Source organism: Triturus cristatus, chromosome 8, assembly GCF_964204655.1.
Source record: "Triturus cristatus chromosome 8, aTriCri1.1, whole genome shotgun sequence".
NCBI lineage: Eukaryota > Metazoa > Chordata > Amphibia > Caudata > Salamandridae > Triturus > Triturus cristatus.
In genome coordinates, this window is record NC_140591.1 from 1240938989 (window position 1) to 1241060884 (window position 121896).

The 121896-nt window shown below is 47.2% G+C and overlaps 1 protein-coding gene across 1 annotated transcript; it reads left to right on the forward strand.

Annotated features, from left to right (window-relative positions):
* The first annotated feature begins 38057 nt into the window (after positions 1-38057).
* ATP6AP2 (ATPase H+ transporting accessory protein 2) lies at positions 38058-121469 on the forward strand. Its single transcript, XM_085622930.1, has 9 exons — positions 38058-38230; positions 60304-60434; positions 68193-68321; positions 77174-77269; positions 85006-85143; positions 93689-93742; positions 95371-95520; positions 97727-97846; positions 118964-121469. The coding sequence occupies exons 1-9, from the start codon at positions 38182-38184 to the stop codon at positions 119156-119158; spliced, it is 1062 nt and encodes a 353-aa protein (XP_085479056.1). The 5' UTR covers positions 38058-38181; the 3' UTR covers positions 119159-121469.
* Positions 121470-121896: the final 427 nt, after the last annotated feature.

The following is a 121896-nucleotide window of genomic DNA, read 5'->3' on the forward strand; positions in this document are numbered from 1 at the left end:
GGACTGTCTCAGACTGTCCGCCCTTTGTCCGGGCTTCGTCCTGGGCGTCCCGCGGCGCGTCCCGCGCTGCGGCACCCAATGATATTAGTATGTTAAGAGGGCCAATGGGCGTGGAGGCGGTCCGCGGCTCAGGTGCGGGCAGTCAGGGAGGTATGCACAGGCTCTTGGGAGCCGTAGTCCGTTCCGCGGCCTCTCACCCCCTTGATAGCAAAGATATCTCCACGAACAGCTTCTCCCAGAGTATCAGGGCTCCGAATGTCAAACGCCCCCAGCAGCGAAGCGGGACCAGGCGACCGTCATGCCCCTTGGCTGCTAAAGCGCCCCTATCGGGCTGCAGGATAGCTCCACTTAAGACCGCCCTCTCTGTTTGTCCGCTACTGCCCATTGGCCTCTGAGTCACCACGCCTATCCCTTGAGCGTCGTTAGTCTGGGCCGCTAGCATTTTTTCCATACCTTTTTCCATTTTTTCTAGCCTAGTAGAGAAAGTGTTCATTGATTGCATGACAAACTCCTTTAATTCTTTAATGATTTTGTATAAGTTAGCTGATTCGCATATGGAATCACTACATGTTTTTTTCCCCTTTGGGGTGCTCATATTCTGTTGTGCATTATGTTTTGCGTTTTTCAATTTCCCCTGGCACTTTTTTGGATGAATCTTAATTTGACTAGGGGTGGGGGTTGGATGGATTACAACCACTTCCTCATCAGGGGTATTGTTTGCTAGCTTTAGAGTTGGTACGGTACCTTCTTTGTTTGGTAAGGAGAGGGGATCACAAACTGCTGTTCCTACAAGGACAGCATCATTGTTCTCCTGAATACACCCATTGAGCTGTTGGGCGTGATTAGAGGTACCAGGGAGATCCCTCATTCCCACCCCTCTGTCCCTTGATCTGTTACTCTCTGTTTTCTTTGATTGAAGTGATAGGGGATCTACAGTGTCGATATTTAATGTCTCTTCCACTGAACTGATCTGTCTTTCTATATCCCCGACAGCCCCTGTTAGATAATTTAATAGGGTCGTGTTGACCTTCCTATGTTTGCTTGGTACTTTAGGCGAATGATTCGCTGTCTGTTTTCTTTTCCCCATTGCAAACGTTTAGGGCGCCTGTGATCTCACGGGAATAGACAGATTAAACACTCAAACAGGACTACAAAGCGCGTTTAGCAGATTTTGTGCCTTTGGTATGAGTATTAACACACTCCAAGTATGAACGAAACTGGAGCACCACAAATATACCCCTGGATGCTCTTTCAATTAACTTAATTTACTTAAAAAGTCATTAGTAATTAGAGGCAGTTTTGGGAGAACAGATAAACACGCAAGCACCCAGGGAGGGGAATGTCCAAGGGCATTAGCACCAAAGGTGCTGGTTGTGCTAAATGCCAAATAGTCCCACCTGGCCCGAGAAATGTCAGCAATCCGAAATGGGGTGCAGGAAAGTGAAGTACGCTCTCACAATGAGAAGCAACAGAAAGAGTCACAGTACCTTAATCGGCAGTCCAAGTGTAAACACAGGAGTCCGGGAACCCACAAGTTAGAGGCCTGGCCCTGCCCTGGCTCCGACTGGCGATGACGGGCAAGGACGGGCCCGCCCTTGGCCCGGGCTTCGCCTGGGCGCGGCCCGCGCGCGTCCCGCGCCGCAAGGTTTTGCTGGCGCTTTTATGCGCGTTGCTGATTGTTGCCGCCTCCCTCCTGGGAGCTATGCCTCCTGGTATAGAGAGTCCAGGGAAAGTGCTGGTGCCTGAAGGTGCTTTGTGCGCGTCCCGCGCCGTGAGGTTTTGCTGGCACTTTTATGCGCGTTGCTGATTGTTGCCGCCTCCCTCCTGGGAGCTATGCCTCCTGGTATAGAGAGTCCAGGGGAAGTGCTGGTGCCTGAAGGTGCTTTGTGCGCGTCCCGCGCCGCGAGGTTTTGCTGGTGCTATTATGTGCGTTGCTGATTGTAGCCGCCTCCCTCCTGGGAGCTATGCCTCCTGGTATAGAGAGTCCAGGGAAAGTGCTGGTGCCTGAAGGTGCTTTGTGCGCATCCCGCGCCGCGAGGTTTTGCTGGCGCTTTTATGCGCGTTGCTGATTGTTGCCGCCTCCCTCCTGGGAGCTTTGCCTCCTGGTATAGAGAGTCCAGGGAAAGTGCTGGTGCCTGAAGGTGCTTTGTGCGTGTCCCGCGCCGCGAGGTTTTGCTGGCGCTTTTATGCGCGTTGCTGATTGTAGCCGCCTCCCTCCTGGGAGCTATGCCTCCTGGTATAGAGAGTCCAGGGAAAGTGCTGGTGCCTGAAGGTGCTTTGTTATATACTCATATGTATGTCCCACTTACCTACCAATGGCCGCCTTCTCCAACACGAGGAAGACGTTGATTGGAGGAACAGTGCCTGAATATACGAGTCATCGGTAGTGCCTGGCTAGATACTTACAAACTCCTCTTCCTATTCTTTAGACACCTCAATGCTGATATTTTTGTTACTTCCTAACATAATATTCAATGCAAAACAATACCAATCATTTGCCTCTAGTCACTGCATCTCGTCTTGCTTTTTAGAATTAGACCAAATTGTTTCTTTTCTCTGTAAGATATTGCCATTTGATGTGCTGGTGGTTGAAGGAGTTCATGATCAAACAAATGATTAACTTTGTTGACTTCATCCATTTTTTGATGCTCAATCTAGAGCAGTGGTTCTTAACTTGTGGTTCCGGGACACCAAAGGGTCCGCGACACTTACTCAGGGGGTCAGTGAACGCTCAGAAAATCAAATAATATTAACAGGTGAATAAAGTGTATATAAATAAAGAAGCAAAATGTAAAGATGGAACATTTAAAATGTTCTGTAAATGTGAAGGAATTTGAAATTGGAGGCTTAAGATTAAGTAAGTATCCGCAGACTGAATTGTATGAGAAGTGCAAGTTCATCACACAGATCATAGTATGGACAATGAGTGGCCTAACATGTAATTTAGAAAAGCTTCAATCTTCCTACTGAAATTAAAACAGCGATTTTGTTTTTTACCTTTGTTTGTGAATTATATAAAATATTTCCTCATTTGTGTATTTGTTTGACGAATACTTGTTTCTGTAATTGTGTGTATTGTTTTACTGGTCAAATAATCGCAAAGGCTTAGGCCTGGGTCACTGGGTTTCAGTAATAATTAAGTGGGAGGTCGACAAAAGTAAAAAGTTTAAGAACCACCGATCTACAGGGCTTGAAAAATTGAAATGCTGACCCATATGGGGCATACGGGAGTGGGGAAAAGGTGCCAGGTGTACAAGAATTGTGATGCTATATTGTTGGTGATTGGAAATAAGGAATATACTTTCGCTTGTGGTTGGTGATCTCTTAAGAAGCACTGAATCACTAAGAGTGATTTCACTCAGAGGGGCCTGGTGCACTGGGATCTTGTAGAACAATGATGGATTTCACAGCTTAACATCTTGTTTCACATTCTCGCTGTTACAGTGTTGTGATCCATGGGGGCAGTGAGCAGGCCTATGCTCCCAGACCGTGTTAGGGCTATGTACTTACATTGCTTAACCTAAATGGTTTTTTTGTGTTTGTGGAGAAATTATGACAAAGTGTGGCATCTTCACTGTGTGTTCTTACTATTGACATCAATGTCTCTAAGCCTAAATATCTTGGGTTTCAAGCTGTCAAGTACAGATGTAATAATGAAGACTCAACAGAGATGAGCCCACACCATTGATGACCCCTGTGTGTCATACAAAGGCTGCAGACCTCCTAAAAGCAAGGAAGAATGAAATGCCAGTGATTGTCAGTAACAACTTGCTTAGTGAATCAAGCACGGTCAGCACATTTAAAAATTATTTAATCAAACATATGATGATTTAAAGCTCATGATAGCATATATAGGATCAGCATGAATCTTACAACCCACCTCACCATCATTATTTACTACTGATTAGTCTCTGTCCTAAGATGTCACGATTTACTCCCTGAGCTCTGTGTCCACAACTAGGTGACATGCCCGGGTGCCACTACAGTGTTAGATTAGGCTCTCTGACCTTGTGCTACATCCACGTTCTGGCTTTCAGCCTCTGGGACAATATTTTGCACTTGTGTTTCATTTTATAACCATGTTGGGCTTATGTGACAGCCAAAATATATTGCTTCCCAAACACAACCTTTCCCTGAAGCTTTTCGATTATGGCATATCCCCATATCTATTTTCAACTTAATGGAAAAACTTAAGGAGTCCATATTTGTTCCAGATTTTATGGCACACTGTAGGTTTTCCTACCAAAGACTGTATTTCTAGTATCCCCTGATCACTGCTTTGTCTCCAACCTTGCAGATGAAGGGTAGGTGGAGTAATCAGTTCAGCTGTGGCTGGCTGCTTGATCACACCTGAGAGATGTGATCATTACTGAATTATTTTGAAGCCACTCATTGCTCTGTTGCTCATTTCCCACTAAAATCTGAGCCTTATTTCCTGAAATGCAACTGTTTTGTAGTGTGTTCTTGTTTCAAGAGTAGAAGTATACAAAAATGGACGCGGCTCAAAGTAATTACTATTGTAATGATGCGATTTATTCAAGCATTCATCCATCACTTTCTTGTATACTTTCTTGTTTCAAGAGCTAGCACTATTCTGCAGTGTTTCCCTTTTTTGAGCTAGTGTTGTTTGGTGGTAACTGATTCTTTGAACTTCCACTTCTTCTGTAGCTACCTTTTTTCTTGTCTTTCTAAACTACTTCCTTGGTTTCCAGCGTTCTGCCTTTCTTTTACTGTTGCCTTATGTTGGACTTGGCCCTTTTTGCAGGGTCATCCCTGAACTTTTTTCCTTCCTCCTGTATTTTTTCTGACCTGTTGTTGGCTGTTTTATGACTCTGGGCATTTTACCACTGCTGATCAGTGCTAAAGTGCATATGTGCTCCCTATTATATATTGATGTATGGATTAGTGACTCCATGATTGGCTTGATTGGTTTACGTGTCAGACCCTAGTACAGTGCACTGCGTGTGCCCAGGGCTTGTAACCAATGCTGCTGGTGGGCTTGCAGCACTGATTGTGCCACCCACCGGAGCAGCTTGTAAAGTGTGTCTCAGGTCTGCTATTGCAGAGCCTGTATGCAGTCTGGTACTGCCATGCTGACTGGGCAAGTGCACCCACTTCCCAGTCCCCAAACCTTCCCTTTATATACCCTGCCCTATGGTAGGCCCAAGGGCAGGGTGCATTGTAGGTAAAAGATAGGACATGCCCTGGTGTGTGTGGCATGTCCTAATAGTGAATTACAGCCATTTTCGTTTTTCACTATTGCAAGGCTACCTGTTCTCCATAGACCAGAATGGGCAGTTTGATTATTACATTTTATAATCCTAACTGACTCAGGGAACATGGTAGAAATTCGAGTTTAGTATGCCTGAACTCAGAATGATAAAATACATCTTTTAGTGAAGTTGGTTTTAACATTCTGTGTTTGAAAATGCCACTTTTAAAAAGTAGGCATTTTCTTGTCTAACCATCCAAACCTGCCTCTGCTAGGCTGTGTATTCCTTGTCTGGAGTTTGAGTGACAGGGGCTGGGGGGTTCCAGGAGACAGGGTTAGTCAGCACAAGGCTGAATAGAGAGATCTGCATCTAGATGGGTGAAAGGGGTTGCACCTGGGACCTGAATAGGGCTGGGCCTTCCCTCCACAATGCTGGCTCCACCTCCTGTGGTGTGTCTGATGCCCCTGCCCTGCACTGTGAAAGGAAAGTAGGAGACATATCAACAAAGTGCTCCAGGACTGACCAGAACTGGTTTGGACTAGGCAAAGGCCTCTCTGCCTTCAGAGAACAAAGGGAAAAGGAGTATAAATATTGGGACCCAGACCCAAGAACTTTAGATCACTTCTGGGAATCAAGACAAACCTTTGCTGACGAGAAGAACCAGGAAGCTGAATGAGGGGACTACTCCTGTGCTGTGTGTTTGGGGGTTGGCCTGCAGTGGTTGCTTCATTAACAAAGAGAGGAGAAAAGGACTGAGTGTGCTTTCTATCAACTTGAAGAAGAATCTCCAAGGGCTTGAACTAGAGCTTGCCTCCTGCCTGAAGTCTCAGGGATACAAGACTTCACCAACCAGCTCCCCCCTGAATTCCCTTGCTGGGAATTGAAGTGCCTGCTGTTGTGCTGGGCCTTCTGAGAGACTGCGTGTCGCTGGGAGCTGGAAGCGTGACACAACAACAAGAAGCATGTCGCCGCCGCAGCCGCTCGCATCGCCGAGGAAGCGAGCCACCGATGCCTGTGTCATCATGCATCGCCGAAGCGCGGCGCATCGCCAGAGAAGTGGGACGCTGCCACAGAGGTCATCGTTGCATCACCGGAGAAGCACGTCGCTGGGCCTGTCGCGGCTTCAAAGATCATTGAGTCGCCGCACGGCCATCGGGCGTGCACACATCACACCAACGTTGTCGCATCGCAACCAAGATGCCATTTTGTCACATCGCACCGGAGAAGAGTATCGCATCGAGGTGCCAGCGTGTCGCATCGCACCGGAGAGCAGTAAGAAACCGACGCATCAACTCCCCACACAGTAAGGAAGCGAGCATCAACTCCCCTGCGCAGCAGTAAGGAACCAACGCATCCACTCCCCTGCGTGTAAGGAACCGACGCATCACCTTCCCTGCAACCCTTTTGTTTTCTTTGCGCTACGCATCTAAGGTACACTGAGAGTAAAGTGTTGCATTTACAACTTGAGAGAACTGAGCTATTTTCTAACATTTGAGAGACTATTTTTGAGTACAGTATTGTGGATTTTTGTCGTTTGGTCTTGTGTTAAGTCTATATAAAAATACTTATTTTTATAATACAACCTGTGTGGTGTCCAGTTGTAGTGTTGACACTGTATTACTGTATGTGTTCACAAATGCTTTATACACTGCCTCTGAGATAAGCCTGCCTGCTCGTGCCACGCTACCAAGGGGGTGAGAAGCGGTTATTTTAGGAGTGTAGCCCCTTACCCTGACTAGATGCAAGGGTCCCTATTTGTCACAGGTACCTACCTATGCCAACTAGAGACCCCCAAATCTAACACCTTGATTTGCAGTTTCCTAAGGTGTTATCTTTGATTGCTTCTTGCCAGGTGTTGCTTCCTATTCATTCCTGTTAAGTATTATTTGCCTGTAGCTCCTTGTCTATCGTAGATGTGTATTAAGTTCTCCAACCTTGCTAAATATTTCCTTCCATATTCCTCTGTGATCACCGAAGTTATCAGTTCCACACAGCATAGTATAAATGTGAATACTTTGCATTCAGTATCTGTTGCGGCAAGTGTGGGCAAGTGTGGGCTGGCCAAAAGGGCCCCGTCTGTGCAAATTCTTTGTAGTTTGCTTTCTACCAGGGTAAAAAATGTCACCAGCTTGCAGTTCAGCTGAGGGTCGTCTGGTTTAAAGCACGTTATCACTGCTTGTCTCCGCATGCGAATCCTGCGGAGGTTGAATAGTGGCTTGAGCATCCGAGCTCTTTCTTCCGTCAAATAAGTGCAGGTGCAGATCAAGTGTACCATATCCTCCATTCTGTCTCTGCACAAGCAGCAGCTCTTGAATTTTGCCCCCTCAGTCTTACTCTGTGGAGCTCCCTAGTGCATTGTCCTACATTGCCTTTACTATTAATGTATTCTGTGTGTCTTGAAGGCACAATTGTTAGTAAACTTTTTGCCTTCTGCCTCCATTTTTGTTGATCTCATGTTTGCTGACCGTAGAAATCTGCACACTTTACCACAGTCGACCAGGGCCAACACGAATGTGCTCACTCCTCAAAACATGGGGAAATTTGTTTATCCCCAATTGACATATTTATTTTACTTATAAGTCCCTAGTAAAGTGGTACTACAAGTGTCCAGGTCCAGTAAATTAAATGCTACTAGTGGACCTGCAGCACTTATTTTGCCACCTGCTCAGTTAGTCCTTTAACCCCTTCGGTGCTCATGACGGAACGGTTCCGTCATGAGCCACGGTTGAGCTGTGCTCATGACGGAACCGTTCCGTCATGACCACGCCCGCGCAAGATTCCGTCAGCACAGCGGCGGAATCTGCGCAGCATGGAAGGGGTTAAACATGTCTCAGGCCTGCCATTACAACCTGTGTGTGATGTTTTAAACTGCCATTTCGACCTGGCAAAATAAACCCATTGCCAGGCCTAAACCATTTCTTTGTAATACATAAATAAGCCACCCCTAGGGTAGGCTGTGGAAAGGGTGCAGTGTATTTAAAAAGTTGGACATTTTTAACCTTAACTCGTACATTCATTTTTCACTAATGCAGGATGGGAGGGTGGAGCTGGGCACAGCTCTACTTCCACTTGAATAGGCAGTGCCCTGCCCCAACGCAAACTGCTACATACCCCTTTTAGTTAGATTGGAGTCAGGGCAGGGAAGGCAGGAAACCTGTGGACTTCAAAAGGAAACCCCTAGAAGCTTTTCCCACTTCAAAGGAAGGCCCAGGTATAAATATTGGACCACATACACCAACTCTTCAGTAACCTTCTGGACTTGTGGATACTCTGTCAGGAAGAAGGAATGCTGTGCTTCTGAAAGGCTGTCACTCTGCTGGACTGCTGCTCTGAAGGACTGCTGCCATACTGTGCTTTGCTGACCTGCTGCCCTCTTGCCTGGGTGAGAAGGATTGGACCTGCATCTGTTGAAACTAGAGTAACTCCAGGGGCTAGTTGGCTGGCCTCATGACTAGAGCCTCAGGGACAGAAGGCTCCAACAACCTTGAACTCAGCACTTGGACTCTACCATCTCTGAGTCCTACCCTGCCAAGTAGTGCCACCTGAGTCCTGGACCCTTGGAAGAGGGCCTGAAGGTGCTCTGCCAACCCATCTGTGGACCCAGCAGAACCAACGCAACTCCTCTGTTGCGCGATGCAATCCTGAGCAGAACCAATGCATCTCCTCTGCTGCAAATGCCCACTCAGAGCAAGGACTCCTCATCGACCTCGCAGACCACATCGGAAATGCTAGTTGTGGGATGCTTCCCTGGTGCAGGCCCTCGCTTCGCAATTTTCTTGTCGACAGCAGCCTCAACGATAACACAGATTTTTGCATCACAGCCTCACAGCTCCTCGAAACTGACGGATCCTCCTGACTGCCCAACGCATCCTCGATGGTGGACTTCGCGTTGCAACCCCTCGTGGATGGGATCCTCGAAAACGACGCAGGGCCTTGCATTGCAGCTTCGCAACGCCTCGAAACCGACGCATCGCCTCGGCTGGGCGATGCATCTTCGGCGCGAGGTCCTGGTTTTAAGGTACTCTTGTTCAGAGGGACTAACTGGGTCCTTGTGGCTTGCCCGCGCTTCACACAGTTGGCCTGAACTTGTGACTTTGTCCTGGTCCTGCGTGACTTTGTGCTTTTTGTAGCTATTTTTAGTGAAATCTTGAAACCTGCATATCTTGGGTTCTTTGGATTGTATTTTTGTTGTTTTGTCCTTTGTTGTATTTATTAAAATGTATTCTATTTTTATATTGTGGTGTGGGATTCTTTGTGGCGTGTTTTTACTGAGTTCCTGTCTGAAGTGTGGTACAAATTCTTTACACATTGCCTCTGAATTAAGCCTGACTGCTATGTGCCAAGCTATCCGAGAGTTCAGCACAGGTTAATTTAGAGATTGCTTGTGGCTTCACCGGGACGAGGACTGTGGTTCCTGCTTGAGTAGGGTTTCATCCGCCCCCCTCCCCCAACCAGTAATCTAATTTCTTACAGTAATTATACAAGCTGAAATGTCTATTGTGAACCTGGTCTTATGAGGTTCGACTTTCTTTATTACCTTGTGCAGAGTATCCCCAGATGATCCCTCTCATCCTCAGACTCCCTGTGTGATCATAGCCAGAGCCCTGTTACTTTAATGGAAGTCCCTAACAGATCCTCGCCATATGAACGCCATGTCTTAACCACCAAAATCACAATCGGACAACATCACAGAAAAGGTGTGAAATGGAGAGTGAATAAGATCTGCCTAAGGAATAGAACATTTCCATGACTGCAATACAATAATAAAATACGACAATTATAGTGCTCTGACCAGACCTAGTCTCTGCCACCAGCATGCGGGGGAGGTTCTTGTACTTCATAATGAAATAAATTAGGACACCTAAAAAAGTTACCCGCATTACAAATATTGCTCTGCTGATGAGGCCGACTTTGGCCCTTATCCCTTCCCACATTCTGCTCAGAGACAGAAATAACAAAAGTACAAAAATAAATAAATAACCACGTGGATTCCATTTTCGCTTCCGCATTTTAGTTCCCCAAGCTCACTGAACCTCCACGCTTCCGATCCAGGCAGCGTATTACTTCAGGCCTGCAAATCTCCTTGTCCTGATGATGATCCAAGTATCTAGTTATGGATCGAAACGTCGCCGACTTTTTTAACAGCTTGCACGTTAAACTGATTTTTTAAAACTAGTGCAACAGCTGTTGACTCAAAAATCTTGCCCAGATTATTTGTATTGGCGAAAAGCTTTTCCCTGTTTGCCTGAAAAATGTGTGTTTATTTGTGAATGTCTTCTGTTTGTTCTTGTAGGATACAGGACTGTGTCCCACTCGATCACCTTGTGTTTGATCACTACTAATTACCTTGATTCATTAAATTAAGTGTCCGGCTGGACATCTTTAATACAATATAGTACTGATTCTGGTCTATATTTATTGTTAATTGAATTGTAATGTTTGAAGGACCAATTGTTTTTCCTAACGAGTGGAGTGAAAGGGGGCCCTGCGGGGCCCACTATGTTTGCTCTCGGTCACAGTGTTTATGGAGGAGGAACCTCCATGACACGGCAGGCAGCGAGGAAACTCGTAATATTACCGTCTCCTGACCGCCTCATCACCACCAGGGAATGGTGGTTCCCTTGTGGCTGCAGCGGGGCTATGATGGGCCCAACGCTCGACTTTTAATAGGGCAGTCAAGAGACCGCCATTGCCACACCCCCGCAAGTCTGGCAGGCCGTGGACCGCCAGGCTCGTAATCGAGGCCTTAGTGTCTATGACACTATTGAAGTCTCACAGTTCTTAAAAATGAGGAAGAGCTGATCAAGTTAGATAGTTTCCATGCATAAATATAATAAAGAGTGCAGGTATATCAAAGTGCAAACTAGACAGCGCAACATGTAGGTTTCTATTAATGTCTTTGGCACTACCAAAGTCTAAAATAGGCTAAAAATATAAATAAAAATAACTCAATGTTAAAAATCTGTAACAAAGTAAATATATATTATTATTATGTACTATTTTAATATGTTTATAATGTTAAATTATGTTTATTTAGATTTTTTACTATTTAAAATAATGTAATTTCATTTAACATTATTTCCTTTGGGGTTTTATTCTAAGTCCCTACTTCCAATTTTTTTCTATAGGACGGTGTTGCAGTACCAGTGTTTGGCCGTTAATAGTGCAGGACTAACTACCAAAATGTAAATTACTACAAAAGTGCAATTTGTGAATACTGAAAAGTAGTAAACGTATTCAACAGTTTAAACATACTCAAACGTGTACGTTACCTTTGTGAATCAGGCCCGAAACGCCTGAAAATCCAAAACCGGTGGTGGGTATCTCCAGCAACTTGAATAGAAAGAAAAAAGTTAAAACACGGAAAACATTCAAAACTCTACAGTTCTTTACTTAAATTAATTCAGTTAGTCTTTCCCTAGAGAAGAGAGAACTTTCCAAAGGCATATAATTTAGAAAAATCAAAATCTTACCTGTCTGATACAGCTGCACCCATCTTATTTTTAAAGACATCATTTATTGGTTTTAATTGGTTAAGAGTAACACGTACAAACTACAAAAAATCTGCTTTGATCATGTGACAAATAGGAGCAGTCAGTAAATCTCTTAACATCGAATGAAAAGGGATTATTACACCCAAATTAAACCCCTCCACTTTCACGGGGCAGGGCGTCAAGTATCATTATCTGCAGAGTTTGTATCAACAGTTGAAGGTTTCACCTGCCTGCTCCCCGGAACAATATATATTTGGCCAGAAGGTCCACCCACACTCCCAAGTCCTCCCCTGCCTTATCATCCCGTCTACATTTTTGTAATTGTACCTCCTCCGCCATCAGTCGCTTACTTGTCTACGCTGGGGGTGGCCTGGGCCATCCAAGTAATGGCAACCCTCCTTTTGGCCAGAAGCAGTAACACTTGTAGGAACTTAACCTCAGTAATCCTGCCCTTCCGTTGCCGGATATCACCCAACAGACCAACAACAGGGTCCATCGAGATTGGCACCCTCTCCACAGCAGCCTCTCGCATCATCACAGTCAACCAGAAGGCATGAACAGCATGGTAATCCCAGGCCAAGTATAACAAGCATTTGCAATGGAATAGGTCTCGTATTTACGCGAGTTTGAGCTATTGTCATTGTAAATGACAATGCCTTTTTTTTATGTTTTGGTTTTTAAAACATAAATAAAACGCATTGTCATTACAATGCCAAAAGCTTAAACTCGCGTAAATGTGAGACCTATTGCATTGCAAATGCTTGTTGATTTAGCAGCACCAAGCATGCTGGGAATAGGAGTTTTACTTTTGTATTATAGTCTAGGCCTACAACTCCCTACATGCTTAGGGTTGGTGGTTGAAACTCTGTGGCTCGGTGGAATGCCCCCTCGTGTGGGTCCATTTGACAGCTACAAAAGTTTTTGCTGTCTTGGATGTTCAGCATAGCCTGTGCATTGAAGTGATATCACTTCTAGGGGCAGTAAGTTAAGTACCTGTGAGAAGTTGGCCTGGCATATGCTGGTCACTAGTTATAGTGGCCACCTTGCACCAGTCCAATTCGACTCTTAAGGTGATAGGTTAAAGACAACCTTTAAAGAAAGCTATCCTAGTGGTAGCTGTGGAGAGCAGCCTTCAGGCTAAGTCTTGAAGGAGTGTTAAGCTTATTGTTTTACCATAAATAACCTCTTGAATAACCAAATGAAAGAGTAGTCCACACAGGTATATATATAAAATATATGTATTTATTCTAGGAATAACCCCACTAGTCTCTTTATGAGGCTAGAGGTGAAGATACAATTCAAACAAGCATTGATAGTTACAATAAATAGCACTGGAATCCCAGGGCCCCAGGGGGGGACCAAACCATATATCAAAAAAGTGGTATAAGAACCACGACAATTCTACAGACAATGCCTAGGGCATTTAGGGTCGCTGGCCCCTTGTGAAACCACCCAAGGTAGTGAGGAAGGGGACCCACGGGAGACGCGTGCAGTGACTGAAGTTACTGTCGGGATCTCTATTATAGCCTATGGAGAATGTCGCGGTTGAATTTTACAAGTTTAAAAACACTTCTAGCAGGAGTTCAAGTTCAACACTTTAGAGTTAAGCTTTTGAAGGGCCCACACCCATGAGAGTACCGAGGTACCACTGTTACCTGCCCCAGGGAAGCCGGGTGCAAAGGTCGTTTTCGATGTCGGGCTGATTTTCAATGGCAAAACGTGAAGAACTACTGCTAGCCACAAGCGTCGTCGTTGTCGTGAAGAATGAAAATGTAGATCTTGTAGAGAAGGACCTGAAAGCAGAGGGGACAGAGTCTGGGTCACGGCACAGTGACCAGGGGGCTCAAGAGAAGGAGCCCTTCAATGTCGGGTGCTTCCAGGTGGAAGAGGTGTAGCTTGGATCGTCAGCCATGGGGTCCAGGAGGCTTCAAGGAAGGCCAGCTTCTGGAGGGCGACTGTCCCACGAAGGATGAGGGTCGCTGTGGTGTTAGTGTCCGGATTGGATCCACTAACGCTTGGCAACTACAACCCACGCAAGAAACACAAAGCAGCTACTGGTGCAGACCCACGAGGTCTGTGCAAGGTCTCCAGCAAGGAGACTGAAGAGCAGGCCTGGAGCAACTAGGGGAACTCTTGGAATCGAATATTGTCCTCTGCTAGGGCCCACAAGTCGAGAGACAAGGGACCGTGAGAGGCAGCAATGTGGCGTGCGTAAAGGAGCGCCTACGGGTCGCCGGAGCGGGCTAGGGCGTTGATCTTTGGCACAGATGCTGCTGAGAGGTTGGCTCAATAATGGGCCAAAGCACAACTTCCCCACTCGTCGGGGTCGGGTGCTGTGCAAGAGGTGGCCGGTGTCCTGGGGTATTGGGGATCTCGGCACCCACAGGGTCCACGGTGCAGAGCTTTTCTGTGCACACTCACTGGCCTCTGGGATGCTTGGAAACCCACCTCAAGGTAGGAAAGAGTCATGGATGTCCGAAGGAGCAGCGAGGTTCCAACCAGGTCACTTGAAGTGTTTCAGGTGCCTGCCAAGCAGGGGGGTAACTCCTTTACCCCAAGGGAGATTTCTTCAGGTAGCTGTGCGGCAGCAAGTCGAAGGTCAAGACTGTGAAGTTCAAGAATAATCTGAGGCTCTGGGGACCCAGTATTCACCTTTATCCAAAGATTAGGGGAGTGTCCAGATCAGAGCCCACCAATGAGAGGTCAGGCGGGAAAGGGTGGCTACACCCTCTCCCCTTTGTGTGTTTCCCACCAGTGCAGGGGACAGGATGCCCCTAAACCGGTTCCAGGCGGTGTATGCAGAATGTAGGCACTGGAGAAGCCTACGTGCAACTCTGAAAGGTATCCTATGGTGCACCCACCCAGTTCCAATCCACATAGTCTGCAACAGGATCCCTATTGTCCAACTGCCGTGGCTGGAGTTCTGCCCAGCAACCGGCAGCCAGAGTCGTGTGGGTGGCGGGTAGCATCCATTTTGTACTTCGCGTGCACTTTTAAATTGGTGTCTAAATTCTGCCGCTTTTCCCATATCGCCCCTCTAGCAGGGGGAAATCATGCCCTCAGTCCCATGGCTGGATTGGGGTATGATTCCTACATGTTTGACACCAAACACGATATGGTTCTGTGTAGCCATTCTCAAGTTATCACGCTATCGCGATACACTTATAATGCGGTTAAGAGTATATGGTATGGCTACACTACAAACAACCCAGTAATGATTTTACGAAGGTTGCAGAGGGGCCCTACTCATATCTCAGCACCCTGCCTTGTAGGATTAGCAAGGCGTGCGCTAGGGGTGACCTATGAGGATATATGTGTTGTATTAAGTGGGATACAGGATACCTATACCACTGTAAGGGGTGCAAGCACCACCTTACCCAGACTACAGTAGTGGTCTGGTGGTGTCATTTGGTATGGCTGTCCCAGGGGTGGCACAATAAGTGCTGCAGCCCCTGGTAGGCCTCTGAGGGACCCATGCCCTGGGTACCTAGGGTACCATCTACAAGGGGCTGGTAGGATGTCCTCAGTATCCAATTGGAAGGTACCTAGGGTACTCACATCAGTTTGGAGAAGAAGCAGATAGGCTGGGGTCTTGGATAGCAGGATCCCAGCCAGACTAGTCAAAAACCATCCAAATACCAGGCAAAAAGTTGGGGGCAACCATATAGTCAGATTCCACCTTCCTACAGTACCCTTAAACTCGGCATTAGTAAAACACCTCCTATTTACAGCACCTAGAAACTGAAACATGTAGTATATAACGCTATACAAAACAAGTTATTATTATTGGCAGTTTTCTGTACCATGTGTAGAGCTGTCCCCACAGCACCGAAGGAGTTATGACCTGAAGTGGTCCATTCTGGTATTACAGCACCGAAGCAGTTAAGACAGTAAGTGGTCCGTTCTGGTCTTCCCTGCCCCCTTGTCCTTTGCGCGTGGCTTTGAAGTAGGTATGTCCTTCAGAAACTGTAATCCTGTGCCATGGGCATGATTCCCGGGCTGTTGCAATTATGATGAGAGAGCCCCACCTATTAGTGTTCAGTGATTAATGACAAGTCAATAATAAATAATTGCCGTACCCCCTGCAGGGAACAAGCATTACATTGTCTCTTAAGGTGCTTACATACCAGGTGTATATGTACCAACTCCACTGTACTTCTCCCATCGACTTTAGAAGGATTAAACGCTGAGTCAGCCTTGTCTGGATTGAAATCCGTGGCCTTCAAATTACTAGAGCTCAGCAGCTACTGAGTTACCTCGCTTGTAACTCGTTGCCTGCGGTGCTTGGAGCTAAAACCGGAGCCATGCGAAACACTCCTTGGTTTAGAAGCACTCACCTCGGGCTCTGGTTTCATGCTGAAATGAGGGTGTGAGGGCCTGAGGGCCCGAGGCAGCTGCTGCCCTCTTTTGGAAAGGCCCAGCCTGGCTCCTGATGCATACTGCTACAACGGTTTTAGTTTACAGGCCAAGACGAGATGAAGGATAGAGATAGGAGAGTGTAGCATCTGGGTTGGCAAACAGACAAGAAATGGGACAGGGTATGATGAAGCTGAAGATTTATTTCATAAGTACGAAGCGCAAAGGACCCAGGGCGATCAAAACTGGCTGCTCAAGTCAGGAAACAGTCCAACTGTGTTCTCTAAGTCACGTATAATAAAGACTCCATTAGAGAACACAGAATCAAACATCTCAAACATTGTAAAGATACTAATCTAACCTAACAGATCTCTGCCGACAAAGAGGAGTGGTGGGGCGGGAACACGGAGATAAGGAGGCACTGCAGCTCCCGCCCTGCGTGCCGCTGCTCGCTCCCGCAGACAAAACACCAGGGAAGTGAGCCTTTTCAGAAAAGGTGGTACAAGCACCCACCTTTAGTCATTAGCTGGCTTTGATTCTGAAAAGACACACGCAAAAGCCAATCCATTGCGTGGGAGGTGTCAGACCCACACAGAGTAGAGAAGAGTAGGGACAAGAAGCCTCGCAGAGCAGCGCATGCGCGCTGCGCTAGGTTCGACCTATAAAAGAGGCCACAGGGGGCTGAACAACTAGGAGAGGTGTTGGGTTTACTGGGGCCGATTTTGTGCAGGAACAGGAGTGTGCATTATGTACAAAGAAGAAAATGAAAGTGGGTAAGTTTAACCCTGGCATTGCTGGAGATGGACTGGACAAACGCGCATCTCCTATTCCAATGTGCATCCTGTAATGGGGTCCCCGGGTGACCGTCCCAGTTCGCCCAAGCGGGGCATGGAAGACGCACACAGTCGATCATCGTGGCTCTGTAACAATGAGAAACTAAGTGGCAAGCCCCACCCAGTTCCAGCAACCCCCAGAAAGTGACGTCGGGAATGTGGGCCATATATCCTGGGCTACGGCTGCTCTACCAGCATGGGTCAGGAATTGCCCGGGCACCACTCCATAACATACTTGTGCCGCCTCGAAGGATAAGAACTCCACGTTAGGGTACAAATCTCCAAGGGTTACACAGCCTCCCTCTCGCCAGGCAGAAATATCCACTAATTCTGGGAGAACTCGGAATCCTTGTAGGTCCCAGAAACTAAACTCTATGGCAAAAGTAGCCCTCCCCAGTTCTACTTTAACAATCCTTTCCCACAGTGAGGCTGTGTGTTTGATAAGGTATGGCACTGTAGACGTATCACGACCACCCGCCATCAGGAGCTGCGGATCTGATAGAACATGTAAGTCATCTTTCAGGAGTGATTTCTCCCACTTACTCCTCTTTGCGAGCCAGTTCTTTGAGTGCTGGTACTGTGAAGTCAAGTAGTAATATTCCACGTTGGGAACCGCCATTGGTAGTGATCAGTTGCGGATATCATGGTTCCTCTTAACAATGCCAATATTGTGTCGTGTTGTAAGGCTGAACTGAAGCCTATTTATGTTAACTTGCAGATGTAAAATCAATAAAAAGAATTTTAAACAAAAACATCTGGAAAAGGCCAAGATTTCTTTTATTTTTGACCTGTACGAACGGTAGGGACGAAACCGCTTGGAACCGCTGATGCAATGGAGATGGCTGAAGGGAGTAGGTAACCTTATGCACCAAACACAGTGATTCTTTTATTTTATTTTTTTTATTTTTTTTGAAACCGTTTATTACAGAATCCAAAAGATATACAAAGATGGGCCTACAACCTTCAGGCCGGCCGCTAGCAGACAGAAAGAGCATATAATACAAACAGTAGAACACACGCTGCGGCAGAAGAGAGATCACAAGAGTTGAAAGAAGCGTTGGCAGCCACACCATCCGGACCCCACACAACGGTTTCATTTTTATATAAATAACGAAGAAACAAGCCCACAAGGCAACCCACAATCGGAAACAATAGCATATGCTCCCCTGGGGGGGACCCTACCGATCCACAGGAATATCAAGGGGGGGGATAGGTCGGGACGGAGACAAAGTGAACTCAATGCCCAGAACCAGGAAGACAAGCAGGCTAAGGAGACGGGGCCGGTGACGGATCAGGCATCAGCGGCGGGGTACAGATTCCCCCACGGTAGGCGTTCCAGGGGCCCCACACTTTCACCCATTTCCCAGGCTTACCTCTCGCAACATACACCACCTTTTCCCGAAACATACACCAATCCATGTTGTCCTTCCACGCCGAGACAGTCGGTGACCTCTGGGAACCCCACAATTGCGCAATATCACGCTTGGCCACCATATATCCCAGAGTCACCCACCACGTCTGCGGCACTGAGTAGTCGGTTGGCTCCCACACATTCAGGAGACATCTCCTCGCCTCGGGCAGCAGCGGCACATGCGTAACTGCCTGCAAGACCTCGTGCACACCACGCCAGAATCGCGCCACCTCCGGGCATTCCCACAATATGTGGAGAAAGGTCCCCAAAGAACCACACCCACGCTTACACAACCCGTCCACAGCATAGCCCATACGCATCAGACTCGGCCCCGTAACATAGACCCTATGGAGTATCTTGAGCTGGACGAAGCGAAGGCGAGCCGGTTTGGCCACCTCTTTCGGGGAGGCCACCGCAGACACCCAGTCCTCGTCATCCAGCTCCAATCCATCAGCCCCCCACGCCTCACGAAGGCCAGTCAGCAGTCCCGAGCGATCATTGATGAGTTTTTTGTAAATTAATGAAATCGTGGCGTCCGGTACATGCCCATCTAGCACTCTATCCTCCAGAGGGGAGTACTCCGGAATGGAGGCAACGTCCGGGAATACGGAGCACAACGCATGACGGATCTGCATATATCGAAAGTACTCCCTGTCATGCAACTGGAATTCCGTCATGCAGCACATCGAACGTTTTGAATCCCCCCCTCGTCCAGAGATCGCCCACCCTGCTGATGCCTATCATGTCCCACTTCTCAAAGCCCTTCGAGGTCCACAGGGAGCCCAGCCGCTCAGATGCATATAGTGGCGTCGCCCGGGTCAAACGATCCTTCCACCCCATCGCCAAGTTAGCCGCGTGCCACACTCGCACCATGACCCGCGTGGGGCCCGTCAGACGTGCGTCGAGCGAGCTAGAATAAAGCGCCCGATTATAGTCGCCGCCCGGCAGTAACATTTTATCCATCTCAAAGGCCGGGTTGAGAGCGGGCCCGTAAAGGCCGTGATTTATCGCAGCCAGCTGGGAGGCCCAGTAATATCGCTTGATGTCTGGGAGGGCAACCCCCCCTTCGTACCACGGGAGCGTCAGCTTCGCCAGGGCGATACGGGGTCTACCCTCCCAGAACAGGCGGCGCTGCAAACTCTCCACCTCGCGAAAGTAGCGCGCTGGGACAACGTCCATTGTGTTCTGTAAGGCGTACAGGAAACGTGGCAGCGACATCATCTTAAACAATGCCGCCCGGCCGAGCGGCGAGAGCGGCAAGCGCCTCCAACGCGCGACATCATCCTTCAGGCGCTGGAGGGGGGGAAGCAAGTTCTGTTTATACCGGGCCTCCGCGTCCAGGGTAATGAAGATACCCAGGTACCTAAATCCCCGCGGAAGGATAGGAGCCTCCCCAGAGAGGACATACACACAAGATTTAGCCCAATTGATGACTAGGCCGGAGTTGAGGCCAAATGAGTGCAATACATCAACCAGCACTATCAGCGATTTGCGCGGGGAAGCCAGGTACAAAAGAATATCATCAGCGTAAAGAGATACGCGGTCCTCATACCCGGGTGTCCATCGGAGACCACGGATAGAAGGATGCCACCGCAGCCACTCCGCCAGGGGCTCCAAGGCAAGCGCGAAGAGGAGCGGCAATAACGGGCAGCCCTGCCGCGTGCCCCTGCCCAGCTCAAACGGAGCCGACACTCTACCGTTTACAGCCACCTGCGCCAGCGGTCCGGAATACAACAATTTCACCCAACCGATGAATCCCGGGCCAAACCCAAACTTCGCCAGCGTCGCCCAAATATATGGCCACTCAAGTGTGTCAAACGCCATAGTGGCGTCCAGGGACGCCAAAATGGCCGGCTCCCGTATGAACGGGACACGCGCGAGCACCCCATGCAAGCGCCGCAGGTTGAGCGCAGTGTTGCGATGAGGGATAAAACCGGACTGATCCTGGTGAATCAGATCGCACACCACGCCAACCAGCCGATTGGCCAACACCTTGGCGAGAATTTTGGGTTCTGCATTCAGCAGCGAAATGGGCCTGTAGGACGTGACCCGGTCCCGCGGCCTCCCCTCCTTGTGAATAACCACGATAGTAGCCAGACGCTGGTCTAGCGGGAGGGAACCCGCCGAACGGGCCGCGAGGAACATAGCACGGAGCTGCGGCGCCAGCGTATCCGGTCGCAGCTTGTACAATTCGATTGGAAGACCATTAGGACCCATGCCCTTGCCGGAAGCGACCGAACGTATGGCGAGGGCAATTTCCTCAGATGTTGGGGCGGCGTCCAACGACACTCTGTCCTCCTCCGAAAGGGAAGGCAGCGCGATATCCCTGAGCAGGGCATGGGAATCCTCCTCCGAGCGGGAGGACACCGGGGAATACACCCCACGGAAATATTCAGCGAAGCAATCAACAATTTCTCCCGGTTCAGTGACACACACACCATCCAGTTTCTCAATCGACGGGACAACTCGACTCGCTCTCTCATTTTTATCCAGCCACGCAATCAATTTCCCAGCCTTATCACCCACATCATACAGTCTCCCCTGTTGCTCTCTACTGAGGCCCCTGGCCGCCTCCGTGACGAGGGCCTTATAGGCCGCCTGCTTGAGTCGGAGAACATGTAACTTGTCATCCGTCACCCCCCATTCTAGGTCACCCTCCAACTCGGTTATCTCAGTTACAACACGGGTCACCTCCTCCCGCTCGCGCTTCCGGGAATGGGAAATAAGGGACAGGGCCTCCCCCCGGAGTACCGTCTTGAACGCCTCCCACAGAGAGACCGCCGATGACACAGACCCCACATCATCGTCAAAATATCGCGTAAGGGATTTAACCAACTCTGCGCGAATGGTGGGGTCACGCAGGTACCAGGGATTAATCGGGACCACCCTACCCTCCCCCCTCGGGAGAATGTCGAAGTGCAACAGGAGCGGGGAGTGGTCCGAAATACCCCGCGCCAAATGGCGCACCTCCCCGATCCTCCCCGCATGCGCCGCCGGCACCAGGACATAATCTAGCCTTGAGAGACTGTCATGGGCCCCGGAATGAAAGGTGTACTGTTTCTGTGTAGGGTGTTTCAAACGCCAACAATCCACCAGCCCCAAGGTATCCAAGAGGCCAGACAACCACGCTTGGGCACGGGGGAGATCCCTAGGGGGGTGACGGTCCTCAATTCCGGAAACCACAGCGTTAAAATCCCCCCCAACCACTAGAATCCCCTCCGGAAGGCCAAGGAGGAGGCGCCCCAGATCCGCAAAAGTAGTCGTCTGCAGCCCTGGCGGGACATAGACAGAAACAAAAACAATCACTCTGCCCTCCATTCTACCCACCAGAACCGTGTAACGTCCCCTGTCATCATGGAGCACCTCATCAACTTCCAACGGGAGCGAGGTTTTAGCCATAATGCCCACACCCCTTGAACCAGACGTGAAGCCCGAATGGGCCAGAAGGCGGTAGCCCCGTCGATTCATAGCACGAAAGGAGTTGCCAATGAGGTGTGTCTCTTGCAGAAAAACTATATCGGGTGAAATTCGTTTCAGGAACTGCAGGACCACACCCCGTTTTATCCTGTCCCCCAGTCCATTAACATTCCAGGACAATAGACTCAGTCCCCTACCCCCCATCATAGCCGAAAGCGATCAATCGTCCCCCCGAGAGCACTTTAGGAATAGCACAACAATACTTTTGCCTTGTGGTACAAATGAACAAAACCCCACCCCAACCCAACCGCCCCAACAAAACTCCCCCCTCCCTGCACCCCTGCATGAGCCCAGACAGCCCCCCCAACTTGCAGTGTGCCTGTCGCCCCTACATAATTGGAACTAGTTAGACCCCCTAGAGGAGGAAAGAGTACCCCCTCAAGACCCCGCACCGCCTCCAAAGGAGGGAAGACGAGTACAACAAACAAAAGACCCTGAGCTTGGCCGAAAGTGGCAGCATCATCCGGAGTGAGCCCCGGCATCAGTACCTCAGACCGGTCCGGTGGGCCGTCTCCTCCCGCAGCCCCCCCCCCCGCCCTCCCGATCATGACCCCCAGACAAAGTGTCCAGCCAGTCCCCGGCCGTTTCAGAACGGTCAAAAAAGTGAGTGCGACCATCCACCTCCACCCGCAGCCTGGCTGGGAAGAGCATGGCGTATTTTAAGTTCACGCCTCGAAGCCGCCGCTTGACGCCCAGGAAACTCAGTCTCTGCTTCTGGACCGCTTGGGTGAAGTCAGGATAAAAGTTCACCTCCATGTTCTCCAGCTTAATCGGCCCTTGCAGTCTGGAAGCTTGCAGAATCGCATCCCTGTCCCGAAAGTTAAAGATACGGGCAATAAGAGGCCGCGGAGGGGCTCCAACCTTCGGTCTGCCCCCGGGAACTCTATGGGCCCTCTCCACGGCAAAGAATTTACTCAGTCCTCGAGGCTGGAGATGGGTAGTGATCAGGTCCTCCACAAAGAGATCCGCCGCCGACTCCTCCTGTCCCTCGGGCACTCCGATGATGCGGATATTATTCCTCCGGGCCCGGCTCTCGGAGTCCTCCAGGCGCCGATCCATGAGCGCACTCGCCTGACGGAGCCGGTGCACCTCCGTTTGAAGGGCCGCCACCTCAGTCGTGAGGCCCGACGCGGTGTGGGCCAAAGAATCGACCCGGTCGTTAGTCTTGGAGAGATCAGCTCTCACAAGGTTGACATCAATGAGGACCGCGTCGATTTTGTGCGCTAAAGTGTCGAACTGCTGGCCCACCGAGGCCTTCATTTCAGCAATGGCGCTCATGACGTCTTGCAGAGACAGATCCGTGGGCAAATCCGGGGCATCCGGGGGGCACTCAGAGGACTTGTGCGATCCGCCGGGAGACCCCTTCGGGAGGGTGTAGCGGTCCATGATGTTGGCCTGATGTGCGGCGCCACGCCGGGTTGACTTGGCCTTTAACCGATCCCCATCCTGCTTCGTGGCCATCGTCGCGGGTCTCACACCCACACCAGCCACGCAGTGGAGAGCAAGCAATCAAGGCCACGAGCTCCGGGGGGCCACCCCAGGACGGCAGAGCGGGCCGCAGCAGGCAGGCAGGCAGGGTCTCCCAGCGAGGCCACCCCAACACAAAGAGCGCCGTGATCCCACTTGCGAAAACGGCAAGGGGGCTTGAAAGTGAAAGTGTGGGGTACGCGACTCGCCAGGCCCAGCCCGCCGTTGTTGTTCACTTTGCCACTGGGTCGCCCCCAAACGCGAATCCGGGGTCAGGAGAGAAGTAGGCCGCAAACTTCAATCGGTGCTCACTCCGGCACCCGAGGTCCGATTCGAAAACGGGAAACGGGTACCACCTCGGCTCAGGCTCACCGACACAGTCCCCTCAACCGATGCAGGATGAAGACAGGATAAACGTAGGAGGTTGCGGAGGTCCTCGGGAGCCTCGCACCTACGCGGCCATCTTGGTTGCGCGCTAGGCTCCTCCCTCAATGATCCTCTTCTTAACAGGGAGCCAGTGTATTGCGGTCAGGGACAGAAAAATATCATCTTTAGGACGGAGGTTCAGAGCCATTCTGACAGCAAAATTCTCGATTAACTGTAAACTCTGAATCTAATCAACTGGTAAATCAAGATATACAAAATGACAGTAATCAATCTGAACTGATACAAAAGCTAAAGATCTGGATCTTATGTGGAAATAAAAATAGCTGGAATATATGATGCAAAAAGTAAAGCTGGAAAAAACAGGATTTAACCACAAAAGAGATGTGACGAGCGAGAGTCAAGGATGAATCAGTTCTGACTCCAGAGTTCTTTCTTTGCACACGGTGATGGCGATGGAGTAGAACCTAGGACAAAAGGCCAATAAGAATGGCCCCAAAGAGGTGATTGCCCAAATGGACACAGAAACTTTGTTTTGTCTCTTTTAAGTTTCAGTTTATTCGGGAACAACCATTGTTAGACTTTCAAAAGGCAATCAAGGAGTTTCGAGGACGTGCGGCTATATTCACGTGCAAGTCTGACGATGATTTCTGTATTGTCTGTATAAAGGTACAGATTTAATCCTACGGACTGAATGTGTCAATCAAATCACGTACAAATGCAACAGTAGCAATAACAGAATAGGGGCACCCTACAGAGGCACCCTACAGAGACAGGGCCTCCCAGATGAGACAAACAATGGTACTGATATTTGAAATGCTCTATCTGATAGAATGCTCTAACTCAGGCACTCTAGAAAGAACAATTGTATGGCTCATTGTGTCCAAATCTGCTGTGAGGCCTAATAAAATCAGGGCCATTGGAATATTAGAAGCTGCTGAAAGAAAGAGGTCATTCAAAGCAGAAAGGACAGTCAGATCTGTACTCTGACCAGAGTGGAGAAGATTGTTTGCCTCAACAAAACTAGAAAGCTGCTGACAAAAAAACCTTTTTCTAACAGTTTAGCCAAATATAGAAGCTGAGAGATAGGCTGAAAGTTGGTCAGATTGTCCAGGTCAATGATTGTTTTTTTAATAATGAAATACCTCTAGCCATCTTTAGCGGTCTCGTGAAAATACCAGAGGATAACGAGGCATTAATAATAGATCTAGGCCAACTATAATCTAACAACACATATTTCATGTGTAACCTAGAACGCATAAGTTCTAAAGGGGAACCAGTTGATTTACTGGTAGACAGTAGCATGCAAATTAATCAGAACTTAGAGGAAGAAAACACACCAGAATGTAAGCAGTATGAGCCAGGAGATCACCCAAAGAGGAGCTAAATAACAATTACAATGTTGAAAAGATGCCTGAAAAGAGAAAATGTTATGTTAAAAAAATAAACAATGTGATTACATTTTTCCACTGAACTCAAGGGAACAGCTTTTAGTGGAGAGCCTCTTAGATCCCACATAACTCCAAAAATTGCTGCAGCAAGGTTGGGAGATATGAAAAATGTATTCTAAAAATACTTATGTTTGGCTTTTTAATGAAGGGTCATAAATACAGTTAATTTTCTCCCTCTCAGCTTTGTCAGCAGGATCATAGTTTAAGCCGCCAGTGACGTTCAGCAGCATGAAGAGAATGTCTCAGTGCTAGTACATTTTGGGAAAACCAGAGCTCGGAGGGACAGGTCTTGTTATGAGGTGTATTAGTTAGGAGGGCTAAGCGGTTAGTTGCTGAATTTAGTAACTCATAATATCCATTCAAAAGGGTCTGTAACTCAGCTGAAAAGACAGTCCCAGGCATGTTCTCCAAAATACAACTACAATGAATTTGCAGAAATAGATTTCCATTTCATATATTTTGGTTCCTGGCAGAATATGACTTCAGAATTGAAAGCTCTGCAAAGTTTGCAAGAAAAAAGGACACCGAAATGATCTGACCAAGGTGTTGGAAAGGGATAGTATGGTTTGCAATTGGACAAATTAGAAGCAATAAAGTTTAAAACCTTTCCTTATACAGGGATCGAGAGTGGTATATTCAGTATCAAGCATGCTTACTCACAGCCTGTGAATCACAAAACACTACAGTTTTGTCCCCTCCTAAACAATATATGAAAACACTCATGGTCAGGCTCTGTTTTCAATGAAGGCAACGGGAGAACACAGATTAGCTGAATGGGCTCTAATGCTTTCAATGTATTAAAATACAACTTAACTGTGGTTACTTTGCAACAGCAAAAATGCTATAAAGAAAACACGATAGGGCGCCCAAAGTACATTTAAAATATTATAATTCATAGGTTTAAAGGCATTTCTGAAAGCAGTTTATGCTGCACGTCAAAGCTAGGAAACCAGGGGTTAGTCAGCTGCTGAGCTGACATCTAAGTTGGTAATGTAAAGATCGAAACTGCTCAGTGGACTAATGCACCCATTAAATATATCTCTGAGCGAATGTAGGAAAGTAGGATCTACTTCTATGGCTACCCCCCTTGTTGTTTTATGTGATGTGGTTTTTGACTAGTCTGACTCGGTTCCTGCTAATCAGGAACCCGGTCTATCTGCTTTCTCCCTAAATTGTTGTGTTCAGTACTTAGGTACATCCCAGATTGGATACTGCGGTACCCTTATAAGTCCCTTGTATATCGTACCCAATACATTGTGGAATAGGATTCAGATCAGACACCACTGCACTTCTACCATCTGGGCACTCTGGACTTCGTTTGGGCCTGACTTTGTCTCCCTTCCAGTCTGCTGCATCGTCTGTGCATCATACAGGATCTGTCCAAGACCTGTGAAGCATCAAAGACACCTGAAGAAATGTCCCTTGGAGTGAAGGAGTCACTCCCCTGCGTCCGCAGGCTCGAACGGTCTGCAGATCCTGAGCTCAGCCAGACTCCATGGGCTCTGCAAAACCAGTGGTGGTTTTCCACAGCTGCCGAGGCCTGCCCTGCCCTCTTACAAAATTTGAGGCCAGTATCCCTCGTGGGGGTTGCAATAACCGAACCCCTGTGCACCGTGTCCAACTTGCAGTTGCAAAAGCTTGTTGGCTTCCTTCCAAGAAGATCTTCGGGCTCCAAGTAACTTCAAACTTGAGCACCTCCTGTGACCAGAATCTTCAGCCACACCGCATTGTGTGCATCGTGGCCTGCATCTTTTGGTGAGCTGCTTGAGGTCCTTTCGCGACTCCAGTTCCTCCGGCCTGTGGGTCCACTTGAGGGTCACACTTGTTTCTTTTGGGCTCTCCTGATTGCTTGGGGCCTGCCCTGACTCCCCTGCCTGTGGTGAGGCCCCTGGATCTTGCTGGTCCCGACGTTGCTCCTTCTTTGATTCCTGCATGGCTTGCCTTTGCCAAGGCTTGTTGGTGCTCCTGCTGGACACCGACCCCCTCAGCAGACAACATTCTTCGTGGGACAGCTTGAGCATAGCTCCTGGTCCTCCTCAGCATCGCCTGGTCCTCACAGCTGCAGAGTCAAGGTCATCGTCAGCTATCCTACAACACCTGACATCGGAGGGCATTTGTCTTCCAAGTCTCCCGGTCACCCCTGAGTGACATAGACTCTGTCCCCTCTGCTTGCAGGTACCTCTCCTCAGGAATCCACCTTCGGATTCCACCAGACACTTTCTCCTCTTCCAGCATTGGCACTTTCCTGAAGGCCTCCATTGGGTTCGACGGTGGTTTCTGACACCACTTCACACATATCCACCCAGCTTCCCTGGTGTAGGTAACATGGGTACTAGGGTATCCACGGGTGGGGTGGCTCTCCAACCTTCTGTCTTCCACTGGGTTTCTTCAGGGTCCACTGGGAAGGGTCCTTAATCTTTAAAAATCCAACTGTGACTTCCACGAAGACTTGTACAGATCAGGTGGTCATGTTTCCACACTGCACACGCTCTCCGTGGGGTCCCTATCTACTTACCTTGGGTGGTTCTGTGGGTCCCCAGCACTTCTACGTCCTCTTGACACTGTCTTGATCTGAGTTGTGGTTCTTATACCACTTTCTTAGTATATGGTTTGGTCCCCCCCTGGGGTCCACTGTGTATTACGTGCTATTTACTGTGTTTCTTTGCTAAAGTATTGTGTGCATTGTGTTTATCTCAGTGTTGGACATATTTGAACATACTAGAGAGTATTATATAATAAATACATGTTTTTATAAATACTTGGTGTGTTTCTTTTCACTTAATCTATACTATAAGATTGCATTCTGGTAAAACAAGCTGCTTTACACTCCTCTCCTTCTGGACTAAGCCTGGAGGCTGCTCTTCACAGCTACCACTTAGAGAGCTTTCTAAGGTTGTCTAAGACCTCTTAAATCACCATAAGGGTTGTCTGGACTGGTGCAGGGTGTCCACTTACAAAAGTGTACATCATATAACAGGCCAGCTTCTCACAGCGAACTACTTGAATTCAAGTGGGAGGCCAACTCTGTATTTCATCCTTCTGAAGTCTGTGAAATGAGTACTGATCAGTTTGTTAATAATAGTATTGTTGAATATGTAAGGACTAGAGGACAATGGTATTTATGTGTGCAAAGCAGCACAAGGAAAACAACATTCTAATGTGTGTGGTTCTATCAAAGGTACGTTGTTTGTATGAAGGCAAATAAATAGGTTACTTTCCTGGTGCACATAGCCTTGCAAGTTAACGTAGAGGGCTACTTTGTCAATGACTTCTGATGACATCATACATGTCAATAGATCAGATGCAAGAGGGTGACTCCCAGTTTTCAAAGCCAAAAACAGCTCTATTTTAGCTGCCTCCCACCTAGAACTGCTTTCATTGTTAATCAGTATAGAAAATAAAATTCCCATGATATCCTCCTTTTTACTGTGTTGAACCACGTTGGCATGTATGGATGGCATGCACAAGTAGAGCAGACTACATGCACAAGAAGAGCAGGCTCTTACAGAGTTTGGTTTTCCTGCAGCTGTCTGTGAGAGCATAGAGTGCTGGCAAATGTTTTTACATGTATTTACATCCTGTGTGCTGTAATTTAAATTACCTCTATAAATATTTTTTTTTAATTTCAGGATAATTGTATTCCGGTTTTACGAGAGTAGAGTGCAGATACAGTAAAGATATACAGAGGAATGAATAAACAGGTTCCCGTGTGGGCAACAAAAGTGGTATTCAGGTTAATATTATAGTATATGGTGGGAAGGAGTAGCTTGAAAAGTGTATGATGTGTAAATTTGTATTCAGTATATTGTAAAGATGATGGATTTTGGTGCAGTGTTTATGGAGTATTACAAGGTTCTCTCCAAACTAAATTATCTTTATAAATATTATGAGCAAACCTTCTGTCATACGTGTGTTTCATGTCTTCATTCGATGCAATGTTATAATGTATGTCGTGTTGGTTACATTTGCTCTGTAGAACTCCCTATACCCCGTTAGAGTAGTGTTCACACTATATAGGAAAACAAACAGTGCTTTAAATGGGCCAGTACTCACCGGCACTGAGTACCGGCACCTCTTCATTTTCTCGCATTCAATACCGGCACTTTTCCTTGAATAAAGAGAGTACAGATACTCACGAGGGCCTGGCTTTGATGCAGGTGGCGCTCCGGTCATCGATCACCTCGGCAGCACCTTCCACTCTTAATAACAGTGGAAGGCTGGGCTGGGCTCGTACAAGAGAACAGCTGCTCTTGTCACAAGTGCACAGTGATCTGCATGTGCTGCTCTGGCAGCCATCAGAGCAGAGGTGTGGCTGCAGGGAGGTTAGTTTATCCTTCGTTCTTCCACAGAGGGCGTAGACAGGAGGCTGTAAAACCTAATGGGCAAGGGTGTGAGAGGCATTTTTCACGGTAACACAGTGCTACAATGACGCTTCTGTTGCAGGAGGCGCTATTTGTAAACTGCTGCCATTAGACGTTTTTACACAGATTCGCCAGTACATCTATCTATCACAAGACAAGATGTTGAGCACTATGTAAAAGTCAAATACTTGATATCGTGCATCTACAAAACACATAGAAAATGTTTTTCAAGTTACTATTGCTTGTGGTGGTATTTTCAAGAAGCCTGGACAGAACAAAAAGTTTGCGCTTGCTTTCACTGTCTATAACTATTGTGTTACAACTAAATTACCTATTTGCATGTGTAAATAATATGGGATCTCGGTACCAAACTCACTGATCCCTGTGAAAAATGTGATATGCTCTTTAAACAGAGATGTTTGTAGCCAGCGCTAAACCATTTGGGCTTACATGTCACAAGAAAGTATACGGCTGTATTTTTATCAAATACAATATATATAATGTATGACTAGGTAAGTGCATGTAACTCACACTCATGGTTGCAATTTATCGAGGGTGATTACATTCGGAGGCTGTCTGTTTGCTGGGACTGCGAGGTCCAGGGTGCGTAGCTGCCAGATCTATTCAGCGCACCTGGTCACTCTTCCCGGCCCCTCCTTCAGCTCCTCCGCTTACAAAATGCCTCGCGGCCCCCGCTTTGCGGGAGCCGCTCGCAGGCGCGGACTTTGGCGATTTGTCTTCTTTCACTCTCCCTGCACCGAGGAGCCTTTGGCTCATTTTATCGAGGGTGATTACATTCGGAGGCTGTCTGTTTGCTGGGACTGCGAGGTCCAGGGTGCGTAGCTGCCAGATCTATTCAGCGCACCTGGTCACTCTTCTCGGCCCCTCCTTCAGCTCCTCCTCCTCTTACTATATAATCTCTTGATCACTTACGCGCTAGCGGGACGCGTGCGGGGCGCAGCCCGGGGCGAAGCCCGGGCAAAGGGCGGGCCGCTTGAGGCCGTTAGAGGACGGGAGAGGTTGGGCCTGGGCCACCCCCCTTGGTCCATCCCGGGAATTCATTTGGATTTTGAGGGTTACTGTTGGTGTTTGCCACTAGAGATGACGACAAGGGAAACAAGGAGTAAAAGTGCATCGGCTGCTGCAGCTGTAACAAAGGGAACATTGGATAACTACTTCGTGAAAGCTGGGTCCCTATTAATAGAGGACATTACGCTCCTTGAGAGGCGAATATCCCAGGAATTGGACTGGGTGAGGAGATCGTCTATGGGTCCCTTGGCTCAGGCAAAGTATCCTGAAGTAAACCCAGAACTAATTGTGTTGGACATGGGGGTAGCCGGCACAAGTGATCCCTCCGGGACTTTGGATATATCAAATTGTACCTCCCAGTTAAGCATGAAGGACCCTAGCGATTCTGTAGACTTTAGTATGCTAACTCTCCCGCCTGCTCAACCTCACCCCATACTTACTACTAACCTCATCCCAGACCCCGATAATGTTAATCCCGCAGGCCCAAAAGTGAACAAGCGAAAGGGGATTAGAGAAGGAGCAATCCCGAAAAAGAGAGGAGGGCCCAAGAATAAGGGTGCTCGAAAGCTGAATACCTCAAAACTTTCCCCGTATCCGCTATTAAACAGTTCTTGTTTAAACATCAGGGAAAAAACGCAAATTGATAGAGCTGAGGCCATGCACTTCAATTTACCGGGGGAGACAAGCACTCACGCTAATTTGAATTTACTAGAGCCCACTGAGGAGGACGTTACCCTCGCGGATATAGGTGCCCTTATAAGAAACCTCTTAAGCCCCCTGGAAGAAAGGTTAATAAAAATGGAAGCTAGGTTAGTGGCCATAGAAAAGTCGACAGTCCAACTAGCTGACAGTTTTAAAGTAACTAATAATGGTGGGACCAAGGTTCCCGATAGAGAGACAAAAAAGGGACCATCTCAGGCTACAAATCAGGTTAAAAGCACCACACATATAGCGCACCAGGCAAAACCTACTCCGTCTATAAGTAACAACACACACCCGAAGGCAAATGCTCCAAAAAATCCTGTAGAACAGTATAATCATCCATCTTCCCCTCCAACTAGTGCAAAGCAAGTTAGGGAAAGTGATCCTGCTCCTATCAACATATCGAACACTGGAGAACTAACGACTGAGGGTGTGAGCAAGAGGAAAAAGCCTAGACCAGTACACCTTCCCCCAGAGGCAGCCCCATATACTGTTGTTCTAGCAGGGGTACCAGAAATGAACGCTACCTCTATAGAATCCACCGCCTCTCTTAAGAATAAGGTGATAAATTGGCTATGCACATACAGACCGCTCCCGGAAGGCATATCGAGCGCAGTCCTTATGGTACGAAGGGTCCCTTGGTTGGGTAGTTCAATTAAATCCATAAATGGTGACTGTGTTATAGTCAGTTTTAAAGACCATAGGACCGTCCTGCATATATGCGGATGGTTCCCAGAGGATGAGGGGACTACCATTCAATCCTTACCCCTCTCCTTTTTTTTACCCCCCTCTGGTATATGATAGAGAGGATGAGACCTGGGGGGCTCGGATACAAAGACCGGCCGGGTGGGGAGATACCAAAAGAAGGGGAGTTTTTCATCATCCCAGAGGCCAATACCAAGGGTACCCTGAAATTAATGCACAAGGCACCCATCCAGAGAGATTGGGTGGGGGGTTGGCAAGAGGATGGAGAGAATTCCCCAACTCTAGAAGACAGGAGCAAGCCCACTACACCACAAACATGGACGACGAGGGATGGGAAATTTGCCATAGGAGGGGCGGCAACTGGGGGGTTAGTGAGCAAGACTACCATCCCCGGAGATCCCTTCAGCAATTTTACCTTCCAACGCTGAACAGGTACAGTCAGCTAGACATGGTAGATTGACTGCCCACATACACAAGCAGGAAGTGTAATTCTGTATTATGGGAGGCTGTGGACGGAATTAGTTTAGAGATAGAGTTGCCCGATGCCCTAGAACACCATGGGGATCTGAGTAATTCCATTGGCGAGCCACGATACAATGTGGGGGAAGTAACAAGCCACCCCCCAATATATCCAGAGATCATGGCCAGCGATAAAGGGAATGTTTCCACCCACACTATTATTCCGAACAATAGGCCCCTGCCACTAAAAATATTGTTATGAAATGTGGCAGGTCTGGGAAGTAAGTCCGAATGTCAGGAATGGATTGAATATACTGATTCCAAAGATTTATGCATGTTCCAGGAAACTTGGGAGAGAGAGGAACATACGAGGCAGGGTTTTGCAGTATTCTCCATTCCCGCGAAATGGGGGGGAAGGGGGCGTCCATCGGGAGGCCTTGAAACCTGGGTCGCAGTTCACCTGGGATGCCAGGCCACGCGTTTCCCAGTGACATCAGAAGATATACTTGTGGTTCTACTGGAATGGTCCCATTGCTGCAGACTAGCAGTGGTAAATGTATACTCAAGGCCGGTTACCATCTCTCAGGAGTCCTCCACCATTGACGAATTGTCGGATCTTCTCGCTGAACTCCCTAAGGGGATCCCTTTTGTAGTGGGTGGGGATCTGAACTCACATTTTGAGCCCTTAGCTGGTCTCTTAGATGGGGCTTTCTTAGAGGAAGATGCAAGATGGCGAGTACCACTGACAGTATCTATATCGCCCAAAGCTTGGACCCCACTAGCACTCCAGATTACTGCGCTAACTTTGAGACATGGGGTGAGGGCCTGTAACGGGCGTGTTAAATCTGATATCCCGAGTAAACCCACATTCAATCGGAAAGGTAGGGAATCAAGATTAGACTATATTTTAGTGCAACTATCCTCGTGGTCGTGTGTTATTGATTTTAGGGTTATAGATAGAGAAGACAGCGACCACAATGCCCTGGAATTGGACTTTCTCCTTCCTGGACGGGATCATGGGGAAGTAGAATCGCTTAAGACAAACCCTGATCTAGTCCTTGAAAGTAATAGGAGGAGAATCAAGTGGGAAAAAATAGTTGCAAGCACAGTCAAGCTCCCTCGGTTTTATAATAATTTCATTCCCATATTGGAAAAAATGGCTACTTTAAGTGATGAACCCAGTTCAGGGGAAAAAAATAAACCAATTTGGCTGAACCATGAAGAAGTCGTTAAGACTCTGACTGCAGACCTATTCAATAATGGACCAAGGAGGGGGGGTGGAAGGAACCAGTGCACATGGTATAATGCGGTGTGCCGTAGAGCAAGGAGGGATCTTTTGTCGAGCATTAAGGATCGCAAAAGTAGGCCTGAGATCCAAGCCAGGAGACGTGAATACAAGAAGCTGGTTGCTAATGCCAAGATTGAGTGGGACCAGAATAAATGGGAAGAACTTGCTAGCTCCCTAGCCTCCATGGACTCACGGAAGTTTTTGCGAATTGTCAACACAGGCTCCGAGGAACTTGTTTCGGCAATAGAACCAAATATTTCTTCCAAGATCTGGCAGGAGCACTTCCAGTCTCTGTATACAGTGGAAGCAGGGCATGGAGGCTGTATTATTCCATCTGTACATAATTGTCTGGAAGGGGACCCATTCACCGAAAAAGAGGTCCGGGTTGCCATATTAGGCTTGTCAACTGGCAAGGCACCTGGCCTGGATGGTCTCCCGGGTGACCTTTTTAAACAGGAGCCAGACATATGGGCCCCTTATTTCCTGGTACTATTCAATGCGATTCTGAAGAGTATGGAGGTGCCCTGTACTCGGCTGGGCGCAGAGGTGGTTCCGATTTTTAAGAAAGGCTCGCCCCTGCTCCCATCCAACTACAGGCCCATCAGCCTGATAGATGTGTCACAAAAACTTTTTGGAAGGCTCATCTTAGATCGTTTACAGAACTGGATAGAGGAAACCGCCACCATGAGCCCATACCAGGCCGGGTTCAGAAAGGGGGTATCCACCATGGACCAAATTTTTCGCCTTAATCTTATTTATTGGAGGACGGCACTTGTCGAGGGGGGCAGCTTGTACACGGTGTTCGTGGACTTGCGTGCCGCCTTCGACTTGGTGCCGAGATCCAAACTCTGGAGTGTCCTTGATGACCTAGGAGTCCCGCCAGATATCCTGGCCATTTTGATTAAATTACACCAGGACAACTTTGCGCGGGTCAGGTGTGGCAGGATGGGGGGCTTAACAGAAAGATTCCCCGTTGACAGGGGGGTGAGGCAGGGATGTGTGCTCGCACCGACCCTGTTTTGCCTCTTTGTCAACGGGGTAATCGCCCACCTGTCCAGGATAGAAGACATCGACGCTCCTAAACTGAATGGCAGCAGGGTGCCTGCCATAATGTTTGCAGATGACACCCTGCTGCTGTCTAAATCCCCCATGGGAATCCAACGGATAGTGGACGGGTTCTTACAATTTTGTACTGAGAGGGGCCTCGAAATTAATGCCTCCAAGACAAAATTTATGATTTTGAACCCTACCCCCTCAACACGTCCTAACCCTTTGCTAGGTACAGTGCGATTGGAGAGGGTTTCCACATTCGAATATTTGGGGGTAACCCTGAATGAGAAAATGACATGGGGGACACATACGATTAAGGCAAACATGAAATTATCACAGAAAGTGGGGGGTATTACTAGAATGGTGGGTAAATCTATATATCGCCCTCTGGGCCCCATGATACAGATCTATAAATCCCAAGCGCGGGGCTCAGTTATATATGGGGCGGAACTTTGGGGCCATACTCCTGTTAAAAACTTAACAATCACAGAGAATAAATTTCTCGGGCAGCTGGTGGCCCTCCCTTCGAGTACCCCATTGTTTCCCCTGAGATTGGACCTAGGTCTTAGGCCAATCGCTGAGGAACTTGGTTTAAAACCCCTAACCTTTTGGCAATGACTATGGAGCAGCCAGGAACTTAGTGACTATAGAAGCGAGCTGCAGGAGTTCCTGGCTTTACCGAACATCAGTAACATTCCCTGGTTAAGATACATAAAGAGATTATGTGAAAGTTTAGGCCTACCGGAATTATGGACCGACCCTGTTAACTTAAGCGGGAGAACCCCTCGAAAGGCACTCTCACAACTTTATTATCAGTCAAAGCTGACTACCGCTCTAGACAGTACACGGGTGGGCTCATTGACTAATACATTTATACAATTGAAAAACTCTTACCTAATGGAAAGTGTTTTGGATGGCATGGCTCCTGTGATGGCAAGAAAGCTCTACCTACAGTGGAGATATGGTTCTCTACCTCTGAGGGCCTTTACCAGCTCTTGGTCCCAGCCTCCAACAATAGAGCAATGCCCAGCCTGTGCATATCCGCAGGAAAGTGACTTACATGTGGTCCTCTTTTGTAAAGCCTACCAAAGAGCGAGGAAGTACTGGCTTCTACCCATTCTTAAAAATATGGGATTTAGGAAATATCTGCCTGCGTTCAGAATCCTAAAAACTGATCTGTCACCTAATGGCCATGTGGTATGTTCGATCTCGTCTTTTAAAAGAGGGGGGGGTTGTATAATGTCATAAGATTTTGGATTATCTTCTTTCATGTTTTTTAACGTTTGTATTATGAAATTTTCGAAAGTCATTGTTTATATGTAATTGTTTAAAATATCGAAAACTTCAAAATTTTAAAAAATTGCTATGTATTTATATCTTTGATGATCTAAATGATCGAAAATAAAGATTATTTGATTGATTGATTGAATTTATTGCAGACTGTGATCGGACGGCAAAAGCAGGAAAACTAAAATGGTTCCTCTATTTTGCACCACAAGGTGGTCATTGGTACAGTTTATTTTAGTACAAGCACAGCAAATATATTTTATTTGCAATGAGTCACATCTCCTGACTGCGACTTCATGTCAGTTGCCATATTTCAATTCAGACAGACCCTCTTGTCATCTGTAACGAGATGTGAATGTCTGTTGCTTTTTAAAAATATATTTATTTCATTGACATTTAAAAATGCAAGAATACATTTGACATTTACTGTAGTAAGTATATGAGGCAGATAATATGTTATTATCTAAATTAACATACATAGGATTGCAATAAATACTGCAAAATAATGTCAACAAAAGATTTTAAAGCAATTCAAATTATCCAACAGAGATGTTTTTTCAACATGTGTGCTGTTACATATATGAGTGTATATTTTAATTACAGAGAGTATGTTCAGAGAACCCAGTTAGATACCTTTATTTATCTAAAATCACATGTGCAACCTGTTTATTCTGTCTACCACTCCTTCTCAATCACATAATGGAATGTTGAAAGGTTGAGCCACCAGCAGCAACTTCACCAGTGTCTCTGTGTCAACATTTCTTATCCAGTGGCAGCTAGAGAGAGAATATGCTGCTTACTGAAATTACACAAAGTATGTCCCTTGGAAAGCAACTCTGGTTTCCATTTTAGACAGAATCACCCACTAGTGCCGAGAATGAAGAGTGTCTGATGAATTACTTGCTTTTTTGCAGCTAAGCATTTACTAATCTTATGAAATAGGAAGCCGGTGCCTTTCTCTTAAGTAAGTAAGATTGGAGCACCATAAGTACCAATAAAGTGGATAACTCTGGTGGGTAATGCACTTTTTAGAAAGATCTGTGTGCATTCTAATGCCTAGAGGGTCATTGTGCCTGCTGGAAAGCACAGCATGCAACATGTAGATCAGAGATTTGTTTTTGTTTTTATGTAGATAGCTCAGTTGGATGCTGTTTTTGTTGCATAGATCCTTGTCTTCCCTGTGGGTCACAAGTTAACATCCTTGGCATATATCTTAGAGAATGATACCCCTGCAGCAAGGACCTGCATGCAACAACGAGGCATATATATAGAACCATACTGTTTTTTCTCAATCTTTTAAGTTTTTAAGGTTGCTAAAAAGAGTTACTTTGGGTAGTAATAAACACTTATTAGTAAGTGATATATAAATGGTTGTTAGTGTGAAACACTACTGGACAGATACATCCGATATTCTAGCAATGCATGCATAAATCTTGCATAAAAACCTTTGAAAGGTCAAAAACATAGCCCCGCCCCTTGTTCCGCCTTTGGCACCGCCCTTATGCCCGCCCCAAGCTCCACCACCAGTCTATACCTCCTTTTGATGAGTACCTGCACTTATTGTTGTCCATTTAAAGCACTGACAACAAAATACATATTTTTTACAAGGATTCCTGCTACTCTGTCATCTTGGTAATCTTGGCGTCCGTTTTGAAATTGGAATAATTGTTTTGCATAGAAAGACCTTTACCTACGGAGAGGTATCAACACCACTACTATTAAAGACAAAACGTAGATCGTTTCCGTGGTAATGTTATTAAAAGACAAACGTGAGAGCTTCCGAGTGCTATTAAAATCACATTTTCAAATCTTAGGTAACTGTATTGTTTTACGTACGCGCCTTAATTTAAGTAAAAGGATTGAATTCTTACATAAAATGCGCCACTGCCCATGTTTTTTTTCTGTAATTATTAATTTATGGAATAGATGTCATGATTTCTGACTCTTTCAAAATGGCCACTGCATTTATTTAGAAACCGTGGCTAGTGATATTTCCTTCCTCCATTTCAATAGTGAGGTTAGGAATGGAAACCTTTACTTTTGTATTGGTTGTTTCATCTTCCGGGACTTGGTTGCGTGGACGGTGATTGGCTGCGGTGGCATGGGAGGAGGGGGGGTCACTCTGGCTAGTGCTTTGCTGAATGCAGTCGTTTCTGTTTCTTGAAGGAAGAGCAGTGGTGGATTAGGAAGGCGAAACCGAATATCGCTGCGGCAATGGAGAGGCTCGTTCACTGTTTAATAGTGGTGGCTGCGTTTGTGGCTGGTAAGTGAAAGAAGCCTGTGAGCATGTAGGTCATTTAGGGGCCACCTCCGTCTTGCACGGGTTGTGCCCTGGTCGTGGATGGAAGATGAGTATTTTCATTCAGTTACCCCACACGCGAAATGATGGGGTAGAATGAGTTTCCACTATATCTACACTCCTAGATCATTGTCTTGCGACAGACGGTCCGAGTCGGGTTTGTTCTGGTCAATGATGCGTTCGAGGGGTTGACTGTAAAAATGTAATTTAAAGCACAGCCTTCCGAAGCATAAATATTCAATAGGTTTAAAGTGGAGATTGTGACACCTACATCGGGATGTGCGATGTGTTTTACCAGTGTAAAACTGAGAAACGGCTAAAGTGTGGGGTGTCCTTCGTTTGGAAACGACCATGGGCTGTCGTGCGCTTGACGCATCAGCTGATCTCTCAGCGTGATCAGAGAGGAGGGAGCGGAACATCTCCCTACTCCACCTTTCAGCACACATCCTCTTTTTATACTCATTGTTTCTACTAAAGCTTCCCCTTTCCAACATTACGCTGCATTTACTCACAGCTTTAGTCGTATTGGGTTTTCTTTAACCACATCTTCCCCCATCGAACACATGACATAGCGGAAGAATGCACACGCTTGCCAGATATGTCCTGTCTTGTGTATTTAGACCAGAGCACCACGTACAGCAACGAATTTACAGGCCGATAGAGATGATACTTCTGCCTCCTTACTACTGTTCAGCGAAACATCAAACATTCAGCTGATGTAATGAACGTGTAAATCCTAAACGAGACAAAACGCTGTAAATAAACTAAGAAACGATGGGTAAATTCCAGAGTTCAACCATGGACGTTTTTTACGAATTCTGTTTATATTGTGGTAATAAGTTGTTATTGGTTAACAGGTACAGACAGGTTAATGCACTTGGCGTTGAGTGTCTCGTATTTCTAAGTCCTAAACGTGTTGATGTATTTTCAGATTACTTGTTTTCTTGAAGCTTTTTTACATACAACAACTCTGCTAGTCTCATGAACGGTAAGGCAGTCTCAGAATGGTGTAATTATAGCCTTGTTCTTTTATTCGTCAGGGCTAGGAAATTATGCCTTATTCTGAAATACAAATATACTGATCTGGAACTTTTGATATGTTGTTCTCTGATCTGACTTTGCGATTCCTTGCATTAATGTGTAATTGTAGTTGATTTTAAATTCATATCCTGCAGGGGGAAAAGCACTCGTAAGCGATCTCATTTTATGCTTGCATTCTGTAAAATATAAGAGTCCAAACTGTGCCTAACCCGGATTTTGCATTTTTCGAGGATTCTCTATGATCCTACGAAAGAGGGCCATATCCTGTTCATCCCCAAGGTTGTCGCTTTTGGTTATGGTTATAATATCTGGGGTTTGACATGAACTACTCCCCTTCTTAAGAATTAGATCTAGGAAGACCGTGGTGCGGAACCAGATCTAGGCAGATCACTGGGTAAAGGAGAAGGGGACACCCACATCCTCGGCTGTGCGGAGGTTAGATTATCTCTTAATCCCGGGTTGTGGAATTTAATAAACTATCTACTTGTCCAAGGGGCAGGTTGCTTCATAGTCTACTAAAATCCAAGCGTCAAATTATTGCAGCAATCTCATTGTATAAGAGGTCTGATATAGCCTCTCTGATTATGCCAGGGCTCATACCATAGTAGTGTTTGAAAACTTCAATCCCCTTATGTTGCCACGTTTCTGCAGATCTACATAATGGGGCTGAGGGGTAAGAAATACTTCCAGCGTTAGAATACTCTTCTCTAATCTTTTCCCATACTGAGAAATGTTGGAAATTTACTCCTGACAACAGCAGATGTAAACCTTCTGCTAGAATTGGGGGGGAAAAGTGGTTGAACGGAAAGTGACCTTGCAAACACTCAGATTTTCACATGGGCAAATGTACACCTGCTTATTTGCTCATACTAAAATCCAGTTAACAAATATTTTATAGGAGAGCTATTTCTTGTCCTACTTCTGGGAATTCACGAAAGCCATATAGCTGCACTTAATGCAATCTGTGCACTTGGATACTATCTAATAATTGGGCCCCTAATTTGGTCTGGCGTTTAACATGACCTTTTGTGTTTATTAAAATTCTGTCTCTTTCTCTGTATCGACTGGCTTCTCTGTGAGTGACAACATTCTGCTCTTTCGTAAGTAGCATATTTGCACACAAAGGAGTTTTGTTCAGTGCCAGTAACTACTGTGGCAGTGTGTGCTTTTTGAGACCAAAAACAATTTTTGCTTTTACCAATGTTTGTTATAATGGTGAAGGCCGGCAGCTCCCACAACAATAAGGTTTTACAAAAACCATGCCAAAGCAAGTCACTCATTGACATAACTAAAAATCTGACCACCAATTTCAGACCTACTGGCTTTGCCAATGCTTATTTTATCAACACATGTTACTAAATGATGCTGCAAAGAAATCGTACCTGAAAATTGTACAGTAGTTTATTTAGCAAAATGTTTTTTCCCTGCCTTCTTTTTTTATGAACATTTTATTTTGAAAGCAAAAAATCAGCAATCTTGCTTTCAAGCATCTGCAAATATTTGCATCAAATCAGAGAGCATTCTAGGAGCATTATACATAGCCTCATATTGCTAAACTTTGAAAACGTGTGTGTGCCTTTTTATACTCGAACCACTGTTAGTAGTGCAGTCAGAGCTTACAACATTTACTTAGAGCGCTCACCCTAATAATAAAAGACACATAATTGATGGACGGAATGCAGAACAAATCAAAACATTCATCCCCTGTCAAGAGATCTGGGTTAAATCCATCATTCTTTTGCTCACCATGCCACCCCAGTTCAGACCTGGCCATATGCAAATCAGTCCTGACCCTGTGCCTCATGGGAACAGTCCAGCCTGAACTGCCAAGCCAGGTCCTCCCTGGACTGGAAAAAAGCATCCTAGGACTGGTTTCGGGGATTCACCCTCTTCAGCCAGGATAGCTTGATTCCAGTGGCACAGTGAGCCCAGGACCCACGTCTGTCATACCCGGCGCACTTGGGGCGAGAAAGCAAAAGACACACAATTGATGGACGGAATGCAGAACAAATCAAAACATTCACCCCCAGTCAATAGATCTGGGTTAAATCCATCATTCTTTTGCTCACCATGCCACCCCAGTTTAGACCCGGCCATATGAAAATCAGTCTTGACCCTGTGCCTCATGTCCTCCCTGGACTGGAAACAAGCATCCTAGACTGATTTGCATATGGCTGGGTCCAAACTGGAATGGCATGGTGAGCAAAAAAACGATGGATTTAGGCCCAGATCTCTGTTCTGGGGTGAATGTATGACATTGTTCTGCATTCTGTCCAATTGTTTTTTTTGCATTTTACACCCTAATAATAAAGGCTTTTAATTAATGAACCATAAATATAAGTTTGAACAGCATTAACTTAAGGATGAAAATATTACCTTAACTGCAGACACAGTGCCCTTCCCTGATCCATAATGTTGTACTGCAAAGTGGCAGCCAAAGGGTTTGTGCTGCAAGGGGTTGGGCCTACTTGTCCCAGGGACAAAATACACATGAAAACTTGTTGCCCTTGATCCCAAATAATAAGTCCTGGGCGTCGGGCTATAGGAATTACACATCCTTACTCAACTATCCTAAAAAAAAGTGATGCCAGAAACGTTTCTGATTGGTTGTCCTATTTCAAGAGTTCTCCTGCAGTAACAACATATAGTAGAGCAGGTTATGACTATATTTTAATGAACATGTATTGAATTTGTATGTAGCCTTTTGCATAGATTAATCTTTCTTGCTGGTAAATGTCTTCTAAAGTTTCTGACCTAGAAAATGATTTGAAATATTATTTTTAAGTGATCTATAATATTAACATGAATAAGAGAAGCTGATATTTTGCATGTTTTGTGATTTACTGTTGAGTATTGTGATTCATATTTGTGCAGTAGAGTCTACAATGTGGATATCTGAAGTAGGATTAGATGGTCTGTATTATTGCCAAATTCACAGGATGTACACAGAAGAAACATTTACATACAGGGGTTTCCAGTAGAACTACTTTTCATAGTCAGTGGTGGTACTGAAAATGTATCCTGGATCTGGCCATTCCGGATCTTTATTTTGATTCTTAGTGTATACGATTTGTGTAATCATAAGGTATATGCATTATGCACACTTTTAATTTATTCTAGAAGATTTGTTGCGGATTTGTTTTGGACAGGGAGTTTGTTGACATTGGAGCTGGCATTCCAAAACAGGGACAGGACACCAAAAATAGACACTTCTGTCAAATGTAAAGATCCCTTTGGACTCTTTTTAAAGCATACAGCGATATCTTACTCTCATCCACTCACCAGCACCAAATGGAAATCAAAAACATAATATAAAACTGTCATATATTTTTTATTTGTTCGGCTCCTTATGGATTCAACAGATATCAAAAATGTAAAAAAAGAGTATCTCATCAATACACATGTTAAAAATATTTCATTCACAAAACAAAGGGAGAATCTTATCATACTCTAAAAACAACAACAACCCGATGAATTACAAAGGGCACTCCAAGTACATAAGATTTGATGATAATGTCCCTGGTTCAATGTTAAATAGCGTTCCTTTTCTCCTATTAATGCCAGGTGTTGTTTAGGTGCTTTCTTAACCAAAGCTGCGACGTGTTCCTGTGGTATCGTTTGGTTCACCACCACCTTCAGGCTAACAAATGCTATTCAATATCTCCCAAAATATTCATCCGATAATTAGATGTGTCTATCCTTCTCTGGTAAACCGCAATAATGACGCTCAATATAGGGGCACACAACGTTTTTCCTTAGTAGCTTCTTTCTCTCGATTGTTTTATTATAAGACAGGCACGAGAAAAGCGACAACCATGAACCACAACCTCACTGATTGAGCTGTTGTATAAGTCCATATTTTCTTGACCACCGGAGCTATGGCCCTCAAAACTGTTGATTATTCCAAAATGGATATGGACTTTATATATGGGATAGCACCTCGTCAATTGGTGCTTTTGAGGTATCCAATAGCCTGCCGGGACTAAACAGTCTCCTCGCATGCTCCGCTCTCCTACTCGTCCTTACCTTCTGGTAGAATTAACGACTAATGGTTTGTATCAAATGATTTCTTCTTAGTTGCCTGAAATGGCAACTTTAAATGGGTTTTGTGGAAGAGTGAGATGCAAGTGTTCTTTAGGTCCCTAAACATCATAAGGCATCCAATTACTTGTTGCTCAGTTGTTAATTTGGATGACCAAATCCATACCCATGGGCTCCTAGTTGAGACTTACATTTATGTAAAGTCTGAAACTTTGGTGCAACCCTCTCCACCGATCTACAGAGTAATGCCCTGATTACTTAACGGTAATTCTCATGACTCTTAGTCCTACTCATCCTCAACCCAGTCACAACCAATTGGGTAGTATCCAATCACAGACCGGAAACAGAACAGGAAACACTTGCTAACCCCACCCTCCTGCTGACGGTTATAGTACAGAAAACATACTGTAGCACTTCCTAAAATACCAAGCGACACGAAGGCCTGATACCAGGAGGGTGGGTGGAATGAATGACTGGGTCGAGAATGAGTAGGACTAAGAGTAATGAGGATTACCACTTAGTAATAAGGGCATTACCTCTGAGTCCCTCGTCCTTGACCCAGTCATAACCAATGAGGTATACCAAAGCGGATATAGAAATAGAAGGCATTTGAACTACTGTCTGAAACAAAGAACCACAACGGATATAAGGACACCACAGTGACATTTAATGCCATATCCAAAGAACAACTCAAACAGGAGCAGGAGGCCCCACAGCCAGCAAAACACCACTCCCAAAATTCAAACGGTCAGATTGGCTCAATTCAAATGGTAATGCCTGATAAAGGTTTGTTCAGACGCCCAAGTCCCAACCTGACATATCTCCTTCAAGGGCACTCCCTTAAAAGGGGTCCATGAGGCCGATACTCCTCTAGTAGACCTGGCTTGAACATTTGAAGGACACATGGCAGCTCCCTGATATGCCAAAGAGATGGTGTGTCCTTAATCCAACGCCCCAGGGTCATCTTAGATGCAGCCTTCCCTTGCCCTGCAAGACCAAAAGTCACAAACAACCTGCAAAAGAACAGAATGCAGCAGACCTGTCCACATAAACCGATATTTCACACTTTACAGCCAGGGTGTGTATCCTGGTCTTGAAGTCTGACAATAGTGACTGTGCAGCATACGCTGCATACATACCAGAACGAATGGCAAGGTGTGACCCAGCATAGGACTTCTTCGAAGAGGGGTCTATTTTTTTTGTCAGCCCCCTCCTTAAGAACATTATCCTCCGCCACTGATGGGCGCCCTACCAGACTGGTCACAATACAGTCCACTTTGACTGATTCAGGATTCTAATCCTCCATATCCCTCAAAGGATAAAGCTTAGACATGAAGCAAGGCATCCGAATACGCTCCGGATCCTTTTACTCACTCAGTAGAACATCCATCAAAAATGGATGAATGGACAGCCTAGGGCTCTAGTAGAATTCTTCAGAAATTGCGGCAACACCTCCTCATCAGACAATCCCATGTACTCACTCACATAAGAAAGAATGTCCGGCAACATGTCCTTAGAGATGTACTTCCCCTTATGTTCCAGGGAACTCACAGAGGATTCCTCAGACAAATCCGAGCTGAAAATGTCAAAATACAGCTCCTGCCCACCACCAGAATGTGAACCAGGCTGCTTTTTCTTGACAGAAGGAAAGGTCTCCAAAATGTTCTGATTAAGTCTCTCCTCTCGTGTGTGTGAACAATGCCTCCTCTTCCCAGCATGCTTCGCTATTGTGCAGCCAGCAGAGAGAGACCAACACCACACTAAGAGCAGTGCAATGCAAGCCCACAACTCGGCTCACCAATAAGTAGCCGAAAAATACAGTTGAAACCGCATCCAACACGAGCAACGTGTGATTGACGGGACATCCTTACAAGAATGCTGTCAAATGCCGCCCTGCGCGAGGCAGTAATCTCAGATGGCGCCGTCGGCACGCACCGTCACGGACAGCAGTGGTCAGCTGTGCAGATCTCAGCCTTCCCTCCATCGCCGCTCAGCTGCAGACAGACTGGAAGTTAGCTCCTTTTGGCACACAAATCGAGAGCCAAGCTCCTCCATTTCCCCACCCCTCCCCAGCTAGCACGCCACGTACAGAGCCGGCGACATAAGACGTCAGTGGAGAGCCTGTGTTGACAAGGAGAACGAAGCGGTTTGCACCACCTCTCCCTCCCCCCAAATGTACGGAAACCACGTGGGCAGCAACATGCGGTGACTGCTGTAGTTATTAACACGCCGATCGTGCGGGAGTGCCAATCGGCCTAAGCCAACCAGCATGAGGGCACACCGGGAGAACACGCTAGCCCAGCAGGCAGTTGTACCAGCGGAAATAGGAAGAAGCACAAACCTGAAGTGTCAGGAGACCATAACTGCTTCCCGACTCGTGACGCTCCCACGCTGGTCACGGCCCCTCCCCAAAGACCATCAGAGAGAGAAAAGCCAGCAACTTTGTTGAACGTAAAAGTCCAGCAGTTACCTCTGTGTCCCCCGTATCCCATCAGAGACAGTAAACACGAAGTGCTAAGGTATAATTATATTATAGCCCTTAGCAGGAGGGTGGGTGGGTTTAGCAAGCGTTTCCTGCTATCTTTCCTGTCTGTGATTAGATTCTAGCTCATTGGTTATGACTGGGTGGAGGACGAGAGACATAGAGGTAAATTTGTATTACCTTGTATTGTGGAAAAGGTGGGGTGGCCTTTAAGTAGTTGATTTGACAAGAACTGCTAGTGTATGAGGAAACTGCATATCTGCATGCATGCATCCTTTTATCAGACATGATGTTACAAGTACTTTTGTGTCTGCATACAGGTTATTTGCCAGGTCACTCTGGAGTTCCATGTACATCAAAATGTAATATTCCAATCTGGACCTCAGACCTGAATTTATTACAAGATGAATGTTTTTTTTTTTGATAAACACATTTTTATTGGTTTACAGAAAGAATACACCAGCCATTCAGCACCACATCTTGGCAGTCCAGAATTACATAATAGAATTTGCGCAACCCAGTTTACAGACACCATTAAAAACACAATGACAAGATGAATGGTTTTTATCATACCACATTTTCAAGTAGTAGGTTCGCTAACCTTTTCTTCATCTTTGAAAAAAAAATACATAAAGACCCAGAAAATTAAATTTGTAGGGTATGATTTAAGCTTCAGCAGAATCTCTCTTGGTGGTAAAAATAGTTTTATGTAGCTTCAGTCTTGACTGACAATAACGAAAAGGTCATCTTGAACATTTAGGTCTCCTTTACCCCAGTCCTTTTTATATGCAAGTCTCACTAGGAACCTGTAAAGGAGCCATCAAGTGAATGAGGTCACAATAGATCCTAAAACCCTAGCCGATATAATCCAAGAAAAGATCGCTCTGGAATGCCTATTGTTGATTGTTAGTGATGGAGGACTGAATAAAGGGGTCCATTCTTTTTTCTCTACACTGGATGGCACTTTTAAACACCTTGTTTGAATGACCATTAGAGCTGAGGGAGGAGTACATCCTATTGTCAATGTTAGAAGGGGGAAACCTGAATCGTACAAAATGTTGCAGTCCTTCAGACGCCTATAATGTAATGAATTCTGCACAGAGTTTTATAGGTGCCGGTAAGTGACATTAGGGCAGCTTATCACTGCTGGCTGTGTGAAGGGACCTTTTATGGAATCCATGCATCCCCATTCAAGCTAGATTTCCAGCTTTATTCATAGGTAGTTGTAGGAAAGTAGGATCTGCATTCATGGTCACCCCCACTTTTTGCTGGTGTCATTGTTTTACTGACTAGTCTGACTGGGATCCTGCTAAACAGGGTGCCAGTCTCTGCTTCATCCCTAAATTGGACATTGTGAGTACTTAGGTACACTCCAGATTGGCTACTTGCGTACCCTTTTAAGTCCCTAGTGTATGGTACTAAGGTACCCAGGGCATAGGTACACCAGGGGTCTCCCATGGGCTGAGGCATGTATTATGCCACCCATGAGAGACCACTCAACTTGTGACTACAGGCCTGCCATTGCAGCCTATGTAAGCTGGTGCTAGCACAACTTGCAACAGATAGAAGTTTTCTTATATCTGAGTTCACTGCATTTAAAACCTATAAGTCACCCCTAAGGCAGGCCGTTTAATCCTGAAGGCAGGGTTCCCGGTTCTAAGTGTGAGAAAGCCCCTGCATGAGCAGGACACCCCTACAACCTTCTCCCGGGTTGTATGTGCATCAGCCATTAAGATACATAGAGTGGCCATGCGTCATTACGCGATGACCATCTCTAAACTGGCTGTAACGAACCCTCTCGTGTTAGGTATCAAGCATGTTGGAATCATACCACCCGAGGTATGATTCCATGCACTGTAAAGCTCCTCCGGGAGGCCGTCAGTGCTTCCGGTACCAGTCTTCTAGACCCAGACAGCAAACGATGGCTGTTGCTGACCAGAGACACAATTCTGCCCTCCTGCTACTGAGCCAAGCTCGAGCAGGGGAAGGCAGGACAATAGTTTCCTGTCAAAGGGAGGTGTGTTCACCTCCCAGACAGGACTTAGTGTATTGGGCCAGGGTGGGGGTGCTTGCCAGCGCCACTAGACTGCTTTGAAGGGCACTTTTGGTGCCCTCCTTGCATATTCCAGTTGGAACCAGTTCAGAGAGCAGTTGGCTCCCGCTCTGGCACGAAACTGGACAAAGGACATGGGGGTATCCTCCCCACTGTCCAGCCCTTCCTTTGGGAGGGACCCTGAATCGTCCCAACCCTTTCAATAGGTGAATTAAGGGCTTACCTGTGGGTGGTTCCTTAGATTCGTCGTGGGACAAAATTCAGATCTAAAAACCACTTCTACTTCAACCATCTGGGCACGCTGGACTTAGTTTTGGGACCCAAGATTGCAACTGGGAAGACTCCTGTTGCTCCTGGTCTCGTCGTCCTGCACGTCTGCTGCAACATCTGCCTGTTCTCCATACAGGTTTTTCCAAGACCTGTCGACATCCAAGACACCCGAAGGAATCTCACTTGGAGTGAAGGAGTCACTCCCCTGCATCTGCAGGCACCGCAGCACAGCTGACCGGTCTGCTGATCCTAAACTCCCACGGACTCTGAAAGGCTCAGCAACACAGGTGATGGTTCTGCAACTCCCTCGAGGCCTGCACTGTCTTTTCACAGAGTTTTAGGCCAGTATCACTCGTCTGAGCTGCAGGAACTGAACCCCTGTGCACCGTGCCAAGTTGCCGTTGCCAAGGCCCGTTGACTCTCTCCTCCAGAGATCTTCGGGTTCCAAGAAGCTCCAGCCTAAAGCATCTCCTACAGTCAAGATCTTCGCCTGCATCGCATCCTTTCCACCATGGGCCTTCGTCCTTTGGGCTGCTCGAGGTCCTCTTGCGACTACTATGCCTCCGGCCAGGGGGTCCTCTCGAGGGTCTTCTTTGGATCCAGTGGGCTCCCCTGCTTGCTCTGGCCTACTCTGACTTACCTACTCGCGGTGAGTCACTTTAACCTTGCTGGTCCCGACACTGCGCCTTTATCTTCAACTACGTTGTTTGTCGCTGCCATGGCTTGTTGGTGCCCATGCCGGACACTGACCCCTTGGCTCTTGATATCTGATGTGGGAGAGCTTGTGAATGGCTCCTGGTCTTCATCAGCGTTGTTGGGTCCCTACAGCTCAACTATTGGGCACCACCGACTCTCCTCCATCTCAGACATCGGGGGCATTAGTCTTCCGTGACTCCTCGTCACTCCTGAGTGGCATAGACTCTGTCCTCTCTGCTTGCAGGTATCTCTCAATTTGAATCCACCTTTGGGTTCCACCGGACTCTTCTCACCTTCTTCATCAGCTGCATCTTCCTGAAGTCCTCCACAGTTTCCGACACCACTTTGCATCTATGCACACGACTTCCCTGGTGTAGGTATCCTGGTTTCTGGTATATCCATGGGTGAGGTGGCTCTCCAACCTTCCGTCCTCCACTGGATTTCTTCAGGGCCCTCTGGTAAGGGTCATTTTTTCCTTAAAATTGCAACCGCGACTTGCCTATTGACTTGAGTAAACGGTTGTGCTCCCACACTGTACACGACCTCTGTGGGGTTCCTAGATACTCACCTTGGGTGGTTCCTTGGGTGTCCGATTCTTCTACGTCTCCTGGGTCCACTCTTGACTTGAGTTGTGGTCAGGATTCCACTATTTTAGTATATGGTTTGGTCTCCCCTGGGGACCACTGTGTATTTGTGCTTCTCGCTTATTCTATTGACAATTATTGAGTGTATTGTGCATATATCTCCGGGTGGGTAGGAGATACTGTATCGTGTTAGTGAGTGTTAATAATAAATACATATTTTTATACCTACCCTGTATGTGGTTCTTTTTCACTTAACCCATACTATAATATTAAGTGTTGGTAAAACAAGCTGCTTTACATTCCTAAGGTCGTCAAAGACCACTAAAATCACCATACAGGTTGTCTGGATTAATGCAGGTTGCTACACTTAACAAGTGAGCACCGTGTTCTAAGCCAGCCTCCTACAGTAGTCAACTGTACAAGTGGTAGAAGACTCCCTATGATTTGTGATACTGCATTCAGTAGTCCGTGTTTTTTAGGCCTGGCATTAGCCAAGACCTTTTTTGATTTTACTAAAATGACATGTTTATTATACTTTCTTACAGGGGTTTCAGTCAGACCTTCTGAGTCATTGCTCTCTTGTGTCGTTAACGTTTTTCTTCAATCCACTAGAGAGCGACATGTTTCTGATTCACGCTCGCTAAGCCAACCCAGTGGCAGCCTTCTGGCTTTGTCTGTTTGTTTTGAATTTTTTTCTGTAAAACTTTGTTGGGGAAGCTGCTGGGCGCTCACCTATATTAAAATAAATAAATTATAATTAAAAATATTTTTTTTAACTACAAAAAAAAGCACACATTAATAGTAGTCCATTGCACTGAAGGGAACTACTTTGCATGTGCTCTCTGTGAAAGTGAAGAATGCCGCCACTCACATTGTAGTTAGCCAATGGCAGAATTGGGCCGACCCTCTGCCCCATGTTGTATCACATTAATATATATTTGTTACTCTGTCATGCCACACCATCGGCTGTGCTCCAACTGCAACTAAGGACGTCTGTGTGCGTGAACAAGACTGGCCACGCTATTCTTTAGAATGCAGAAATCCTCTGAGCTTTTTCCTTCCGTGATTGTGTTTATTATTCGGTCCAGATTCATCTAGTTGGTGCAGGGAAGAGGTCTGACTCGGTCGACTTCTCTGCTGTTTACTCCAGTAAGAGTCATTGCAAAAGTCACATTGGGCTCACTTCCGGGCTGAAGCTGGTTTGAACACACCATCCTGTGGTGAAAATAACAGACTTTTGTTTGGGAACACTGGCAGATTTCTTTGTGATTTTTCATTTTGCATTTACATTTGTAAATTAGACCCGGAGGGTTGGAGATGGTAGCTGCGTACTTACTGTAAGAAAGATGTAGCTCTTCCTTTTTAGTTTCTTAGTGGTGAAAACTTGGGGAATCCTTTAGGAGATGATTTCGTGTCGCAGGGGAGGCGCTGCTTTTAAAAGAGGCTAGCTGCAAAGTGTAAGTTCCAGTTTCACTCTTGCCAGAATTCTCTGATTAAGGTTAAGCAACTAACTACTGAAAAAATAGTGCTTCGATAAAGCTTTAAATAATACATTCCTTGTTCATGCTTGGCTTTAAACTTTACTTTTGGCTCTAATGTGGATTATCTTTGTTAATACCCGCTTTTATAGTCTAATTTCGGTACTTTGAATTAGGAAAAGTGCTTTGGCATTTTACCAGAAATGGTAAGTGAAGGCTGCACAGGTTTACTGAGCTTGAGTCTCCCTAACCTAGAGAGCAAAAGGCAAATTGCTACTAAGTCATTGTCCGGTGGAGTGGAAGAGTACTTCTTGTTTTAGAAGTTTTTAAAGGTCCGCCTTTGTTATAGAGAGTAGTGCTATGCTTTATAGAGAGAATGGTGCACGATTCAATAGTACAACAGATCGGGGGCTGAGATGGCTTAGAAGTTGTAGGCAAGAGCAGTGGCATGGTGGAAGATTCAAAGTGGTGTGTCCGAATGGTAGAGTCAAATTATCAAAGACCAGTTCCAAACTTTAAGATCACTGTTACATCCACACGGAGGCCACTTAGTCATACTTCACTTGAGTATTGTTAGCCAAAGGCTGGAGGCAGACAGCCTCAGATGGCTAGTAGTTCAGCGATAAGGTGGCATAACTGGACTATTGGGTAGCTGTACAGACTGCATAGGTTGTCGGAAGTTGGTGCTGGGGAAGAAATATTTTCAATTCCTTTCTAGTTATAGAAGAGGGGGGCATGTCTAACAAACTGTAGAAGCATGTTTTATACTTGAGGCGAGGGGGGCATAGAAGAAAATGCTTATCTGCACGTTGGGTAATATTTGGCTTGTGACATGCCCACATTACCACAAGCCAAAGGTTAGTCATTGCCCCTTTCTCGGTGAGCTAATTTATTTTGGTAGCATTTTAAAGGGTTGCATAGTGTTTTCAAAAGTATGCTACTTGGGTGGCAGGAACTAGCTCCCTCTCTGCGGGCAGCGTATGTCAAACTTTGTTTCCTAGTCTTGCTTAACCTCACTTGTGCATTCAGTATTATTAACCATCGATCCCTCCTCAAAACCCGTTAATTGAAAATGGGCTCCAGCTAAACTGGCCTGAAATTGTTTTCATGCTGAACAACAGATTCCAGTTTGCACAGATGAGCTTTTCAAGGTCTGAATAAATCTCCGGATCCAGCAGTGTGCCCAGAGGCTTAGTTCTTTCTCAAGTAATCCTGAATTTCTTCATGGAACTCACACTCTGCTGCCTTAAAAACTGCTTCTCTGACAAACCGGCGTACTTGTCAATAGGCTTATTTTAAATTTGGCTGTCTAAAGATGGCATTTGTGCTCACTACCAGTTACTGCAAACTAGAGCAAGGATGTCTGTCTGCAATGATGTCCATTTCTTAGTTTCCCAACTCATCCATCAATTTCTATCTCCAGCGGAATGCCGGGAGGACAGAGGTCTTGCTCTTCGGAGACGCCCCACTCCTGTGGACACCCCACTGGTGGCCCCCGGAACTAGGAAATGCACCAACCCCTGCGACGACAGTTAAGAACCTAAGAGTGTACCTTGAACAGACCCTCGCTATGAAGAAGCACGTAACACACACTGTGGGCTCATGCTTTCACATACTAGGCCTATTAAGGAGAGCTTTTCCCTAACTCCCCGACTCCATCAGAAAGACCTTGACTCAGACCTTAGTACGGAGTAAGCTAGACTATTGCAATGCCCTTCTGATCGCAGCCAACAAGTCCTCATTAAACCGCCTTTAGATGTTACAAAACACTGCCGCCCGCCTGGTCTTACATGCCCCCCACAGATCAGCCTCTCTCCCTCACCAACTACATTGGCTGCCCATACGAAAACGTGTGAAATTTAAGATGTTGTCTTACCCACAAAGCAATATGGGGAAATGGACCCTCCTACCTGGCGGAGAGGCTCCACCACTACACCCCACATCGGGCTCTGCGCTCAAGCTCTCAATCTCTTCTCAAAATCCCCGGAATAAAAAAGGCAAGAACTGGAGGCAAGTCTTTCTCTTACCAAGCCCCACTCATATGGAATCAATTCCCTCATGCTTTAAGGCAATGTCCGGACCTTTGGAAATTCAGGAAAACTCTGAAAACTGCTCTGTTCTCAGTCTAGCCCACTGCCGCTGCTCCTGCTGCATATCCCGGGAGCTGAGATACCCTCCAAAGGGTGATTCAAGCACTATATAAGACAATAAAGAAAAAAGAATTTACTCGGACATGGAGATGCACTGCCTGGGCCTGGGAGGCTGGAAACACTTACTTACTTGCTGCTTTTGTTACTTGGGGCCGATATTGCCGCACCGCAGCAAAACCTGACCCAGTGACAAAACCGGCCCCCAGGGGAAACGCCTGATGCCCTTTATGATCTACAGTACTACATCCAAAGTCATGATGGCCTTGGAGGAGACCCCTCACGGCCTCCGCTTCTATTTGATATTCTTGTGCAGTGTCCTGTGCTTCATGTCTGGTTTGTGCTTTAGCAGGACTAGAAGTTGCGTTCTGTAGATACATACATTGAGATCCAATAGCTTTTCTGGAATGAACTGGGGATTTGGCCTTGCACGTGTGTTCCTTTCAGTTTGACTAGGGGCACAATGATACAATTCAACACAGATTTGCATTATAAAATAATCCCATCCATTAATCAATGCAACATCTTACCTCCCTCTTACTGTGTGATTAATGCAACAGGGCAACTTAAATTGTGTCACTTTCTCCTAGAGGAAAAGCAGATTTATACGTGTTTTTCACCCAAGGTGTATTTAAAGAAATAGGCTGAAGATTTTTGCTTTCCTTGGAGTGTGCGTTCTTTTGGTTTTGGAAGGCTAAGTAGAGGTAGCTTAGAATTCGGTGCTGGTGCAGCGGCATGGGAAAAAGGTATTGTAGCATTTAAATGGCACTTAATAGCCCTGAAAAGGCCACAAAGATGCGTGTTTTGCATTGTGCTCCTAGCACCCTTTCCGAATGCATGTTGGATGTATTTTAGCCTTTGTTGGAGGGGTTTGTTGAAGGTGGGTGACCTGTGTTCAATTTGCAGTATTAAAAGACCTGTCAAACTACATGGTGGCCAATGCAAGTGGTCCAAATATTGAACGGTATCCTACAAACTCTCCCTCCAGAAAGGCCAGAATGGTGGTAGGCTGTCTCTGTAACAGGACATGATTGATAGGCAAAACATAGCTTTAATGTTGTGCAGTTTGCAGTAGCTGAATGACGGTGACCTAAGCTATTTTTTGTTGTTGTTTGTTGTGATTTTAAATGTGCATTTTTATTTTTTTTTATTTTGGGGATTTTTAGGTCTAACCTCTGGCTTATGGCTCTCTGTTCGGTCTTTGAAAAATAAATCTCTAAAAAGAGGCTTTTAGCCTGCCCGTCACTTATCATATATTGGCTTCATTTTCAGTCTTATTTTCTTCCTTTTCATTGGTGAGTGCATGTTGTCTTCATGTCACCGTGTTTTTCTTTTGTTTCCTGGAGCATGGACCAAGTACAGATTGATTGATAATTGTTTTGCCGTGCTGCTTTCGCTTGGATTGTTCTACACTTTTTTTTTTTTTCTGCGAGTGTATATTGTTTGTATGTTCTTTTTACATATTCTTATTCTGTTCTGTCTTGTTTTTAGCTGCTTCTCTGCCTCATGTTTGCTTTTTCGCCTTTGGCCCATCACTCCGCGTTTGCTTTCCAGATTTTTCAAAACCACATATGAAACAATGTATTGTATTTTAATAAAGTTAAATGTTGAAGCATTCACTAAGGGTGTGTTTATGACCATACTCATTTTGATCGTATTCTGTGTAATTCCGCCTTTCTACCCAATTTGGGAAAGCCAGCATAAGTTACATGTTTTAAATTGTACCAACTGTTAATATTGGCGCTTGCCTAAATGCATGTGTATGTGTTCTGTTAGCAGATGATACATTGTACGCCTCAATAACATGCCATACCATACTCTTAGCATAATATACTATACAATAACCGGCCATGACCTATCGCACTGTACCAGACTTTAAAATAACAGGCCTAACATGCTATAATATACAATAACAAACCATACCACTCCATACTATACAATAACAGGCCATACTGAACAATACAATGGCAGTCCATAACATATTATACCATAGTATACAATAAGAGGCCATAGCATATCACCCCATACAATAACAGGACATACCATACAATGACTACCCATACCATTCATTTCTATAGTGAACAATGAAAGGCTGTATCATATCATACTATCCAATCAAGTCATCCTCACCTCCTTTTACCCCATAACCCTTAAGTCATCCTTTCCTCCCTTCACCTCTACCCAACCCACAATGTACCCTCACCTCTCTTTACTGCTATTCACCTCTTAACCCCCAAGTCACCCTTACCTCCCAACCCCCAAGTCACCCTCACCTCCCTTTACTTCTACCAACTCCGGAACTCAAGTTATCCTCCCCTCCCTTTCACACTACCCACCCTGAGCCCACACGTCCTCCTTACCTCGCCTTTACCTATAGCCATCCCAAGACCTCAAGACTCCATCACCTCCCTTTACATCTATTCATCCCTGAACCCTCAATTCATCCTCACCTCCCTTTACCTCTACATAACTTTGAGCCCTCAAGTCATTTACCTCCTTTTACCACTACCCACTCCGGAGACCTGGTCAACCCTCACCTCCCTTTACCTTTATTCACCCGAGCCTTCAATTCATCCTCCCCTCCATTTACCTCTACATAACTTTGAGCCCTCAAGTCAGCCTCACCTCCCTTAACCTCTACATATCCCTAACCCTTGCCTCCCTTTACCTCTGCATACCCCAAGCTCCGAGGTCACCCTCACCTCCCTTTACCTCTGCATACCCCAAGCTCTTAAGTCTCCCTCACCTCCTTTTACCTCAGCCCTGAACCCTCAATTTATCCTCAGCTCCCTATACATCTAGCTAACCTTGAGCCCTCAAGTAACTAACCTCATTTTACCACTACTCACCCCAGAGTCCTCAAGTCACTCTCACCTCCCTTTACTTCTATCCACCCCTGAGCTCTCATGTCACCCTCACCCCCCCCTTTACCTCTATCCACCCCTGAGCCCCAATTCATCCTCACTTCCATTTACCTTTACATAACTTTGAGCCCTCAAGTCACTCACTTCCTTTTAACACTACCCACCATTGAGTCCTCAAGTCCCTCTCACCTCCCTTTACCTCTTTCCACCCCTGAGCCCTTAAGTCAGCCTCACCTCTCTTTAACCACCCAAGCCCACAAGGCACTCTCCCCTCCCTTAACCTCTACATACCCCTAACCCTCAAGTCACCCTCGCCTCCCTTTACCTCTACATACCCCAAGCTCTCAAGTGTCCCTCACCTCCTTTTACATCTATTCAGCCCTGAACCCTCAATTTATCATCACCTCCCTTTACGTCTAGCTAACCTTGAGCCCTCAAGTCACTCACATCCCTTTACCACTACCCACCCCTGAGCCCTCAAGCCACCCTCACCTCCCTTTACTTCTTTCCACCCCTGAGCTCTCATGTCACCCCCACCTCCCCTTTACTACTACCCACCCCTGAACTCTCCAGTCAACCTCTCCTCCAGTTACCTTAACCTACCCTCAACCCACCGTTACCCCTCTTTATCTCTACCCATTCCTAAACCCTAAAATACGTTTTTTAAAGCATAACATTCAAGTCTGTAATTTAAAAAAATACATAACCTGCATGGTAATGTACTGTGTGGTCAAAGGAACCAATACTTACCTGCGTGGTAAAGACTGCAGGGGAAGGTCGTACGTGGTAAAGGCTGTTTCTTCAGGCGTAACAGAGGTTGTGGGGGCACAGTCAATTTTATGCAGTTCAGTATGTTTGGCGGGCGCCTTCTTCTCTTTGCCCCCTCCCTCCAAACCTCACCCCTTACTTAAGGTCTTGATGGAAACAGCGTATGTGCTGTAGCTTTTAAGACATTTTGTTTACTTAGTGGGCTTAGAACCCGCTCATTGCTTAACATAGGTTGGCTTAATCGTCACTCTCATTTCCTAGCTTCTCATTGGTCACCAAGTGCCAGGTTACCTTCTTCTTTGCGCGTTTGTTCCTACACTGAAGCATGGCCCATATACTGCTTCCCATACCCAGGGTCCTTTCACTGCTCGCTGCCTTCATGGGTACGTTTTATCCTTTCACTTTCATCCCCTTCCTCCCTCTCCCTAAATTGTTTGCTCTGCCCCCCTGCCCCCCTCCTCCTGCATTTTTGCTTTTCTGGTCTGCCTCTCCCACGTGTTTACTTGCCCATCCACCCTCACCCCCTTTGTCTTTGTTGCTTGCCTCCTCCTGTCCTGTCAGGAAAACAAATGTCGCAAAGTCATGCCAAGGGGGATTTCAAATGCTACAAAGATGCAAATGGCACTGCACTCCTTTCTCAACATGATCTTTTTGGCGCTATCTTCATGTGGAGCCAAAATGACAAACTTTACAGTGGATGTAAGATAATTAACAACATGTTTTTTTGTGAAAGCTGAGAATAATCCCATGTTAAGAAAACAAATCCCTGCCCCTTCACGGTCAGCGCTGGCTGCACCATAGCACTACTATTTTCTGTCTATCAGCCATGCTGAACAGTAGCCACAGTGCTGTACAACATAGCTAAAAGAAATTGACAAAGCCTATAGCTCTCCTATAGACCTATTGGCTTTACCAGCGATTGTTTAGGTTTGTAATAGCGATGGCTTTTGCTGTCTCCGCAGCCTCAACTAAACAAAAGCATTCACAATTTAATTTAAAAAACATACCTAGAGGCACTTTGGGTTAGCGCTTTTCATCGACTGATATGTTATACTGTCATTCACATTTTGATTTTGCCTTCCATCACATACTGCATGTCGAGTGGGTTAGCCCATTTCAGTCATTCTCTCTTGCACTGTAAGTGGCGCATTTTCCCTGATCACACAAGCGCAGACTAAAATAGAAATACTATTCTTTGCCATGGCTGGTATATTGCTATTGCCTATTTTTTTTTTCCTTTCCATTCTTAGTTTTTGTCATGCCTATATTTGTAAACTAAGTAGGACCTTTTTCTTTACACCCACAAGAATCCTGTTTTCCTGTGATGTTAATTTAAAATAAACTGTGTTTATGTGCATGTGTTCTATATAAGAATCCATAATATTTTATTAAAATTCTGTGATTATTTTTATTTTTTATTTTTATTTTTTTATTGAAAGCATATGGCTGCCACGCTAAGATGGGTTGTTTTCTATTTATTTTTGTGGTATATGCTTGCAGTGATTAATAATAATTTGTACCAGCTCGGCAAGGCCTGACCTTCTATTGGTCTTTTCCAACGCTTCTGTGAATTCAAGTCGTGCGCCTACTGCCAGCATCTCTATCTAGAAATGTATGGAGGACAGGTATTGGAATCGTTGCGCTTTATCATTTGTAAAGAGGTGGTTTCTAAAATGTGACTACATTTTAGTAAAGACCATCCTAACAAACAGGTCAAACTCAGACTCTGCTAATGTTTTACTGATGCTGAGGCAGCTGTTTACTGTCAACAGGCCTGGTTGTTTTCTAACTACATGACACTGTCCGCATTTCAAGGTCATGTGACCTGACTACAGCCGTTGGGCTGGTGATGCAGTGTTTACACAATTACAGTGGTATTACACAGAGTCCATCCCCGTTACAGTTTTAGTAATAATCATTTTTTTCTAGGCAGTTTTGCCATAAAAGAGCAGCACATTTCGTCGTTGTCGCTAGCACACCTGGTGTGTGGCCAACTCTTTTAACGTGTAGCTGCTTCAGCTCAGTTCGATTTAGGTTATGTAGTCATTAACCTGTTTTTGAACAAGAAGGGTTGTACTTTTACGGTCTCTTGTGTTAACTGTATTAACAAACAAAATGGCGCTCTAGCATTATCACACTGCAGCTCTCACGTTGTGGACTTTTATGACAAAATCTTTTCTGAAGTGACAGACCTCGAAGCGGCAAGAGTGAGTGTTTATAAGTAGGGCTCCCGGTTTTATGGTATTTATTTTTTTGCCATTTCTGTCTGTATTCATATTTATTTTGTTGCAAATTTTATCTGTATTTATCCATATTTATTTTGGGTTCTGTGGAAAAATTTAGCTGAAATTGGGATACTTCCACATTTATTTAACCTATAAATATGCACTCCTTCTTAAATGCCTGCAGGTTTCAGTGCTGTGAACAACTGCAGAAAGATAAATCAGTGCACTTGTATGACAATATTCACATTTCAGTATCAACCATGTGCATATCTACTGCTGTTAAAACACCTTTACTAAAATTCCTTTCTTTTTTAACCCCCTTTTCTCTCAATCCACACATCCATTGACCTGGCAGACAGTATTTAGAATCACTCAAAAAGCAACTCCATTTCTGTTTTTATCCACGTTTAAAAATAAATAGACAAGAAAATGAGTTTTTTTTCTCTGTATTTATCTGTAAAAACGGTAAACAGGGAGCCTTATTTATAAGTGAACATATTTGTAAAGCAGGCGTGGAAGAAAGCGCGCGATGAATGAACCCCCCCCCCCCTCCTCCTTCACCTCCACCGCACCTGTTAAGACGAAATAATAAATTGCAGGGCACGTGCTTTGAAAAGCAGAGGCAGAACATAAAAACCTACATAAAGAGCTGCATGAAAATAAACCGAATTAAAAATACATGGTGATAAATGCTTACAGGGTGTTTCACGTAAGGGGCAAAACTCCAAGCTCTATACAGAAACTACCTGTTTATTTAATTTCGGAACTTGGGTGTCTTCGTTTACATTTGATGGCATACTTTGCAGCCGTACACTTTATAGGGTGTAGCACCCTGCCAATGTAGGCAAGGGCTTCCACTCCTGCCATAGGGGTAGTAAGCACCATATAAATGTTCCAATGGAATACAAGTAATGGATTGTGGAGCATATCTGCTCTGTTGAATACAGTAGTAATGTTTCTCCCCTTCATGCCCCTTAGAGTACGGAAGTAATAAATCCACCTGCCCTCGACCCGAGGGATGAAAGCAAATTATTTCATGGCAGCGGAGTGGTGGGTTTTGAGCTTTTTGTATACTAGATTCATCTTCCAGACAAGGGGATATCTTGCGAGCTAGTTGGCTAATTTATGCTGCTTGGGAGTTGTTTTGAAATTCCTCCAGACTGTGTGTATCTAAACCTTTGAATATTGCTTGTATGTATTTTCACTTTATACTCGCCTTGGTGCTGGACAGGGAAACGTGTGAAGTCCCTCTGTAGCCCCACATGTTTTTTTTTGCTATTTGGCACCTGTTTTAGCTTTGTAGGAGTTTTTTTTTATAAGACACACAAACTGTGCTTGGTTGGTAATATTTCATGCACATTTAAAACAATAACATCTTTTTATTTAAGGCACCTTTTCTGATGAGCTGAACATCCTGAAATCTCCCCCGTCTGTCACATTCAGAGATGGCAGTTGGCCAGTTCCTGGTGAGCGGATCCCAGATCTGGTTAGCTTGACTATGGGCTTTTCCGTTGAAGAAGTAAGTGTCAACCAAAAATACTTGTGAGCAAGGATGTAAAGTGTTTCTTTACTATGTCCCTATCTAAACAACCTACAAAGTGTTCTATGTGTAGTGCATGACGTACGCGTACTTGAACTCGCTTCATAAATCCCAATGTAGGCTGTGATGGGTCCTCCGAGAACCATCACAGCCTACACTGGGATTTATGAAGCCAGTCCGAGTACTGGGACCTTTCAAACATTACCTAAACAGTCATTTCTTGAGTATGCAAATAGTTAAATTCAGTATGCCACTGTTAATCAGCTTTGCAAATGTTGGCATCAAATATCCTACTGAAGCACACTTGTTTTTCTTTTCTTTGTACATGTTAAACAAAAATATCAAGAAGTCACTGAAAATTAATCCTTTCATTGAAACCCTCCTGATGTGAAGTGGCAAACGTTTGCACTCCATCATGCGTTAGAAAAGATTTCCAATTAAATAATTGCCAGCTCAACCCACAGTAAGCATTTATCATGGTATTTCACCCTGTCATCAGTACACAAACTGAACATGGCGATGTTCACGTTAACATTTCATTTAATTTCATTTCTATGGTTCAACTTTCAGTAACATGTCACTTGATGTGGCTTCAGCAGCCAAGATGACCTGGGGGATCCGTGGGCCGGGGCCGAGCTGTTTGGGAGCTGCAGGGCTGCATTCTGGGCCAGGGTTGAAGTGACTGCCGTGATGCATGAGCAAAACTGGGTGAGGGGGAGCGTGACTGTGCCGCGGGCCTGGAGGGGGTCGACTGGACCTGTGGAGCTCAACGGGCTCAACGGGCCAATGGCAACTTCGTGGGTTGCTCTGCTGCGGGGCAGACAGGAGCCGGTTCTGGCACAACCCCTCACTGCTGTGTTTCGTTGGGCTGAGAGGATCCCTTTAGGTCGTGTTTGCCGTCCAGCTGCAGTGCTTTTCTCTGGCAGGGCAGACTCACTTCTCAGCGATAGAGGACCGACCCTTGTGTCGGTCTTGGGGTTCTTTTGCAGTTGTGAGTTGCGTCGGTCTTCAACTGCTGCTGTTCTTGTACCGGCAGACGTCCGAGACTAGAGCCTCAAGCCCAAAGGGAGGGTCTTGGCAAAGGCTGAAAGGTCTCCGGGGTTTCTTGGAGGTCTTGCAAGTTTTCTGGAAGGACAGCAGGTTCAGTTGTCGAACTGGTCACAGCTTGCGGGGTTCTTACCAAGTTCTGTCTGCAGCGGTTCAGTTCCTGGCCCAGCGGCAGTCTTCTTCCATCTACTTCTTTGGTCCGTCGAATCTGAGGAACAAGGGTATCCTTTACATACTAAATTTAAGGGCGTTACTGAGGTCAGGGGCTGTCTCCATTGGCTACTGTCCCCTTGGGTGACTACACCCTTTGAGTGCCTCCTTCCTTTGGGGATAGGGGCACATCTCTGTTCCTATTGGGCCTAACTCTCCAGTTCAAGATGGCGAATTTCTAATATTGGTGTTCACCTCCGCTCCTGGCCATCCCAGGGGTGTGCCAGCTCAAAGTGGACAGTTCTACTCTGCTTACTAATTTTCCAGCCAGTCCTGCCACCAAAAAGTGGGGTTTAGGAGAGAGGGGCGGGCATCTCCACTAGTTGGAGCTGCCCAAATCAACTTAACACAAGGTGAGAGCCTTTGATGCTCACCACCAAGTGTTGCTGTTCATTCCATGGAGAGGAGAGAAGCGCCTTCACCCAGAGCAGGCTTTGTTTCTGACCTCCAAGAGCACAAAGGTTTCTGACCTCACAGGGTGAGAGCCTGTCTGGTGGTGGCTGGTAGGAACCAGTCTGCCACTACACTAGAAGTCGGTCGTTTTTCAGGAAGCATCTCTAAGAATCCCTCTGAGTGCATTTTATAATTAATTCAACATTGGCATTAGTGTGGGTTTATTATGCTGAGACGTTTTATACAAAACTTCTCAGTCTTCAGTAAAGCCATCATGGAGCTGGGGAGATCGTGTTGACAAACTCCCTGCCCATGTACTCAAAAGGGGTTCTCTGCACTTACAATGTTGTTAATGGCACACACTGTAGAAGCATATTGCTCATGCAGCTATGCCTTCACCTGTGGTATGGTACACCCTGCCTTAGGCCTGTGAGGCCTGCTAGAGGGGTGACTTATCCATGCCACAGGCAGTGTCAGAGGCATGGCACACAGGGATGTGGACCATGTCGACTCTTCAGTTTGGTCTGCACCAAAGCATGCAGCCTGCAATGGCAGTTTGTGGGTGTTAAGGTGAGGGGTCTCTCAGGGTGGCATAATACATGCTGCAGCCCTCAGAAGCCCTCTCTTGTCACAAGGCCCTTGGTACCTGGGGTACCCCTTACAAGGGACTTGCATGCGGCCCAGAGTTGTGCCAATTGTGGAAACAATGGTACAGTTTTGGGAAAGACTACAGGCCTGGGGAACTTGATTGGCAGGGACCCACGGGCATACTCAGTCAAGTTGGCATCCGTTATCAGGCAAAAAGGTTAGGGGGTAACAATGCAAAAAGGGGCACATTCCTACACACACACACTAGTGCATGTGCCTATTTAAAACTGCATGATGTCCGATTTGGAGAATGAACTGGGCAAGCCAAGGCATTGAATGCATTAAGCATAATGTAAATTGGATGGTAATTACTTTTTGCTATTACTATCCATTTGGCAAATAATTGGAAGCGGGTGGCCAATTTTTCGCCCACCCCCAGACACCGGTGCTGCTACTTACACATGATTATAGGGTCGAAACATCAACAACATTGTTTTATGTTCTACATCAGCTATCCTATGATGTGAAATGAAGATATAAGGATATCCTGAACTTAAATCTTTGGACAGTAGATATTCTATGTTTTTTTTATTATTGTTTCAAGTCTTGTGTGTCAGCACTGGGATCATTTCATTTTCACCATGTATATGTTTGTGCGATTCATTATATATTTTTTTGTGTTATGGGCAGCTGATCATTTAAGAAAATCAAAAAAGTGAAAAATGTTGGATATATGACCTTGAATTTATTGAATTAGAAAACTGCTTGTTTGTGGTTTTACTCTGTTTTTAATATTTATCTCTCAAAAAGAAGTCAATAGTCTTTCTGGAAAGGATCATTTCTGGACCCTTTCTATTGATGTTGATGTTGAATGGTCGTCATTTTTCACTATTCTTGGTCCAGAATTGTGCCACTGAACAGAAATCTTTGTAGTTTATAACTGTATAGCTACGTTCTGAGGGACACAGGGCAACCCCATTATATTTAATGTAAGGGATTGGGGCGACAGATCTCACTGACCAAGATTGCTCCAACTTTGTGGAAACAAAGATTCACTCTTATTGAGAGGTAAACTAGGGCACAGTGGCCTCTGCCGGGGCTCTCAGTGCGGCCATCAAACCTACACTCAGAGGTCTGATCAAGGGGTATGTGTGGGGTGTGCAGGTGCACAATCAGTCGCAGACTACGGCTCTAGAGACCCAGATACTCTCCGTGGAGCGACGGGTGCGTCCACGGTCTTCAGCTAACCTGGACTGCAAGTTCACACTGGTGAGGTCTAGTCTACTATATCATTCAAAAAGGAGAGAATGTAGGGCGTTACAGGGCTCACTCCTGCCCTTAATTACATAAATAAACACAAAGATTGGCGTGGTTCCCTCAAGGATCTGCTATCTGCCTATTTGGCTAATAAGTAGTTCGTTGTCAAGGACCCAGAGAGGTCCCTATGTACTGCTACCTGTGCTTTACCTAATCTCTAGGCTGTTCCAAGAATTGGACGAGTATGGCTCACTCACGTAATGAGACATGCTTCATCATTTGCCACCTCGTCCCACCCTGGTAAGATGGTACTACAAAGGCCGACTCAACCTTATACTGGGGCTTACCTGAGGGAGTTCTTAGATATTTCTATCTTTTCAGGACAAAGATACCTTAGGATAAACCACTTAAGTATCCTTTAATATGGTGGTATTCTAGGTTAGTTAAAAGATTACCAATGGGCAAATACAGGAGTCATAACTAGGTATAATGACCTGTATGCGTCACCTTATATGACTAAGTATTCTTGCCAACATGTTTCTGCCTCATTTTTATCAGGTTGGCAACACTGGTGGCCAAATGCGATATTGCTCGCAAGTGGAAATTCCCAGAAACCCCATTGATGGAGGAGAGGGGCAGACTTGTGTGCACAGCAGTAACTGCCTATAAATGAGCATCAGGGTTGGTCGCTCAAACATGATATGATCTGGGGCAGGTGGTGGGATTATCATGGACCGGGTGTGGACATATAATGATTGTACTTATGTACTGTAATGTAATGTAATTTAAAAAGAACTTATAGAGCGCAACTAACACCCAGCGGTTTCTTGGCGCTAAAGCATAAGTAAAACAAACAATCCGTGGGGCTGGAAGCGTTAATTGTAGGTATTACGAAACAGGTGAGTTTTTAGAAGGGACCTAAAGTGGGTGTGTGGGGAGGCTAGCCTTAGGCCTAAAGGGAGGGCGTTCCAGAAGGACGGGGCAAGGAATGAAAACCTCAGTCCTCCCTGTTTTTTGCGTTTGAAGGTCGGGATCTGGAATAAAGCCAGATGGGAGGAACGGAGATTGCGAGAAGGGACGTATGGGTGCAGTAGTGAAGAGATAAACGAAGGACCTGTTCCAGCAAGGGATTTAAAAATAATGCAGCCCAGTTTGAACTTGCAACGCTCAGAAACAGGAAGCCAGTGGAGGGATTTTAAGAGAGGGCGTACGTGTTGATGTTTGGGCTGAAAATGAATAAGCCGTGCGGCCTGGTTCTGGATAAGTTGTAGCCTCTTTAGTTGGTATGCCGGTATGCCAACATAAAGGGAGTTGGCATAGTCTATCCTAGAGATGACTAAGGCCAATAGGACCAGGGTGAGGGCCTCGGTGGTCAAGAAGCGGGCAATCTTTCGAATTTTTCTCAACTGGAAGAAACTACTGCGTTAATCTGGGGTTTCATCGTGAGGTCATTGCTAATAATGACCCCAAGGCTTTTTACTGAACTGACAGGGTTGGGGGGGAGGGCCCAACCTTGTGGGCCAAAAGCTGGATTTCCAGGGGTTGGCTACACCCCCGACAAGCACCAGCTCTGTCTTGTCTGGGTTGAGCTTCAGATGATTCGCCCCCATCCAGTCACTGATATGGCAGAGGGTGGTTTGAAAGTTGTCGATGGATTGGTCCGTAGAGTTGATGTCGAAGACCAGCTGAATGTCATCCGCGTAATTGAACGCGGTGACACAGCTGCCTCGTAGGGTCAAATGCATGGGGTTGGGAGAAGGCGAGGAGAAATCGGGCCCGAGTGGGTGAGGCGGGGCTGAGGATAGAATACTGTTTTTGATATTGACTATCTTCTCGACGAAGAAAAGATTTAGGGAGTCACAAAGTGCGCGGGAGGGGAGAGGTTTAGTGGTAACCCTATCTGGATTTGACAGCTCCTCCACGATGGAAAAAATGTCTTTGGTTTTGGTGGCGGAGTCAGCGATCTTGTTTGAAAATAAGTGGTCTTAGCTTGTAGGACCGCTATTTTGTAGTCTTTGAGCAGGGTAGTGAAGCGTAGTTTTATGTCTGGGGCGTAGCTACGCCGCCACTGGTGCTCTGCTTGCCTAAGGCCCAGCTTCAGGGCTTTGAGGTCCTCAGTGTACCATTTTTGGGCGTCGTGCAGGCGTTTAAGTTTAATCTGTCTGAATGGAGCCACGATATCACTGGCTGACTCCAGCCAGTGTGTGAGGGCAGAAGCTTGGGTGTCGATGGAGCCCAGATTAAAGGGGGTGGAGGTTCTAAGTAGGGTGACAAATTTGCTGAGATCGGCCTTGTTCCAATTCCGGGCCGAGAGGTTGCCTTCCAGAGGTCTGCCAGGGTCGGGAGTGGCCATAATAGAGAAGGAGATTATGAAATGGTCTGACCATAGGCAAGGTGAGATGAGAGGGGCAGATGTGTCCAGGTTGGATGTCCAAACCTGGTCCAGAATGTGACCCTTAATGTGGGTGGCTGACTTTATGTGTGTCAGGCAGTTCATGCTAAATAGGAGGTCAGTAAATGAGATAGAGCAGGCATTCTCCTTTACGTCAGAAGGCCAATAATTGAAATCGCCTAAGACCAAGATTTTTGAGTTATTAATGATAAGTTGGGAAAGCATGTCCCCAAACATCGTGGGAAAATCAGGCATAGATTGGGGAGGGCGGTAGACTAGGACACAGATAAATGGGGTAGCTAAGGATTCCAGTCTCAGCACAAGGTAATCGAGGGGATTGCAGCGAGTATATCGGGGGCAGATTCCTCATTAAGCCATGTCTCCGTTAACAGCAGTATATCCGGTTTCTCAGAGTCTAACAAAACAAAGATTTCCAGCTGGTTTTTTGCCAGTGAACGTGTGTTGAGATAGGTCACTGTAAGGTTGAGGTATGGAGTCCGTTTGTTAGATGGAGGATTGATAATTGAGGGGGGAGCTGAGGGCGGAGAGGCTGCTATCTCAGGAAATGTATCTCTAGTGCAGAGGAGCCCCAGCGGTTCAAAGCCCGACAGTCGAGGGGGGGGGAGGGGGGGGGGGGGGGTAGACCCATCAAGATGTATCGGATCAGGTCTGTAGAAGTGTATTGAATGAAGCCGGCAGGGGGACGTGCCCCGGCCGGCAGCGGACGGGCGCAGACGGGCTTGCCTTAGGCGCGCCCACTGCGCTCGTCCGCTGCGCGTCTGGAAGATACACATTCTTTGTAGGCGGCTGGGGGTGTTGGTGGGGGCGGGGGTGGCGTGTCTAGCAGTAGTGGGCATGTCCTGGGGAGTCCCAGGAATGGCGGCAAGATCGTAATCTTGGGCCCGCGGCAGCGATAAATCCGCTGTGCGGGGGATGCCTGGTGAGTACAAATAAACAATAAGTGCCCAGAGCGGGGATTTCGGAAAGTTTAAAACAAAAGCGCAATTTTATGCAATTTTTAAAATCGGCGTGCTATCGGTCCTCCCGGCTGCCGCCTCAGGAGGTTGCTTTCTATGTGCGGCGCTAGTATTCAGCGCACGTTATATGGCCTTGTGAGGGGGGCGTGGCCAGCAGTAGTGGGCGTGTCCTGGGGAGTCCAAGGAATGGCGGCAAGATCGTAATCTTGGGCCCGCGGCAGCGATAAATCCGCTATGCGGGGGGTGCCTGGTGAGTACAAATAAACAATAAGTGCCCAGAGCGGGGATTTCGGAAAGTTTAAAACAAAAGCGCAATTTTATGCAATTTTTTAAATCAGCGTGCTATCGGTCCTCCCGGCTTCCAGCTCAGGAGGTTGCTTTCTATGTACTGTAACTACTATGTCGATGTGTGGATGATGGTCATGTTGTAAATTGTTTTTGTTAAAATCAATTAAAAAAATGGCTAGCACTAAAAAAATGTCACTTGGTCAAATCTGATCTTTTTCACACTTAAGTCTGTGGGTTTTGGTTATCTGATGTTTTCATGAAATTGCAAAACGTCAATTAAGTGTCATAAAGCACTGTCCATTCAGAGAATGAAAACCTGAGACATAAACATGCATTCTTGTTTAGTCTGCTTTCCGTGAAAGATAATTTATCCCCAGTTATGTAAATATTTGAGGCTTATGGAGATTTTGTTCATGATAGCTCATTCATGCTTTCGGTATATAAAGACCCTGGCCTTCAGTGCTACACAAAGTAATTAGCACATATGCAAAGTTTAACTTATAACATGCATGAAATGAGAGAAGAGTGGATGAAGAAATGTTTTTTACCTGTTTAGATAAAATATTCATGTTTGAAATCTCACAGGACCTTTCCTGGCCGGGGCTTGGAGCAGGTAACTTGTTTGATCGCCCTCGAGCTACAGTTCTAGTCACAGTGAAAGGAGTCGAAAAGCTGTCTCTCCCTAAGGATGGAAAGGCATACTCTGTTGAAGATGTGAGTATATTTCAGATGTCAAATAGCAGGAATGTTAATACTGGATGACAAGATGATGGGATGGTACAAAATGAGGTGTGGGTTGTGAAGGTGTGATGGTTAGGGTGATTGGGCAGAACATTTGTGAGGGTGGTTTAATCTCTAGGTGAGTAGGGTGTCATTGCCAAAGGATTACAAAGTTTTAGAAGATGTTTGAACATAGTGTAAGAGGCTTAATTATGATTTTGTTGCTTGAAACCTGTGTGTTTTTATGTATCAGTATAGAGTGTAAATTTAGTATAGGACGCATGGTGAAGTATTTACGTGTGTTTCTTTCCTCATGAGGAACTCTTTTGATAGCATTTTTGTAACTGGTTCGTATTGTAGTGTAGGTGCTTTGGAAGGTTTCTTGGTGGCTTTTGTATAAGGTGGATGCATTAATCGTGTAGTATATTTAGAATCCACTTGTCCATGGTAATGAACTTCCAGTTGTTTATGAAGTCCTATATTCTGCACTGGCCCCCACAAGTGTTTTTAGGGTTACCATCCCTTGATTTTCCTCTACCTCAAAAGAAGGCATTGTTTGGTGCTGCTGTTGCCAGTGTGTGGGACCTGAGAGCTGGTTTCCTCCTGCTTGTCTTTGCACCTGTGTACAAAAGGCAGACCTCTGCTCTCTCCTGTCTGAAGCAACACCCCTTTTTATGTTTAAAATGTTTTTATTGAAACAAAACAAACCATGGGGGAGGGGGATAGGAGGTTAGGGTACATATAATACAATCAAAGAAAAAAGGTGCAACTCAAGAGGGTTGGCTATGGATAGCTCGATGGGCCAGGGGAAAAGCACAGTAAATGAAAGGCTAGAAATGCAATCTGTGGAATCCCTGCGTGCACATCCAACACCCCAAATCTGAGCAATGAAAGCCAGCAGCAACTCAACAAAGCACAATCCACCCCCCCCATTCCCCCAGTAAAGAAAGGAAGGAAGAAAAAACAATACCCCACCCCCCCGTCCTATGGTCCCGCGCCAGATTAATCCTCGCCAAGAAGCCCCGCACCCCCCCCGCCTCCCCCCCCCCCCGGAGGCCCCCGTCTCACACGTGATCTAGTCCGCCGGGATCACCGGCGGCGTCAACCTGAGAAGCCTAAGATACCTCGGACAGGTGAGCTCCCGGAATTCGGTGGACAGCAGCGCTAGAAAGGGTTGCCACAGCTCTTCAAATTGGTCTACCTCCCCCGCAACCGTGAGCGACAGCTTCTCCATTCCCAGCACATGCCAAAGCCTATGCAACCAACCCGTGATGGAGGGGACAGTGGTAGTGCGCCAGTGGATAAGGATGTTCTGGACCGCAGACCCCAGCGCAATCGCGATCTGCCTACCCCTGCGGGACTTCAGTGGGTACATTAGGTCATTGGGGAGGCCCAGCAGGACATACGCCGGGAAGCGCGGCAGCTCTATCCCAAAGTGCTTATCCACCTCGTCCAAAACTTCCTTCCAGTAAGCGGTCAGCACGGGGCAATCCCAAAGAATGTGTGAGAGGGTACCCTCCTGCCCGCAGCCCCGCCAGCACCCCTTGTCAGTGTGTTTATGCATTTCATACAGTCTCTCCGGGGTGTAGTACCAATAAGTGGACACCTTAGTAAAGGTCTCCGTAAGGCCCGTGTGATATGCAGAGTGCCGCGCCCGATACGCAATTTTGTCCCATTCCTTGTGGCTGAGTGTCCTACCCAATTCCCTGTGCCAGCGCTCCCTCCCCGGGTTGTAATAGTGAAATGGCGGGGGTTGTAGGTACTTGTACAGATCGGTAATTAGCTTAGCATCGGAGGTCCGGGTAGCCAGCCACCTCTCATACGGTGTAATATGACGAGCAGCGGTGTCACGCACCTGGGGCTGGAGGGCCCAATGCCGAACCTGCATGTAGCGCAGTCTGTCCAGCTCCGTCAGGCCGAACTCCTGGCGGAGTTGCTGAAACGGAATCACTCCCTCCGGGCCATAGATCTGGAAGAGCGCCCTGCAGCCCGCCTGCACCCAATGGGAGAAAACTCCCGGCTCCATCCCTGGGGAGAAGTCCGGGTTGCCCACTATGGGTGTGAACGGCGAAGGGAAGGTGGTGAGGCCCCGAGCCTCACAGACTGCGTCCCACACCCGCAGGGGGACCCGCGTAACAAAAGAAGCGTAAAGGTTAGGGGGGCGGTGCGCGCAGCGCAAGAATGGAACCTCCTGTATGGTGCGGCCCGCCACTGCCTGGTCTTGAAAGAGCCAGTGTTTGTCGGACTCCCACCTGCTCCACTCCACCAGATATCGCAGCTGTGCCGCCTGAAAGTATTTACGGAGGTCCGGAATACCGAGACCCCCCCGCCTCCGGAGCAAGCGTGGAGAGGACCCTCTTCATTCGTGGCTTGCGGCCCTGCCAGACAAAGCGGGAGATGTCAGCCTGCATTTGTCGTATCCAGCCCACCGGGGGCTGGAGAGGGAGGGCCCGGAAAAGATACAGTATCTGGGGCAACACCGTCATCTTAACCGCCGCGATTCGCCCCAGCCAGGACAGTAGGCCCTTGCTCCAGCGACCAAGCTCCTCCTTGACCTTCCTACTGAGGGAGGCATAATTGGCCGTAACCATCTCCGGTAATGTGGGCGCCAGCAGGATCCCCAGGTATGGCACCGTGGACGAGGACCACTGCATGGGGAAGAGTCGCTGAAGGTCCCTCCTGGTGTCCGCAGCCAGGGACACGTCTAACGCCACCGACTTGCTCATATTCATTTTGAAGCCGGCCACACAGGCAAAGGCATCCAGTTCCTGGAGGCAAGCAGGCAGCGACCTTCTAGGGTCGTCCAAGGTCAACAGGACATCGTCCGCGTAGAGACTGACAGTGTGGACATACTGGCCCATCCGGACCCCAACAGCATCCGGGTTATCGCGAATCCTCTGAGCAAACGGCTCCATGTAGAGGGCAAACAAGAGCGGCGAGAGGGGGCAGCCCTGCCTCGTGCCGCGTTCGATGGCAAATCCACCGGAGCTACACCCGTTGACCCGCACCGACGCTGAAGGATGCTTATAACAGTTGAATACCATGGTGCGGAACTTATCCCCGATTCCCAATTTCTTGAGAACCAGCTCGAGATACGGCCAGTGAACTCTGTCGAAGGCCTTCTCCGCATCAACGGACAGCAACATCCGCTCCCCCGGGATCCGCGAGGCCTTCTCCAGAACATGCGCCACCCGCTTGGTATTGTCAACCGTCTGTCTGCCGGGTACAAAGCCAGCCTGGTCCGCCTCCACCAATCCGGGGAGGTGTGGACCCAGCCTGGACGCTAGAATCCCTGTATACAACTTGAGGTCGACATTTAAGAGCGAGATGGGTCGATACGAACCGCAGAGGGCCCGGTCCTTCCCAGGTTTCGGAATTACCGCGACCGTCGCCCTCAGGAGATCCGGTGGGATGGCTCCCGGTTCGGAAAAGGAATTAAATAGCCGAGTAAGGACAGGGGCCACAGCCGTGCAAAAAGTCTTGTAAAACAAAGACGTGTACCCGTCCGAGCACGGGGCCTTACCATGCTTCAGCCGCGCGATAGCGGAAATCACTTCCTCAACATGGATATCCCGCTCCAGGTGGCCCGCCTGAGCCGGATCCAGCACCGGAAGGGTCACCGACTCCAAATAGCCTTCGGCGTCCCGTGGCGAGGAGGGCTCCTCAGCATACAGCGCCTCGTAGAAGCCGCGGAAAGATTCCGCTACCTCTGCGTCCCCGGAGACGACCACCCCGTCCGTGCCCGCCAGTTCCTTCACGACGCCACGCTGCTGCTTGACCCGGAGCCGGTGTGCTAGGAGCTTGCCACATTTGTCCCCCCCAGTGTAGAAGGCATGTTTCAAGCGCAAGGCGGCATACTCCGCCCTATCAAGATCCAGTGCCGACAGGAGCTTCCTCGCAGCCTTCAGCTGCCTCCACACCCTTGGCGCCCCCGTGCGGCGGTGGACCTGCTCAAGCTCCCGGACCTGAACGGTCAGCTCGTCCCTCTTCCGTTGCCGCTCCCTATTTTCGGCTGCGGAGATGGAGATAAATTCCCCCCGGAGGACTGCCTTCAATGCCGCCCACTGTGTCGCCTGCGAAGTGTCGGTGTTGCTATTGTAAGTTAGGTAGTCCTGTATGACCTCCCCAATGCGCTGCACTACAGACTTTTTGTGTAAAAGGGTATCCCGGAGGCGCAACACCCCCCGAGAGGGGGAGGCCGCCGGCCACTGGAAAATGCCGGTGACTGGTGAATGGTCAGACAAGGTCAGGACCCCGATGTCCGCCGCCGTGGCAGCGGCACGCATCGGTCCACTCACCAGAAGGTAGTCCAGCCGCGAGTAGGTTCGGTGTGCGTGTGAAAAGTAAGAGTAGTCCCTATCCGTGGGGTGCATGGAGCGCCAAAGGTCGTGTAAGTCCATTTCCGCAATCCGGGCCTTCACAGCCCGGGACAGTTCCCCCGTCTGCGGGAAGCGCTGCGCCGATCTGTCCATCACAGAATCGAAGACAATATTAAGGTCTCCCCCCAAAATGACGTGGCGGTCGGGAGAAGCAGTGACATCCACCAACACGGAGTCTAGGAAACGCTCTTGGTGGTCGTTTGGGCTATAAACAGAGCCGACCGTAAACGCTATGCCTCCTAAGCGCATGCGGTACGCAAGAAGCCTCCCCTTCTGTTCAGCACACTTATACAAAACCTCCCCCCTAAAGGAGCTCGCTAGAAGAATGGCTACCCCCGCCGTCTTGTTCGCTGCCGAGGAGAAGAACTGGGTAGGGAACTTAGCAGAGCGCAGCCTATGGCAATCCCGGGACAATAAGTGGGTCTCCTGCAAAAGGCAAATGTCCGCCTGCGTCCCCTCCAGCAAAGATAAGATCGCCCTGCGCTTCACGGGGTTATTCAGACCCTGAACATTAAGGGTCACTACCTTTTAGGGCCGACATTCCTCTCGGGGATCGGGAGCGCCGTGCGATGGGCAGGGGATCAGCGGGTGGGGCGCGCGGGGCAGCCGCGCAGGACAAGCCAAAACAGACCAAGCGTGGGCATAGACAACATCGGACGGGACCTCCCCAACCCCAGAACAACCCCTACACCCACCCAAAACACAACCCTGGCAACTAGCCAAACGCAAACTCAAACACCCCATTGTCCCAGTCAAGCCCCAAAACGGGCAAGGCCGTAGAAAAAAACGAAGTGGACGTCCAGCCACTCACCTCCATCCGCTCCCCCCCGACCCCCCCGCCCCGTACCCAGCGTTTAAAGAAGCTAAAGGCATCTCCCCCCGGAGTGAGTGTTAGGCTGTCAAGGCCACGCCGGTGGAGCCGGCCGAGTCCCTGGCCGCCGCCCTCGAAGCGTCGGCCATGTCCGCCCTGATGGTAGGGGAATCAGGACGCCCTGCGCTGGCCGCTGGTCGTCGCCTCGTCGACCTCCGCCGGCTCCGTCTCTCCGAGGGCCTCCACGACGGTGTAGCTCCTTCCTCCTCCGCCGCCGTAAGCCCCAGGACTCCACAAATGTCCTGCAAGGAGCGTAGCTGGTGTAGCACCCCGTTCCACCGGAAGATCAGGCGGAAGGGATGACCCCAAGAGTACGGCGTCTCGTGTTCGTGCAAAAAGTCAGTGGCAATCCTGAAGGACCTGCGTTTCTGCAGCGTGATGGCGGAGAGGTCCTGGTAAAGCGCCACCGGCCGCTCCCGGAAAGTCAGGGGCTGTTTCCTGCGGGCCTCAGTCATGATGCATTCCTTCAGCGGGAAGTCGGGCAGGAAGGCCAAAATGTCCGGTGGAGGTGCCGATGACTGGCGCTGCCGGCCGACCCTATGTGCCCTATCAATGCCAATGGGGAAGTCCGCAGCTTCCCCCAGGATCTCTCGGAACAGGTCCCGCAGGTAGCCCCCCCAGATCGGACCCCTCGTCTGCAGTCGGCACACCACGCACTCGAATGTTGTTCCTCCGTGATCTGTTCTCGAGGTCCTCCGAGTGGGCCTGGAGCTCAACACACTGCTCCCGGAGGCGGAGAACGTCCTGTTGAAGATGGACTATCTCCTCCTCCCGGCGTTGGGCCTCCGTCTCCACCGTTTCAACGCGCTCGCCAAGGCCCTCCACTTCCCTGCGCACTTCCCGGACCTCGCTGGCCACCTCCCGCTTCAGTGTCTGGAAGTCCTCCCTGAGGGAGCTAAACAGTTCCTCCATAAAGGTCCTCGTGACGGGTGGCTCCCCCCCAGTCACATCCGCCGAGGCCCGGGAGGACCCCGGCGAAGGCTGTGTTCTGTCCCGCAGTTGCTGGGCCCTGCCAAGCATGTCCGGCAGGGTGCGGTCCCCCTTCTTCGAGCCGCCTCTTCCAGACATCGCAAGCACTGCGGTCGGGCACAGGTCCAGCCGCCCCAGGGAAGCCCAGCTGCTGGCAAGCGCTCGACGTGGGTGTCCCCCCACAAGCAGAGTCGCTGCGTCACAGGTGACAAAATGGCGGTCCAGTCCGGTCACCGCCAGCCGCGGGTGCCCAGCCGAGACAGCAATGGAAGCTACAGTGGGGGGCTCCTCATCAGCACATCCCCCAAAAAGTCGGCCCGGCAGCAGCGGCGATCACATACATCCACCAGCAAGGGCTCCGGTGAAGGCCAACACCACTGATCCCTCGGGGACAAGATGGCGGCAGGGCGGGGCAGTGTAGAGCGACCAGGCCCGGCGACACCACCGGGGCCCCCGAAACGCACAACAATCAAATAGGTTCCACCGCCGGTTTCAGTCTGTCACACGCAGGGGCCCAGATGGTCCGACCCCAACAGAGAGTCTGCCGTACTTCGGCCAAGGGACAGGGGCCCCGCAGTGCGAAGCGTCGCCGACACAAGTCTGAGTGCCAAAGCACCCGTCCGAAGTATTCCGCATCGTCGGGTCCCCTCCCGCAGGGCTCCTTCACCCTCCGTCGAGCGGCGGGCCAGATTCCCTCCAGATCGCAACTTTCAGCACCAGGCCCAGCCGAGGCGCCCGGACAGCACTACGATGCGCTCCGCCTCACAGGCCCTCCGTCGCTCCTCGAACTCGAGCGGACCCTTTGGGGACATCCCCCGAGGCGATCCGAACCAAAACGGCAACAACGTGCGCACCAGGTGCTCCGCCACGCTCCTCTCCCACGCTGAGCCTCAGCGGGGGGAGAAAAGCATAAGAAAAGGGCTCAAGCTTGGCCGGGCCGGAGGAGCTACGGGAGGAAGCGTCCACTCACCCCGCCATCTTGGCCACGCCCCCCGCAACACCCCTTTTTAATGAGGATCTGTACACCTGGTGGTGGTTGGGGGGGGGGGAGGAGGGGCTATGGCCCTGGCTGTCTCATTGGCCCTCTTCATTTCCTCCAGAGCCTGGCCCACTCCTTGGCCAAAAAGTTGGTTTCTCCTCAGGGGCACAGAAATGATATTGAATTGTACCTCTGGTTTAAAGCTTGAGATGCACAACCATGCATGCCTTCTCGGGACTGTGCCTGTTCTAGTTGTCTGCTTGCTGTATCTGCAGTGTCGAGTGCTGATTAAAAGTGAGTTCACAATGTTGTTTCCTCCCTCAATTAAACTCTTTGCCCTCTTTTGGTAGTCTTTTCTTAGATGCGACATAAGGTCCACCATATCTTCCCAGTGTTGACGAGCATGTCTGTTCAGCAAGGCATTTGAGTTAGCTATTCCCCATTGTGTGGCATCGGCTCTCTTTATTTTTCTACTCACTGCCTCAATCGCTTGCTCTTTGTCTGGCAGGGTCCCAATGGATGCCGGAGGCATGGTCTTCTTCCTTGCCGTGCTTACTATAAGCAAGTCTCGCTCAACATGTGTCTCAATGTACATTGGGACCTGTGTGGATGCCTTGTACTTCTCCATGCGATGACTGACTGCTTTAGCAGTTGTCTGCTTTGACAATACATAGTTACCTTGCTGAACTATGCTCGGAAACATTGGCAGAAACTGTTTTACTTGTACACTGGGCTCAGTGTCTCGAGGAGAAAGCATGTATCCTCCTTCTCTACTCCATTTCTACTCCAAAGAGGTCGTCTGCTTTCTTTACCACCCCATGATATTTCAATATGTCATCCGAAGGGATTGGTCTCGAGGAATACATATTTTTTTCTCCTCCTGTGGTAAATCTCACTCTTCCCAGAAAGTTTCCTGTGGTATGCTGAAGCCTATATTTTTGGGGTAAGTATACATTTAAAAAAAAAATTACATGCCTTAAGCACTGGCTCGGATTGTTGCCTAGCAGTAGCTTCCAACGGAACAAAATAATAGATGGGCTGCCAGCGCCTACTGCGAGAAACTCCTTTTTATTGGGTTCAGTGCCAGCCTTTGTTCACTGATACTAGTTTGTCATTTTGGTGGAGATGGCCACTTTCTTTTGCATCAAAGTAGTATGCCAGCCTTCTGTTCAGCATGACTAGGAGTTAAGTGTAACCTGCACAAAGCTGATAAATCATTGAGTGACATTGTAAAGCTGATGTTCTCATACAAATGGAGGATTAGTAGAGCCAGACAAGACCCCTTGAGCTAGCAAATTGGGAGCAGATGTAAAATCACATGATCTGACTTGCTTGGCAAGAAAGAATTTAGGCCATGCCATTACGTGTGGTGTTAAACAACTTTTCTTTTTATTTCATGATATTGAAGGATGCTAATTGACCCAATAGTATCTCCTGTTGTTCACTTTGCTGGTTAATGTTTCCAGTTTTGGGAGCTCTGCGCACACAACTGTTACGTTTAACATGCAGTCACTATTGAACTTGCCAATGTTCTTTACATGTCGGCGTAGGTGATAATTGTTCAAAACGTTATTCCAGTGTTTGTCAGTATTCATGTTTTTGCAGGGTGTACTTTTGAGATGTTTTGTTTGTTAAATTTGTGTTTTAGGTGGTTCCCTTCAGCCTGGACAGTGTTGCTAATTCTATTCATGCAATATTCTCTGAGGAAACACCAGTGGTTTTGCAGCTGGCTCCTAGTGAAGAGGTGAGTTGTTCCGCTTTTAAAAAAATGTAGACTCGGATAGATTGATAAAGAAAAAAAGGTAGCTTTACACTGCACACATTATATTTCTGTGTAAATGTATGTCTTCTTTACAACTTTTAAAGTTTTGCATCATGACTTTTTTTAAGAGACAATGGGGCGAGATGCACAAACTCATTTTCTGGTCTCAAACACCGAGTCGGTAAATTGCAGGATTTGCAATAAGAAAGATGGTTTTAGAACATTCTAAACCCATTTAGCGATTCGGTAACAAGTTAACAAATCGCTAAATGGGTTTGGAAAATCATAAGAAATCACTATTTGGAAAAGACATGTATTAGGGCATCCCATCTAAATAGCAATTGCTTATGGTATGTGTTAATGTTTTGCGACCACAATCTGGTCTCAAAACTATAATATTTTGCCTACTACTGAATGGTATTAGTAACCCGTTTGCAAACGGGAAGACCTTTTTACCAAAAAACATTTTTGGGGATTAGGCTGAGTTTTATGCAGAAAATGTTCAAAGGGGCCTGCAACGCTTTTCTAAACACAATTGCGCACTTGGGCTAGGGAATGTGAGTATGCCTTAGGCACCATTCACAGTTCCCAACAAGCATTCTTGGAAACAAGTTCTAGCATATGTTTAATAGGAAAAAATAATTCAAATGGGATTAAAAGAGAAGCCTTACTTGTTCTTTTTGCCAAAATATCTGCAGACTCTAGTTCCCTCATAGGAGACCAGAATCTCTGCAAAATCTTGCTGTTCCAGGAAATAGAAGCTCCTTGATGTGCCACCTCTGCTCTTGAAACACATTGACAGGCAGTTAGGAAAGAGCAAAGCCAACCTAAATAACTTGACTACACCCACATGGTGGCCAAATCTCCCGATGGTTCGCTTCCTGCTAGATTTGAACCATTTTGAGAGCTGCCCAAATCTTGCTTTTCAACTGGCAGTCGGACATGCCTTAATGCTGCACCCTTGCAGCCAAGAGTGTTTTAAGCCACATCTTAGCCTGGAACATGTAAAGATACTCACAAAATGCATAGGGAGCGTAATGGGTCCCACAAGGCATCCTTGACCAACTGAAATCTGTTCTCTGACGGGGGTTGGTGAGCAGCGATGTTTCAAGCTGACACAGACCCATACATTTGTTACGTTTTTTTTATCTTTATGGTTGTGTTGCACAGAGAATCTTTTGATGGGAATTCAATTCCAAAAGGGCTTTTCCTTCCAAACCATCATGGTAGATACCTTCTTAGCGGATAGGGAACGCTAGTATATCTTCGCTGAAGTCAGGAGACTTGGTCCTAGAAAGAAGCTTTGCACCAGACCAGTCTGTTATAGCTCAGAATGGCATACCAAGCTATACATTATTTCCCTTTGATAAGAACTAGCTCTTTCCTGGCAGACAATATCATGGCAATGTACTATTTAAAGGAGCAAGGTGAATTAGGACGAAAACTGTCCCCAAGTTTGCCACTTGTCTTTCCATCCTTGGCTACATAAGTTGCACATCTGACGCTACCACAAAAATGCATGGACATTCCAAATGAAGCAATATGTTACTCCACCACATCATCTTACTCCTTGGAAGAGATTTTCCATCTTGTACATGCCAAAAAAGATCAACTTTTCCCTTTCCCCTGCCAATGAAAAGCAGTGCCAATTGTTGGAACAGCACCCTGGCGAAGAGGAAAAAATAAAAGTTTTAGTGTGGTTAACTTAGGACCAGTGAGGGCATGAAAATAATCCACGATCAGTGCAGTGGCCGTAAGATTCAGGTTAAGAGTGGAGGAAAAACGACATTTTGTCTGCATAGAAGGAGGTGACATACATTGCATCTCCCATCATTATGCCGCAATGCCCCACCCACTGCTCGTAATTTAACCGCCAAGGTGTCTACTGCCAAGACGAATAAAAGATAAGAGGGGCCATCGCTTTCTAGTCCCCTGAGATATAGAGTAGCTGTCGGAAATATGGCGGCCAGTCTGATTCTGGCCTTAGGGGAGGGGTACAGTAATTTAATCTATTGCATCAAGCTGAAGGCGGATCCAAAGTATTTCAGCACCTCTAGCATATCATCCTAGCTCTGCATATCAAATGATTGTTTAAGATCAATGTGAATATATACCACCTCCAGCCAGGCCTGCAAAACCTATTCCATCACAAGGTGCAAGTGGCTTATGTTGTGGGAGGTGTTACGCCGGAACACAAACCTGTTTTTGGTCTTACTGAATGCGGGATGTGAGATGGGGGGGGGGGTGGGCGGATGGGAGGTGGGGGTGGTTAGCCAGGGGTGTGCATAGCATTTTGCATCCCTATTTAGAATGAATAAGGGATGGTATGAGGTAATATTCGTAGGATCACGATTGGGCTTAGATATGTATTTGACTATCGCCTAACTAATGGAAGGCGGAAGATTACCCCGTTGAAGAGCTTCAGTGAACAGGCTTGCCAGATGTGTGAGGAGGGATGAGTAAATTCCACAGGTAGGCCCTCCAAGCCAGGCATTTTCCCACGTGCTAAGGCTCGAACTGTCTGTATGATTTCTTGTGTCGAGATAAGGTTCTCGAGTGCCTCAACATCCCCAGGAGGGATGCAGGGAATAATTAGCCCCTCGTGAAAGTGACGAAAGGGCCGCTGTTGCAGCGGGAGACCCGCTGCTAGAGCTCCCTTTATTGGTGTGTAAAAGTGTGTTGATATCATTTCATGTGTACATCAGTGACCCAGAGGAGTCCCTAATATAGTGTATGGAGAAATGCAACTTGTGGGGAAAAATGAGATGCACCAGCAATCTGCCTGACCTGTCGGCCTTGGCATGAGTTTTGACTGCTAAGGCAGCCCTGTTGATGCATCTCAGCCGTTCCATGAGGTCAGCATGTGCGCCTTTTTGTCCATGATAACTGTTCGGACAGTTCAGGGGCAGTAAACGTTCTCTTCTCGAGATTTTGCAGTGCAGGCTCAGTCTGCATCTAGTCTGTTGATAAATACACACATGCACCAATTGTAGTGCGTAGGGTGACTTGCGGTATAACTACTTGTACACCTCCCATTCGAGCACACACTTGGTGGCAGACTCTGCATTATTCTGAAAGTACTGTACGCAAAGTCGCTTAGAAAGCACCATCCTCCAGCCATAATGGTTGGAAACTCCAGGTAGGTATTGACGTGGGTACTCAAAAGCAGCGGGTTATGATCTGATGGGGTTTTACTAAGATATTCAGAGTGGAGGACGTGTGTGTTTGTAAGAAAACGGGGCATACCAGGTGATCAAAGCAAATATAGGGGGCACTGTTAGGGGTAATAAAATGAGTACTGCTTAGCTCATTGGTGTCGGATACACATCTGTCCATCTGTAAGATCCCAGTGATGGAGTCAGTTAGCTAACTTTACAGAGTTGCGTACTGCAGGGATACACGTAAAGGGGGAAGTGCAGACAGTCTAGTAGAACTGCATAAAAGACTCCCCCGCCCACCCCCACCCCCCCCCCCCCCCCCCCCAGGATTCAATCCAAGTTCGTCAAGGGCACAAGGTACATAGAGACAGAGAGGCTAAAGATTGCAGCTGATCCATATTAGGGGCATAGAGCAAGCCCAACACCACCGTCTGGCCATCCTGGCGCCCCGAACAATAACGAATCTACCCCCCCCCCCCCCCCATGATCAATCCGGGTGTCCTACGCACGCACAAACTGGGGTTCCAGCGCGGATGCATATAGTGGCACCCCTTGCAAAAGAGAAATATGTGGTACTGATAATCTACCCATGCTATCTATGCTGCAACACCGGAACTTCCCTATCGTTTAAGTATGTTTTTGCGCTCCGACTTTGTAGTTCTTACTAGCACTGCCCATCCCCCTCACATGTCATGTGATGAACTGTTTACGCCGTGTCCCTGTGGTATTCATAACATACAATATTGTATAAGGCCTGTGAAGCCAAGGTGGGTGAAGAATGGAGTGCTATCTGGAAAACTACCACAATAGCAATGAGATATGCCTCTCCCCGAGAAATCCCAACACCTGAAGAAAGAACATCCCAGCCAGTAAAAAAAAAAGTCATCTAGCCAAATTACAAACAACCCACGAAAGGAAAAATGCAACCAAGAGCACTGAAGGAACTAAGCTAGTGTGGAAAACACCAACTGCTGGGAAGATAGGGATTGCAATAGGAGGGGAGCCAGCCCACAGGTCATTTCGATCCATCCAGGCATAGAGTCAAGCAAAATAATTTTCACAGTGAGCACATGTACAATATTCACCACGCTGGTCGTTTGGCAAATCGGTCGGAGTTCATAAGGAAACGGGTAGGACAAATATACATATAGCATCCAAAGTCACAGTACCAGGTCCGGTGCAGAGAGTCACCAGCCTAGACCAGGTTACCTGCTTTCTACGGGGTGACCCAAGTGGTCCACAGTTGAGCTTGTAGTGGAAGACAAACCCTCAGAGTCCTCCCCATAAGTTAGACATGGGTCATACCCTTGCTCAGCATGGCAGTCCGACTGCCCCTCCCTCGCCTAGGCCTGTGAGGGAAGCCTTTCCATGTGGAGATGGTGCCGGGATCCAGACCATTGGCAGTGCCCCCGTTGTCAACGTCCAGTGCCTGACTAGAAACAAGACATGTGGTGCCATATTTCCTATAGTTCTCATCTATCCAGGGCAAGGCATCGTTCAGCTCAGTGAAGAATAAAGTCTGGTCTTCCACAATGACCTACAGGCAAACAGGGAACAGAGGCACATATTTCGGGGACAAGGCCCAAAGTTTCTTCTTAACAGCCAAAAAGTAAGCCTTGCACTGCTGCACCGCAAAGGTAAAATCTGGAGAAATTATAAACTCTAGAGGGATCGAGAGTAATGGGACTCCGGTCCCTAGACTTCTGCAGAATAAGGTCCAATCATGATAGTTTAATTGCTTAGCAACAATCGGTCGCAGGGGAGGCCACCAGGGACAGGTCGTCTGGTAGAAACCCAGTGTGCTCGCTCTACCACATACATGGCTGACAGGCCATCATGGGCAACCTCAAACTCGTGCCACTTTTCTATATAGGCTATGGCGTTGGGGTCCTCTGTATGTTCCGGCATGCCAATAATTCGCAGATTTTTCCTCCTGGATCAGTCTTCAGCATCCCTAGTGCAGCCCTCAAAAAGCCTGATTTTTATCAGCGAGTTTCAGAATGCACAGACCAATGTCGGCTCACTGAGGACTGAGTTCCTGTATGGCTTGATCATTAGTCGCACCCTTGTCCTTAGTTTTGCTGTGATAGTCGCAAAGAAAGTTAATGTCTGTGGAGATAACATCGATTTTCACCTTCATTGTGGCTCGAGTGTCATAAACTGACGCAAGTATCAGATCTAGCTTGTCAGAGGGAACTGTAGCAGTCGGCTCGTGCAGATCCTGTTTGGAGACAAGGGACAGAGCAGGGTTCACTGGGGAAGATCTCCAGGTGGTGCTTTATGGTAGAAATCGTCTTGGCAGTTCTGAAACGCCCCTATAGGAACTACCAGCACGTAGCCGAGCAAAGACTGTAAAGTAGTGGATCGTGCAAAATTTCAAAAGGAGTAGTAGTGAAGACAGATGCACATGGATGGAGCAGTCAGTCCTCTAGCAGCTCAACATGTCCGCCAATCACCACTCCCACTCACAGGGGGGAGGGCAGGGATGGGCAGCACGAGCAGCCGCAGGCATCCGCACCAGTCTAAACCGGGCTTAAATCAAAATAAAGGTAACGGCAGTAAGCACAGTCCGTCTCTCTCTGTCCCAATGTGTTGCAAATTAAATGGGGGAAGCGGGTACCACAGACATCTGGTAGCGAGTTAGTGCTGGTAATAGGCCACAAGTCCAGGAAGACAGCCAGTGGTGGGTGGGAAGGGGCCGCGTATGCACAGGCCCCAGCCTCCCCACACTGTATTAGGCCCTCGCACCAAGCCTCGAGAAACAGGAGTTGGGGTTGGGGGGGGGGGGGGGGGGGAGGTGTAGAGAGGCCAAGAAAGGCCAACACACCACAGCAATCGGGGACTCCGCAGGCACAGCCACCAGGCCTCCAAAGGCCCCTGGTCCAGAACTCCCAGATTTCTAGTAGGCACCGACTCAGAGTGCCTCAAAGCTGTAGAGCCCTGTGTAAGGTGCCATATTCACAGGCCAGCTTGGCCGCATCAAGCCTCACTGGGGTCCTACAGTTGCCAGGGAGGAAGTTCGCTGGGCCGCTACACGCAACTGGTACCGGAACCAAATCCTCCCAGCTTGTATACCTAGACATGTGACTGCCCCTTTCCAGGTCCCCTCTGGGCCCTGCTGCAGTTGAGCAGCCAGCAAGGTGTCCGGGGAAGTGCAGGAGTTGGCAACCACCCACACGGGTAGGCCCATTGTTGCGCGGTCCTGGTTCTTTTTTGGCTCTCCACAGTACGCTGGAGTCTATGGCGGAGCGACTGGCTTCCTAAGCGCTCCAGGGCATGTACTTCAACAAGGAGAGACACTGATTGCTATCTGCAGTGCTGGATAATGGCGGGTGAGCGGACAGGACACAGAGCAAAGATAATCCATTTCTGCTATCTTCGCAAGATGGCCCACTTGACAGTTTCTGTTTTTGCAACACCTTTCATTGCAAGCAGCTTTCCGAATATATATTGCTTCAGTTTGCAGGATTAACAAGAGACCGGCTGTGTGTGCCAAGGTCCATGAACAGATTTTGATTTGTAATAAATTAGTCCTAATTACTCACCCAACCTTACTGATGACTGGTCTCAGATTCGCACATTTACTAAATGACTTTCTTGTCAACCTTCTTTCACAATCCTTCAATAGGGAGAGATTTGCAAGCATTGAACCTTATGCGGATATCACATATCTAGATATACTAAAGACATCAGATCATTCAAATAGCTGTGGACTGTGGTCTTCTCCTCACTGGATGAGCTTTTTGTAAGTAGTTCTGATACAGATCAGTAGTGTCATGCATCTCTCTGTTAACAAGAGGCTCACAGACCCTTTCCTAGGACACTCAAGTGAAACTCAACAAGGGAAAAGCTACCACGATGAGCAGTCACCTAGAGATTAATTCATACATTTGCCAGATACTATTGTCTAGAGGAGAGACACCCAAGCCTCTTTGTGAAATCTTCTTGTTCAATTCATGCCATATTTCTGAGGGTTATCCCCCTGTTAGTCAGCTCGCTGCTTATTTTAGGGGATGGACTTGCTGGTCTTTTCAGCGGTTATCACCGTCAGTCAGGATCCCATAATGGTGAAGAAACTTTTACATACTTCGAACTCTTGATTCCTCATTATACAAATCTCCATTGATCTGATAAATGATCCACCTTTCTCTACAGCAATTACTTCATGATGGAGTCCCATATAGGTTGAGGATCACGAGTTTCCCAAATTGTTCATAACTTACATGAACATTACCCTGATGGAGAAAGACTGTTACAAGTAAGCAGGTTTTTCTTATGTGTCTTTGTGTTTAGTTTCCTATAGTGAAACTTGTAGCCTATATAAATGTACTTGTACAGGTTGTGGTATTGGGTGACATTTATTAAAGGGCTACACTTCTCTTGTGCATCACGTGTGTATAGTTGAAATGTGGGCATTGCGGTAGTTGAAGCTCCATGATTACCCTGCGAATAAATCAGTTGTGCACATTCAAGAATGGAACTTTGCATGAGAAGGAATGTTACATTCAGGAAATAATCTGAAATAAAAGAGATGGGCTAAATTTATTTTACTTCTTGCAGCGAGTGTACATGGTGGGAAAAGCAAATGCAGTCTTTGAGGACCTGTCTGTGACTTTAAGACAGCTGCGAAATCGCCTATCCCAGGACAACTCAGTTCTGAACTCCCTGCCACTCAACTCTCTGAATAGGAACAATGAGGTATGAAAGTTAAGAGCAAACATGCAGTTGGACATTAGGTTTAACCTTATTTTTCAAAGTCTGATGTCTTATTATGTTCAGTTAAATGTATAAAGTAAACACAAGGAGCATGCATATTGAGGAGACTGAATTGCAGTTAAAAGGGATGATGTGGATACATGAAAGTCTGGGTGTTTTTTTGATGAAGGGCTAATGTGACTGCGACCTCCCTCCCCTGAAAAGCGAAGAAGGGCAGCCAAGTGCTTGACCTGTCCGATATGCAGGCCAGCCTTGCTTTTTTGAGAGGGATAACAGAAAACATCTAGTCTGTTATACTGCTTCTTTCATCATTCCCCCAACCTCCCTCCACGTGATGATCAAAGTAGACCCACATGGTATAGTGATGCAGGGTGATTACTGCTGAACAGTGCTTGTTCTGGAGGGAGAGTAGAATGCTAATTGAAGGCAATTGGGCTGCATTGAGGCATATCCTTTTAGTACAAAATACATTTGAAATGCACCTCAAATTCAAAATTTTCTGAAAGTATATTGTTGGCTAATGCACAGTTACTGCCTTTATAGTTGGCCTTTGAGATGAAAACCTGAAGCAGGGAAGGTAACAACTAGGTTTTCGGTTGCAAAGTTCCTAATTTTCTCAAATTCTGAATATTATTTTGTTTATCTGTTTATTAATTTTCATACAAACATGACGCAGTAAATAAACTACAAAGAAACCACTGGTATTTGGCATACAGATCTCATCATAGCGTGTTCCTTCGGCAATCCTCCAAATGATTGTCTCTTAAAGAATAAGAAAATAAGTCTGTCTGATTCAAATGTTTTAGGTTAGCCTGAAAGCAGTTATATCCAAGCATAAACAGTGCTTGCACTCCACTATCAAATCGTGATAGAGGGTGATAACTTTTCTGAAGGCGATTCACCTGTACGAGTTTCACAGCCTCTATGCGTTTGTTAGAATATATGGAATTGTGCATTCCATTGGTTTCAAATGCATGTTTATGAATGAGGTCTAGACCTGTGGGAACGGCTCACTGCACAATTGTCACTGGCTGCAATCAGTTGGGAGAATCCATATCAGATTACTACAGGAATATGAAAAATCATGTGCATGTGCAGACCTGGCACAGGTGACCATAGTGACAAACAATTTCCTGACGGCGTGAGAATCTCTTGTGCAGGGGGAAGACCTTCAGAGGACTTAAGACACATTGATTTTTGTAGCACACGAGGCAGTGGGACTACCCCACAACAACGTGGTCCAGATATATGGTCTATAGAAGCAGGTTAGCGCATTCTCCCACACATTGCCAAAGGAGGCTCGAATATATATATATTTTTTTTTTATAATTCTTTTTATTAAACATCGTCGACACAACTTACCATATTGACTCATGAGCAAGAGACAAGATATCTTCCAGTTTTCCAACCTGGGAGAATATTAAATGCATTTGTATTGTGCCTAATCCAATAGGTTTTCTATGCTACTCGTCTGTAGAAAGGTGTATGTAGAAATGAGCAGGAAAAAAGAGGCATTTAATCTTGTTACAAACTGTTTTAAGTTTGTATTAGTTCTGTAAAGTATATGAAAGACCATACCGAAGACTACTTAGTTGTCTGCATTTTACGTTAGACTATTAACAGTGAGTTTATAGTTTGATGAAGGAAAATGTGTGATTATGGTGGCCTACCTTTGTTTATGTAGCATGTAAATACATGTAAAGTGGACCCTCTGCTTGACTGACAGCCAGCTGTGTTTGTCATTCTAAAGTGACATGCTTGTACTTCCAGAGGTCGACTGCAAGGTTAAAGACTTTCTTTTAGGCCCCCTGTAAATGAGAGATCATAGTTGTGCATGCACCGGTGTACAGGTTTTTTTCGTGGTCCCACCTCGAGTTGACCAAGACCCCAATCACAGTGGCTCTCAGCTACAGGGGGAGAGGATCTATCCTACTGTGAAGGCAGTAAAGATCAACTCTGTGGTTAAAATATTTAAAAAAGGTTTATCTAGGTGTCTGTAAAAATCTGTCATTTAAGATTATTACTCCCAGGGTTTTCACATTTGAGCAGATTAGGAGTTTTTTTGTAGGAGCTGATGGGGTCCTTAAAGATAATAATTGCATCTGTAGGATGGAACTGCCCTCTTGGCAGCATATTCTTAGCAGGCAAGCGAAGCAGTAATACACCTAGAATCCAGATGAGTAAACTTGAGAGTTTGACTCTTGTCCTAGAATTCCACTTCTTGACTCTGTCACAAGACTGCATTCAGATTCTGAGAGAGGTTGACATCCAAATACTCTTGTGAATACAGCTTTTAGTATGTTGGGGGTTGCAAACAACATTGTTCTCTTACAAAACTTAGTCGAGGGGGTGCTCGAATTGAAGCACTGAATGCTAGTCTGGATTAGTGGAGGTGATTCTTCAGCAAGGCACAGGTCTTTGAGAGACAGTTGCTTTCTGGGCCTAACTCAGTAGTAGATTGCGTGGTTAACAGCACTTGTCTGAGCGGTCTTCCCTGTAGATGGATGTGTTATTTTTCTGAACTCTACATTGTAGGTCTTTATTGTATAGAGGACTCAGCAAGGATACCAGACTACTGTATACCAGAATTTTACAGCTTTTATATTAAGGAATACATAGTTGTTACCCTCCTCGGCTTCCCTCCCATTCATATTTTACAGTGGTATCCAAGTAAGAGATGATACCCTCATGTAATGTTAAGAAACACAATTATTAAATATTTGTAGGATGCTGGTTCGTTATACAATATACCAAAAAGAGGTACGCTGTGTTAAGAGTCCAGCGGTACAAAAGGGGGTGGTGATGGACAGAGCATCAGAACCAATCAAACACTCACACCCAGTCAACAGATCTGGGTTTAATCCATCACCGTTCTTTAGCCCACTCTGCCACCCCAGTTCAGACATGGCCATATGCAAATCAGTCTGACCCTGTGCCTCATGGGAACAGTCCAGCCCGAACTGCCAAGCCATGCCTTCCCTGGACCGAAAACAAGCTTCCTAGGACCGGTTTCTGGCATTTCAGCTGTCTTCAGCCAGGCTTGCTTGAATCCAGTGGCAAAGTGAGCAAGGGACTCACGTCTGAGCATACCCTGCCAACTTATGGCGAACAAAGCAAGCCTGGCTGAAGACGGCTGAAATGCCAGAAACCGGTCCTAGGAAGCTTGTTTCCAGTCCAGGGTAGGCATGGCTTGGCAGTCCGGGCTGGACTGTTCCCATGAGGCACAGGGTCAGACTGATTTGCATATGGCCATGTCTGAACTGGGGTGGCAGAATGGGCTAAAGAACGGTGATGGATCAAACCCGGATCTCTTGACTGGGTGGAGTGTTTGATTGGTTCTGATGCTCCGTCCATCACCACCCCCTTTTGTACCGCTGTGTTAAGAGTCCAGGTCAGGTATCCCTTATGAGTGGACCGAGGCTTGGTCTAGCAATCCCAGGGTGCTCTATCGTAGTGTGGTCGAGCAGCTTTAGGCTTATCAGAGAGGTTTCAGTGAAGCTGTTGTGTAGCTGGGAAACTCATTTTGACCAGTGCCCAGTACATACCTTTAGATTGCTTCCCTCCTCACTTGGAATATCCAGCAATGGAACTAGACATTAGAGGGCATATAAGCTCATGCAAATATGTCTTCACATATGCTATAATGCACCCTGCCTCTGGGCTCCAAGGCCTGTTGTAGGGGTCACTTACATACAGCCCATGCAGTGTCTTTGGCATGTCACACAGGAGTGTGCCATGTCATGTTTTTAAACATGGTCTGCACCATGTCACGCAGCCTGCAATGGCAGTCTGCATGGAATTTGTGTGTAGGCCCCTTGGGGTGGCATAAGATATACTGCAGCTCTCAGGAACCCTCTTTAGTACCCAGGCCTTAGGTACCAGGGATATAATTCAATCCAGATCTGTGACTGGGGGTGAATGTCTGAAAAGTTTCAGCGCTCTGTCCATCTCCTTGTATTTGCTTTGATACTAATTACTAGGGACCTACAGGAGTGCTAAAGTCCCTCGTACTGTCTGAGTTGAAAACCAGATTGTAGTAGCTAAAAAGGGGGGGGGGGGACAGCTGCAGCACAAACTGTTTCCTACATTATTGACACTATATGAAAACGTATTTACACATCCTGATTTCTTTACATTAAAGTTTTAGAGCTGTTTCAAATCATAGGTCTACGGGATAGTTTTTTAGGGGAACAGCCATTACAACGCGGGTTTTACCACGCGTTGCTATTACATCGCATGCGTTACAACGCATGCGATGTTACAACGCGTGGTAAAACCACGCATACCATTACATCGCATGCGCTTTTACAATGCATGCGATGTAATGTGGCGGCTATCCAAGTAGTTGTGAGGAAACTCAGGCTGTTTCCTCACAACGACGTGAAGCAAGCAGGAAGGAGGAAGCAGGATCCCACGGCGACGCTGGAGAGGAGAGAGGTAAGGGGGTTTGCGCTTTGTGTGGGAGTTAATTGTTTGGGTTTAGGGTAGTGTAAAAGTAGTGTTCTGTGTGTTTTTTTTTTAAACGTTTTAGTGTGTTTTTGTAGTGTAATGTAGTGTAATAGGGTTTAGGGTAGTGTTGTAGTGATTTAGGGTAGTGTTGTAGAGTTTGTGTAGTGTAGTGATTTAGTGTTTTAGGGTTTAGGGTAGTGTAGTAGTGTTTGTGAGTGTTTTTTGGGGTTTAGGCTAGTGTCGTTTTTTAGGGTGTAGGGTAGAGTAGTAGTGTTTTGCGTAGTGTAGTGTTTTAGGGTTTAGGGTAGTGTTTGTGTAGTGCGGTGTTGTAAGGTTTAGGGTAGTGTAGTGGTTTAGGGTAGTGTAGTAGTGTTTGTGTAGTATTTTAAGGGTAAAGGATAGTGTTGTTGTTTTTTTAGGGTTTAGGGTAGAGTAGTAGAGTTTGTGTAGTGTTTTACGGTTTAGGGTAGTGTTTGTGTAATGTTGGGGGGTTGTGTAATGTAATTGTAGGGAGAGGACTGGGGCGGGGAAGGGTTCGGTAGGTTAGTCACTTACCTTGCAAACTAACCACGAATATAGCTTTACCACGCATGCCTTTGCGTTGTAATGGCATGCGTGGTAAAGGCATATTCGTGGTAATAGTTTGCAATGTAATGGCATGCGATGTCATTGACATCGCGTAGTAATACCCGCGTTGTAATGGCATGCGTGGTATTACTGTGCGATGCAATGACATATATTCGTTTTTGTAATCCTTTCCATGCGCCATGTGGTCGTGTGCTCAGGACCGAAACATTCTGTCCACTACACACGAGTACCAAATCCCTCTACTGTAAACAGAGGGATTTCCTTTTTTTTTTTTCCAGCCTCAGGATCTGGGGGTAGAGCTTCCTCAACCTCTAGAGGCATTTTATTCCAGGGCAATGATGATCACTGCGCGTGGCGTGCCGACGGAATTACACTGAAAGGGAAATGAGCTGATCGGCTCGTTTCGCTTTCACGGTCTACATGCTCGAGGGGCTATCTCAGCCCCCAGAGCACATAGGCAGACAGAGATGTCATTGGAAAGAGGAGATTTTCCCCTTTCCAATGTTACCCATCACTAAGGAGGGCAATATCTATGCAGGGATCCACCCACTAGACAGCAGGGAGGGGGGAGCGGCCCTTTGGGCAAGGGCTTTAGCTCCCCCCACATATTTTGGCCATATTTTGCCGCCAGCGCCTCTTGAGTGTTCACAAAAGTGATGGTGGTGGTTGCAGCACATATATGGAGGTCGGAGTACCAGTCTTCCTTTACGTCTGGCTGTTGAAGGGGGGCGGGGGTTCGACCTAGGCAGTCGTAAACCCCCTCCAGATGACAGCGAACCTGTTAACATCATGTTGTTTCAGTATCACCCAGCCGAAGTCACACCTGACTCCTCTGCAGATGTTCCCTTTCATCTCAGCCATTCTGGTGACTGTACGGTTTATGGCCTTTTATCCAAAATTGCGAGTTCAGGACATTTGGGGAATGATCCCAATGTCTCAGCCTCTGGGTTGTATCTTCATGGTGCTAACTGAGGCTGCGGCAATTGGTGGCTTCCTGCGGCTTGCTGGTGATACGTTAGATCGCATATGAGGACTCTGCATTGGGTCCTTAACTCCCAGTAGTAGGCACAACATCAGGGAAACCTGTCGGACTAGATCCAGATTTCAGAGAAGACTGCAAAAGATCTGCAGTGGTGGCTGCTGAACTATGATTGGGTCAGAGACAGGTCCCTCGCCTCACCCCACCCTGAGTCTCACAAACGCATCACTGCTGGGTTAGAGAGGCCATCTGGAAGAAATGGGGCCGGAGATTTCTGGTAGAGACTCAATTCCACTTCAGTTAGTTGGAGTTGAGGGCATTTGCTTGGCGTTGAAGGCCTTCCTGCTCACCGTCAAGAAAGGCTGGTGCAGTTGGTCACAGACAACACCACTGTCGTGTGGTACTACACCAAGCTGGGTGGGGTGAGGTCCTGAGTCGGGAGGTTGTAGACTCTGGAAATGGCTGGACTGCCAAAAGATTTCTTCCACCTGGCTGGATCTTTAAACGTCAGGGCAGACTAATGCAGCGGCAGGTGCATAGCCGCTCATGAATGGCATTTGCAACCGAGGGTGGCACAGACCATCTTCCAGCAATGGTGAAAGCCCTAATTCTTTTTACCACTGCTAAAAACACGCAATGTCAGCACTTCTGGGTGCTGGAGTTTCCAAAGCAGCTCTCTCTCCAAGACGCCTTCAGTCTAGAGCGGAGTTAAGCACTCCTGTCTGCCTTCCCTCTACTGCCTCTCCTGAGTTGTGAACAGGCTCAGAAATGACCAGGCTCAAGTCATCCCATTGGCACCAGAACCAGATTGGGCCCAGGAGACTGTGGTACCTGAAATCCTCAGCATGACCATCTATCCTCCGATCTAGGTGCCGCTTCTGGGGGATAATCTGTCGCAGCAGCAGGGCAGGGTGTTTCACCCAGGCATGCTAAGTTTGCATCTCCATTCTTAGAGATTAGGTGGCGACAGTTGACTTCCTTCAACTGTATCCTCAGTTTGTTAATATCCTTTTGGCATCAAGGTGTCCCTCCACAAAATCAGTCTACCCCAGCCTTTGGGACAAATTTGTGGATTGGTACAGCACCGATAAATTGACCCTTTACAGGCCAAGTTGTCTGTTATTGTTTGTTTAGTTCCTAGCCCAACACTGACATTCTGTGGGCACTGTTATGGACTATTTAGCGGCTCTTTCAGGTGTTTTGCGGTTGCAAATCAGCCTTTATTTTTTAAATCACCTGTTGTGATGAGGTTTTTGAAAGGTTTACATTTCTTTCTAACAAAACCCTTTCTGATGCCTTAGTAGGACTTGAACTTCATCCTCACTTTTTTTTGACAGGTATCACTTTTGAGCCGTTGCACAGTTGTCCCTTGAGACTTTAGACCTTAAAGATAGTCTTTCATATTGCCATAACATCAGCTAAATGTGTGAGTAAACTTCAGGCTCTGTGTCAATCCACCTTACACCTCCTTATTCCCTGACAAGTTGGTTTTAAGGACCCAGATTCCATTTATAAATAAAGTACTTACTCCTTTAATGTCGGTCAGGCTATCGCGCTTCATGCATTGTTTGCTCTACCTCATCTCTGTAAGGAGAAAGGTAGATTTCATAGTTTGGCTCCTTAAAGAGCATCGCATTTCAATATTGAAAATAGATGGAGCATTAAGTGGATAATCAGGTCTTAGCTGGGTTTTCAGGAGCTAAGAAGGGCAGAGCAGTGCGAAAATTGACCATCTCCTTATTGATTTTTTCCTGCACAAAAAGCTACTACGCACGGGTGAAAACCAGACCCCATAAAGCTTGCAGGCTCATTTCACCATGGCCAAAGCTGCTACCACTACAGTGAGTTTGATAAACAGGTTTACAAAGGGCTCCTTCCTAGACAGTCAAGTCTGTTGAAAGAAAAGCATTTTGCCCACTAAGGCCTGCAGGAATTTTTCGTTTGAGCCAGTTCACAGACCCACCATGGTGGAAGGTACTGCTATGGTATCTATTCTTCAGGTGAAGAATCACGGTAAACATTATCCACCAGAAGAAGTTACTTCCCTTCAGTAACAATCTCTCTAGTGGATACTCTATCTAACGGTAAATTCCTCACTGACCCTCTCATCTTCTCATCCTGTGAACTGGACCCTTTTCCATCTAAAAAGGTGCCAACCTAGAGATTTGCACACTGATCATACCAATTTGCCATTAGACTCCGCATCTGAGGGCACAGACAGTCGAGAAAGCAACTGAAGTCCAAGCATGCGGTTTGCGCTTCTATAGTCTCAAGATGCCATCCAGCAGAGCACAGGAGAACTGCTCTAAACGTTTTTGAATCCAGTGGGACACCTGGGGTTTATTAAAAAGGTGAGAAATCTGGGAATAAATGGAGAATTCTCCAGAAAGATCGTTACTGATTATGGCCTAACACTAAAATGTCTGCAAGAAATCTTTAAGCTAGAAAGAGGTTATTGTAAAGAACTTGCTATAATTTGGTCAAAAATGTTTTTGTTTGCGGAAATTATAGGTTGACCTGTTGTTTCTTTCGGAACTCCAAGTCCTGCATGATATTTCTGCACTGGTGAGTAAACGGTCAATTATTTCATCAATCAGTTTGTCAGTGTCAGTCTAATGCAAAGTGCATTTTGGCATCACAGTTGCAGAGTTCATTCATTTTCAGTCCTTCACCCTGTTAACATGTAGTAGTAATGTTTGCTATACTGCCCTGAAAGCATCCTGTAGTACAGATGTTTCTTGCAGAGCTTAATTTGTGAAAGAAAGTCATGTTGCCTGAACCTGTGCTCAGAAGTCGTCGGCTCGTGACACTAAATGGTGACATGCCAAAAACCAAGACTATGTAGCCTTTAATCCACTATCAGACAATCCCTGCCCCCTTTTCTTGCTCTTGCAAGTTCCTGCTTCTTTTGGTGACTTTTCGCTGTCTTTTCCTTCCTCAGTCTTTTCAATCTGTTTTTTTCCCTCTCTTTCATTGTTAATATCCGACACAAACCTAAGTGCCGTGCCCCCCACGGCAACCACCGGCTCAAATTAAGCAATAGTTTCCAGCCTTGTTGAATTGACACCTTTTTCTTAGTAAAGCCATGTAAGAGCCTCCCCTCTCAGTCCAGTTTTGTCCTTACTAAGTTGATTTCTAAATAATATGCATATTGTGCCCAGCTTTAACAGTCTTTACGAAACACCCTAACCTTTAATAAGCACCATTACAGTCTTGCATAAAACCTGTATTATTTTCCTGTAGATCTTTCCTCATTTGTGCCTGTGCCCCTTAAATTTTTCATCTGTCCAACTCCGCTTGGCAGCTCCTACTGTTAGTTTAAAATGTCCATCTTAAATAAGTGTTTTAGATTTGTCTGTCAATTTATAAAACCATATAAAACATGCAAGTGAGTTATCAAAAACCTACGAATCAATTACTTATTCTCAAAAAGATTAATTAGTGTCAGAAAATTCAAGTAAACAATTGAGCACACTTTTGTAATCAGAATTTAAAATGGCAATAAAATTAACAACCATGCCATCATATTTAAATTTGTCTCAAAGATACTTTAGTCTATCAGCAGGTGTTATTAAAAAAAATCAAGTTTCTCACCTCATAATCTGACATTGAGAGCAGAATAGGCTTGGCCAGATTTCCTTTACTCCCAAATGGTTCAAATAAATTCTCCTCGGCTCATGAGTTTTGATTGGACAATTCAGCCATTAATCTTGTCGTAGATTAGGATAACTTTAGAAGTAATCCATAGACCCTCTGTTTAGTTTATTAGGAGACAATGACCAAAGATCACCATGTGAACATGACTGATTTAATTCAGAGCTAGCTGACCTTCTGAAAACTGGTTTCTTAACACCAGGGTCTAAAATAGAAGTCATTAGCTATAAAACATTAAACCACTTTAAACAAAAATGAATAATGCTGATAGTAATTGCTGCTCGGAGCCTTAGGTAGTTCTTTGTAAATACAATACCCAATAGAGTCAGACCAGATAAATAGTAATTGATGGAGCAGTTATAGTAGGTGTGTGGCTTAGAAAGAATATGTAACCAACATTTCACTATATTGTATCCTTGAAGGGCGTATTCATTGATTGTAGACTGTCATTGGCTTCTTCCTCGTCCGGAGAGTTGTGGTGGGAGGAGCATAACATTAATAACTATTTTTCTTCCTTTCCTGCTTCTCTTCACTGCAAGCTGGCAAGACACAAGCATCTCGCCAAGGACCACTCGCCAGATCTTTATTCCTTGGAGCTGTCTGGTTTGGAAGAGATTGGTAAACGTTATGGGGAGGACTCTTCGCAGTTCAAGGATGCTTCTCAGATTCTTTCTGACACTCTTAAACAGGTAAGTGTCATATATGCATAATACTGTACATCTGAAAAGCTAATCTTGGAGGTATTGTCTTGGTGAATTATATCTTTTTTTTTTTTTTTTTAAAGGTCACATTTACATTTTTTAGATCACACACAAGTAGGTATTTATTTTAATTAAAACAAAGTAAAGATCGCAGACTCAAATTCGCTTCAGAGCTTTAAGCTGTGGCAAATGATTTTCAGTTACTAGGTCTGACTAGTTATTAAAACGTACTAGAGCAACTTTTACCTCTCTCGCTCTAGTCCACCCTTTTTGTGCACTGCGAATAACGAAATAAATTAACCATAACAGAAATGAATTACAAACAGCAGCCATGGCTGTACTGGTCTGCTAAACGTGTGAAGTGGTAAAACGATGAAACATTGACGCATGTTTCTCACAAGCATGTGAAAATTGTGCTGAACCTTTGTAAAAAAAAGAACTGTAGTGCCCATGTGTTTTCCGAATGAAGAAAAGCGTTATCAAAATGATGAAGCAAAATGAGGCCATGAATGCACACAGGGTACTGTCTTCCCCCTTTAGTAGAAGGGAAGGATCTCCAGTAGTTTATTTCAATTTGGATCCTGGTATTATGCAGCATGGATGCTGAGGTGCACCCTCTTACATTGATGGGCCCACAGAATCAAATCTAACACAGATTTTAAATTGGTTAATGAACAAGGAGCAATCCTCAAATTCCCAAGCGAAAAACGTGGTTTCAATATCAGAACATCTTTGATGAATAAGCAACATGTACTTTCTTCATTTAGCTTAATAGATCATGAGATCATGATGTTACTAGAACTAGCACTAGAAGCTGTACAGGAAAATCATAAAGGTAATCAACAAGAGCTTTTTATCAAGGGAGAAAGGATGGGTGAGGCTTACTGAAGCCAGTCAATCTTTCCATGACTGAGCATGGAGTGTTTATTTTGGACATGGGTGGTAATAGAGTTTGAGAGGTCTGGGCCTTGTTTCATGGACTAAGAGCATAGTATCCTTCAAAGACCACAGGGAGCTGTTGGGTCACTTATGTAGCAAGGGTATATCAGTGTAACAGGCCAGCCACCGTTAATCAAAATAGTTGAAGAGTAAGGTAATTTGAATGTAATGAAAAGGTCTATACCCTTGCGCTTTGCCGAAAAAAAGAAAAACACCTATCGTGAGAAATTACATTTAAGCCCAAACCACTAGTTTGCCTTCGGCAGTTGTTTTTGTCTATGTATTCACCTGACGTATATTAGTAGTGTTTTATTATCAATAAAATGAAGTATTGCTATTTTTTTTTGATTTAAATAAAGAAAGAAACTTCAGAGACTAGTCCAAATATTTTAGACTTTGAGCTGTATTAACAGTATTTGTGTACCATTTATTATGGCCTTTCAGCTCTTTTGGGTCTGGCACCATTTTTGAGTCTAGGAATTCTCATTTACAGGAATGCAAAACCTTGAAGGATTGCACAATTTGTGGGAATGGTCACTGCTTTTGCAGTTTGACACCTAAACAAAGGCTTCTTTACATTTATTGCTTGGAAAGCATGAGTTCAACAAAATCGTATGATCTAGCTGTACATGGCCATCACAGCAAAATTTGGGTAGATGGACCTGTAAATGTATCTCTCTCCGTTACAGCCCGTGGAAGTTTCATTCTTCAAGATAGCCTCAGTTTCTGGGGGCAAAAAATATGATTGGGATGGATTAGATTCAGTGCTTAAGGTGCCTCCAAGAGTAGTGTTACCATTCAGATCTACCTCTTGTTCCTCTATAGTACAGCTTTCCCCTTGATGGTTCAACAGTTTTCAGTTTCTGCATGAAAGAAGTCTCATTGTAAGGTGCTATTTGCCAAACGTTATTACAAAAGGAAACAATTGATACTGTTTTGAAGGATTGTTACAAATCACATTTTAAATCGAAAGAAATCATGTATTACCCATTTTACTAGCTGTTTTTAGGAGCAATTTGTCCCCCTCCCCTTATTGTGATGTTTACCAGTACTTCATAAGTAAGATAGAACATTAGTCTTAAGTGTACAAGAGAATGTAAGCAAACTTCCTTTATCATGAAATTGTATCTTCATTGCTTTGAGTTTATTGCGCAAGTTAACTTCTTGGATTATCCCCTTTCACCTGTGAATGTGAAAATAGTAAAACGTAGGTTGTGGTATGTTATGTACATGTCTGACTTTAACCTCTTTTTAGTTTGCAGATGAAATGTCCAACATCTATAGTGGAAACGCAATGGTGCATATTCTGACAGTGAAGTCTTTTGACACTCCACTGGTTAGGAAATCCCGGTCCATCCTTGAGTCACCACAGATTGTAAGTTTATCTAAATTAATTATTTCAGGCTTTTACATTGTTTTTAGCATGTTTTATTTGATGGTACTTTGTTTGTGTCTTCTTTACTCTTGTATTAAATCGCAGTATTAGAATGAATGTTCACTCTGGTTAGGAGCTGCTACTATTTTAATGCCCACTTTATGGAAATTTTTTGGGTGTTCCACGGACCACTGCCTGCTCTTAAAGGGAAACGGCATGCATTTCAAAAATAAAAATGAAAGTTTTATTTTTGAAATGCAATCCGTTTTCCTTTAAGGGAAATGGCCTGCATTTAAAAAAACAAAAACAAAAAAAAACCCTGCTTTATTTAAAAAGCAGTCACAGACATGGTGGTCTGCTGACCCCAGCAGGCCACCATTCCTGTGAGCGCCGGCAATTCCCAATGAGTTGCAAAATGCGACCTGTCTTATGAATATTAATGAGGCAGGTCCTTTGCGACACATTTAGGAATTACAAACTGTCTCAGACGCCTTCGTAAATCAGTGTTTGTGACTCGCAAAAAAATGCAAATTGCGAGTCACAAATACTGAGGATCGTACTTCTGGCCCTGAATCCTCTAAACTTCCCTCGGCTTGTGATCATTGTGACACAAGACACTCCTGTAATGAGTGCATATGCAGTCTGTTATGTAGGATGCCAGTTTGAAGTCTGAGATCTTTTCAGATACAGTCCTCGGTGTGCTGCATGACTTAGTTTTGCATGTGATCAGATCCAGTGACCCACAGGGCCTTGGTTGGTGGCACTTCTGTTTGCATTCTTAACAAGAGAAGCCAAAGATTGAATGGAAAAAAAGGCATAACAAATAAGTGCAGCTCATTACCTCCCAGATCGGTTTCTTCCCTCCATAGTGCTTATCATTGGCGCCAGGCAGGTCATAGTTTCATTGCTACCATCTTGTTACGTCATACTGTATTGGGCGTAGGGAGATTAGCTTCAGCCTCAGAGTTCTCCCTGGTCTCTGTAGTATTCTGAACTATTTTTGTGTTTTCATTTGCAGTGTTGCTTCCTATCTGTGTTCGTATTATTTATATAGCCAAATAGAGGTTTAAGGACAGATAGTAACATAGAACCAAATTCATATCTTACAAACTGTGCATACTGGAGTCTAGGATATGCAGCTGGTCATTGATTCTTGGGTGGAAATCTAAAATAAGGGTTTGACTCCATGCAGCTTTTTTTCTTGAGTTAATATTGTCAGTGTGGCGTTATTCTTCCCATCTTAAAAGATGTGTGTGACACCATTTGGTGAAAATAAAAACACCTTAGGTTTGTATATTTCAATTTGTAAAGACTGTACTTGTTCTTTTCTGGCTGTTCTCCAGACACAGGCTTTGTGTATTGATACCCCTCACAGCAGAGTAGTCTCCGGCCTGGATCATGCACAAAACGGTGTGAGGTTTTCAAGGATGACTAAAGGCTGGGCCTCACCTAAAGGGACACCTTTCACTTTGTACAACAGAGTCTGCAGTCCAACCTGCCCCCTGATAATTCACCAAAGGGCAGAAAGTGTAATCGGCAGCCCCTAGCTAACAAAGTATTCATTTAAATTCTAAAGGGAACCCAATCACAATGGCCTCAGTTAGGTGTCTGAATCTCTGCCCTCCATCATCATTAATAAAAGCAATACACTTCCCCTGTGTGGGGAATTTGTCCAAGCTACAACCTGGGTGCATCTGAAGGGATCCTGCTCTGCTTCTTATAATTCTTACTATGAGCCACACTTGGTGATAAACCTCACCAGACATTCACTCCAGTATTTGCAGAATCTCCTTTTCAATGTTCACACTTTTTACCCATGTCAGTTCTCACATTGCTATGATGATGAGTTTACTGCTTCCTTCAAGCTCAGCCTAGAGCTCCTAATATGTCCTGGTATATGTGTCCAGGCATTACTTTATGCTTTGCATTCCCTGCACTAATCAGCTCACTTTGCCGTAGCGGTGGTCTAGTGGGAGCCATGCAGTAGAAAGACTGTTCACCTGACTCAAGAGTCTATCAGAAGTACATAATAAATTACTATCTCTGTATACAAATATACTTATCTTGCCTACACGTTTGCTTTCTTGAATTGCATGTTGTCTCAAAATCAACCTCAATATTTCTAAATCCAGCATGAAAACTGACCTATAATTAAAATTTTCGGTTGTTACCTCTCTTTCAAATGGCCCTCCCCTTCGATCCTCTGCATGCCTCCTCTCTCTGAGCACAACCTCCTCAAAATCACATGCGTAGTTGCCTTAATGTCTATGGTTGTATTTCTGAAAAACTCCCACAGCTCATGCGAAAGATCACAACTTCTCTCCTAACAACCAATTGCACTGGACTAACCTTGGGTTCAGGAGCAGCATGCTGCCCAGCATAAAGCACTGTAATGCATTGTCAGGGGTAGTAAGCACTATATAAATTTAATTACATAAACACCATAGATTGACCAGAACATCCCTTCAGATATCTTTGTTATAGTTACAAATCTACCTCGATCACCTGTCTGTATCGTGGCAACCATGAATGGGTAGGTCTTATGTAAAAGGATAGCCACTCCCATGGAGCTTTTAGTAATCCCTGCATGATAAACTCTGTTGTGGTTTTCTGGGGAGGCACATTTACATCTGGTGGCCAGGAGACGCATCTCCTGCAGCAGGTGAACATGTGGAGCTTGTGTTTTATTGCCATATAACATGACCACACCTCTTTTAGTTCTGTTTAGGAGCGCACTGATGGTCCATGTTGAACCCTCTAATACCTCTGGGTGTTACCTGTAGTCCGCATAAATGTCATTCACCTGTTTGAGTGTCCTGCCTCTGGTAACTCTATTTGCCACACTGAACGGAACTGTGTCTTAACTGTGAAACTCCTCAACAGCCCATACTTCCTATGTAGAATCATCTGTTGCAATAACATTAACTACGAGTCTTACAATGAAAAGGTGCAGCACTCCTCCCTTCCCTTTGCCAATGCAAAAAGCACCAGCTAAACAAGTATGTCTAGCTGCACATTAGTTGGTTGCACACTAGCCTCCACAAATGGTTGGTTTCAGGATTGACTTCAGTATATCATCTCATTGTCTTCTGTGTCTGAGGCTTCAGTACATGGTTCTTTGCTGCCCTCTAGCTTCTAAGACACCATCAGCTCAAACGGTATGTTTTTTTCTCTTTGGCTATGCAGGCATTGTTTATCTTTCAGTTTTTGAGTTGTCTTCTCCTTTTAGTTAATCGCTACTCCAGACTAGATCCAGCTGATGGTGGAACATGCTCTTCCACCCATGTTCATGCCTGGTCCAGTTGATTAAACACTTGTGCTTTTCCTTGATGGACATCTTTTAGGTTTACTGTGCACAGAATCGCATATTTTATCTCCATCGCATGAAGCTTCTGCTTTACCAGCTCACAGGGCTTCCACTGCATTGCATGAGTCTAGTGTACCCCGGGAAAATTCATATTTTGTGCAAGCCATTCATTATCTTACCTAATCCTCTTGTCATCTGAAGAATTTGATTTCAGTCTCTGAAGTTGAAGAAACAGATGATAATTAGTCTAGGTGGGGGTTCCAGGTTGATGGATTCTCACAAGGGCACTGTAGGCCTCTCAATCAAGAAGCAGGATGATATCTTGTCCACTGACAAGAAACTTTGAAGCCAAGCCTCCACAAAATGCTCAGTATGTGTGCCTTCAAGGCCCTCCGGGAGCCCCACAAATTGAAGGTTATTTTGTCTAAAGTAGCCCTCTGCATCTTCTGGACTGTCCGGTAAGTTTGGATGGCCTAGAGCATGGGTACTCACAAACTTTCTCTCGGGGCCAAATTTACAGTGTTATTTGTGGCCGAGGGCTGCACCGGTGGGGGCGGGGTCAGAGGGGGAGGGGTGGGTCTAAGGCAAAAAAAAATTGTGACCATGAGGTTGAACACCGGTCCCTGCAGCAGACGCCTTCGTCCATTGAGCCACCAGACCCAGCATAAACAGATCTCTCTCTCTCCCTCTCTCTCTCTCTCCCTCTCCCTCTCCCTCCCTCCCCCTGCCTCCCTCCGCCTCCCTCCCCTGCCTCCCTCCCCCTGCCTCCCTCCCCCTGCCTCCCTCCCCCTGCCTCCCTCCCCCTGCCTCCCTCCCCCTGCCTCCCTCCCCCTGCCTCTCTCCCCCTGCCTCTCTCCCCCTGCCTCTCTCCCCCTGCCTCTCTCCCCCTGCCTCTCTCCCCCTGCCTCTCTCCCCCTGCCTCTCTCCCCCTGCCTCTCTCCCCCTGCCTCTCTCCCCCTGCCTCTCTCCCCCTGCCTCTCTCCCCCTGCCTCTCTCCCCCTGCCTCTCTCCCCCTGCCTCTCTCCCCCTGCCTCTCTCCCCCTGCCTCTCTCCCCCTGCCTCTCTCCCCCTGCCTCTCTCCCCCTGTCTCTCTCCCCCCCTGTCTCTCTCCCCCCCCTGTCTCTCTCCCCCCCCTGTCTCTCTCCCCCCCCTGTCTCTCTCCCCCCCCTGTCTCTCTCCCCCCCCTGTCTCTCTCCCCCCCTGTCTCTCTCCCCCCCTGTCTCTCTCCCCCCCTGTCTCTCTCCCCCCCTGTCTCTCTCCCCCCCTGTCTCTCTCCCCCCCTGTCTCTCTCCCCCCCTGTCTCTCTCCCCCCCTGTCTCTCTCCCCCCCTGTCTCTCTCCCCCCCTGTCTCTCTCCCCCCTGTCTCTCTCCCCCCCTGTCTCTCTCCCCCCCTGTCTCTCTCCCCCCCTGTCTCTCTCCCCCCCTGTCTCTCTCCCCCCCTGTCTCTCTCCCCCCCTGTCTCTCTCCCCCCCTGTCTCTCTCCCCCCCTGTCTCTCTCCCCCCCTGTCTCTCTCCCCCCCTGTCTCTCTCCCCCCCCTGTCTCTCTCCCCCCCCTGTCTCTCTCCCCCCCCTGTCTCTCTCCCCCCCCTGTCTCTCTCCCCCCCCCTGTCTCTCTCCCCCCCCCTGTCTCTCTCCCCCCCCTGTCTCTCTCCCCCCCCTGTCTCTCTCCCCCCCCTGTCTCTCTCCCCCCCCTGTCTCTCTCCCCCCCCTGTCTCTCTCCCCCCCCTGTCTCTCTCCCCCCCTGTCTCTCTCCCCCCCATGAGGTTGAACACCGGTCCCTGCAGCAGACGCCTTCGTCCATTGAGCCACCAGACCCAGCATAAACAGATCTCTCTCTCTCTCCCTCTCTCTCTCTCTCTCCCTCTCCCTCTCCCTCCCTCCCCCTGCCTCCCTCCCCCTGCCTCCCTCCCCTGCCTCCCTCCCCCTGCCTCTCTCCCCCTGCCTCCCTCCCCCTGCCTCTCTCCCCCTGCCTCTCTCCCCCTGCCTCTCTCCCCCTGCCTCTCTCCCCCTGCCTCTCTCCCCCTGCCTCTCTCCCCCTGCCTCTCTCCCCCTGCCTCTCTCCCCCTGCCTCTCTCCCCCTGCCTCTCTCCCCCTGCCTCTCTCCCCCTGCCTCTCTCCCCCTGCCTCTCTCCCCCTGCCTCTCTCCCCCTGCCTCTCTCCCCCTGCCTCTCTCCCCCTGCCTCTCTCCCCCTGCCTCTCTCCCCCTGCCTCTCTCCCCCTGCCTCTCTCCCCCTGCCTCTCTCCCCCTGCCTCTCTCCCCCTGCCTCTCTCCCCCTGCCTCTCTCCCCCTGCCTCTCTCCCCCTGCCTCTCTCCCCCTGCCTCTCTCCCCCTGCCTCTCTCCCCCGCCTCTCTCCCCCTGCCTCTCTCCCCCTGCCTCTCTCCCCCTGCCTCTCTCCCCCTGCCTCTCTCCCCCTGCCTCTCTCCCCCTGCCTCTCTCCCCCTGCCTCTCTCCCCCTGCCTCTCTCCCCCCCTGCCTCTCTCCCCCCCCTGTCTCTCTCCCCCCCTGTCTCTCTCCCCCCCTGTCTCTCTCCCCCCCTGTCTCTCTCCCCCCCTGTCTCTCTCCCCCCCTGTCTCTCTCCCCCCCCTGTCTCTCTCCCCCCCTGTCTCTCTCCCCCCCTGTCTCTCTCCCCCCCTGTCTCTCTCCCCCCCTGTCTCTCTCCCCCCCTGTCTCTCTCCCCCCCTGTCTCTCTCCCCCCCTGTCTCTCTCCCCCCCTGTCTCTCTCCCCCCCTGTCTCTCTCCCCCCCCTGTCTCTCTCCCCCCCCTGTCTCTCTCCCCCCCCTGTCTCTCTCCCCCCCTGTCTCTCTCCCCCCCCTGTCTCTCTCCCCCCCCTGTCTCTCTCCCCCCCTGTCTCTCTCCCCCCCCTGTCTCTCTCCCCCCCCTGTCTCTCTCCCCCCCTGTCTCTCTTCCCCCCCTGTCTCTCTTCCCCCCCCTGTCTCTCTCCCCCCCCTGTCTCTCTTCCCCCCCCTGTCTCTCTTCCCCCCCCTGTCTCTCTTCCCCCCCCTGTCTCTCTCCCCCCCCTGTCTCTCTCCCCCCCTGTCTCTCTTCCCCCCCTGTCTCTCTCCCCCCTGTCTCTCTCCCCCCTGTCTCTCTCCCCCCCTGTCTCTCTCCCCCTCCCCCCCTGTGTCTCTCTCTCTCTCTCCCCTCTGTCTCTCTCTCTCTCTCTCTCCCCTCTGTCTCTCTCTCTCTCTCTCTCCCCTCTGTCTCTCTCTCTCTCTCTCTCCCCTCTGTCTCTCTCTCTCTCTCTCTCCCCTCTGTCTCTCTCTCTCTCTCTCTCTCCCCTCTGTCTCTCTCTCTCTCTCCCCTCTGTCTCTCTCTCTCTCTCTCTCCCCTCTGTCTCTCTCTCTCTCTCTCTCTCTCTCTCTCCCCTCTGTCTCTCTGTCTCTCTCTCTCTCTCTCTCTCTCTCCCCTCTGTCTCTCTCTCTCTCTCTCTCTCCCCTCTGTCTCTCTCTCTCTCTCCCCTCTCTCTCTCTCCCCTCTGTCTCTCTCTCTCCCTCCCTCCCCCCCTCTGTCTCTCTCTCTCCCTCCCTCCGTCTCTCTCTCTCTCCCTCCCTCCCCCCCTCTGTCTCTCTCTCTCCCTCCCTCCCCCCCCTCTGTCGCCCTCCTCCCTCCCTCCCCCCCCCTCTGTCGCCCTCCTCCCTCCCTCCCCCCCCTCTGTCGCCCTCCTCCCTCCCTCCCCCCCCCTCTGTCGCCCTCCCTCCCCCCCCTCTGTCGCCCTCCTCCCTCCCCCCCTCTGTCGCCCTCCCTCCCCCCTCTCTGTCGCCCTCCCTCCCCCCCTCCCCCCCCTCTGTCGCCCTCCCTCCCCCCTCCTCCCTCCTCCCCCCCTCTGTCGCCCTCCTCCCCCCCCTCTGTCGCCCTCCTCCCCCCCCTCTGTCGCCCTCCCTCCCCCCCTCTGTCGCCCTCCCTCCCCCCCTCTGTCGCCCTCCCTCCCCCCCTCTGTCGCCCTCCCTCCCCCCCCTCTGTCGCCCTCCCTCCCCCCCCTCTGTCGCCCTCCCTCCCCCCCCTCTGTCGCCCTCCCTCCCCCCCCTCTGTCGCCCTCCCTCCCCCCCCTCTGTCGCCCTCCCTCCCCCCCCCCTCTGTCGCCCTCCCTCCCCCCCCCTCTGTCGCCCTCCCTCCCCTCCCCCTCTGTCGCCCTCCCTCCCCTCTGTCGCCCCCCTCTGTCGCCCCCCCTCTGTCGCCCTCCCTCCCCCCCTCTCTGTCGCCCTCCCTCCCCCCCTCTCTGTCGCCCTCCCTCCCCCCCTCTCTGTCGCCCTCCCTCCCCCCCTCTCTGTCGCCCTCCCTCCCCCCCTCTCTGTCGCCCTCCCTCCCCCCCTCCCCCCCTCCCCCCCCTCTGTCGCCCTCCCTCCCCCCCTCTGTCGCCCTCCCTCCCCCCTCTCTGTCGCCCTCCCTCCCCCCCTCTCTGTCGCCCTCCCTCCCCCCTCCTCTGTCGCCCTCCCTCCCCCCCTCCTCTGTCGCCCTCCTCCCTCTCCCCCCCTCCTCTGTCGCCCTCCTCCCTCTCCCCCCCTCCTCTGTCGCCCTCCTCCCTCTCCCCCCCTCCTCTGTCGCCCTCCTCCCTCTCCCCCCCTCCTCTGTCGCCCTCCTCCCTCTCCCCCCCTCCTCTGTCGCCCTCCTCCCTCTCCCCCCCCTCCTCTGTCGCCCTCCTCCCTCTCCCCCCCTCCTCTGTCGCCCTCCTCCCTCTCCCCCCCTCCTCTGTCGCCCTCCTCCCTCTCCCCCCCTCCTCTGTCGCCCTCCTCCCTCTCCCCCCCTCCTCTGTCGCCCTCCTCCCTCCCCCCCCTCCTCTGTCGCCCTCCTCCCTCTCCCCCCCTCCTCTGTCGCCCTCCTCCCTCCCCTCCTCCCTCCCCCCCCCCCCTCCTCTGTCGCCCTCCTCCCTCCCTCATCTCACCCGTGTGTGTGTCAGCCCGGGCTGAGACAACTTCCCAGCGTGCACACACAGCCGCCCTGAGACAGCTTCCCAGCATTCACACACAGCCGCACCCGAGTACTTCACAGGTCTTTAAAAGACCATTTACATGTTAATAAAGCTTTGTTGTATTTCACCTCTTAGGCCCCTGCATCTCCACTTTGACAATCACTGGAATCCCCCGGCCCCCACAGAGCAGAGTCTCAGAGTCCGGGCTGCTGCAACCGGCAGTGTTTGCTAACACAATTTCTTTTTGTTTTTTTTTAAACACATGTAGGATGTCTGCAAGGTCCGCGGGCCGCCGGGGAAGGCTTGCTGGGCCGCTGGCGGCCCGCGGGCCATACTATGAGTAACCCTGGCCTAGAGGAAGGATATGTGTGCTGGAGTGAGCGCCCACCACAAGGTCCTCACGCAGAGAATCTTCGGTGTTGTTAGTGTGTTGTGCTTTTCAAGCAGGGGGAGGGATCATACTGAATTTTCTAGTTTCCTTAGCTTGGGAAGAGCCTGGTCTTTGGCCATTATTGCATCTCCCAGAGAGGGGCCCATGGTGTCTTGCAGAATCTCGTGACTTCTGTGCTGAGGTTCAAGAGTCCTGGCTTGGCAGAGTGCCTCTGATCCTTGGAGTACTCTAGGAAATTAAGATAGATGTAGATTCCTAGGTGCTTTTTAAGAATTCTAATAATTCTATACATCCCTGCTAGATATGGTAGTCTTCCTTTCCTTTCGACAGGAGCAAATATAAGTATGTGGTCGTCTCTAACTACCTTCTTGAAGTATATGAATTCATAAAATGTATGAGTGTGTGGGTAATTACCTGTTTTTACACAATATTATACCTGCTGAATTGCCAAACATAGAAGTTGATTTTCAGAATGCAATATTCCACCAATCTTGGAAGATTATTTCTTGCACACATAAATAACACATTGGTGTACAGAAATGCTTGTTATTCAGACAATTAAATTTAAAGGTATGTTTTCTGAACATTAGGATTTTCTCAACAAGGCAGGGCTGTAAAAAGCTCCAGGTGGTTTCCAGGTGGGCTGAAATGGTGGCGGCTGGTTTTGGAGCGATTGGGGGGTGGTTTTGTTACTGGGGGCTGGTTTTGCATCAGTGCAGCAATATCGGCCCCCTGTGACAAAAGCGGCAGCAGTGCTTCACACTAGCACCCCTCCAGCCCTAAATCATCCTTGGTCAGGCCAGCATGCCACTTGGTACCTCTGTCACTCGCCCAACACCAGCGAAATTATCTGCAAGTTCTGCCTCCATTGCAAAAAAAGCAAAGAAAACAAATGTATGGAATTGAATGGCTGGGGGTGCTCAAAGATGCAAAAGTAGTGTTCATCTGAGACCTCTGACTAGGTAGAATACCAAGACTGAGCATCTTTAGCAACGAACCCAGCAGGGCCAGGGACATGGAAGATTCAGAGGGGTGTGGGTTTGACTCAAGCACAGCAAAGCCAGGGGACGAAAACCCACTCTGCTAAAAGCTCCCATGTCGAGGCACAGCACGGTGCCTGATGAAGTCTGGCATCAAGCCCATAGCAGGTGAGAAAGAAATACCCAGCCACTGGTCCATCACTGCCAATAGACTGCTGCCAGCACAGTAAAATGGCTTTGGAACTGAACAGGCTTCCAATGAAGGGCATTGGGTTGTGACATTTGTTGACTCCCCCTCGACGGAAGTGCCAAGTTGATGCCAAGGGCCCCACTGATAAGGAGATTGCAGGAATCCAATGCACCAATCCTGTAAAAGCTGGTGGAGGAGCTTGTTGCCAGACCAAGGCAGTTTGTCATTCACACTGGGACTGTCAGAATCACCACCAAACTGCCCCCAGGACAGAAGTCAACCACACTGCTCCCGATTCCAAAGAAGTAGAGGCTGACTCTGGAGTAAAAAATCTCCTTCGATAGATTGACACGTCTGTTACCTAAGAAACACAAGATCAAGGCTGTAAGACCCCATTCCAACCACCCATCCCCAGGAAATCACCATTTCATCCTCCGCACCCACTACCACCATGTGCATACTCAACTCCTCCACCACGACCAGAGTGCACCCCTGCTCGTAACCCTTGGGGGAGTTCGACCACCCTCCATGGACAGGGGATGGGGTGATGCATGGAACAATTACAATGTCCACCATATCGACAACCCTGATACTCAGCAAAGCTATCACTGCAAGATGATATCTCAGAGGGCAGCCTGCTGCCATAAGGTAGACCTGCATGCCCTGCAGGAGAACTATGTCTTCCTAGTGGAAACTTTCTCAAACTGTAAGCACTGTTCAGTTCCTCCCATGCTCAAGGGCATTCTAAATTTGGCCCCAGATAATTTCCAGGACCCTGTTAAGAGTAAAGTAGTCACACCACAGGTTGAGAAGTTCTAAGCTTCTCAAGATGACCCACTCTACATCCATGGTCAGCTCCTCCCCTCCACCTTTTGCCCCAGAATTCTTGGTTGTACATACAGCACGTAGGCATCCCTCTGCACAAGCCACAGGTAATACCCTCCCTGCTGTACAGGCAAAGCTAGTGTTTTGATGCTGTCAAGAAGCTTGTGGCAACCGGAGCAGACACCCACTGGCTTTTGCCTGTTAGGTTGGTTTGCTGTTGAGGTGTATGGAGAGGAAATAGAGGCATTGGTGCACACTTCTTGAAGGCCTACTGGAATATGCACCACTATGCATGGCCATGCATTTCAGGTTCAAGCCAGAGGTGCAACGCTGCTTGAACATGTTTGAAAAAAAATAATGGACATCAAAATAGCTAAATCCATTGGGTGCACAACAATTTGCCATTCCAAGGAGGACCTTTCACAGCCAACAAACCAAGGGCAAAAGACACACGCCCTGCCGTGTGAAAACCTACCAGCTCCAGCAGTAGGCCTTTCATGAGTCCATGGTAGGCAAAGGATACACAACGGGTGGCTACCAGGGCAGCAAGAACCAAAGCAAGGGCAGAGGTGTCTCTGGCAAAGGAGGCTTCGCCTGCAAACATTGACTTGTCCACCCTCACATCTCCCAAGCACACAAAGCTTGTCAAGGGCGGGTAAAGGATTTACACCTCCACTGGGAGTAAATCACCTCGGATCAATGGGTTTTAGCAGTTGTTCAGCAGGGCTTTTATTTGCGATTTACTTGCAACATACCAACCCACCGCCACGTCCTCTGACAAAACCACCTCGGTCTTCTTGAAGACGACGTTCAAACGTTCCTCCATGAGAGCACAATACAGCTCATGCCACCAAAGGCATCTACTTGCTTATCCCAAAGGAGGACAGTTCTCTCTGTGCTCTTCCAGTCCTGAGGACAAGACTACCTTATTCTCCTTGAAGAGGAGCTTGAAGCGTTCCTTCAGGAGGGTGCGATACAGCTCATGCCACCTGTTAGACCTGTCAGCCCTTTGGGTGGTCTCTCCTCATCATTATTTATTTTGTCCCACTTCTGCCTCAAACCCTGTTATAATTTTTCCTTTTTGGGAACCACCAGACTTTTTAGTGTTGATGCAGGGTCAGGGAGCCATTTTCCCTACCCCTGGAACTTCTGTCTGAGGGCCTGAGACACAAAATGGTGGCCACCCATTGTCACCTGTGACATCACCAGAACCTCCTGGAACATTCTAGAACCCTGTGACAGTGGGAGGCAGTTTAGAATGTTGGGAGGCCATCTCAGAGTGGCAGTTGGCATCTGACTGGAGAAGAGAGAGGACAGAGATAGAAGGAGGTCGGAGTGAGGCAGCAGAGGTGGAAACCAGTGCTTGGAGTGGGGTCCAGAAACCCACCCTTGATGCTAGTCTCTACTGACCAAGCCCAGCCTAAAGCCCTGTGTGGGACCAAGACCAGAAGAACCATCTTAAGGACCTGAATATTTGGAGCAGGCCTTAAAGAGGAAGAACAGCAAGTTCCTGACCTGTTCAGTGGTGTCCTCCTGGAGTCCTGACGTCGAGAAGCCTGGAGACCTGGGGCCTGAGGTAGAGAAGCGGCGCTGACAGAAAGCAGACGTCGTACCCGGAGCCGCCAGAGGTCGAGTGAGGGCGCCGACAGAGGTCGCAGAGAGGCGCCGGAGGTCGAGTGGAGATTAACCCGAGGTCGAGGTGAGGGCGCCGACGGAGGTCGTAGAGAGGCGCCGGAGGTCGAGTGGAGATTCACCCGAGGTCGAGGTGAGGGCGCCGACTGAGGTCGTGGAGAGGCGCCGGAGGTCGAGTCGAGATTCACCTGAGGTCGAGGTGAGGCGTCGACGGGAGAGTGAAGTCCGCCCACCGGAGTCGCCGAAAACTGAGGTGAAGCGCGCCGGAGGTCGGGAGTGGAGATCGCACTCCGGAAACACCAGGAAGTGGGGAGTCCGAGTCCCTGCGACATCGAGACGAGGCCGTCCAGCGACATCGAGACGAGGCCGTCCAGCGACATCGAGTCGAGACCGCCCAGCGACATCGAGACGAGGCCGCCCAGCGACATCGATCCGGAGCCGCCTCACGGCGTCGACACGGTGCCGAGCGGAGCCGATCATCGTGAAAAGGGCAGTAAGTGGTAGAGGGGGCGTCTGAGGCCCCGTGGAGTCCTAAAAGACCATTCTAGGGGCTAGAGGGGTGTTAGTTCACCCCTGGCACTCCCAGGCTGGTTCTAAGACTGGTGCAGTGACATCTGTGAGGGGCTGTGTAGTTTGGAGGGCCAGATCATTAGGTTATCCTCATTCTGCCTCAGTTTAGGCCCCAGGCTTGACCAATCTAGGTGGGACACCCCCATGCCATCCAAATGACCACAAGCTGTGTATGGGCAAAGTAAGACCAAGTTACCTCATGAAAGTGATCTGATCTGTAACTGTCATTGATTGCTTTTCCTTATTTATTGAGGGTGCTTTATTTATTGTCTTCCACTAATTTATTCTTGCACTGTATTTATTGTCTGACTGTATTTATTTGCCGTCTGTATTTATTGCACACCTATTTATTCTTTGCTTAATGATGACCTGAACCTATTTATTGAAATTCCAATGTAGCATTATTTATTTGACCTGCTCTTTTAAAGGAAAATCCTATTGTATTTATGTTATGAAACCTACAACTAAGAGAAAATAAGATAAACACATATATATTTTCAACTTGTCTCCCATAATTTTTACGGTGTAGTGTCGTTTTTGGAACGGATGAACGCATGGTTATTGTAAGGGTGTGACGTACGCTTAACACGGTGCCTGACCCCCAACCGCTCGAGCCAAGCTACCATTGTGCTGGGAACCTGGTGACTGCTAACCCGGTTGCCCGGTTTCCAACACCACCAAACCAATGAGAACAAGCATTTACAATGCAATGGTCTTGGCATTGCTAAAGTTACAGCTATTGGCATTGCTCATGACATTATTTTTGTTTATGTTTTTGTCTTTAAAACATTTAAAGAAATGGCACTGTTATTTACAATGTCAATAGCTTAAGAAAACTAGGCGAACGGAAACAAAACTACAATTCCCACGGCGCACTGGAGAGCCAGGAAGCTGACGTATGTCGACCCCGGAAAGCAGGTTCACCCATGCCACTGAAGGTTACGTTAAGTAGCGGGCCTCGGACGTGCACACCCATTTGTTGGCTGTCTCAGAATTCAGCTGGTGCAGTTAGGAACATGCAAGACACGGGCTGAGGGTGGAGACAGCTGCCACCTTCCCCACTCCCGCGTGATCGCCCTATGACCCGTCATGCCGATTAGTGCCAATCATGCGCGAAAGCAGTTTATTAACATGGACGCATGAACAGAGCACTTTGACTAATCTCCCTGTGCCTACGATTGTAAATGTGTAGCCTGTGATGCACCTGTATAATTCAAAAGAAGTAAATCTCCACTTAATGTATTTGATTTTGCATCATCTGACAACATTCACTAAAGTGCAGAGCTTGGCTCCGCTCAGGTAGGTTTGTGTTAAGTGACCATGAATCCATTCAATAAGCATTCATTAACACCTGGGGATGATAGGGTGAGACCAGCAGGACTGAGGAAAGATGAGAGAAGTAGAAGAACAGAAGAAAGGCGAGACAAGCGGGAGCACTGAGGCAAGTTGAGAGAAGTCAAAATAGAAGAAAGCTGAGATAAACAGGAGGACTAAGGAAAGGTGAGACAATAAAGGAGGACTGAGGAAAGGCGAGAGAAGTACAAGAATAGAAGAAAGATGAGGCAAGTGGGATTGAGAAAAGGTGTAACGAAGAGTGAAGAGGACAGTGTGGTGAGCGATGGTGGTGGAGTATGTGGTACGGCATAAAAGAGGCAGAGGGACAATATGTTGGTGCATGAAGGAGAGGTGTGGTGAGGCTCAGTGAAGTGTGGGGAAGACATTGTGGTGAAGCATGGAGGAGAACTGTGGGCAACCAACCTAGTTTGGTGAAATAATGTGTTGTGGGTAAGTTGGTGTGAAGAGGGAAGAAAGAGATGGTGGTGAGGTTTGGAGGAGAGTTGTAGGAGGAAGGAAGTGCACTGGGATTTGGGGAACAAGGTGGGTTGAAAGGTGTGGAAGGACATTTAAAGACGGAATGGGATCAAGTCCTACCACATGCACATCCACAATGAAATGACCTTTAAGCGAGTTCCAGGCAAACACCGAAAACAAACCTCCCTCTTATGGTCCCTGATCTGATTCGCATTTCCACTGATTGTGAGAACCCGTAGACTGTTTTCGAACAGCTTAGCGTGCTGAAACTAGCAGGCACACAGGGCTGTGTTTCTCCTCAAAGCTATTCCGGGGGTGGGGGCTATGTCTCCGTCACTGCTCTCCTTGTAGGTTCGTCTTGGTGGTGAAGTGAGGGCAGCATTCAGAAGAGAACCTCATGCAAAGCAGCGGCGTGCTGCAGTTTGAGGCTGACTTTTTGTTTTTTAAACTAAGTTGCCCTTGACGTAGGAGGACGTCCCAGTCCCGCATGTTGTGCCAAGCGCTGCAGAGCAGGCCGTACTGTTCAAGGGCTGGTCATGCCACGGCGCCCCCACTAACCGCTCGAGACAGCCGAATGATGCCGCAATCTCATGCCATCCCCGGGGAAGGCAGCCGTGGGGGAAGGAACCGACTCGTAGAGGTTGCGCGAGAAATGCATTCCAAAGCCGCCTCTTCATATCTTGCCGCCTCTTCATATCTTGCCGCCTCTTCATATCTTGCCGCCTCTTCATATCTTGCCGCCTCTTCATATCTTGCCGCCTCTTCATATCTTGCCGCCTCTTCATATCTTGCCGCCTCTTCATATCTTGCCGCCTCTTCATATCTTGCCGCCTCTTCATATCTCGCCGCCTCTTCATATCTCGCCGCCTCTTCATATCTCGCCGCCTCTTCATATCTCGCCGCCTCTTCATATCTCGCCGCCCCCTGATCTCTTCTCTGACCAACATTATTTGTTTATGGTATTTCTCCATATTTTACGTTTTATAATGTGTAGCTTTCATGTGTCCTAATGGATAGAGTGGTTGACGTAGGAGCTGGGGAACTGGGTCTCAAGTCTCCTGTGATTCTGGGCAAATCACTTAATACCCCCCACCCCCTCCCGTGCCTAACAAAATGCATGTGCCCAGTCTGTAACGCAACTGCTGCTCATGTAGGCGCTATATGAAACTCAAATAAATAAGAATCAATGTCGAACGCCAGTGGTTTGGGAGATGAGGCTGTTTCTATACCATAAATCATTCTAGTGTGTAGAACAAATTAGCCAAACAACTCCTCCTCTGCAGACCATGGTAGGGACCTACTAGAAGGGTCAGGGGGGATGCTGCTCTCTAGTCTCTCAACTGTCCACAAGTAGCATAATAAGATGGCTCCGGTCACCATTTTTCCACGTATGAATTTTACTATTACATATCAATATTAGCAGAATTGTTGGTCCAATTAATGCAAATCAAATTAACCAATACTACAACTCCCAGAGTGCAAAGTCCAGGAATTGAACACAAGTGCGCCGGTCACATGGAGCCATCTGATCATCTTATCAACTTTGTGAGGCGGAAACAGTTTAACTATCGTTGATGTCTGTAACAGTTTATGTTACACCAGTGAAAGCAAGCCGTAGGTATAACAGATTTGTCTTGGACTTTCGTGTGTGGGGGGCGCTCGTTGTACTCACCGCCCAGGGAAATGGAACACAACCGTCGCCCAGCGAGGAAGAGACGCTGGAAGGAGTACCGAAGCACAAAATGAGCAGATATAAATAATGTAAGATACAATGTGGACTTTTTTTGTGTCTCGCCTATCCTCCTTGATTTTACAGAGGTCTGCCCATCGCCCCCGCGTGAGGCACACCAGTACAACTCCCATCACCTATTAACTGGCAGTGTGGCGCACTGGCCCATTCTCTGAAAACACTGCGTGAACCGGTGGGGGTGCACTGGGAAAGGGTGGAACAGCTTAAAATTGTTTCCAGGGGCTCCCTTTGGAAAACCGCTAGGCCGCCCAGACTACTAAACTTTCCCATCCTGCTGCCAACTCAGCCCGGAGTTGCACCTCAGTTACACGCACCATAGGGACTTCCAGGCGCCCCTGCCTCTCCTCGCATACCCCAGGACAGCGGCACAGAACGTATCCCGAGGTTTCGCTGCCCTCCCTGATGCTCTCTGCCGGCCCTGCTCCCCGGGCAGCGCCATGTTGTGGTCCCCCAGCTCCCCCGGACTCACCTTGGCGACGGCCTTCCTGTAGTGGGTCACCGCCTGCTGGATGAGGCTGGAGACATGTAGGTTGCCGTCCCCGTAGGGCACCACCACCCGGAGCAGCGCAGGGCCGGCTCAGCGCTGCCTCCAGCCGCGGCTCAGCAGAGCTCTCACCCCAGGCACCGGCATGCGCGGCCAGCCCGAGCCCCCAGCCGGAGCCAGGGAAGGAAAACAATTGAGATCCGTGAAAAGTGTTGCAGCAGCGCGGCCCGATCCCTCCCACGTGCAGCCGCGACTCCTGCCGGCCTCCGGAGGCTACAACTCTGGCTCCATGTCCAGGAAAGAGCGGCGGGGCCAGGCCTGCACCATGCTCCGGCTCCAAAGGTGCTACCGCCCGACTTTCTCCGCCAGCCACCACCTGTTCAGCGTCTGCTGCCCGGGCACACAGGGGAGCACCAGCCGTGGGGGGCAGGCGAGCCAAGGAAAATAAATATAGAACTCTACACAGGCTCCAGCGGCACACAGGGGGAAGCCGCCAGACCGGTCTGTCTCCCCTCCATGGACGCTCGGAGCATTGCTGCCGCCGTGTGCATGCCAGAGACACTATCAAGTTACTCTTTCCCAGGGAGCCTCCTCACGTCACTTTTTTCACCCCAGGGACACGTTTCCCCCTAAAAACAAGCACACCAGTGCCTTTCTCCGAGGTCAAGCAGAAATGCCTCTGAGAAACGCAGTGGCGTTTTCGGATTCGGGGGCGTGTTTTTCTTTTCTCTCCTCTTGCCATTGGCTGGAGGAGAGAAAAACACGCCCAGCGAAAAGTAACGAAAAAACACGCCCCCGAATCCGAAAAGGACGGGGCTTGTTTTGCGAGACAAGCCTCTTCTCCAATGGCTGGCCAGCATTTAAGAGGCCAGCCAATGGAGAAGAGGAGAGAAGAGGGGCGGGTTCAAGCCCCTCTTCTCCAAGTCATTAAATCTCGTGAGCGAGACTGCGCAAGCGCAGCCTTCGCTAGCCGAGACCTAAAAAGGGGACTACTTGTTTATCCCAAAGTAAGACTTTTCCCTCTGGCCTGTTCTAGACCTGAGGATATGAAACCACTACATTGTGCCTCAGCACTTTCATATGACAACCCTGCAGGACACCATCCTGCTGCTCCATCGAGGGTAGTTAATGTTGGTGTTAAACTTAAAGGACTCTGACTGTCATATCCACATCGACCCAGCCCATCACCAGTACCTTCAGTTTGAATTATTAGTTTTGACCACTTGCCACAAAGTCCTACTCTTTGAAGTCATAATGACTCCCAGGGTGTTGGCGAAGTGCCTGGCAGTAGTGGTGGTGGCATGCCTTTCGGACACTGCATTCACGCCTTCCCGTACCTGGACTGCTGGATAATTGAGAGCAGCAACAGACAACAATGCCTGGCACACAGTCAAACACCTGTGACCCTGCTCCACAGCCTAGGGTTCACCATAATCGCAAAAAATCCCACCTTCAACCCCCAACAGAATCAACACTTTTGGGCTCGGTGTTAAACACTGTCACAGGTAAAAATATCCCATCCAGCAGAAGTAGATGGCATTGGAGCAGCTGTTGTCTCCTCTTCAGACCACTTACTGTGAGAATTGTAATGAAGCTCTAATGTATGACTGCTTCCTGCAACTGTGCCTCACAACTGATTATTGTGCACCCTCTCCTACAATGCCTTGTGAGGCAGTGGTCACAAGTGGAGGGTCATTAGAAAAGATCTAGCGTTGATAAAGACCAGCACTCAAAACTTTCTGCAACAGTGGAACAGCAACAGTGTGCCCAGGGGGCCTTTTTTGGGCCCACTTCTGCAGGTGACTATCACTATGGATGCATAATTTGTGGGGTGATGAGCACATCATGCATGACAGCATACCTAGCAAGGCACTTGGATCCCTCAGCATCAGGGTCAACGCATCAACTACCTAGAACTGCTGGCCATCCATATAACTTCAGTCTTTTTCAGATTTATCTAGGGCAAAGAGTAATCCTAAACATGGACAACATGATGGCCTTCTATTTCATAGAGAAACGGGGGTACTCCCTTCCCTCAGATGTCTGCGTTAGCACGGGAGATCTGACTTTTATAAATGCGCATTAAAATTCACCGTGTAGTGGAGCACCTAATGGCAAAGGAGAAAGACTTTGCGGTCCTGCTAAACAGGATGCATTAACAAGTCCAAGTGTGGGAACTCCACCCACAAGTCCTAAACAGTGCCATCAACCCCTTTGCCTCCCCCAGAAAATACAAAATTCATGCCCATGGGCAATGCATTATGGATGAACTGGTGTGGGATATTTGCCTATGCTTTTCCTCCTCTCCCACTCATTCTCTACATGGTGAGGAAGGCGAGACTGATACATGGCCCTTATCCTATATCCCCAACTTGGGCCATACAACCCTGGTACTTAATCCTCCTGGAAATCAGTTCCCACAAGAAGCTATTGATCAGGATGGAATTTCTCAGGCAACAACAGGGCCAAATCAGGCACCCAGATTCCAAGAAGCTCAACCTAGCTATCTGGCACTATACTTTGGCTACGTAAATCTCCCTGATGAGTGTATGGCCATACTGCATGAGGCATATGGGTCTACTACATGCATGTGCTATGCAGCCAAGTGGCCAAATGTGTCCACTACTTCCTCTCAAAGCATCTGGATCCCTTCAAAGTCAGGGTTCAAGACATCTGTTACCTTGAATATCCACAGAAAGCGGGTCTTTCTCATACCTCCATAAGTCTACACCTGACAGATGTCGCGTCATATATGCAGAAGAGGGAAAACTCATCCCTCTTCAAAATCCCCGTCAATAAGGTAGCAAGGAAGAGACTTAAAAAGGTAATAGCTCCAAGTCCACACCCAGATCCTGTGTGGAACATTAAACCTAGTAATAATAGGGCGTATGGGTTCATCTTTTGAACTCTTGCAACCTGCACTTTGTATCCTGGAAAGTTTTTTTTATTTTTCTAGTAGCCATCACCTTGCTTAGGCCCATCAGCCAGTTACAAGCACTCGCCTTTCAAGAACAGTTAATAAAGGTGCCCAAGGTTACGGTCGTCCTTAGAACTAATCCAAAGTTTGTTCCCAAGTTAGTCTCACCTTCCACACTAACCAGTCTATTGAGCTCCTTGTACTCTTTCCACAACCAGATCCAGTTGTAGAAAAGGAATTGCTCGCCTTCAACGTCAAGCGGGTGTTCCTGTATTATATTAACAGGACTTCAGTCCTTCCGCAAAGCTACCCATCTCTTTGTAGCTTTTGTTAAACCCCACAAAATGTACCCCTTTCCACCACAGGTATTACTAGATGCATTATCAAGTGTATCCAAATTTGCTAAGCCAAATCCAAACGTATTCTCACTGTACTTTCTAGGGCATACCGCATGCATAGAGGCAGGCAACCACAACATATTTTTTCACATCCCATTAGCAGACCTCTGCAGGCAGCTGTCTGGTCTACACCACACACCTCCACAAAGCACTACTTTGTTCTCATTGTAATCAACAGATTATGATTGGTCAAATAGTGTTAACACTGTTCCAAACCTCTCTATCATCCGCCTGTTAGCCACAGCTTGGGAGGGAACTGCTTTGCTATGCAGAGCATTTGTATATACAGCCACATATTCTACAAATGTTAAATGTTAATTTTTCTGTAAGCATCTGTTAGTAGCATGTATTACTGAAGATTCACATGCACCCCTGGAAACTTTAACACTGCACACAGCGCATCACAGTATTCTTACTCTGCACTTTTACCTCTCACCTGCTGAAGGAATACAATTTAGTGTGGAGTCGGTGCCCATGCGCATTGTGGGCAAAGGAGTCGCCGCAGACATCCGGTGACTCAAAACGTCTATGAAGAGAAACAAGTTTTAATTTCGGAGTCCAATACTAAATGGCGGGAGTATGCAGAGCATATGAACCTACAGCATTACACATTACTATAGATGCTTACATGATAAGTGATCATTTCCTTCTAGGAGCAGTCTCAAGTTCGTTCTATTACATAATGACTCGTGGCTACTTAATTCTACTTTTGCTTTTGTTTATATGGTGTATTCACATGCTGGTTTGTATCATATGCTTATGGCTGCACTACCTTTTAACCACACCAGTCACAAATCATTTTAACCACACCAGTCACAAATCATTTATAATTTCTTTGTTTGATGTTTTATAAAATTAACTATTAGGATTTTTGAACATTTCATACAAATGAGTTTCAACAAAACAGCACATTATTGATTTGTTGTGTTTTCTTTCCACCCCATCATATGTAGAGTAACCCTGGAAGTCCATTTAACCTGGCTTACGATTACAACTTTGAGTATGCGGTGGTGTTCAACATAGTCCTGTGGCTGATGATTGGCCTCGCAATAGCGGTTATTGTCATCTCTTACAACCTCTGGAACATGGATCCTGGATACGACAGCATCATTTACAGGATGACAAATCAGAAGATCAGAATGGATTGAGCAACTTTTTAGATAATGGTATTCTTTACAAAGGCAGTGCCAGAAGTTTCTGCTGCTCTGAAGGCCAGATTCAAAGTTTGATTAGCTGCACAGGCAGTACACAATTTAGCAGATCACTAAAGCTCTCAATACATGGTGACAAAATCCCACAGCAGCTAGTTTTGCTGATGTCGATCAAAACTTGAATAACCCCCTTTAACCATCACAATGTGTAATTTAAAAGATTATTACTATATATACCTGGATCAGGTACATGAAGTGAGATGCAAACGACAATGTAATTCTATTGACTATATGCTCAGTGAAGCGAAATATTAAATCTGTTGTCTGTCTCATGAAATATAAAGGGATGTGTGTTGCCGCATTGATTTTGTTGATACATTCCATATCCATAAACCATCCAGTGATTTCTAAGGTATGAAAGTGTATTTGCCACTGGTGTAAGTATGTTTCAACATCCTCAATGACAGTCTAACCTTTGGAAACCCATGCAGTTTTCTTGAAAGGCTGTCACACAACTTTGGTAACTTGAATGAAAAAGAAATTAGCCCTTCTGGTAGATTTAAATTACTTAGGCACTATGCACAGCCTTTTTCCTGTTAGCAGTTGCTAGCATCCTTGCAAATAAGATGTCACCATTCGAAACATAAACCAGCGTAAGACCTCACAAGGCACAACATTGCCATTCCAACATGACATCTCAACAAATTCAAAAGGCATGATGCTTTTAAGATGTGTTATAAACACAACATTCATGAACAATGTGTAAACCTAAAACAATTGTGACATTACATATAATGCGTAATTCACAATTTTAACAATTTCATATGTGGATGTTTTCCTTGAGCATCTTGCCACAAATTCTTTCTTCCTTTTTGTAAATCCCTCAGAATATGTATGACGCCCTTCTTCTCCGCCTGATATTTAATATTAGGAAATTGATTGTGAAATGTCTGTTCAGGAATTGTGCTTTCCCGCTGTAAGTGAATGTATGTGACAAATGCAATGAAAGTGTTTTAAAGTAGAATACAATCTTCAAATACTACGTTCTGTGCAACTTGATTAAAATATTAGTTGTATGCTACAGTGTAAAAATGTATTGTAAATGTTTACGTTATTATAAATGTAACCCTTTATCGTTACTTGGAGTTTAAAAAGAAAATGTACACTGGAGAAATAATGTTGACGTTATCTGTATAGATTGTACCACCACAAGTTGCTCTCGTCTCAAATATATGTGGGTACCTTAAACAGATTGCTTGCAGTGGAGGTTTTTAGGGAAGATTGGATTATATTATTTTTCTCTACTTGTCACCAGGCCTGGCATACTTGTTCCATAGCTGTTTTTTGAGGGATATGGTGTTAATTCTGCACAATGAAATTATAAATTGTCTTCATTTAAAGCAAGCTGTTATCAAATGTGGCCAGCACACAGCAACTGAAAGTATAGTAGGCTGAAACATTAGAATGTGAATTCTTGGCTTGAAATGTATTTGTTTTGGTGCAGTTTTTTCTTAATATGCTCCTTTTATATAAGAAACACAATTTAAAGCACCGTTAATGAGCATCTGATTGGAACTATTTGTATATCAGCTACTTAGCAATGGGACCTTGCGTTTCATTATTATTGTTTCTATGGAAGGTGAATTTGTAATGTTAGTCAGTTTGGGTTGCCTGATTTTGCTTACTCCATCTGACATTTTAGTAATGCTGTTGCACAAACTCACTGCTTATATGGGAACAAAAACAAGCCTGTGTTGTGTTCTCAGACAAATGTCTGTCCTCGAGTTGTGATCTTTTCAAAGAAAAAAACTGAAAAATCTATGACCCGTTATGTCTTGGCTGGGCGTCCTTAGTCCAGTTCTCATCCAATTTGTAGGGTCTTCTTCACATGCTAATTTTGAACTTCCACCACGTGCAATTGAACCCACACAGTGCATATATCTCGACATTTCACCATCATCGTAATGGGTGAAAATTCAAGTACGATTTTAGGCAACCAGGAAGCTGTAGGTATTGACTTATTAGAGGAAGATAAGGACAAAAATATAATCTGGGTTCATACAGAAATTGTAAAAGGTGCAGTCAGCCATTATGACGTAAACCGCATTCGGCCAGGTGCTTGAAATGTACTAAGGAACAGTGTATGTTAGGTCACTTGACTCCAGATCTGCCCTCTCCTTGTGTTTGATAGCTTATTATACAAGTTATTTAAAGATCTCTTCTGTTTTAGTCTGTTAGAGTTGAACCATTGATTGTACAAAGAGTGAAAACTAAAATATAACAATAAAGTGATGGAAAGTACAACTTCCTTCTGTGTCAGCCTCATGCCATTATGTATTCAAGGTAAATTAGCATGTGTTTTATTTTCTTTCTTCACAAATGTTGAACGATAATGAGGCTTGTGAATGTCTAGCTGATGACGGAATTTAGTAGGCGCCGTCAGTAATGGAGCGCACAAGAGGACTTCTCCCAGTCCACAGAGGTGATGTCATGGGGTGCCAACGAAGAATGGTTATTCGGTAGGAATGATTTTCTTCATTTAATATCGCTAGATTAGACTGAAAAGCTTTACTCATCGGACGGGGTTTAACTATATAGCTGTATGTTTTGACTTTGCTTCTAGCTGTGTAGAATGCCGAATCTCACTAGGATAATTGATTCGCTTATGTGCCTCCACTAGACAACTGTTTTGTAAGATGAATAAAATTCACTACAATATGTTTACAAATGGTTAT

Bases quoted from the DNA above. Each gene is read 5' to 3' on its own strand.
- ATP6AP2 (XM_085622930.1), top strand. From the start codon at position 38,182: ATGGAGAGGCTCGTTCACTGTTTAATAGTGGTGGCTGCGTTTGTGGCT. The intron at 38,231-60,303 runs GTAAGTGAAAGA...TTTTTATTTAAG, and splicing joins GGTGGCTGCGTTTGTGGCTG to GCACCTTTTCTGATGAGCTG. The intron at 68,322-77,173 runs GTGAGTATATTT...TTTGTGTTTTAG, and splicing joins AGGCATACTCTGTTGAAGAT to GTGGTTCCCTTCAGCCTGGA.